Source organism: Coturnix japonica, chromosome 4 (assembly GCF_054131305.1).
Source record: "Coturnix japonica strain WE chromosome 4, WE-NBRP24, whole genome shotgun sequence".
Classification (NCBI taxonomy): Eukaryota; Metazoa; Chordata; class Aves; order Galliformes; family Phasianidae; genus Coturnix; species Coturnix japonica.
The window spans coordinates 64008154-64152332 of NC_140666.1; the positions used below are offsets into that span (position 1 = coordinate 64008154).

The 144179-nt window shown below is 36.6% G+C and overlaps 1 protein-coding gene across 7 annotated transcripts; it reads right to left on the minus strand.

The window, feature by feature from the left end:
- Positions 1-7556: 7556 nt before the first annotated feature.
- Positions 7557-109250, minus strand: FAT1 (FAT atypical cadherin 1). 7 transcript variants are annotated; one of them, XR_014945398.1, is made up of 30 exons: positions 108920-109250; positions 98200-101486; positions 75053-75367; positions 57751-57812; positions 53438-53767; positions 52707-52917; positions 48386-48525; positions 40825-41100; positions 40396-40606; positions 33903-37970; positions 33268-33464; positions 32101-32254; positions 30545-30778; positions 28873-29262; positions 27432-27646; positions 26870-27007; positions 25785-25928; positions 23957-24154; positions 18802-19603; positions 17846-17977; positions 17593-17756; positions 16728-17190; positions 16079-16232; positions 15716-15826; positions 14878-15509; positions 14494-14631; positions 13993-14046; positions 12524-12583; positions 9971-10006; positions 7557-9031 (listed from the first exon to the last, which is right to left on the minus strand). XR_014945398.1 is itself a non-coding variant. In XM_085545293.1 (29 exons), exons 2-29 carry the CDS (start codon positions 101465-101467, stop codon positions 8406-8408), a joined length of 13869 nt encoding a protein of 4622 aa, XP_085401419.1. In that variant the 5' UTR covers positions 101468-101486; positions 108920-109250; the 3' UTR covers positions 7557-8405. The 7 variants fall into 7 exon arrangements, 6 of the variants coding, with proteins under 6 accessions (XP_085401419.1, XP_015717629.2, XP_085401420.1 ...); XM_085545293.1 differs by lacking the exon at positions 13993-14046; XM_015862143.3 differs by lacking the exons at positions 13993-14046; positions 108920-109250 and adding an exon at positions 107469-107717.
- Positions 109251-144179: the final 34929 nt, after the last annotated feature.

Genomic DNA, 144179 nt, shown 5'->3' on the forward strand with positions numbered 1-144179 from the left:
TTTTTTTTTCTTTTAATACATTTAAAAGCAAACTAAGTTTTGACATCTGCAAACTGCTCCTCAAACATTCCTGACTCATCTTACTCTGCACTGAACTTCCCAGGATTTATTCCTTCTTATTTTCCTCACTTTTTACAGCTTCAGTCTCCTGTAGAGATTCCTTTTAGATATTCATAGCCTTTCTTACTCTGCTCTTTTGCAAAGCCAGTTTCCTTTTTGTCTTTCAAATCTTGCTGGGACAAAAGACATAAGTTTGCCAATACAATGTTTCTGTAAAATGTGTGTTGCATTTTAGCTCCTGGTTCTAGCTGACTTTAAAAAGATTCTTCTATTTTGTGATTATGTGGTAGGCAGTTTAGATTGTGATGCTCATACAGATTAATAAATCAAGATTTGTTTCTTTCTATATTTTCAACAGTGCTATTGCATGCTCTGTACTACAACTACTTTATGTTCTTAGGGACCCCTGGAATATTTTATGCATTGAAGGAGTCATTGGTAAGGCCAAGTTTGGAAACTGCATATTCTGAGAGTGTGTGTGAGATACCAACACTAATGGGAATCAGAGAAATGATATGTGTATCTACAGAGCTGATATACAATACAATCAACCCTGTGGTAAAGAATGGTATATTGGAAAGATGATATAGTGAAAATACTAATTGTGAAGTACTCTGAAATGCTCAGTTCACCACCGGATTCCTTCTTTTTTATTATTTATATTATATGTATATCTTTTAATTATATTGTATTTATATTTAGGATCAGATTTTTATCTAGAAGATTTGTTTTTCTTCATGGTTTCCCAGTACTGGAAATTTCTTTGTCACCATGAATCTCATTTTTGCCTTTATGTATAAATGGTCTTGATTTGATTCAGTAAAGCAAAAGGATTTACTGCTCCTAAAACAGTGGAGCAGGTTTATCTTTGTGATCCAGGCTGACAGAAGCAAAGATTGTATTATAGAATCATTTGAGTTGGAAGGGAACATTAAAGGTCATGTAGTCCAACTGCCCTGCAATAAACAAGGGCATCCACAGCTAGATCAGGTTGCTCAGAGCCTGGTCCAGCCTGGCCTTTTGTGTCTCTGGGGCAGAGCATCCACCACATCTCTGGAAAATCTGCTCCAGTGCTTCACTGCCCTACTTTGTTTTTAAAAACAACAACAAAAAACAAATCTTTTTTTTTCTCTCGCATCCTAAATCTCCTCTTTTTCAGTTTGAAACCATTTCCCCTTGTCCTGTCACAACAGATACTGCTCAAGAGTCTGTCCCCTTCTATCTTATAAACCCTCTTTAAATAAGGAAATATTGCTATCAGATCTCATTGGAGCCTTCTCTTCTTGAGGCTAAACAGCCCCGGCTCTCTCAGTCTGTTTTTGTAGGGGAGATCTTCCATTCTTTGGATCATTTCTGTGGCTCTGCAGAAGATCTGTGTCTCTCCAGTTCTGAAGACTCCACATCTGGACACAGTTCTCCAAGTGAGGTCTCACAAGTACAGAGAAGAGGAACAGAATCACCTTATTTGACTTGCTGGCCACACTTCTCTTGATGCTGCACAGGATCAATTAGCTTTCTGTTAGGGCTGTGAGAGCACATTGCTAGTTCATGTCCAGCTGCTATCCACCAGTTACCCCCAAGTAATTTTTAGCAGATCTATGCTTTCAATTCCCAGTTTACACTGACTAGTGGGGGCTGCTGCAACCCCGTTGCAAGACCTTGCACTTGGCTCTGTAGAAGCTAATGATGTTCTCCTGGGCCCGCTGTCCAAGACACTCTGCACGGCATCCCATCCCTCAGGTGTGTTGACCATACAGCTTGGTGTCATCTGCAAACTTGTTGAGGATACACTAGATCCCACTGTCATTGATGAAGACATTAAAGAGTATCATCCCTGAGGGATGCTGCTCATTACCGATCTCCAGCCAAACACTCAGCCATTGACTGCTTCTCTCTGGGTACCATCTTGTAACCAGCTCCTCATCCACTGAATGGTGTGCCCATCAAATCCACATATTTCCATTTTAGAGAGAAGGATATTGTGAAGGTCTGTGTTAAAGATCTTTCTGAAGTCCAGATAGATGACATCAGTGTCTCTTCCCTTATCCATTAATGAAGGCCATCAAACAAGCATACTAGGTTGATCAGGCAGGATTTTCCCTTGGTGGAGTCATGCTGGTTGTCTCACATCACCTCCTTGTCTTCTGTATGCTTTAGCATAGCTTCCAGGAGGACCTTCTCCATCATCTTTTGTGGTGCAGAGGTGAACCTGACAGGTCAGCAGTTCCCTGGGCCACTCTTTCTGTCTTTCTCAAAGGTGGGTGCGACACTGCCTTTCTTTCAGTCACCAGAAACCTCATCTGACTACTGTGACTTATCAAATATTGTCATGAGTGACCTGGTGACTACATCAGCCGATTCTCACAGGACTCTGGGATGCATCTCACTGGGACCCACAGACTTGTGGATGTTCAGTTCTTCAGGTGGTCATGAACCTGATCATCGCTTACAGGGGGAGGGACATTTTTCACCCTGCCTCCACCTTTCCACAGTCTTCTCTTTTTTAATGACAAAGGATTCAATTTATCTAATCTCCGAGGCAATTAAGTGCTTGCCTGTTAATGGTTGTTGATGAATCTAGCTGTACTTCATGGCAAACCCTAATTAAGGTTGTTAGAGAAGTTATTTGACTTCATGTTGTATGGTTGCTTACAGATATGAGCAGAACTGTTCAAAATAGCCTCTTTATATATTGCATCATTTTTCTTCAATTCTGTACAGATAGAACTTACATGTTTCACACTTTCCTTAAGACTCTATTTAAGGTGGTTCTGAGAGATTAGCCAGGTTGGATAGTTGTGTTTTCTGGTACAGCAATTAAAAATGAATATGAGGGAGGATATTTCTGCATTTTTCCCCAAGGAAGTTGACTAGTTTTAGCCAAGGGAAGAAAAACCCTTAAAGCTGCTTAAGATAATGTGCTTTACTACAGAAATAGGGAATTATTCCCAGGCATCCAAGGAGCAGCACAGCTAGTATTTTCCCCTGTTAGAGGAGTGAATTGGTAGTGTCTGAACTGCATGGCAGCCTCTTATGCAAGATCTTTTCTGCACCTGTGTGTGTGAACACTATTGCTTTCTGAGAACAGGAATTCAGTCATTGTTGCTGTGTGCCTGCGCTGTGTGGCATAGGAGGGAGGAACTGGGACTTCTGCTAACCTGCAGTGTGGCTGTAGGCAACTTAGCAGAGTTTCGCGAGAAGGATTTATGAACCTTGGCTAGAATGAAGGTAGTGGAGGAGAATGAATTGCAGTCCTCGTGAGTCTGAGGTGACTTAAACATGAGTCTGCCTCGCTTCTTTATAATATTAAATCCTGGTAGTGGGATTTTTAGGGTGGCCAATAGGAAAATTGTGTCAGTAGTATAAAGGTAAGTGTTTATCCTAATAGCCCTGTTAAAAGGAGATAACTTTACTTACGGGGAAGGATATCACGGGCAGCCCAAAAAGATTAATCACTGTCCGAGTAAGATGGGACTGCAACTTGAGGAGTGCAGCTCTGTAACAAAGCTGTCAGAAAAGCTTGCTTGCTGAGCAAAAATTACCCAACTGATTTAAAGAAAACCTCAGGAATACAGATTTAAATATCAAAATAAAAGCTGAAGGTGAGGCCTACTAAGAGACTTTGAAATTATTGTTCCTTCCTTGGACTTAAAGTTAAAACTCAGTTGCTCTTTACTTTTTGTCTTCCTTTGACTTCCAAAATTTCTCACATTTTCCTTTTGTGCATGACTGGCTATGATGTCTTTGTCTTTTTTTTTGGGGGGGGGGAGGGTTTGCTCCTGCTATTCTTTTATTGCTTCTGTTGTTATCTTGGGATGCAAAATGCATCTTTCTTTCAACTTTCACTTTCCCTGTTGCCCCAGGCTTTCTGGCTTCTTCAGCAGGACCTCCCAGGGTGGGTGACCAATGAAAGATGCGACTTAAACCCTTGAAGAGTCAGGCAAAACAAACATTCCTCCCACCCTTGTGTTTCTGAACAGTTACACTGAGTTTTTGCAGGTGAGAGCTATGAAATTTCCATGGGATAGAGTAAGGTTTGGTTTTAAAACAAAGGAATCTTAATACATAAAGCCAAGCTGCACTCACGAGACTAATTATAAATTTAGCCATTATCTTAAAGATCTGAAGTTTTTTCCCCTAGTGAAACTCAAAAGCAGAAAGTCCTGTTATCTTTATGGCCATCAGATGATATTCATGGTTTGAATTAGACAAATTTGAAGCCTTATGCTGGAAGTGACTCCGTGCTTAAAGTTATCCAGAGAAATATGAAATTAGAAAACCAAAACTTTTTGATGCAATGCGGTCTTTCCTTCTGTCTGTCTTCAAAGTTAAATGCAAACTCTGAGAGGGATTTCAGATTGGTACTCTGGGGATTATGTGTATGAATCATACCATCATTAATTGGGCCTGTCAGTGCTCTTTCTTACTGTGAAAGCTTTTTCTCCAAACATACAGGAAAATATGAAGGAAACAGAGAAGTGATCTGCAGGAAAAAACTAGCTTAAAAAGACCTTTCGTGAAATATAGTTCAGCTTTGGTAACTCATTAAGCAAAGCCTCTTGCTATGATGTTTGTAATCCCATGCTCTGACAGTCTTAACTCCTATATGATGTTTGCTGCAAAGGCCAGATTGTGATTTTATTCTGTGCAGAGGTTTATTAAATTTGTGATGATGATAATGCTTTCATGGATCACATGTAGCAAATGCATACTGGGCACTGGTAGCCACTAAGTTTTCAGTAATCAGTAAGGTCAGACATTTATTTACCTTGTGTGAGAGATGAAAACAGTCTAATAAGCCTTCTTGTAGACTTTTGTCTCTTAAGATCCAGGTGACGAGCTTGCTTTCCTGCTTTGCTGTATAATCCTACATACTATCCTGTATTTCTCTGATTTATTTATGTCCCATCAGTTCGAGGTTGGACTCAATGGCCTCTAAGAGGTCCCTTCCAACCCCTACAATTCCATGAATCTGTGATCCTGGCTGTGGAAGGAGTAATGCTGCCAAAAATGATGGCTATTTCAGTGTGTGTTTTGTTTTTGTTTTTTATCCCACACTGTTAATCGGGTAGAATTTATTCTCATTGTGTGCTCTAAGGCATAATAAGTTATATAAGTTATAATGCTTCCTACAGTCCAAATAAAATACAAATTGGACAGAACAGTACTAATGTTGACCCAAATCTTATCAGTGAAACTTTAAATTCTACAAGCTCATACATATTTTCAGTAAAAATAAATAGGGGAATAAAAAACCACTACCCTATCCTCCTGTACAACAAAGACCTAACTGGACATTTAAATTTAATATTCAAAGCATTAAATTACAGCTATTTAAAGAGATTCGGCTTCCTTCTTTCCTTCTTTGCCCTTCACTTAATGCAGTGACTCTTGTGGGTGTCAATTGAAGGACATTCATTAGTAGGAAATGAGTAACCTTTCCTAGGGTTAGCAGTCTGCTTAATGGTCCTGAACTAGCCACCACAGAAACAGACTAGTGGCAGTAAATGTACACTGGGGGCAGGAAAGTGGAGGAACCAATGAATCCACTATATATGCAGCTGTATTGTCATCCCATTGATGCTAACTGGTGGAGATTGTTTTATCGTAGCTTGTACTCCTATGACTTTGGGTAAAATTTCTTGTGTGGTGTTGTAGTATTACTTAAGAAACCAGGTTTAGTTGTGCTTATTGGACTTGAGTTGGCTGATAATAGCTCCTGGCACTTCTACAAAGGGAGCATTTATATAACATGTTCTTACTTTAACAACAAGCTGTTAAGTTGTGGAGTTGAAACTGCCTGTTGCTTCTGTGACTGCTATGATGCTGTCTTCTTTTTTCTGCTGTGAAGTACAAAATTGTGTGCTGTGTACTGCTTAGCAGCATTGGCCTTGCAGAGACAAAAAGAGTATTATGACACTTTTCTGTGTAAGGTTTTTCTGTTTGGTTTATTTTTGGCCAAGAAAGTTTGGAGCTGTTTGCAGAGTAATGAGACAGTTCCCTCAGTTCTGATAAATTATGGTTAAGTGTTGATTCCTGTCCTTCGTACATCTTAATTTCAAGTATCTCTTTTCCAATATTTCTGCTCTAAACTATGAACTTAAGAAAACTTCTGTAAGGTTTTCACCTGTATTCGAGTCAGAATAAGAATGCAAGCCTGTGTCCTGATTTCATCTTACTGACTTCAGAGGTTCCATTTCTACCAAGGGCCAAATAATAAGAAATCTTGAACAAAACTGCCACAGAGCTTAACATCCATTTCTTGAGCTACAAAGGTTAAGCAGGGATCAAAATCAATATGGAGAGCATTATACCCTTTACTCACTACAGGAGGATTTTTTTAAAGCTACTAGATAAGAAAATGCTTTAACAATGTGTCTGATGTAGAGAAAACTGTACTATTGGGGATGAATGCTGCAGCATAAAGCCAGAACATAGTTTTAAGCCCACTCATTTTAGTTCTGTTAAGAACTAAAGTTAGTTAAGATTCTTACCTGCATCTTAGCAAATTAACACTGAGGACGTGGTGTGTCATGCTGAACTCTTGACTGTCATGAAATCCATCTGTTTCCACAACACACTTTGCCAGGCTGCAACCTGTTTTGTGCAGAAGTAATCAAACATCCAAAGACAAATTCCATATCCTAGTCTCTCAGGTGGTGAAAGGCCTCGGTTAGCTGTTGTGTACATGACAGGATCTGCTGTTGTACCTTTCCCACTTTTCCACAGTAGGAAAAAATGGAGGTGAAACAACTTCTAACTGTGATAAAGAACACATTAATGAGCTAGGGTATCTCACTATGAATTTTAGTGTTCCTCATGCAGGAAGTAAAAGGAAGTTATCTTATTCCTTTCACTCATAGTCAGAGCAAATTTAAGCTGGAGAACTGCATTAGGGGATTTCTTCTTTACTGGTCAGAAAAATAGCTGGGCAATCTACTTGGGCAAACTGCCTTGACTTGCATCCAGTGTAATTTTAACAAGAGACTGCAATTTAAAATATTGCTTAAAAACCCAAAAACTAGGAAATTAGCATAGAATTTTCAGCATGGAACTGCACAGTCAAGGAATAAATAGAAATGAAAATCCCTACCTAAGTAAATTCAGAGAGGAGGAAGCTATTTTAAGAACGTAGGGTTTTTCTCCCTTTATATATCTTGTGTGTGTGTGTATAAGGAACTTCAGAGAAACTACTCGGTAAGCTACATAATAGCTGATGATATATGTTTAAAGAAAAATGCAAACTATGAGAAGGTTACTGAAGTTTGATTCCCATCAAGCTTTATTCATACTGGCCCGATTACTTTTTAAAACACCGTTAAGTAGACACACGCTGCCATCTAGTGAGCATCTCTAACAACTGCGTTTTGATTTCTGAGGAGAGGAAAAATGTGCTGCTTGGAGCAAGGAACTTAATACAGTACAAAACATAGACTTAAAAATGCTGCACTGAATGCTTTGTCAATTGTATGTTATATAACAGAGATACACAGAGCAAAGCTAAAGTATTTTATTAATAATTTATTGTCAGTAAGAAAGACTGGCTAATGGTAATTTTCAGTAAAAACCTTTACAAGACCATTGGATCACAAATATACAGACACTATAAAAACTGTGTCATGGTGGTTTTGGTTTTAAACTGGTATGTAGAGGGTCTTCAACACACTTTCCAAGAAGGGAAAAAATGTTTACAGTTCTAAAATACAGCAACCCATTTAAGACATTTCCATGTAGCTGACCCAGCAAAATATCAGACCTAACCTATGTACAATTGGAATCGTGTGAATATGTTGAAACTCTCATAATGAAATGTCAAACCTTGGTTTTGGGGGGGAATACATACAGTGATGCCCTGATTATAATAACTCAGGGTGCTAATTTAATGGCACACAAACACCACTATTTTCAGTGGAAAACAAATTCACAAAATATCTACAAAATCTAGTTTAAAACTATTAAAATCAAAACTGTACATAAAATTTACAAAAAGTAGGAGGAAATTAATTTTCATTAGAACTATATAAATATATGCATCATGCTAATATGGAGAAGTGGTATGTGATTTTTAACATAGACAATGCAAGTACAAAAAACACGTTCAAAAATGGCACAGTCAGTGGAATTGTTGGAACTGTCCAATTATAGTAGGTCAGGAAATGGAAATAAGCTGGTTTAGTGAAATGAACTGCATGATCCAATGCCACCATGCCAGTTTAGCTCACTGAAACAGAAGCATTTTCTGAGGCTGGGGAAAGAGGGGGAGGGGAAAGAAAAAGAAAAAGCTCTCCAAAATTGTTCTAGAATTAAGTCTGTTAAGAGTCCAGGCACTTTGTTGAGTGTGAGTGTCAGACTTCTGTATGTTGCTGGGAATCAAGTGGAGGAATTTTCACATTTTCAAAATGACTGTCATCTCCACTCTCATAGTCACTCATCATGACTTCAGACTCCATTTCACAGCATGCTGACACATCAGAGCACGAAGCTGTGGAAGCATACACAGACATGGACATGTTGTCTACAGTGGGAGCTTCAAAGTCTCTATTGTACCCTAATGTATAAGGAGCATAAGGTTCTCTGTAATTGCCACTGGCACCACTAGCTGTGGTCTGAGGTTCGGACATGTCTGCAGGGTAGTGATGGGGAAGATACTGATTAAGGTTAAACCTCTGCCTGCTTCTTGTAGAAGAACCCAAGCTACCTACGGCTGGCATGTCTCTGGGAGGCTGTATTGACTCAAACTGGTCGCTGTATTCTGGTGGCAATGGTGGAAGCTCATCAGGTGCAGGGAAGTCATCAGGTGGAGGTGGAAAATCACTTTCTATGTCATAACCGCCAGGGTAATAGTCTGTATCGATGGCATTTGGATCTGTATAGAGGGGAGCTGACTCCTCAACCACTTCATAATTTGGATACTCCTGGATACCTGGCAGTTGAACACTTGGCATCCAGTCTGATGTATCCCAGTGATAACCTACAAAGTGAAAATTAAAAAAAAAAAAAGAAGAAAAAGAAGTATTAACATTTCATCTTAGTCAATGAGTCTTCTGAACTGAGAATTCAACACATGTATTAAGACAATGCAGTCGCTGCGATTAGGACTTGTTAATTGGAGAACAGTGTGCCTGGCTCCACAGAAGACATTCAACACAACTTTGCATTATGCCATGCATTAGATATTGCATCATTCACATTTAAACTTTTAAGTTTTCTCAGACATCTCACCTAAAATGAGAAGAGCTGTACATCACCTATGGAATGTGCTGTTACAATGCATAATGGTAGAGAATTGTTCACTGAATAGCAAATAACCAACTGTTTCCCTGGTGCAGCTATAACCTCTTACTCACTTGTTGTCTGGTTAATGAGTATTGGCTTGCTAACTGATGCCTGGTTTTCTCATGAATATGTTTAGCAAAAATTAACCATGCTTTTCCTAGTAAAAGAAGTAATTTCTAACTGGTAAAGTATCCAAAGTATTTAAAGTGACTTTACCACCTGACTGAATTTTAGTGTTAGCTCTGAATGGCACCTCTCCATGCTTCCACACCTCTAATAAAATTCCTTTCCCTTTGACTACATGTAAAGATGTTCCACACTTGAATAGAAGAACAGCAAAATCAGGCTTAATCATGCATGGCAGCTTTCCCTTGAATAAGGTTTTACTGCTCTGCTGAAAACCAGGTGTAAGCCTAACATCAATAAAAATATGCATCTGTGTGTATGTATTTTTAACCTGAATACCGAGAAGGAAAATTAATACAGAACTGGAATAAGGTGCAAGTCTAGTAAAAAAAAAAGAGTAATCACTGCAGACAAATGCACAGCAAGCAATTGATAGTAAGTCCGTGTTAAAGCCAAGTATTAACAAAAATATTTTGGTGCATATCAATGAACTGCATGCAGAAGTCACCTCTTGAATTGCTGAGGTCAGGAACAGCAAAAGATTCTTTAGTTGGCAGAATGAGAAGAAAAAGGAGAAAATATCTGTTGTTAGGAATCAAATACTAGTACCAATATGAAGACAAACATAATGATTGTTACTGAAATGCTACCTCTATCTGGTTTTAGTGCGCTCTAGGTAAATATGACTATCTATTTAGCAGTAGTAAAGTTGGCCTTTTTCCCCTAAGATCCTCCTTTATTGAACTTGAGCTGTAGAATTGCTGCTGAGTCAACGTAAAGCCCACCTGGGACACTGTCTTTTTATGGCATTAACTGGAGTCCATGGCCTGTTGAAATTCTCATTTCATCATATTTAGAGCTTTCCTTAACAGCTAACAAGACTTGGTCTGATTCTTTTCTTACCCAACACCCCCTTGGCTTTTGATACAGGGATAATCTATCAGGACTTGCACTTTCTAGTGTCTCACACAAAGATAGAACTTTCACTTTAGTATCCAGCTTTTGGGATTGCTTTACAGCAACAACTACGTAGCACAGAACTGTCCTGTGCTGCCTGACAAACTTTAAACATTTCTTTCTCAGGAATTCCTTATAGAGGTCTGAAAGGAGGGGTGCTTACCTGTTCTGATCTCAGAATCATCTCCTAAGAATTGAAACTTGTATCTCAGAAAGGTCTAAGGTCTGAGACCCTTCAAATATCTCTGGTCTCCTCACCAGGAGAATGTTCTGACCACTAGACTTCTTAAAAAGACAGACTTCTTTGGTTTTGTAGGGAAACTGGGTGCAAAAGTGAACTCAATAGGCAGATGACTGTACATGCTTCCAAGCCAAAGACCACTTAACATAAAGTACAGCAGCAAACTAAAACTTGATGTACCTATCTTCCTAGGTGACACTTCACTACACTGAAGTTCCATTTCCTCTTGCACTCAATACTGTTGTTTACACTGAGCTACAGCCTTCTCTGAGGAGCAGTGAAGGGAATACAGGCCTATAGCTGTCCTAGGAGGAGACTGTGCAGTTGATGCTTCCAGGATACTTTTGGAGACTTGAGGAAAAGACCACTTGTCCCAGAGCCTGACCTTTGCTGAAGGGCGGAATAAGGATCTCTGCTGCTAAAACTGACACCATTCTGAGATGCTCCAAAGCAGAACTCTGTACCCCACTATGCTTTTGAAGAATGAATGCTTACTTAGGCTAGAAACTTCCAAGTATTAAGAAGCAGGTGAACAGGACATCTTTAATCTCTATCCTTTCTGGATGGTTTGTAGTGAATAAAATAACTGTATTTTTCTTACAGTGATACTAAAACAATGAATGATATTTCCAACTATCATGAGAACCTAATTCATCAATTTTTATCTATTAAAATCTCAGAAAATCTAAGTTGTTAAATATTTCTGATAGGCTTTGCTTTTGCTGCCTCTAGTCTTGGAATCTTCCTAAGTCTTCCTAAGTTAGCCTCTTAGTTTTCCCTAACTTACATTGCATTACAATTTTCTTTTTAGCACTGGAGACTAAGATTATTTGTAAACATTAATGATATATTCTTCTGTGATTAGAAGTCTTTACATTTGCCTTCTTTTTCATGTCTCTGCATACACTAGAGAACAAGTACTTCAAATAACAAGACAAACAGAATCTTTAGGTACTGTAAATATTTTTATGATCTTAAAATGGCCTTGTTTTCAGCAGGACTTCTAAGGTTTCCTAGTCTATTTTATTTTTGCTAAGAAATAAGAAACATGCGGTGGGTATCACATCAGAAGTAGCCTCTGCCGACTTGCAGTGGAGATCTAAACGAGCGAGCTATTGAAAATTCTGGTGCTATTCAAGTCTATTGAGTGATTATAGTGTTTGTATAGGCTCAGTGGCACTTCTATTACTACTACTATTTCATACAGAGTTTGTTTCTTAAATGTTAGAAAGAAAATGCATTGAAAATAGCTATTTTGACTCCTTCTAAGGTAGACATGAATATGTGCAAACAAATGTGTGTACATACATATACACACACAAACCCAGTAAGAACAAGAGGTAAGCAAATACTTAAGCTGGTAGGGATGTGCATGCCTGTACACCTCAATTGCATATTATAAGTCAGTCAGCATTTTCTGCTATAGAAAAACTCATCTAAAAAGACCAGGGAGGAGTGTATCGGGCTACTCATGTTCCGCTCTGCTAGAGCCAATAAGGTAAATGGGTAAAGAAATGGTGCTATGGGCTGCTGATTTTTCATCTATTTTGGCGTACATGTCTCTGCTGTCTCAGCCTGCCACTAGCTTTATTTTGAATGTTGTCAGACAACAGTAAACACCAATATCTTTTTATGCTACTCCTTTTTTTCCCCCTAAGAAACCACACCGAAACATGCCTGCAGGGTAGACACAGCATACACATGAAAATACAAATACACATACCATATAAACATACTCCTTAATAATGCTTATGAAAAAGTGTAAGTAAATAATAGTTTATAACTCTCATCTGCTACATTACTAGACGAAAAACGTGCATTATTCTGCCAAAGCAGTAAATAAATATGAAAACATGTATATACCTTCTTTTTCCACCGAGTCAACAACAGCATTGACAAGGTGTATTACAGTCACTACGGAAGCTTGTAAAAGGTATAAAAGGAGCAAATTAAAACAAACCTATAGTTAGTATCATTTTAAACAGCATACAGGCAGATAAAAATACTGTAAAATTGTAGTCCATTACTATTTAAAAAATGAAGATTATCAGTGTAAAATATAGATATATACACTCTATCTAGGAAGCAATTGCATGTAACACACAAAACACATCTCTGAACCTGACTTTTGTTCTTTATGAACATAACAAGGTACTTGTTATAAATATTCTTGAAATTCTGCATAAGCACAAAATTGTTTTAATTTAATTTTATTTTTTTTTACTGTTTTAATATTTAATCAATATAGTGTTTGTACCATACTTCATCTAGATTGCAATAAAACTAGGCACCCCACAAATGCTGATGTGGGGTGAATTCAGGAGTAACTAAGGAATAGGCTTCCTACTCCTGTTTTCTTCCCCTCAACAGAGAGGTAAAATCACTGCAATAAAAGGGTAGCAGGAACGACAAAATCAGGTTGATGCTGTTGATGTGGTTTTCAAATAACAATCACAGTGATTAATTATTCTGTTATAACTTCCTCTCTCCAATATACTTTTGGAAGGGAGAAAGATTAATAGGGTTGGATGGGGTAAGCACATGCAATTTGTTCGCAGGGCTCAGGGATAAACTAATAAATTCAAAATCTACCAAAAAAGGAGGAAGGAACAATCTCTATGATGCTACAGTTATTTCTCTTAGAATGATGTATAACCGAATAATCAATACGTGACAAGAAATACCTGTAGGAATGTATGAAATGATGATGAAGGGAGGGGAGAACACGTACTGCACAACACTTAATACCACAGAAAAAAGTTTAAAGTTGACAATAAGTCTACTGATAAATGATGAGTACTAAAGCATACCATTTCACTTTCACCAATCATTAACGATTTCTATTAAAGAACAAACCACTTTAACTTGTTAACCAGTGGAATGGTCTTTACTTCTAAGCTAAAGAAATTTAAATTCTTATTACCATACAGAGACAAAAGCAGGAATTGGAATAGAGTCAGAGCACCTGAACTTAGCGAATTAAATTGTGGGACAAGCTTGTTTCTGTCCAGTCAGTCTGAAATATTTCTGAATATACAGATGCATTCAGATCAAACAGTAAAAGCATCTGTTGTAACAGAAAAATAAGAGTTCCAATCAATAACAGTAATAAAATGCTCAAATAAGTACACTGATTATATTTTGAGCGACTGGAATCATGATTAAAAGATTTATGTTTTTATTTTCATATTGGCTTTTTTCAGTGAATGAAGTTTTTAATTAATTCATTTTAATCATGGTGAAAGCCAAGTATACTGCTCTACTCTAAGAAAATTCCTTTTTTTTTTTTTTTTTTTTTTAGCTTCCTTCATTACTAAAGTAATCAAACTTACAAGCAATCCCTTAAACTCTGCTCTCACTCAGAACTGATCTGATCCATATGGGAGCTGAGGTCGCAGCAAGAAAAAGAGAAGGAAACACATGAAACTGTAACACCAGAAAGCTTTACTAAAAGCTGAATGTCAAAACTGAAATTATAGTTGCAAAGGCTGTTTTTTAAATTCACTGTATTCTTATATAAGATGATAACCAATTATTAAATTTGAATGCGCTTTTAACACAGTGTTAAATAAATACCTTATGCTGCATTTATATGTTCCAATACTGAAATGAATATATAGGTAATTTTAAGGTAAAGTAATTAACATGAAGTATAAGATAGGCAAACAACACTAACAGATTTGAGTATTAAAATAAATACTAATATATATTAAATTGTGTACTTAATATATATTAGATGTATGTAATGCCTATTGATACTAAGAAAGAGATTTAGATGCAGAGACATTATGAATGAATGTAAAAGCAGTATAGCATGATTAGAGTTTACATACCATTGTCATCACATGATTCAGACTGGAAGGAGCTAAGCGACTGGACTTCAGACATGCTTTCTCTAGCACTGTAAGGATGGGAGCTCTTCTCATCCAGAGGCTTTTTTGAAAGGCAGGGGTCAAGATCTACTACTTTAGCTAGAAGAAAAAGTTTCAAGTGAGGCAATTAACAGACTTGATTAAAAGAGTCAATAGAAATTAAAGCTTTCTAAGATTTACACTTCTAAGAAAACTTAGTAGTGTATTAAGCTGGATCAGACTTAAGAACTAGTAAAACCTTTATGCTTTTTCTATCATAGCAAGCACAAACAGACATTGAACTCATAGTAAAACTGCACCACAAACACACACCTAAAAGATAACAAAACTAAGAATGTTTCTTACTGTCATAGTCAAAATCCCAGCTGGGCTTCTGTATCGAATCACTGTCTGAAGGAGAGTTGGAGGGAGGTGGAGGTGGCAGGTTTGGTGCTACACTGCAAACAGCTACAGCTTTCCGGTGGCCATGCACAGAATCTGGGTTAAAAGTACTGAACTCTGGGTGCTCAGGGATCGCAGACCCTTCAAAAGAATTTCTGTCAAGATTGTTCCTGGAGTCGCTTGGAATGCTTGGAGTGTATGAAATGGGACGAACAGGAACCTGAGGTGGGATGTCAGAATAGATGTTCTTATTCAATTTTCCATCAAAATAAGGTCGTTGCAAGAAAGCTGCTGTAGCTCCCAGCTGCTTGTCTTCAGGTTCTGGTTGGTGTTTCTTCTTCCTACTCATCATTTTGCGGCAAACAACAAAAATCCCAACTAAGAAGAATATTCCAGCGATGAAAACAATAATTCCAATTACTTCAGCTAAACTAATGTTCCAAGATGTTGAAACGTATTTGTTAAGAACGATGTCTGTGCAGTGCTTTCCTCCAAATCCATGGCTGCAATTGCAGTGATATGAACCATAAGTATTTTCACAAAGGGCACCATTAAGACATGGGTTTTCTGTGCATTCATCGATATCAGTCAAACACCTACCAGAATCAGAGAAAAGAAACAATGGTTAGCTTACATCAGTAACTAGTGCTGTAGTCTCCTCATTCAACAATTCTAAATACGTTTAATATGTAATACTGTACAGTACCAGGCAAATTGCTATTCTGTCACCATTCCAGATTTCCATCAACTTGAGCTGTTTAGTATTGATAAATTTTCCATTACTGAGGAATGCTGTACTCACCTTTCTCCCCGAAAGCCTGCTTCACACTCACAAACAGGTCCATCCAAACTGTCGATGCACTTGCCACTGTTTTTACAAGGATTATCTTTGCAATATGGACCTAGCTGGCACCTACAAAAGAGGAAAAAAAAAATCAGTAACAGAAAGAGCCACTGTCTTACTGTAAGTTGTGTAAATAGTATTAGATATAGTAGGATTCAAGGCTGCAATATAGGGCTAACATTAACCAACTGCAGTGTATCAGTGGATTTCAAAGTGTGAACTTGAAGTAGAAAAGAGATTTAAAAAAATGTCAGAGAAGGTGTTACATTTTTATTTCGTGCTATAAGGGGTTCGTTTGCACAAAAAACTGCACAAACATACCTTTGGCCTGTGTACTGTCCTCGGCACTGGCAGATGAAATCATCACTGACTGGGATGCAAGTACCTCCATAAAGGCAGGGATTGGAAGCACATGGGTTGACACTTACATCACAGTGAGTTCCCATGAATAAAGGAGTGCACTTGCAGTAGTAACCTGAAATCAAATACATTCTTTTTAAAAGGTGCACTTGGCTTTACTGGATTCAAGACAAAATCTGCCCTGCCCACCTACCTGTTCAAAGAGAGGGAGGCTAGAAATATTCTATTGAAAAATGAAGGGAAGTAGGTCTAATGGAAATGCTTTCAGGCTTGTGGCTGAAGGTTAACTGTCACTTATCTCTCAGAAATTATGAGAGAAATTATGATAATGTTTTCATAAATTTTAAAGCTCTAAAGTAGGCATTCAGAGAACAGACCTCAGTGTTTACTGACACTGAAGATTAAATCCTTGCATTGTTTGATGGCTTTTGCCTACTTCTTATTTGAAGGAACTCAGTGTCTAGAACACAGGCAGACACAGCCTTCCCCCCTAGTTAACAACCAGCCTTCTACAACCCTCTGGAAAAGCAAAAAATACTTACGAAATTGTTTTGGCCTTCCAAGGCAGGTAAGTGGAAAAGTAGTTTTGAGAACTAACAGAACAGCTTACCTCCATTTGACAGGGCATTGCAGATGCCGCCATTCTGACATGGGTTGCTTGAACAACCTTCTGTGGTAGTAAGTAAGCACCCAGGAGTCACATCAACAGATTCTTCCATGTGTGCATAATTTCGTGGCTTGCTGTTCAAGGGGAGCTCTTGTCCATTGAGCACAATAGAATCCATGCAGCCTCTGAAACCACTGCTAACCTGAGGACTCCTGCCATGTCTTGCACCTTGCTGCCGAATATGACCACCAAAAAACACATGATTATCTAGGTTTAGTGTCCTGAGTGTACCAGGAGCAGTACCAGATGCAGTATGCACCCTGTCCAGAACAAGTCGTGCATAATTTCCATCTACTTCAAGAGATACTGAATGCCACTGGCCATCATTAATCTGAATGCTCTGAACGGAGACAATGCCAGGTCCGCTGCCACAATCAAATTTATACTGCAGCCTTCCATGATGAATCTATAGAAGAAAGACACATCATCAACAAATGGAGCACAGGCAGATCATCACCACAAAAAGCAGAAGTTGAAAATATTGGTGCCTCTTACAAGTTTACGTTTGTTATAGAGACAAGATGTTGGTGGTGTTCATAAAGGACAATTTACTATCATAGTATTCTAAACATTCACAGTGATTGTGATTCACTATAGACGACCCTTTTAATTAAAATGCATATAGGACTTTCTTTTTTAAAACTAGATCCTTTTTGTCATTTTTTTAAACATTGAAGAAAATAGATTCTTTCTGCTTATTAAAAGATTCTATAAAGGTTGGATGTATTAAAAAAAAACTATATTGAGTGCAACTCAGTTATAACAATTCTACAGAAATGTCTGTATGAATAAAAGAGGAAATATATACCTCTAAGATACTGTAGTCTGTTCCTCGAGCATACATTACAACTGCATGAGTAGAGTAAGTTCTAAGCCTCATTGTCAACTTCATTTCCTCTTTGTTCTCACTTTCCATGAGGCGATATTTCACATAACTGTTCCCACTGAATGTCACAGCAGAGCCCACTGATGCTGAGGGATACAGAAAAATATGACACATTAACACCAGGCTGGAAAATAGTATGGTTCCATGCAGAAATTTTTTAAAGCAAATTTCTTACCAGGACACTGTCCAGTTTTGCTGTCATGGCAAACACAGGTGTATTTTCCCTCCTTTGGATCTCCTAAACATTCGGTACCTTCAGGGCATGGGTTTCCTTCACACACACTATTCACCACAGGACATTTCCCTTCTGAAAAATGAAATAAATATATTATTTCTCTTCTGTTGGTAGTAATAGTATTTTGTGAAAAAGGACATTTGTGAACAGGAGCTGATAGCAACCCAAATGGTACTCCTCAATATCAACAAGAAAGTGAATAATAGTTATGAGAGATGATTTAAAAATACAGACTACGCAAATAGTGTGTACAATGTCTGATGTTCATAGTTATCTCAATTCAACTGATAAAATTTGGAAAATCACGCTGTGGGTTTACTCCTACAGTCACACATCATAAAAAGACCCACAAGTACATAGATAGATATAAGCAGAGGAGGAGAAGAGTATGCATTTGAGACAGAAAAGGAATGGGCTTAAAGTATTTTCTTCAGATAAAGTTCAGCCAGCAGTGCTAATCAATGATTTTAAAAAGCCATCTCATTTTCCTAAGACCCATAGACAAATTAATCATTTGTTATAAATACATATGCTTTTATCTATTTTAATGCATATTAATTTCCCAGTTCAAGCAGTCATTCACAGCTAAGTTTTGAAGCTGTATGAGATCTCTCTCTTAGCAGAAACCCAGAAATATTCAAGTACTTTGCAGTAACTTATTTCTGTGCATACAAGACTGAATAGCTATTATTCACACAATCTAGAAGAAGCAAGAAAGGGAAGAAATTCCTTTATAAAACAGATAATGAAGTATGAAAAAATACCCTCCCAAAAGCTTATATTGTGTAAAGTCTCATTATCTCATTTTAAGAGAAGAATTACTCATTATTTTAAATAAAATTTGGTGAATGTTGCAGTGTGGGTTACAAGATAGTTTTCCTTTCAGCTTTCCTTACCTTTACAAAGACAAACTGCTGCTCTGTGATGACGGGGAGTGACAAAACTCAGCCTGGCTGTGCTGTGAGTTGACATGATATTCTCATCCAGTGTTACTTTTTCTTCACAAAATTTCAAAGGACAGTCTAGGCCTGCACAAAGCTTATGGAAAACATCAATTATCCGGACACCAAGAATCTCCTCTAGGTCAGGCACAGAAGAGTTTATCTTGTGGAGCAAAATTCTCATTGGATGCTGAGAGCTGACAGACTTTTCAATATTCAAGAGGACATCAAGGTTTGAAGGAGGATCAGAAGGCTGCAAACTAACAATCTGGATGTCGTTTCTCCTCACACCTAAGATATTTCTTAAAGCTCTCTGGAAATTGCGCCAGTAATCGCCAATGAATTCTTCAGGAGCAAGGTTTGCAAAGCGTATTGTAATGCTGTGATTTAGTAAATCTTGTGTGATTTGTTTGATGTGCACAGTAATATCAGCTGCAGTTGTAAATTTTCCATCTGTAACAGTGACATTCAGGAGGTACTGTCCCACATCTAACCTTTTATGTGCTATTAGTTTGCCTCCAGTACTGGAAACAGAGAACATGGATTCCATTTTGGGGTCCAGGCTATAAGTCAAAGTATCATAAACATCTTGGTCAGTTGCATGAATTTTTCCAATGACACCACCTGAATATTCTTCGCCAAAGGCTGTAATAAAGATTTCTAGAGGCAGAATTGCTGGAGGATAAATGCTTTCTTCAATAACTCTAATATCAACATATGTCAGAGATGACAACGGTGGCTTTCCATTATCTGTGACCTAATAGGAGACAAGGGTATAATTAGATTGTTTTGCTTTATCTCATCAGATTCTGTTGGAAATATAGTGTTCCTTAGTGCAGTATTGCTGTATTTTTCTACAAACACACACACAAACATACAAAAGTTCTTATGGGTAAATGATTTTAAAAAAATTGCAAATTTCGGTTCATGAGGAGTTAATTCTGAAAATTTAGAAAACTTATTTTAAATGCACACACAGGCATGCTTTCACATCTTCCAAGATTAAAAGGATATGGTGTTCCTAATACCTCCACATGCAAGAAAGCCTACTAGCACTCAGCAAATGCAGAGGAAATGCACAGTAGCTGATTTCAGACAGCAGATGGTGCCCAAAGATTTTTTAGTACAAGCATGGAAACAAATTAGAAACTCAGAATGACTCATGGACTCTAAATTTCTAACAAGTTTCACCACTTATTAGGAGATTGGTCTTGAAGGCAATCTAAATGCAGTATACCAAATAGTACTGCAAAAGAAAAATAATGCATGTAGAATGTTACAGTTAATTATGTTGTCTTTCATGATTGGTAATCATGGAGAGGAAAAAAACAACCTGTGATGGATGTCTTTTGAACATCATGTCCCCTATCTTCCATCTTTTTTTTAATAACAGCACACACAGGCATTGGATGATGAGAGAACAGAAAAAAAATTATTATAAGAATAATAAAGAGTATTCGTATGGGTTTACTTTTTTCTCTTTACATTTCTCAGTTCTTGTTTCTCCTCTAGCTTTTTCCCAGTGCTCTTTCCCAGTTACTGAAAGTGAGACTGAACAGGCAAAGAAGACATAGATATGATGTGAAGGTACAGAGAGGATAAGCGAGCTCAGAGAATATAAGATATCCTCCACTTTTCAAAACACGTTGCAATAATTATACCATGAATACAGGTTGGTACGCACTGCAGATCCATGCAGAGGAATTGCTTTTGATTTTTCAGACAAATTTAAGCAAAAGAAAATAACTCCAGAACACAAGATTGTTTGAATGTGCATACAAGTAAAAAGGCTAGGTATGTCTCACAGAACTAAATACTGCTAACAGTAAATCCAAAAGGCACAGCCAGAAGCCTGACCTCTAGTTACCCAAGCACAAATAAGGAGAGAGACAGAGAGACGGAGCAAGCTTATGTTGGCAAAGTTTTGTTTTGCCTAGATTTCTGCCTGGAAACAAGACAAGGCAGGCAGTTTATCCACAGCACAAAAGCCCAAGAGAAAACACAAAAACACTTGAAACAAACAAGCAAGCAATATTATAACAAATGGACAGCAAATAGGAAAGAAGACCCCCAGACGAAACTATCTTTCAATAGTACAGATATGTAAAAATCTGCTTTAGTTTTGAACTAAAGACTTAAGGAGCGCACTACAAAAGACTGTATGACTCATAGCTGAAGATTTCACACACTAATGCTATGAGACATTTGTTAATGGATAGTCTATTTCCTTTGGAAAAAAAAAAGAAAGCAGATCTGAGTGGCATGTACATGTTGGGAAAAAAAGGGCTCATGTGAAAGTTTTATTAGTGGTGGTGGTTTCTATGTGTGTATGGCAGGGGGAGGGCTTCCTGACTTCAACTAAACCTGTAACATAGGAACAGCTCTGCCTCAGCAATCCATTCAGAAAGAAATAAAAGCTGTGAGTACAGAAAAGCAGGGCCAGTGAAGATCAGTTAAAAAACAAAACCATGCTACAATGGATCACGAACAGCTATTAACCGAGGAACTGCAAGAAGAAAGTACAGAAATCAGAGACTTGAGAAGATGATTTTTTGTTATTCTAAATTCTTTTACGTGAAAAGGGAAATAATTTTTTTTCCCAGAAAGACATGTATCTATTTTTATGTGTATCATTCAAATTAAAGGCTTGTGATATAGAAACGGTAGTTTTAGTCTTAGATGCCTTCATGCCTGTGTATGGTGACTCACTAAAGAAAAGATAATTGCTAATTATAGCACTATGTCAATTTAAAAAAAATGATCATAACAAGTGATGATAAATGGCAACTGAAAGACAGTGATGTATTTCCAGAATCGATGCAAAAAACTTCTAACTCGAAGTATGACAGGTAGAAAATACTGAGATTGGGCAATACAGAACAACAACAAAAAAAGCATGACGGTAGTGCAGTCTAACACTAATGTATAAACTCTGAAGTGTTTGTTCTAAATGAGTATTTTGCTTTAAGATGCTTGTTTAGCTATTGAGTGTGATTAAAATTCCACTTTTATTCATTCTCTAGAAAAGATGACACTGATCACATGCTGTGCTAAAGATAAGACAGCTGAAGTACTGACAGGCTGCTTAAAGGCATTCTACAGACTAGGTAGCTTGGAAATGAAAAGAACTGCATGAATCCATCAAGAGAAAGGTGTTAGACTGATCTCTTGTATTTAACAATAGGCAGACACATTAGAGAGAGCCAAATGTGCAGCCAAAATCATGAAGTGGGATTAAGACAGTCTAACAATCCACACAGTCAAAATTGAAGCCATGTGCATTAACAGGAATGTGCTTTAGAAGCAAATTACATATAGAATCACCAAAGTTGGAAATGACCTCTAGGATCATCATGTCCAATTGGCCACCTATTGCCAATATTTCCCACTAAACCATGTCCTTCAGTACATCTAAAATGCTTTTTGAACCTCAACCACCTCCCTGGGCAGCCTGTTCCAGCATCTGACTACTCTCGCTTTTGGAGAAATTTTTCTTCATGTCCTAAATCAGTTACTGTTTAGAGAAAAATATAAAGTACAACATAGAAATCTAGTATAATACTATTAGCACACACAGGAAAAATACTACTTGATATTCTCTTCCCTAAACAAAAAACATGACTTTGGGAAAACAGTACAGAATTTGGAAAGCACATTATGTAAGAGTGACAAAGCTCACCTCTACTGCTGCTTTGGAGACATACAACCTAAGAAGGCCAACAGACACTTCACTTGAAGGCTAATCTGTCTCACCAGATCATTAGCAGATCATTACTGAGAAGCAAATAACTGACAGCAGGATGATTTATGTCCCTGACCCCTTTTTAATCTATATTCTTAAATCCTAAGCTAAACTTAAACGAAGCCCTTACCTATGCTGCTTCTTATACTGGTGTCTCCTGATACCATGTTTCAGTGACTCAAGAAACAAATCACAGTACCTGTGGGAGTTTTTTTTTTCCCTTCCCCTAGGAGAAGAGGTCAACTTTGTATAAATACACAAAAAATATTACCCCACTGTGGACAAAATTTACTACACCCTGGAGCAAACAGTACTGCTGTATAATTCTGCACATTTACTCAGAAATTATATGCAATGTTACATATGAGAATAACAGAGATTTAAAGGCCATATAAACTCACATAAAAATAAAGGTGAGAAGTTTTCTTAAAATGGTTTACAAATGAAGGCCAACTATTTTCAGCCTACCAATTTTAAGCCCTGTGGTCACAGTTCCTTAATTTATAACTGAACAAAAAAGGACTGGATGAGATTTAAAAAAATAGTTTGATTGATTTTCTAATGTTAAGGTGCAAAAAGTATTTTAGAGAACTTATCCATACACTCCCTTAATGTAATTCTTATTTTCAGACATAGCCTCGTCCTTCTGCACAACTGTTCAAGAGTACGCAGACATACTACATCCTAGCCTTCCAGGGTTATTTTTGAAGTCTTTGCCACAGCAAAACTCTGCAACCTGCAAGTACAGTACTAAGGCATATGGGAATTGGTCAGTGAGGTTCAGTGCTATGTGAAAGGTCCACTGACTTGGTTTTCCAAACTTAAAAAAATAATAATCACATGCTTTGAATTGCCCTCGAAAAAAGAATGTAGTGCTATAGAAAAATGTCAGTGCTGCTACAACATGAACTTTTTAAAATCCCTGTTGCCATTGTATCAATGTATTCCAGCGCACAGCTTCAAGCATCAAAGAAGTAGCGGTCAGGAGTTTGCAGTGAGCACAAGGTGGTTCAAGAGACCACTCCCTGCTGGCTTTTCCAGATAAATGCCACGGTGAAGCAAAATGTGTAGGCTAAAATATGTGCCTCGTGAAAGGCACAGAAGCACTCACCCTGTCAACATTTCACAGGCACCTTACAGTAACAGTAAGTTCACCTCACTATTACATTTGAAGTACAATTCCACTTAAATCAGCAGACTGAAGATGCCACTGCAAGGGACATGGCTCAAATAACTACTTAGCAGGTCAAGATCTTGTAACAGAGAGGGAAATAATCTTCCAAGTAACAGGAAAAGGTGGTGGATTGTGTACAAATGGAGAAAGTTTAATCCTTAAACTAGAAAGCAGCAAAAAGTTGTGTATCCTACCTTAACATGTAGTAAATAGTGATCCCTCACTTTGCGATTCAGAGCAGCAGTTGTTGTCAGTACGCCTTGATGGTTAACCTGGAAAGTGTTCTCTTCATTTCCACTCAGGATGGTGAAAAGAAAAGGAGGACCATTGTGAGAAGAATCCTTGTCTGTCACCACCAGCTGAAGCACACTAAATCCAATAGGTTTATTTTCCTATAAACGCATAATATGATTACATTAGTTTTGTTGCACTTGGACATATACACTAACATTCATTTTTTGCAAAAAGAAAGAAAACCAAATTACTGCCAAATCAGTTAAAAACTATCAGTGAAATGAAAATTACAAAACTGTTTAAGAACAAATACTACTTTCTGTGAAGAATGATAATAACAGTAAAAAAATTCTTGGGCTTTGACTCTTTTCTAAAGCTTTTTATGAGATTGCTGTAGGTAGCTAAGCCTTGAAACTTTACATTTTCCACTTTCAGACTGAATTAAAATTACAGAAGATTAACTACCTAGTCATCAAAGATTTCAAATTTAGCTAAAACACCCACTAAACATAATTCAGTGCCTTTGTGGGTGGACTAGAAAAACATGTTACTCCATCTCACCCCTTATATCTCAAATTATTGTTATGAATAAAGCCATGGTCTGCTTAAAATACGAAATCCAAGTTAAAAACTCTGTATTATAAAGTTTCAAGTTGGCATAATGTGGATGTCTGATATTTCAGACTTTTTACATACTTTGGTTAAATACGCCTCTGATGTTCACAACCCTATCTCAAGCTCAGAACACCTCTCACGGAACATGTGTTACACTGTATCTACCAGAGTTTATACGTATACAAATTTTAAATGCCAAAAAAGTAGAAGTGTCATTGCAAAGTTCAGTAATAACATATGCAAAACTCTCAGTAACAAGGATACGCTCTTCTTCAGAGAGAGTAAGCAGGCGAAATTCTGTCAAGTTAATTTTATCAGATATGGCAGCCTATTTTTACTTTTTTCTTAAGAAAACCAGACAAGGGCCATGATTTTAAGTGATATTTACACTTCAATATCTAAATCTATTTGGTTTTAATACTAGCTAAGAACATTTCCGGTTGCCTCCTGTCCATTTTTGTCCTTTCCCAGGAGATGCAGACCAACATTCTTGGGCAACTCCTTCAGCTTTTTCTCTGCATCCCTCATAACGGGATCGGTTGATAAGAATGAACAATAAAACAAAGCCTTCCTTTTTAGCTGAGAGAAGGAAACACTGCCAACATTAATTACATTGACTTTAAAAGAGACTGTAACTGGGGATAGCGAAATATCTTTGACAAGATACAAACATACAGATTTTGCTTTAAAAAAACAATTCAAGACATCTTACTTGTATACTCGAAACGTTGGGTAGAAATAAATTACCTTACCCTCTTTTGGAAAGGTGCCTTTTAAAATCATGTACATGGTCCTGAACAAAAGGAGACTGATTTTTTGTTTTGATTTTTTGATATTATTGTCTGATCCTCACCTACCTACCATACAATGCTAGGGACCAGCACTAGCAAAAGGACCCAAAAGAGTGACTTATATTACCGGTACAAAGATCTTAATAATTACTGCTTCTTTCCCTTCTATTCATTATCTGCTGAATTCAGGAAGGCAAGAAGCATGGAAGCTGTCTCTGCTATCTTCAGCATAGTAGAGAGTTCTCTGAATTAGGCAAATATTTGATAGCCATTGAGAATCTGTCCCACTACTACCATACCAAATTTTTTCAAGTCACAAATTAACACTCAAATAATATTATTGATATGATTACTACAGCTTTACCACATGCATCTAGTTTACCTGGATGATAGTGCTATAGTTTCCTTTCGAGAATACCGGAGGATTGTCATTTACATCAGAAACATCAATGTTAACTGTGGTAGTGTTATGTCTAGGTGGATTTCCATTATCTGAAGCTTGAACTGTCAAAGTATATCCTGAAATCTATTTAAAAAATAAAATAAACAAATAAATAAAGAACAAAGAAAGAATAAAAAACTCATCTTTTAAGAAATGTTTTAGTGCAAACCTCCAGTAAAGCTTGCCTTTTCTATATTTAATTATTTTTCTCCCCCCAGGGATGCCCTCCTTACCCTGTCCCAAAATGCACTGACACAAACAAACAAATTCACATTGTCACAGTTGTACAAGGGCTGCTCCAAAAGTAATAACTCCTATTTTATTACCTTGTCCCACAACTTCAGATGTGGATGTTGGTGATGTTGAACTTTCCCAATAATATTGCCTTACATACTGTTGCCTCTCAACAGAAACTTAAGTGTTTATGATGCAAAGAAAGGTGTGTAACTGAATTCCTCCATGAGGAAAAAATGGCACCCACCTACATTCATCAGTGCTTGCTGAACACCGACAGAGATCAAATGGTAGCAATGGTATAAGATATCAAATATACAGATCAAATATACCGTGGTAGAAATGGTAATGGGAGGGCAGTTGGACTAGATGATCTTGCTGGTCCTTTCCAACCTTGTAATTGTATGGTGGATGTAAGCACAGTGAGGCAGCAGGTGGAGAATTTCAGCAGTGGTAACAGGGACAGCGGGTCACCTCTGCTGGCGGAAATTTTTATGAGCACAGCATAGAGGCTTTTGTTCATCACTGACAAACATGCATAGCTAATGGTGATCACGTTGAAAAATACTGTTTTGCAGTTTAGACTTTACTAAACAGCGTTATTGTGCTCTCTGTATCTGTTGTAGTAAAGTAACATGAAAGTAAATAGGAGGCATTACTTGAGGAGTGACATACATATTAATTTTGGAACATTTTAAATCACAGTTTAGAAATATACTCCCAAAACTGTAGTCGTAAAAAGTAAATATCTGTAATAATCCCAACTGTTCAAAAAAGTATTAAAAACTTACCTTTTCTCGGTCCAGAAGTTTAGTCACTTTTATTTCACCCCTTGAAGGGTCAATTGTAAAAGGATTTCCCTGATTGCCATCTGTAATTGTGTAGTGAATGTGGTTGTTCGAAGGTCCATCGGCATCATCTGCCATAACCTAAGGGAAATTAGTCTCATTTAAAACAGATATATTACAGACTCTGTCACCAGTCTCACACTACATCCTGTAAATAAACATGCCTGTTTTTGTCTAATATACTACAGTACTACCCAGTTCTTAGAAGAAGCACCCTAACATTAAAAACATAGCAACATCATTTAATTTTTGGAAAAAAAAAATAAATCAGAAAATTAGTCCTCTTTTCACGAGGAGAACAAAATATATCATAAAACATTATCTACTTTCCCACAGCATTTCAAGTCCTTGGCTCCAAAACATTTTCAAAATTAATTTCATTTCACTCAGTGGCCAAGTTCTTTATTAATTTATGCCCATCTTCCAATCACTAATTATTGCTTTAAAACTGAAAGCATGATTATTATAACAGAGTATTTCAAGGGAAAAAAAAGAAAATACATACTGTAATGACTGATTGTTCAAGCACAGCATCCTCACTGATTACTGCAGTGTACATTTCTTGGCTAAACACTGGAGTGTTGTCATTGATATCTGTTACATTAATATTCACTGTTACGACATCACTTAATGAAGGTGTGCCTCCATCTGTGGCTTCTACCGTCAAGTAATACTCATGAGAACTTTCATAATCCAAGCTGTCAATGATAAAAATGGCTCCTATTGGAGGAAATAAATACACAGAAAGTCACTGTTACTGCAGTACTGTATGTTGCAACTTCTAGTTTTTTCTTCTGATACTCAGCTTCTTCAGGATTTCATTTGTCACTGTAAAGCAGGAGCTACACAGTGAGACAATCAGACTTTACAAAAGAAAGCCTTTAGCCTGACTTTCCTTGCATTAACATTAATTTCAGACATGGAAAGGACAACACAGAGGAAGTAAGAGTAGTGTCTGGCCATGACTTATTAGCAATAGAGATATCTCAAAGTGCAAATTCTTAACTGAATAGTTGAAATAGTTCAGTCACTAATGTACACATTAATTTGCTGCTGTAAGAGTATCTCTCTGGAATTTCCTTACTCATTTCAAATCTGTGAAGAAATTAAACTGGCAAATTACTTCTATAGTACAGTACCAAGTGTGTGCTGGAAAAAAAGCAGTAGAAAGAATTGTAATTTCAGTTACACTGATATAATTAACTATTATTGACTTTCAGGTAGGGATCTTCTTTAAAAACAAAACAAACACAAAAAACTCAACAGAAATGAATTCTAGAAAAACAACTATATAAGAAAACAAAGCTATAATCGAGGCTTGCAAGAATTTTTAACAAATTATTGTCATTAATAGGGTAAATTTTTCCACATAATCTATGTGCTTCCAGAGATTAAATCTGATTATCAAGTGAGCCTAAAATCCCCATCATCATGTTGGATATATACCTGAATAGAATATTCCAGTCTTTCTTTAATGACACATTAAGCTGTCATTAAAGAATGACTGCATTTATGGGCCAGTGACTGTTTCTCCCTGCCAATTTCTGATCCTTCTTTTACCAAGTCAGGATGCTTGTTCTGATTACATGGTTTTTGCAAAATAACTGCTAGGCTTCTGTCATTACAGAACCACGTCTTCACCTCTGGGTGAAAAACATTCCAGCTAGGAGACCTTAACTTTTGCCAGCTATATGAACATAACTGAAATAAATAATAAATAGGAGTGATAAATAAATTCTGTTCTCATTTAGTGAGCACCCTATCAAAACAGGTGAGCAAACAGTAGCACTGCCTTTACAGTGAGGATGATGCACATAGATTATACAATGTATTTGGCTGAATTAGTGCAGAACATAGTACAGCATCACTCTTGTTTAGACTAACATATCATTTCAGGATAAGATAAGTCTGAATAAACACTACTGCTAGACCAGTTACGTTCTTACCTGTTGTTGAATCAATACTGAATTTTCCATGCTCATTCCCACTGACTATTGAGTACGTGATTTCAGCATTGGCTTCAATGTCCCTGCTCGCAGCATGGATCTGGAGAACTTCAGTCCCAACTACTGTGTCTTCTGATACACTTGCACTGTACTCCCTATACTCAAATACAGGTGGATTATCATTTATATCTAAAACAGAAACTATAAGACTACTTGTGGAAGACAGCCTTCGAGGTAAACCTTCATCTGTAGCCCTCAAAGTCAGCGTGTACACAGCTTGCAACTCCCGATCCAAAGGCTTCTCCAACTGGATGATTCCAGAGAATTCATCAATAGAGAACTGTCCCTCTGCAGAGTTCACCAGTGAATAATGAATTTTACGGTTCATCCCTGTGTTTTGAAAACAGTTGCAGAGCATGAAGCAGCAGTCAAAATACACCAACAAAATAACAGATTCGACAGCTATAAGAATAAAATATGCATGTTAAATACTATCATTCATGCTACAGTAAGTTTCAGCAAAAGTTAATGGCTCCTGTCAAGGGCAGAATGATTTCAAAAAATATGTAATTAATTAAAAAAGTTAAGCTAGCCCTTCATTGCACCAATTTTCTGCCAGACAAGAAAACACGAAGCACAGTTCTGCTTCAGTCACAGTACTAGCTAATATGAAACAATTTGTAATACAAATCTAATTATAACCTTAGAACAACAACATCTGCTCAGCAGGCTTATAAAATAACACTGGAGGATATGGAAGAGTTTGGCTGTATCAAATAATTAGATGCAGTTCCAGTAAGTTCATTTAAGAACCATAACCCAAAATTGACAGGAATATAACTTCCAACAACATCTTTTTGAAGGAGAGCAATCAAAAACCTTGGCTTTTGTGCCAAGTATTTTGCTCCTGTGTCCCAAAGACAAGGAAAATGTGAAAACACCTGTCTACTACCTTCCAGTTGAGCAAGCTAACTTTATTGTAGCATGAAGAAAGTTTGTTGTTTGAAAAGAGTAAGGCATCTATTATTTGATTAATAAGCTCCGGATACATAGAAATCATAAACAAATAAAGACATCATGCTGCTTCATTCTCCCTTACAATAACAAAGCCTAAGAATGTACTCTTTCTAATGTCATTTTTAGTTCATGTTCACTTAAATACTTGTAACTAAACAGTAACGACAGAGACAGCAAAACCTTAATAGGGTAACATATGCTTCGGAATCAAATGGAATAGTTCAGTTGGAGGGGGCCTTCTAAGTTCATCTAGTCCATACAAAAAATCTATAATTGTACGATCATTTATGTCTAGCCTGAGGAACGTACATTCAAAATCTTTTGAATAGATATTTACACAAACATACAGGGCTTACACACTTCCACCAGGAATAAAAGAGTATAACCTATCATGACAGCTTATCAAACTACAAACATCTCTTCCCTCTTCTTTCTTTGTGGAGACAAAAGAGATTTTTTCCAAGCTACTCAACATGCAAAAGTCAGGAGGTAAATTATTTATCATACCTAAATATATCTTTCAGGAGACTAATCCTGAAAGGTACTGAACACCTGTCAGTTCCCCTGAAAGATTTAACACCTTTCAGGGTAAGATTAAATAAGCATTACTGTAACTTTGAGACCATGGCACAAGTTCTGATCAGAGAATACATACCCGCATCTGCATCTGTTGCTTGCACTCTTGTCAAAAGTGTTTTAGGCTCTGTGTTTTCAAATACTGTAATGGAGTAAGGATCAAGTGTAAACTCCGGGGCATTATCATTCACATCTTCCAGAGTCAGAATAACATTAGCCTGGCAGAATCTTCCTCCTCCATCTGTGGCTTTCACTAAAAGGTAATAAACAGCTTGCTGCTCACGGTCCAGTGGCATTAACGTTTTCAGTTCACCTATAAACAGAATAACAAATATAAGTTCATGCAAATAGCAAGAATTACATATCCCTAACATGTTCTTTTCTAACACCTCTGTACTCAGCACAACAAAACAACAATTTTCTTTTTGAGGATAACTTCATCAGTGGCCAAGTCAGTGACTTGCCTTTTCAGGTTGGACTGTGACACTTCTCTTTTTTTTTCCCCATTTCCTCTGAAGGAGAAATCAGGTAAAGTAAGAGTACCCAACAGTGTAGGGAAAACGTGCATACATTCAAAAATTAATGTGTTACCATGCAGAGAAAATTAAAATATGGTAAAGTCCGTACACTGTTTTCCTGGCTGTATTCTGTCCACAGCAAAAGACTTGACCCTAATCTTCCAATATTCAGTGAATAAACAGAGCTATTTACACCATCAAGCATAACCAAATTAGGTACTACAGACAAATATCCATAAGTCTAACACAAACTTTCTTTCCAAAGTGACTGCGAACATAACTGGAACAATGCGCAGCCATTGTCTCCTTCTGACTGATAAAAAAAAACATTCAGAAATATTGTTTGCAAGTATGCTAGCCCCAACATACTGAATTTATGCAACAACTTGTAAACACAGCACAAGGGTGGCATTCAAATTCAGTCTCTTTGAAGATGCTTTTCATTTATTTTGCCACTAGAGTGTTCTTACTTCCTTCTATGTATTTCTGCTATAACTTTGTATCTATCTTGTTTTTTTCTATATTGTTAACTACTCCCTTACTACTCATCTACTGCAGCTTGCAGTGCACAGTTTTTGCACTGGTCTACATAGCAAGTCAAAAGAAGTGCATACCATGAAGAACAAATCATGTCACAAAAGTTAAAAGCTCATCTTTATTATATACAATGATTCAAAATTGGAGCCAATTTTGGCATTTACTATGGAAAGAAAACATGTTGCTTATCTTCACCTCAGTCCATTTAACACGCCAAGCCAAATGATGGCAGGGAGAATCCAAATGAAGATTATCTTATTTTTAGTTTATCAACTGCAATTGCTACTAATAAAATATAAATAATCCAAAAATTCATGTCATATTTTTACTCCAGTCACCTCAGAATGAAGCCTTTGGCTTCAGGGCAGTTGTCATATTTACTTTAGTATTTCATGTATTAAATACTTGCCTTTTCCCCAACTTCTAATCAATATATTATTTACATACTACAATGTCACATAATATATTAACTTTTAATGAAAAGCTTCAAAGACTGACATTTATATGTGTCTTAATGTAATCATAAAACACTTTATAAAATGAAGCCATGATTCCACCTTCACTTATAAAGCTTTGTTACCTGTGTCTGGAGTGAGTCTGAACTTCTCTGCTCCAGGGCCATGTAACGTATATGTAATTTCTGCATTGGAACGAATATCTGCATCTGTAGCAGACACCTGCAATATCAGTTTGCCAGGAAGGGCATCCTCAGGAACAGTATCAGTGTATAAAGCCTGAAAAAAAAAAATTAAATTTCATTCAAAGACTTAACAGACAGAGTAAATAGGCTTGGAAAGGGGATGCAAAGAGAGAATGGCAGTTGAGCAAATATTGTTTTAGTATTTGGGAACACGTGAAGTGAATCAGAGGATAAAATACTGAAAATGATAAGAACTTAACGATTTTCCAATTAATTACTTCACATTTATTACATTATTCAAAGGTAATTAAGAAAACCATAGGGACTCTTTGAGTGTTAACACAGCTGAGAACTCTGAACACCTGTAACAGATTAACCCAAGCTAAGAGGTCAGATTTTTTGGCAATTTCCTTTTTTTCTCTTCTGGTAAATCATCTTGTCTAGGTCAGACTCAATCCAGAAGACATCAATGCTCATCTTTTATGTAGCAGTCCATGAAATACAAGCTTCCAGTTTAAAAGGCATTAAGCACTCATACAGCTCATTTACAGCAATACAGCTAACATAGACTGAGCCCATCAATATTATCAAAGGAGTAAAGCTAAAAACACTGACTTACTAGTTTGTAGTTAAATACAATCTTTTGTACGCAGGTGATTAACATAAACATAGACTAACAAAAAGAATCAGTCACTGTGTATTTGATCCTTCCCAAATCAAGAAAACATTTTGCCATTCTGCCCATTACTAAAATAGAAAGAAGCCGGCTATGAAAATCCAGTTTCCTTATAATACCCTTCTGCCTACGCCCTTCCCCCCCCCCTTCTTCTTTTTTTATTTTTTCTTTTTACCATTTGTTACATTTCATATCTGCTTTTGCAGACTATCTTGCGATAAACACCCAGTGTTAAAAGTGTTAAAATTACATTAATGACTTGCCTTTGGATTATTTATTTAAATAAACTTATCCAATTGCTTTGACAAAATTCTTAGTAGTCCAAGGCTTTGTTACCAACATTAAAGGAACACCCATTTGTTTGTTTCCCAAGAAGCGATTCAGAGCAATTTTGCCTATGGAAGCAGCTGGACATTGAAGACTATGCCTACCTTTTCGCATACAGGATCATTGTCATTAGCATCAAGGACTTTAACCTCCACTACAGCTCTAGTAGCAAACGTTCCATCAGTAGCTGTAATATTTAGAAGGTAATGGTCCTTTTCTTCCCTGTCCAAGGGCTTTCTGACGTAAACTTTCCATTCATTCTGTATATTTTCAACAGCAAACTGTCCCAAGGGATCACCTCCTAAAATATAAAGTTTTAGTTATAAATAAGAGGGAGAATGCTACTATGACTCCATCAACACTAAATTACATCTAAAAATAAAACAAAATAAAAATCTAAATGCGAATAAGAAAAAAGTATTTGAAAAAATTTCAATTTTCACATAGGAATAGTAAGTTCTGATACAATATTTAACTGCTGCCAATGGAATCTATAAACATCAATATAGAAATTAATGTAGCAGCACTGCAGATAACATTGTAAGATACTGAGAGGTTTTCCAAACCTCTTTTTCCCCTTAATCATCCCCCTTGATATTTGATTTTAAGACATACACTTTCTTTCTTTGCAACTAAATGGTTTCAAGTATGTTTCAAAAACTTGAAGGATTAACTTATAGTGTGATCATTCCAGGACACCTCAAATGATTTTTTTTTCAGACATTACTCAAAAACTTACCTGTAATGTAATAAGAGACTTGTCTATTGACTTCTTTTGTATCAGCATCAGTTGTACTTAGGATGGCAATTATTCCACCAGGAGGGTCATCTTCACTGACTGTTCCTTTGTATATCTCTGCAGTAAAGCGTGGAGGATTGTCATTCACATCTGTAACAGTAACTTCAACCACAGCCAGAGAAGACAGCTGAATTTTTTCACCTCGATCAGACGCAACCACTGTAATTCTGTATTTGTCTCGCGTCTCATGGTCAAGTTCTTTGAGAGTGGTAATCCAGCCAGTTTCCATGTTTATGGCAAAAGACTCAATAACATCTAGTTCTTGAGAAGGATCTAAGCTGTAAGTGACCTGCCCATTAAGTCCTGAATCTAAGTCGGTTCCTTTTACTTGGATCACTCTTGTTCCAGCTGGCATGTTTTCTACAACGAATGCTTCATATGGATTGGATTCCAAAACTGGTTTGTTATCATTTACATCTTTTACTTGAATGCTTACTTCTACTGAGGAAACAACATCATAATCTTCATTTGTATACTTTGCTAGCACTGAGAACTGGTACCATTTAGTTGTTTCATGATCAAGATTCTTCTCAAGTTTCAACTTTCCAGTCTGTCGATCAATCACAAAAATATTATCTCTATTGCTTTCAGGAGTGTTCCCTTTAATCAGACTATACACCAAAGTCTGATTATGCTCTGCTTTGATAACATCTATCTCAGTTCCAACTGGAATGTCCTCTGAAACCATATAAGAATAAAATGGTTCTGAAAATTTTGGAAGAGACACTTCTGGTGGGAGTATTCTAGTGTAAACAGGAACAACTGACTCTTTCTGGGGGGATCCGCCATCAACCGCTCTAACAAAAAAGGTTAAAAACTCATTTTCTAAACCAATTAAGCTTTCTTTTGTTGTAATTATACCAGACAAAGAATCAATTTCTAAATTCTCTTTAACATTTTCAGACTCTGCTTCAATAGTATATGTGATGTCTGCATTTGTACCCTCATCAGCATCAGACGCCCAGACTTTAATGACAGAAGTTCCCCGTGGAACATCAGATCCAATATTTACTTCATACTCTGTTGCTCGAAACTGTGGAGCATTATCATTGTCATCCGTAAGTATTACATTAACTGTACAGAAAGCAACTTTTCCTCCCGAATCTTTGGCCATTATGCTAATGGCAATTACTTTTTCTGCTTGTGTTTCACGGTCAAGCTTTTCAGAGGTAAAAATCTGCCCTCTCTCACTTATATAAAATCTATCTTTGGCAAAGTCATTTATAATGTGGTAAGTGATATGGCCATAAGTGCCAGAATCTTCATCTCTTGCTCTAACTACGGTCACTAAAGTATGCAATGGAGCATTTTCAGCTAGTTCAACCTCATATTCATTCTGACTAAAAACAGGGCTGTGCATATTGGCACTGGTTACAGTTACATGAACCTGGGCTGAGCTCCTGAAAACTCCATCAGAAACAGACACATTAAGAATATAATGTGACTTCAGTGCCTGCCTGCGTAGGTTTGAGATGGTGATAATGCCTGTTTTACTATTAATCACAAAATTCTTGTGGTCATTGCCTGTCAGAATGGAGTACTCCAGTTTGCCAGCATCTGACCTATCTGCATCTGAGGCTTGCACACATGTCACAAAATGTCCACGAGGAGCCAGTTCACTAATTTTAGCTTCATAAACCATTTGATTAAAAAGAGGAGGGTTGTCATTTAGATCTGTCACATCAATGGTTATAACAGTGTCACTGCTCAAGGGCAGCATGCCACCATCTACGGCCCTTATTAGTAACTTGTGTTGCTGAATTTTTTCATAGTCCAAAGTTCTTGCTGTGAGAATGAGTCCAGTGCTGCTGTCTATGTGGAAGTAGTCATAACTTTCAGTATCATCCTCAACCAAATGATAGGAAATTCCCCTGTTTGTTCCAGAATCAGCATCTGTAGCAGTCACTTGTAAAACAGGTGTTCCAATGACTGATGCCTCAGAAAGAGTCACAGTGTAAGACTGCTCTGTGAAGACGGGAGGATTATCATTGATGTCTTCCACTATTATGTCTACAAACACATCAGCATGCGCTCCAGTTAGGGAGTCTGTTGCTCGGATATTCAGCTTGTAGGCTGGATGAGACTCAAAATCAAGAGGGGCAACAACATTTATTACTCCAGTGTTGAAGTTGATCATGAACTGATCAAAAGGATCTCCATCTGTGATGCTGTAGAACACTTTAAGTCCTTCTGGGCTGTTTGCTTGTACATGTACTACAGGACTATGGAGCTGAATATTTTCTGGTATCTCTGCACTATAGAAAGGCTTTTCAAAAACAGGCATAGCTTTATTCACAACTGTAATGGGGACTACAACTTCAGCAGAAAAAGCAGGTTCTCCTCCATCTTTTGCCACTACTGTGACCAGGTACTCCTTATTTACTGTGTCTGGTTCAAACTTTTTCTTCAGAGAGATTTCACCAGAGGGATCAATTTGGAAATGTTCGTGATGCTCTTTAAGATAGTAATGCACTTCTCCATTTCTGCCTGCATCTTTATCTACAGCAGTGACACGTCGAATAATATAGCCTACTTCAGAGTCTGCTTTAACTGCTGCGTAATATGGAAGATTGACAAAAAATGGAGCGTTATCATTTATATCTTCCACTGTGACTTTAACTACAATGTGTGCAACAACTGACGGTTTATGTTCCTCTGTCACTTCTATGACCACATCAAAAGATTCTTGCTGTTCACGATCAAATGGTATTCCTGTTGTTGAAAGGACTCCTGAAGTTGGGCTTATTTTAAATCTGCTATCTGGGTTTATAATATGATAAAACAAAGGCTCGTTTATTTGATTCTCTACAGCAGTAATCACAGCTATTGTTTTCGCCTCAGTGGAATTCTCCTGCACTACTGCAGAGTAAGAACTCTGTGTGAATTTCAGTTGGCTTACTTTGCTTTCTTTCACATTAATTTTTACAGATGCAGTGCTTGCAAATCTGCCATCAGATGCTCTCACTGTTAATTCATATCTACTTCGTAACTGAGTTGTATTTTGCACTGTTATATCTCCAGTCTTGGGATTTATTGAAAATTTTTCTCCAATGTTGCCTTCGATAATGGAATAAATCAGTTGTGAAAAAATGCCTGAATCAGCATCAGTGGCATTTACGCTGATGACTTTCACGCCTTTATAGGTTGGAACCAAAATGGTTGTCTCATACAGCTCTTTTGAAAACACAGGAGGACAATCATTGATGTCAACTACATAAATAGTAACATTAGCTGCATATTCTGCATACAAACGTGGAATGCCCATATCATGTACTTGTACAGAAAAGTGGAAAATATTTGTCTCTTCATAGTCCAGACTCATTAATGTCCGAATGGCACCGGTGCTAGAATCAATGGCAAAATACTTGCGGACAGATGGTTCAACAATTTGATAAACAAGCAAAGCATTTGATTCTTTATCAGCATCTGTAGCTCGAATTACCAATGGGACATTCTTGTCAGTCAGAACCACGCTGTTAACTGAAGCTGATTCACTGATGAGTCCTGTATATTCAGGCTGCATAAAAATTGGTACGTTGTCATTCTCATCCTGAAGATGCACCAGAACTGTTGTATTAGTGGACAAGCCAGCCATGTTTGTTCCCTGCACAGTTAGTGTGTAAACAGGTAAAGTTTCAAAATCAAGTGCCTTCTGTGAAACAATGACACCCGAGTTTGGGTTGATAGTGAAGACATCTCCTGTATTACCGTCTTTTATTTCATAAACTACAGAAGACAGACTGTATGCTGTAACCATTCCAACAAAACTGCCAATGCTAGCACTTTCGCTGATTTCTGTAGAATATTCTTTGGCTGTAAATTTTGGTGAGGCATTATCAGAAACTGTAACAAATATGTGCACAGAAGTCACTTCATTCATTGGAGGATCTCCTTTGTCTGTAGCTTTTACCATCAAGTTGTACTCTTCCTGGTTACTATGATCTAATTCCTTTGCAATTTTAATCATACCCAAGATGGGATCTATCATGAAGGAATTTCCAATATTCCCTGTAAAGAAAAATAAAGTAATTAAGAAAATTAAAGAATGATTATTTGGTCATGTACAAAAAACAAAAAAGGCAAAGCAGAGAGAAAATAGAGAACGTTAAATTTTCTTAATTTTGTTTAACAAATATCTGTAGCCTCTCTGGGATGTTTTCAGTAATGAAGAGTCTGCAGAAATTATAAATTTAATTGTAGAAACATTGCATAAAACACTAAACTATTCAAGACTTAAAAGTAAAGGCAAAATATTCTATTCCTTTAAAAACAACAACAACAATAACAAATCAGAATAGTAAGTATCCTGCAATCTTCAACATTATAAATTATGTTTTCTTCAAATTATTTTTGTTATTGAAATGTTGTTTCTATGCCTACTCAAGTACGTACTGAAGCTGAAAATACGTTGTATTCAGAAGTTAACATTAGTGGATCTCAAGTTACATTTCAGGATCTAGAATAACTAGATAGTTCTGAAAAAAAAAAAAAAAAAAGAAAAAAAAAAGGTGTTTTAATGACACCGGCGAATCTCATGTAGTTTAAATCACTGCTTCAGAATAAACCTTTCTGAACTGGACCAAAATCTCTGTTTCCTCTAAATTTATGTTAATACATAGGTAAGTTATTCCCTGTAGTCAAGTATTAGGAGACCAATACTATCTTCTGACTATTACAAGCTAACACTCAATAACCATTTGTCTTTATATTTTCAAATACATAGCTGAATTCCACTGCATGAAATATTCAGCTCACGTACTAAACAGAGTAAGATTAACACTGAAGTTCCTTAAAATTTGTATTACTAGAGTCATGATCTCAGCATGGAAACAAAAAATTAAGAACTTCTGAGTTATGCATACAAGTAGGCAAGAGATTGGGTTTTTGTCTGTTTTGTTGTTTTTGTTTTTTAAGTGGAGGCTCTAAACACAGTGGCATTCTTAGAATAACCCATTACAAATCTAGGCAGTCATTGCAAACATTTAAGGAATGTTTTATCCATATGCTTAGAACATCAATTACAGTGCCCTGGCCTCTCAGTTGGTCACTCTTCTATAAAACAAACCTAATAAAGTCTTTACTCCCACAAAAAACTGCAAGAAAGGGAGAACAGCATGTATCTTCATACTAGACAGTATGTATATCAAATCTTTCTCTTGCAGCATTTTGTCATTCCTAAAACATGCACTACTGAACCAGGAAAGGCAGGAGAAAAGTTTCATGTCTTGCCTAGAAAAGTCATATATCTGCAAATTATATTAAAAAATATACATATATTGAGCAATTTATCAAATATATCTCTTCTCCATCCATAATCATAACTTCATTTCTACAGCGCTTTAGTGTGTTTTCATGTCAATGCTTTGGTGAAAGAAATGGAAAATATTACAATGAACAATTCCTGTGTCTTTGCAAAGTAAATGATGTCAAACAAAAATAAAACATTTTTGCACATCACCTTCCAATGCAACCATACCTAAACAAATTTTAGCAACTGTTCTCTTTAAATTGCTTATGCTTGCAGATGAGATTTCTATTCTAAATTACTTTCTAAACTGAAAGTAGTATTGCATCTAGTTAATGAAATTTAAGTAACATTTGTATTTTTCAGGCATGAAGCCTAAATAGCTCAGGACCGGAGCGACTGCAGGCCTGTATCTAGATTTCACAAACTGAACCAGAACTCACTTCCAAATGCTAAGTGAACTCAGTCAGTCCCATCCCATAATCACTCTATTGAAAATCACCATCATTTAAATTTCATTGTTATAGGCAAGTTCAGGAAGATACAATGGAGCATAAAATAAGCATCCCCTTTTCTTCTCTGGCCTGCAATCTCATGTCTCTCAGTGACAAACTGACTGGATACTAAAGAAATTCTTACATGTTTTATTGAACCAGAATAGCAATCGCAATTTAAAATCACCCAAAGAGAACCAGGCAAAGCAAGACCTTCCATGCAACTTGTATCAGAAATTTTAATTTAAACTGCAACAATTTAGTAGTTATTTCTTCAGAAGTATAGAAATATTATTTTTGAGCTCCCTTCTTTCACAATGTACTAAACACCAAGGGTTGTCTCATGATTTTACTCTTTTCATCACATCTTTGCTTCACTTATAAATTCTCAGAAAGAATGCTCTTTCAAATCTGAATTATAGATTTGAATTTCTGTATTTTCAGAAGAACAAATCCTCTTTCAGAGTTTAAAGGTACCTTTCCCTTCAGGAGGGCAACACAAATAATTAAGGGAGGATGGTAAATACTTATCATTATAGTCTTCTTTTTAATGCTCTCAAGCTGTATCTTTAAATACACGACACAAAATAGGATGCATACTCTCACAGCTGTTGTTTACATGTCTACACTTGAAACAAAGCATGACCAAGCATTATCTTAAAAACAAACTGCAGATATAAGAATGTCAACATACCTGATTCAATAGAATACACAATTTCTGCATTTTTTCCTTTGTCCTTATCTAATGCTGAAACCTGGAGGACCACTGATCCAACAGCTGCTGACTCATATACACGGCCTTCATAGGAAGAGCTGGTGAACCACGGTGCATGGTCATTTGTGTCGCTGACGTTAATGATGATCCTAGCGTAGTTGCGCTTTACAGGAACGTCTTGATCTCGAACCTAAAACAATTAGCATAACACTAGTAATTACCACTGATAATTCATAAGTTCATCAAACATTACTAATTAGTCAAGGTTCAGTCTTTACCAGTAAAAGACAAATAAAATGTACAAATAAATGTTTGCATTAGCAGAAAAAATACAAGATTTTATTTATTTATTTATTTATTTAAGAAGTGCTTGTTATAGAATATAGAACAAATATTGTGCTTATTTACCATTACTGTGAGAATATGCTGGTTCATGGTCTCATGATCTAGTTTTTCTGTGGTATAAAGAGATCCAGTTCCAGGGTCCAGACGAAATTTTTTAAGGCTGATGGGATCGGTGCTGCCTTGCATAGTATATATCAGTTTATTCTTCTCATCTCTGTCTGTGGCACTAACTTGCAAAATTTCTGTCTCTGGTACGGTGTCCTCAGGTATAACAACTTCATATTTTGAAGCAGAAAATTGAGGCCTGTGATTATTTGTGTCTATAACTTTGATGTACACCTGAAATTATACATTGGAAGGGGGAAGCTTTAATAATTTCTAGTAAACAGGAATGAAAAAGAATATCATTAAAAATCAGACCATATATGTACATAATTCCAATGTAAGACTTTTTTTTTCCACCAGGGAAGAGGAGAGGAGAGAGGTATAGGTAAGACTTACATAGAAGTTGGAACTCATTGAATCCGAATCTGCCTTATCTTCTTCAAAATCAAAAATAGCTTCCAAGAATTTTATTCTAAGTAACAGCAGAAAGAATGCTACATAGAAGTAATGAAGTGCTGGACCAAACCCTGGAGGCACCACAGTGCAGCCTGATGAACTGAAGTGAGAGTGCGGGAACACAAAGAACGGGGTGCAGAACTTTCCTATTGTAAAATACAAGGATATTCCCCCAATCCGGGACATTACCCACTCTGCTAGCTGAAGTAACCATTACCAGAAAGAGTATTTTTATGGAGAACTTCACTCAAATAAAAGAGAAATCAGACAAGCATATAAAATGTAATATAGGAACAAAGGTGAAGAGGGCAAGAGCGGAATGTTAAGAATTAGAAGCCAGATATGGAATGAAATACTACACAAGGAATAAAGAGTTTTATGTTTATTTGAATCCACAAAACGATCTGTGAGTAAGCCAGATCATCAGAAAATATAAGAAGCAAGTAAGAATCTCATGCTAAAACACAATTTTGCCTCAGTTTCATTCACAGAGGAAAACAGGAAGAGTGACTTGGCACAAAACAAAACTAAAATGAGATACTGGAAAAAATGGAATAAGCTGCTAAATAAAAACTATTCACCAGGACAAGATGGAGTCACTCATGGTGGATTACAAGGAAGATAATAATAAAAAGATGGCAATACTATTTAGCATGCACTATTAATAACACTGAGCTCCACTGTCAGACTGTAGAGAAGTCTGTGTGCACACTAGCATCTGCAGATGTAAGCACAGCCCCATGATTTTTTTTAGTACACATAGTCCTTGGTGTATCAGATCAATGAATCACAATCCATTATACATTTGGGAAAATATTCATATACATAGTTTTTCAATGTTTGAAACAGTCTAATATGACAAATACAAACTATCACTGCTATTAATAAGGAAAATCTACTGGAATTCTCAGGAAACAGAATAAATAAGAAAAAAATGTAATTCTTTAGCACATTGATAAAATCCCTTGCAAGAGGTTGCTATGGAAACTAAGAACTTTGTTGTTGTGGGTTTTTTTTTTTTTTTCTTTGATTAGAAACCACTTCAAGATGAAAAATAAGAAGTTAGAATAAATACTGCTTTTCAATAGTGAAAATATTAATAGTAGGTGACCCAAGGTGTTGTAGGTCTGGGCTTTAAATATATTCAGTAACAAATTCAATTGGAAAACGAACAGCAAGAATGAAAAGCATATTATCTTAAATATGCCTTTTTTAGATTGTCTGACTAGAGATGAATAAATGCAATACATTTTAGTACATCCTGGAAGAAAAGCTGATATAAAATATGGAATGGTCCAACACAGTCACTTACAGAGCAGTTTATGAGCAGTTCATGAGCACTTATATGCTCAGGAAAATTAAAAATCAAACCAAATAAGGATAGCTAAGAAATTAAAAAAGCAGAAAACATTGCTTTTAATATAAAATAAACTACAATGAAAAATGTTGTATAAATGAAAACTTAAAAGACTGTATATGAAACAATTCATCCACGGATGATATGCTCTCAACACAAATATACCTCAACAGTTTTTTTACTCCCTACCTACTCCATAAAAGATTGTTAAGTTCAGACTTGGGAACACACAAGTGAAAAGATAAAGAGCAAAATCTGAATAATTTAAATCACAATCATTATTGAAGTTCATGTGCATTTTCCCTCAAATGAGAAGATACAGAAACTTAGACTGAACTTGGAGGTGAGAGGGAATGCAACCCTAGAGTAACCGTGGTAGGTGAATCTTCCATGTGGACAACATGGCCATCTGTGCTGCTGAAACACACAAAATGAACACAGGAAAGCAGCAATTTGAGAATGCAGCACCACAAAAAAACTGTGTGCAGCACTAAGTTAAGAACCAGGAATGGTGTGACTGTGAAACCAATTATTAACAAACATATTGCTAAGGAATTAACAGAGATTGATTAACTCAGTCATTAAGAGTGGCTTGCCCAGGTATTCCATTACTTGTCAAATCACTTACTCAGGCATGTTCTACATATTGGTAAACACAACTCAAAACACACCATTTGATCAATAAATATAATTGTTGTAAAATTTATCTAAAATCCAAATTCTCTATTTGCCTCAGCTGAAAAAGCCTTTTATCTATCCAGTTCTCAGTCACCAATGTTGCTACTTTATGTCCATTCCTGAATTTTGATGGGCAAGCATAACATGAATCAAAGCACACTCTTGTAGTAATGAAGGCTAACTGCATGCTGGGTTGCTTTACTAAGGTCATCACTCTCCTTCAGTTTGCTTGCGATCTTATAGATCCACTACAGTGTGGAGCTCAGCAGAGCAAGAGAGATCTTGACAGACTAAAATGAAACTAGTGCTCAGTGAAAGAACAACATGAAATGCTCAAAAGCTCCAGCAAGGGAAATAATAATTAGACATAAGAACCCTTCTTTGCATGGAGGGTTGCCAAACACTGCCATAAAAGCACATTCAAAGAAGAGGTGGAAGCCCTGTCAACTTGATGCAGTTTTGCAGTTTGCCCTTCTCTGAGCCACCAGAGTCTGAACTAGGTGAGCTGAAGGATATCTTCCAACCTAAACTATTACACAGACAAGGCAACCTTGCTTTTAAGTTAGAGAATTTTCACTGATGCCAAGGACAGGTGCTTTGCGTGCATTTGCTTTTAAATGTGACAGGGCCAAATAGTCACACAAACTGCTAAGGTCTTCATGTTAAATAAAAGGCAACAGAAGACAGAAGTAAAATTGAACACACAGTTATTAAAGGCTCATACAGCAAGTGATGGGTTTGTGTGCTTGAGAATGAAGAAACTACATGAAGAGCTTGTGCTATTTTAAAGTAAAACGTATAATAAAGGACAGCAACATAAAATTTCATTGAAATTGTAAGATTAAATTAAAATAAATTATATGAATATTATCTCTTAAGAAAGAAGTTTAATATAAAGAGGCACACAATAGAACAATTTGACATTAATAGACCATAATGTGATCACTGAAATGAAACAGTGTGGAACTGAAGAAGCTTGAGTGAAAGTGCAAGCCTATGAGCAGATCACAGAATCACAGAATTATCAAGGTTGGAAAAGACCTAGAAGATCATCTAGTCCAACCATTACCAATACTTCCCAGCTAAATCATATTCATCAACACAATATCCAAATGTTTCTTGAACACTCCCATGGTCGGTGACTCCACCAGCTCCCTGGGCAGTGCATTCCAATACCTGACTACCCTTTCCAAGAAGTAATACTTCCTAATGTTCAGCCTGAATCTCCCCTGGCGCAGCTTAAAACCATTCCCTCTAGTTCTATCACTGATTACACGAGAGAAGAGGCCAACCCCCAGCTCACTACAACCCCCTTCAGGAAGTTATAGAGAGCAATAAGGTCTCCCCCGAGCCTCCTCTTCTCCAGGCTGAACAATCCTAGCTCCATCAGCCTCTCCTCATAAGTCCTGTGCTCCAGACCCCTCACCAGCTTTGTAGCCCTCCTCTGAACACGTTCCAGGACCTCAATGTCTTTCTTGCAGTGAGGGGCCCAAAACTGAACTCAGTACTCGAGGTGCGGACGCACCAATGCCGAGTACAGGGGGACAATTACCTCCCTGTTTCTGCTAGTAACACTGTTTTTGATGCAAGCCGGTATGCCGTTGGCCTTCTTGGCCACCTGGGCACACTGTTGGCTCATGTTCAGCTGAGCATCAATTAGTACCCCCAGGTCCGTTTCTTCCACACAGTCCTCCAGCCATTCCGCCCCAATCTCACAGAGATCTCACAGAGACTGGTCTGGTCATACAAAAACAGAACAAAGTAGACCAGAATTACCTACGGGCAAAACATGAAGTACATTAATTATATGATTGGTGAAATCTAAACTTGCATTGCAATGCACTGACTAATAGTATGTTACAGAAAAGAGATGTGCCGCTGATTAAACATAATCAGTGTGTAATATTTAACAGCGATGTTCCTTTGTTCTAATCTAATTTTTCATTTTTTGATTCCTTGTTGAGTTTTAAATCTTTTCCTCTTTTCATTCATAATAATATTTTAGTTATTTTGGCATGTTTGTATTCAAGTTCAGAAGCAAAAAGTTATGTTATTCAGAGATAATATAAATGCTGTATATATGCTATATAAATAACATAAATTCTGTTTCCAAAATGTCTCTGTGGAACAGTATGGGAACCACATGCCAAAAAGCATGTTTAGTCAATGAAGACTTAGCAACCCCAGAGCATAATATCCACATAAATTTTGGATAAGGCAAGATTAAATACTCTGCAATTGCACAGCAATAGGCAAAATGCTGCAATTAGCTTTACACCATTTTAAATGTTATTTCTAATGAAAAGAGCTGATAGACATAGAAAAGTCTGGAAGCAGCATAGCTCAAAACAAGATTTGTTGTTTATTTTCAGAAAGCAACTCAATAGCTCGTATATTGCTTCTCATATTCAGTGAATAGCCTTTTCTACTTAAGACCAAAACATTATAATCTGAAAACATAAGTACACTGATTTGTTTTTCAAATGATATTCCTTCCCAATCATCCCTAACATCATTTGTCAAACAAATACCACTACTGTAGGCATGGAATTTGCTTGTCCTTGTTTTGCATCATGCCTTTGGCATTTAGATGCATACAAAATTCTAATAGCCTCCACGCCTACTGCTGCTGTATTTTTCAAAAAACCTATTTAACTGAAGCCTTGAAAGGGTCAAATACTCTCCAGATGTTAAGGGCCCAAGGCCAGCAAAAGCCTTTTAGTTTGTAGTCCGTTTTAGTACACAACTTACTCAGAATGAGACTGATGTTTTTTGTTTCTTGTCCCCCTCCCCAGTGTTTTGTAAATGTCATCAGCATTTTCAAGTCAAAAGACAGAATTACTTAATCTGCTGTTAATCAAGGCCTGTTAAATTGTGTACTGTATTTCAAACAGTTTAAAACCACTTTGAAAGCTAAGAGCTGCATACTGCATATTGTTGATACAAAAATGTGTGCTTAGTATTTGGAATTTTTGTGCCCATCATTCCTTATTGTTTATCAGCTCTTAGAAGGATCCTACAGAATGTCAACATACCAACTTTAAGCACAGTTATTTCAGCAGCATGTACAGTGAGTAATGGAACATACATGCTAGTAGCCATAAACAACACCTTCAACTTTGATTTCACACCAACATTTTTAATTCCCCTGAAGGTAAGCCTCATTCCTGAAATTCATCTTTGTAACTCTAGTCCTGAGGGCTATCTTAGCAGATCAATCGATTTGGGTGGGCAAAGAGTTACAAGGGAGATATGAGCAACAGTTAAAATCAGAAGTCTGTACATGCACCAACAGTTTCAGGGTTTGAACTAATCTGCGCTTCCCAATCTGCATACCACAGTAAAATGAGACTCAAAATGCAACAGTTAACTTGTGCTTATCCCACAGGCAGGGGAAAAAAGAGGATAATGAGAAGGAAGTCTCTGTGTTCTTGTAACAGAAACCACAAGCTCTATTCTTGCCAACTCTAGCTGAGAGAGGAAAAGTAAAGACATGAAAGAAAAATCATACAAAAAGCAATCACAGAAATAAAAGACTATAAATTTAAGACCGCCATTCCAATTCTTCTGCAGACGACTGTTGTGGTAAATGTTCATAATGTTCACACAGCTTTACAAAATGCTAAAACAACAAATTCATTTAAAGAATTTGGACAAAAGCTACAGTGTGCACTTCTGAGAAAAACTAAATGGATCACATGACCCAGGGGAAGAGAAGGGGTGAGGGTTAAAGTATTTTCATGACCTTCCAATTCCGAGTTCTTTCAGCATATGAAACAGATCGTGGCTCAAATGTGACAGCTCGGGATGCAAATGTCAGTTCAGCTGTATATAAGCAGCAGCACAGGGTAAAATGCCTGTAGTCACTTGAGACCACAAGTTCATCACTTACTAACCCTCAAGTTACCCTCACTCACTATGCATGGTGGCATTTTGATTGAATTCTTGAAAAAACAAACTAACAGACCCAACAGAACAAAACTGTCCAGTGTCTTCTGACTTGCCTGGCAAATTAAGTTTTTTAGCTGGATTTACAATTCTTCCATTTTTATTTTTTTCATACTAATTCACACCATCCCTTCCAGCATTTTAGATTTGATAAAAATGAATCTGCTCAATATTTTTACTACAACTAGGTAATAAATTTACAGCAGGATTCTCCAAACCTTTTATGGTGGCTATCAGCATCAGCAGCAATGGCACCATGGTTAGGATAGCAGTGAGTTCTGGCTGAGGGAAGAAATTAGATGGGGAAAACGGGATATTCATCACAGTTCACTTTACTATGAGATACTTCAATAAGGTTACAAGAGACTTCTGCTTTACAGAACTTCCTATCAGCCCAACTGCAAATACTTGCCACCGCCACGGGATCTTAGTAGGGAACTGATTTAAAGACATTTTTCTTGTCAGAGATTGCCAAATGCTCTCCAGAAAGCAGCAATCTCTACTTCCACTGAAAGTGTTACTTTGGATGATACACACGGTGCTGTCTTCTAAATCTTATTTCTATAAGCACAGCATGCAGAAGGAACAGTTCTGTTTCATAATACAGCAGTTGGATATTGTACGATTTGTCATCCATAGATCTTAGGAAAAAAAAGATCAGAAAATCTTACAGTGGTCTTTAAAAATCCGAGCTAAGTAATCACATAATATACTGATTAGGAGGGAGTAGGATAAAGAGGGGTAATTCAAATAAGAAATATTAATCCTTTACTTCTGAGAAAATCATGCATAGAAGGGCACTGTTTCTATTTTCATTTATTTAACTAATGTAGGAAAACAATGCAAGTTAAAAGCTGCTGACTCAGACTACAACAAACTAACAGACCTTCCACCTGGACTGTCAAATACCAGAACTCTATGAATATCAGAATCCAGCTCTGTTTTACAAAAACTCCTTAATTTATATAAACCATATTCACTGTTCAGGATGTAAAACATAAGCATGAAGATTAAATGTAACTCCTCCCCTCCACGCAGGCACAAATTCCTCCATTAACAATTCCTCAGAAAGTCCATTACCTGTGTGCTGATAGATCTGGTTCCATCTGTTGCCTCCACTGTCAAGTTGTAATTTGATTTCTGCTCTGCATCAAGAGGTCTAGCAACAATGATAGTTCCAGTACCCTTGTCCACGTCAAATCGACTGTCATAGTTGCCACCTTGTTCAGGAAATTAGGAGAAGGAGATGGTTCACAAAACACAGTATCTTTCTACGGTTTCATACATGATCATGTTCTGTCTTAAGGTGTTTAATGAAGGTGGAATTATATACACACACACAAACACATTTATTTTAACCCTCCCCCCCTTTTTTTTTTCCTGGTAATACAATATACTGCAATTTACAGATACGTAAAACTGATTTGTTTTGACGTGAAGCTGATTTGTCTGGCATATGGACAGTTAGTAGATAGATTCTTAGACAACATTCTGTTTTTTTAATCAGAATTTTAAGATAACAAATTGTGGGAAACTGATAATTAGTAGGTGAAATGTGATTTATTTTATGGGCAGACATTCAGGATAAATAGCGAAAAACATACTCTGTATTAAAATAAACAAAAACTCCAAATCAGAAATGCCATTAAATTTACGTCTCTTGTATCAGAGTACAAATTAGTATATTTGTATATGAATACAGCCAAGGTAAAAAATCTCTATCATCTCCAGAGGATACTCATGTCAAAGCAGAGTATCTGAAGAATTCATTATCTAGCCTCTATTGGGATAAGATCTCAGACAAGTACTAAGCATTTAAATCATCAGTGATTAAATATGCCTATCTCCTTCTGAAACAAGCTGTCTTTCTCTGCAAAACTTTCAAATTACCCTTTGAAATACAGTTAAATAACTGTGTAGATCAATAACTACACTTCACCATTTAAACGTTTAATTGATCAACATGCCACTCTGAGCATACTGTTGGGAGAATACAATGTCCATTAAGATCAAATATTGTTAATAATGACAAATACTGCCATTTAACCAAAATTGCTTTAGACCTCTAAATAAACTGTCTAAAATGGAGGAAATAATTTTTAGTTTGGTCAAACCAATGCTAGATATGGCAAACCAACTCCTCCTGATTGTGTACATGCCTTTTTCTAATTAAAGTGCATAAGGATAGCATTCAGATATAATCTACATCCTCTCTTTGTTTATTATTTGATGAGTTTTTACATGCTGTGTTATTGTAAATCACTGAATGCTTTTTAGGAAAAGTCAAGGCTAGAAGTGAGAGGGTAAAATTCCAAAGGTGGCAATTTATACTTTATCTAAGGAAGAACAGTAAATACTGAAGCGGGCCACCACTCGCTTTCAGAAAGTTCAACTTCATGACAGACATATCAGTTTAGTAAAGACGGGCTGGATTCTGCTTCACTGAATTTAAGGTAGTTGGTAACAAGTAACGACGAAGATAATGACATTTTTCTAGTTTCATCAAATGCCATTTCCTCTTCCTAGCCTAGCAACAGTTTTCAAATCATGTGAATGGATATGAATTGAACAGCATGAAAGACAGCAGCATTGTTTGGAGAAGGTATATGTGAAATTTATTTGGCTTTGTGCAAGACATCAGCTTCAGAAAGCAAGCCTCTAACTTTCATAGCAGGCATGCAATACCATTTTCTCAGATGGCAAGGAGAGGAGAATTCAATGTCTCAATGGAGTCATTGCCATTTTAAGGGAAGAGCAGGGTGAATGAACTTTTTCACCTAATTTCCTTGATGCAATGACAGGCCTCGTAATCCTCTTTTTCTTCTTCCCTTTTCAAGGAAATCATAAAGACCTTCCCTAATATTTTTATAGCAGTGATGGTATCTGTTCATCCAGTGAAGCAGAACTCAACCTGAACTTCTGTGTCTGGTAAACTGAAAGTGTAACAGCAACAGTTTTGGACAAAGCCAAAACTTGAAGTTCTGAATTGATGCCATATAAATGTAATGATGACAAAACAAAACAAAAACGAACCTGTCACAAATGCAACTGTAAGCACTTTGATTTCCGAAGGGTTAATAAAATAAATAGTTTATAAATGTATGCTTTCATTTCAGATCTCATAATCTGGTAATAAATTATGTGATCTCAGCAGATACCTTCTGCTGTACAGTTCAGGTCACAAGCCATCTGAAAGATGTAAAATACTTCACTAGCAAGCTTGTCTCCTGGCTCAGCCAAAAAGAAAGAAAGCATGGAAAGCAAGCACAGAACACAAAGGAAAGCTGTCAATCAAATTAATTCATGCTATTAGAAACAGTAAAAGAGGGCAGTAAAGTGACTACCTATAAGATTAGCTGATACGCTGACAACATGATTACATATCAAACTTTTCAAAACACTTTCATCAAGGAAGCAGTCAAAACAAAATGATTTCTTTTATAGTCAGTGGACAAGTCCTGCTCTTTCCCCTTGGAGTTTTCTGTAGTTTTCTTTTTAAAAATAGCATATCTTTTCTGCATTAAGCATAAAATAAAAGTACTTTACATGTCCAAACTGTGCTGCATGTTTTGCAGCAGCAAATCAAAAGGAAACTATCATCAGAACTCTTTTCAGATGTACACAATACTCACAGTGCACAGCAGTTGAAATGAACTAAAATGAACAATAGAAAAATAAATCCCCAATTGAGTTAACAAGTTCTACTACCAGCATTCCAAACTCTGGACTGAGACCAAAAAGAAAAGACCTCTTCTACTAGTAAACATCCTCCTTCATCTTGGTGAACTGCTCACCTTTTTTTTGACAACATCCCTTCTTAACCTTTCCTTTAATGGTCTCCTTCTGGTCTGCAGATGTTTTTGTTTGTTTACTAGATGACCTTGTTTGAAATGGCACACAAAGAACCTTCTCATACTTCATCTTTACTCACTTAAGCTATTTTTGTATTTTCTCCTTTTCTGCTCCTACATCTATGTGCATGTATATTTGGGAGAACAGTAAAAGTATAGTCTCAGTCCCAAAATATCTCTAATAAAAATAGCTTTGCCTCTATGAGAATGCAAGGAGGCATCTTTAATCCTCTACCCTCTTTATAAAATTTTACAGATCTTTGTCTCCACATTTTGTCTAAATTAAAACTCTTTTTACTAGGCTATGATCAATTTGGACAAAAACTGTTCCCCCCCGCCCCCTCATGAATATATTAAAAAGAACCATATGAAAACTCTATGTGAATATTTATACATTGGCAGTGATATCAATCATGTCACATGCTGTTCATTCATGAAGCATGCATTCAGGGAAGAGTTGTGTCTGTTCTCAGAAGAGCTTGAAAGTTTTCTGAGAACATCCTCAAGTAGTTAGTATTTGCATATTCCCCTTTCATGTATCAGTTTTACAAACTTTGTTTTTAACTGTTGCTGCTCTCAGCAACCCTTATAATATATGTACCAATAATATATTTACCAATAAAGCAGACATTTAAAATTATTTGATTTGTAAGAAATAATTTTTAAACTAAGTTCTCCTCAATATCTCATAACTTCACACCTTAATCAAGGATAAAATTTTCACGATGTGAAAAGGTCCATTATATCTTTTGTGAATGTGGTAGAAAATCTCAGTTGGATATGGCTATCTTAAGAGCAGAAACAGTTTACCACAGCTCTCTCTCTTCATACTAAGCACTGCTGTTTAACTTGGTTTTGAAACATAACGCAGATCAGAACTTGTTTACAGTATCAACTGTACGGTGGATTTCCTGGAGCCCAGTGGTCTAGTGGAAAGGCTAAATTTAAAAAACTACTATTCATTTTGTAATCACAGCACCTATGTATGGTCACATTACTGATCAGAATACAATGGTAGAGGTTAAGGTGTGTTAGAGCTGTAAGAACATGAGAAGGATAAAGTTTGTTGGGGTTAGGAACAGACAAGCTTTCCTTTTAGCACTGAATCAAAGCAAGCAGACTGAAGAGCAGACCGAAAGAAAAGAAATCAGTGTGAACAGTATAATATGTCTTCGGGTGTACTACTGCTATATCCCCACTTGCAGAAAACTGGCATTTTCTTTCCTTCCCTATCCCATAACTTATGAAATTGATTTGATCTGTTTTAATTTCATGGACACAATATTTATAAATCATTTCTGAAGCTGCAACACAGAAATAATTTTGCAGTGCAATTTTACTTTGTGATATATAGTCACGTGCATGTAAATAGTAATTTTGATTTAAACAAAACAAATTCTAAGAGAAAAAAAAACAAAAAAAACCACTACAGGTGAAGAGTGCCCAAATTCTGATTAGAACAGCTTAGAAATCAAGCTGCAATGAACCCTCTGATATCTCAGAATCCATGCATTCGTTTCTAATAATAAAAGCCCTTAAATTATCCTTACCCGTTATGTCAAACCAAAGTGGTATTCCAAGAGGTTCAACAGCTATTACACCAATCATGTGAGCAACTGGGTCACTTTCCATCACCGTAAAAGAAAAAAACTCTTCCTCAAAATAAATGGGCTCCGTGGGTGGGATGGGCTTTGGAATCCATTCTATGTGAAGCCGTGTAGTTGATGATTTTTGTGGTCGACCATTATCTACAGCTTTAATCTGTGAAACAAACACACCTTTTAGGCTACAGGATCACATAAATCATTATGACACATAAATGGAAAAGTAATAATAAGCTCCAGACATGTTTGTTTTTGTGAGATACATCCAAAAAGGCTAAGTGTCTCTCAAAGTGTTACTTGCTCCTCATTATCTGGGGAGCAAAAAGACAAAAGGCATGTAGCACCTGACAGTAGCATAAAACACTACCATTAATTCACTTTTACTTTGCTTTCTTCCTGAAAGAGAGTCAATACGATTGTTTATGCTCCCTCAGTCTATTCATTATCTGTCAAGTTCCAGAAAACAGCAACAGCTTCTTGATTCTCTTTCTTGCTACAAACATCTGAAATCATCCTTTAAAAAAAGAAAACCCATAAAAACAATACTTCTGGATCTGTTGATTCTTTCTTCCTTCAGATATTGCAGTCTCTCATCTGCCAGCTATTGAACAAAAAGAGATGGGAATACAGATAAAAGAACACTTTACATATTCATGATATACAAGATTTTGACTCACTGAAAGAATATCGTATTCCCTCGCTGCAGAAAATTTCTTTGATGAAACCACTCCAGTTTTCGGCTCAATAAAGAACTTGCCATGTTCATCACCATCTTCAATGCTATAAGAGATCTCTGCATTGGGGCCTTCATCCTTATCTGCAGCAATGACTCGGTAGATTGGCTCTCTCCTAGCAGCCCTCTCTCGTTCTGGCTTACCGCGTTCTGGAAGCCTGATTTTGTAGAACTTTTGCAAGAACTGAGGCTTATTGTCATTCTCATCTAAAACCTTCACAATTACTCGTGCAACTGTTGATTTGGCAGGAATACCATTGTCTGTTACTGTTACCTAGTTTTATTTAAAAAAAAAAAAAAAAAAAAAAAAAAAAAAGACAAAATAAATGCAGGGTTAGTGTTCAATTCAACTGCAGTCTTTCTAACAATGCTCTTTTTAAATCATACTTCCCTACAGCTGTAAAGTAATCCTCTAACTTCAGTTACTGAAAGACTATTGAATAAAGATATTTGATAAATAGATAGGAAAGAACTACAAAGGTTTATTCAGCTACTACCTTAACATTACATGACATACAATAAGAATCATAAGAGTTGATTTCATTAGTTTGCAGCATAGGTATATATTAAATCTATTCCATGGTTTTGTAGCGCTGTAACAGAAATACTGATTTTAGAACACAGGTACAACATATATGTATATTATTTCTGATAATAGTTTCACTGTAATATCTTAACATAGTTTCAGCCTAGTGTTTCCTTGTAATTTCTTAATTATTTTACACCTTAAAAAATGCAATTTATAAGGCTATAATTTCCAAATCTCACAGGCATTAAAAACTCTACATTTTTAAGACATAAACGCTAATTTGTTTGAAATAAGTATAAAGAAAAGCCTTTTAAAGGAATACACATAATTTATTTCCACAACCTAAATGAAATAGGAAATGAAACCAAGTCCGCTCTTCCAGCAGTAGTCAAAGTTTCTCCTAAAAAGCTACAAAATGTTAATCTGCAATGTTAATCCTAGCACTGATACAATGACAGTTACAAGGAGAGTGAAGAAAAATTCAATCAAATTAAAATATCTCTTAGTTTGAAGCTAAAAAAGCATAGAAAAGACATTATATAATAGAAACAGACCAAACTGATTCAGAAACTCACTTCAAATGTAGGAATCTTACCTTTTTACTTTACTTCTTACTTACTTAATCCCTCATTGACTAATATATATTTATTTTTAATTATCATTGTTCAATAATATTATAATTGCAAATAATTTATCAATAATTATAAGCTAATAAGGCACCTAGATTATATGTTAATTTCAAACCCATTTAATTTCAAACCCATTTCAAAGAAGAAAAAAGATAGGGGAGTGGTCTTTTGGCTTCCTGCCCTTGCAAGTATGTAGTTGATAAGAATTACAGAAACAGGCACATCATTTTCTGACTGCACTCTGTCTTCAACATAAAAACACAACATGGATACAATATAGGTCTACCTAATTGAAAAATAGAATTGAATCCCTGATGAAACCGCTGACTAGAAAAGGAATTTACTATTGACATGATTGGCAGTAGTTTTACTTTTGCACATAATCTGATATGCTCTTTTTTAGTCCTTTACCGTCCTTTTTAGGAAGAAATACAGAAATAGTAATGAAGTATGGATATTATTCCTAAGCATGTAGGAAATGAAAAATCATAAATGATAACAGTGATTAATCATGACAAAACCCATTAAGTGACATGAACTGGAAATATTCATGCTCGTCTCTAATAGATGGTAGGATTTCAAAATATGATTATCTGTTCTCATTAGTACATAAAGCTGAACACCATCACATGTCCTCCAGTTCACAAAACCCACAAATATCAGAAGAGTACAGAATAACCTGTTAACATAATACTGCCCCAAGCCAAGGAGAAAAAAAAAAAACAAAAAAACAAGAAGGCAAATTGTTGTTTGATTTGATGCAACAGGAGACACTACTGACATAACAAAATAGAACACTAATGCACGTGGGAATGACATGAAGTTAAATCTAAAATAATTGCATTAAAAGTAAGCTATTCAACTGGCATTCAAAAAAAGTGTTACCAGTTGTGAATGAAAAGAATGAGACATACTCATTACTACTATGTAAGCAGGAGTGTAATCAAATATCACTTGTAATAACAAACAAAGAATAAACCCATCAAACCATCTGGTCAGCATTTCAATGCTCCATTAATTAGCCAGATGTACAGCACTTGGCTCAAGTGGCTTATCATGTTGTCCATCATTCTCAGCATTTCTGGGTTTCTTTCCAACCCATTTTCAAAGATGTCAACATAAAATGAGCAAATGGGAAAACTGCTACTTTGGGCCATGCTGTGACTATCACACTGCAGTTAAGGGTTTTGGCACTGGATGCTTTGCAAACTTTCATTTAAAAATTTAATAACTAGTTGGGATTCAAAATGAAGAAAGAATAATGAGTTTTAAAGAATACCACTAGGCAGTAAGCAGTGTTCCAAACTAACTACTATCAGCTTAACCCTTTATGGAGAATGCTGAAGCAACCTAAAAAAAAGCCTGAGTTCTGTTAACATTATCTTGTAATCATAAACAATAAATTTGCTCAGTTAATATTTGTTTGTTTGTTTCTTTTCTTTTGTTTTGTATTGTAATATCAAAAGGCAAGGCTCTGTTCTTACAGATTGTGTTGGCAGTATGAAATCAGACAGGATCTGGAACATAGGCATGAGCATTACTACACAGCTTTACATCGCTAGTATGAACTCTGAGAAGTTATGACCAAAACAAACAGCATTCTCCCAGATACAGTCCAGATACAACTTGAGAATTCACATAATTCAGGTACCACCCTCAAGAGGCAACCTGGACATGGCCAGCCTATTCTGGGGATATGTTATACACATTCAAAGCCATACCATGCCTAATGGTTGCAGAGCCAGAGAATGATCCACAGTTCACTTTATTTAACTCTATAAATCCAATAGAAAAGTCAGTACAATATGCTATGCATAGAAGCAAAAGTCATTAGATACCAATTTTACAAGCTATCCACATAGAAAAGGGTCACAGAAATGAGATACAACTGACATGAAGTGCTTTAGGAAAATGACACAAGCAGATTTCAAGAGGCAATTTAGAAGTGAATAATATAGTGGCTTTCTAATTTACAGGAATAATGTCACTAGTACTAAACCAAATTTGTCAGTTAATTCACTTTACTTCTATTGCTTCTACTCGAAACACACAGTGGAAGAAATTCCACCCTACTGCTACTTAAATACAAAGAATTCTTTCCAAAGCTGCTACCAAAATGAAAATTACAATTAAAATTTGCTCCAATAGCTTTTTAAATTTAGCTTTCAGTACATCGAAGTGACAGAAAAGAGCCATGAAGTCCATACCTACACTGCAGTTTTACAAAATACTGGTTCATGCTGTCAAGGTATTCATTCCCCAAAGTCTGTGCAGACTTTTACTTGAATTTCTATCAGAAAACATTGCTATGGATTTCACAAACATTGAGAAAGTCCAGACTTGCTTAGGTAAGTTAGAAAAAGAGCTAGAGAAGCTTCAAAGTTCGCTTTGATTATTCATCCTAGCAGTCCTCTCTACCTATCAACCCAAATGAAAAGCACAAAAGAGAGGCCAGATCTTAACTATAGTATTTATGGTGATGGTTACATCTTATGTCCTCACTGCAAGTGAAGGACAATACCTTCACAATACATGTCAGAGAAGAAGAACACCTATTACATAAATTACAGATATCAATTAAATGAGCTAAATAAAATGATTTAGGAGCAAATTTCATGTTCTTGGAGTCAATCATGCAGATTTTGACAATGATCTACTTTCATTATTGATAAACATGTTAAGTAGAAATAAATGTCTATTGTTTGCATTCTCAATGTTTATAAAAAAGCTTCTGCATTGCTTGTTAACAGGTTTACATTCAAAATGGTGGTACTGACTATTCTAATAATTAAAGAAGAAAAAAAGAATCATACTTGTAACAAACATGTCTTTGTACTGTTTGAAAGAAAATCTTGGCTTGCAGAAATAGAAACAAAAAATTGCTTTCATCTGTATCTTAATTCCTAATAAAAAGTCTCAACACACTGTTTTAACAGATAGTACTGTGCACTGAAATATAATTAACGAACACAAAAGCAAATTACTTCCAAAATCCAGATCACTAAACTCTTCATATGGTAATCAAGTATGGAAAACTTTCTGAAAAAGAACAATGAACTTACAGTCACTGTTAATGAGAGAAGAAAATAAATTATTTACCTCCAATATGTGTTCTGCCTGCTGCTCCCGATCTAGTTTTCTAGATGTAGTTGTAATTAGACCTGTAAGATGGAAGAATAATTATTTAGATCCTTCCACAAAATAACCTGGATGGGGGTTAGGCTAAGCTTGTAGTCACTGGCATATGTGATCTTGATTTCTTCTTAGGTGGACTCCTTCATTTTTGCTGTGCTTAAACTTTCATGAAAGGAATGGTTGAGGGGTTTCCAATCCTTAAGAGCCACAAAAATATTATTTGTTACCTGAAAGTTGTGCTATCGTAACCCTTAGACAACATATGCAGTTTTGTTTTCCAACACATCTTGGCTCATCATGTTTCTGACAGCAGTAATGGATATACTTCTTTCACTAGAAGTCTAACTTTCAAAAAGGTGCAGCTTATTAAAAGAGGGATTCCACACTTTATGTAAATAATTTGAATAATCACTTCGAGAGAAACATCCACTTGTGTTTTTATCAATACCGATGACCTGAAGAGATGCACTTATTCTGGGGAACAGTAATCTGTGCATGTATGCACATGTCCAGCCTTGATTTGGCAAAACTGAGGACTCAGACAGTATTGCTCATAGCAATAACAGAGTAAGAAAAGGACTTTTTGATGCAAGATTTTACACTTGCTGCATGAATATGATACAAGTTTGACAAAATATTAGGAAAATGTCACATGTTTTTCTGTAAAATGAAGAAAATGAAACAGAAAAGGTGGGAAAAAAAAATCAAAATTTCAGCTACTGAGTTTCATAGGAAGTTAACTCAGTCAACTTTCAATTACAGCTGAATGGCTTGCCCATGATGGGGGTTAACTGGGCCAGGCATGCAAGGATACAAGGGGAGAATTCTGTGAAAAGCCGGGTTGGATCTAAAAATATTTGCTAGTTCAGGCTCAGTGCCAAGTGAACACACTGACGCCATTTGTAGGGCCAACTTGTACCTGCAAACAGTTTAATGGCTTTTGTTTAGCAAAGACACAGAACTAACAGCACCAATCGTATTCAGTTCCCAGAACCAATCATTTGCTTAGATACAGCACTACTTCTGCCTGTCTCAAGCCACGACTGTCCAAACCATCCCATCTTCACCGTGCTAGACATCTAGCACATGCTATTACAACACAGCTATTAGTCTGCTATAACAAAAAATGTTTCATTTTGGCCTCTCAATTGATAAAAACAGAGTATCTAAGTACGTAAAGCACCATGAATAAATATTACAATTTTGCTTGACAGAGAAAGGCTGACAGAAACAGAATTGTACACTATCTGCTTATAGCTACCCAAAGCTCCTGACAAAAGAGAATTGTAGTCTACATATTCCAACAAAATAGATAGCACATACTAAATAATGTGAACAAAACATATATAAAACAATACTACAGCTGTCAAATGTTCAAACTATTATTATTTATAAAAAAAAAAATAATAGTACAAACAATGGCCATTTCAATTATGGCCAAATCGGACCTTGTTTTTCAAGGAATTTGGTTTGTCATTTTACCAAATCCATCGTACACTTACTATTCCAAACAAACTTTTCTACTTCATGTTTTTACACTTTTAAAACATGCAGAAGACTTGTATGTTATCATTAGGGTATCTATTTTTAGTACTATGAAGTAATCATCCTTAAGTCCAAAGAATGTGGGAAAGAAAGAAAAAGAAAACAAAGAAACAAAAAAGGAAGAACTTTTGTGCTGGCACTGAGAATTTAGGAGAGGGAGGAAAGTACATGATGCAGTTTTAACTTTGATGGGCTAACAGAGATCAGAGAGCTTTGAACAATAACAACTGGAAATATCTGCTGTCACATATTCTAAATAACGTTTTCTCCTTACTTCCTGGTTGAGGCTGTATGAGCCTCCTTTTTTCTTTTTCACAGGCTCTATGGGGAAGTCCACAAGACTGTTAATTGGAAACTAACAAATGGTAGAGCAGATGCCTCAACTGATTTCACAGAGCAAAGGGACTTGTAGGTGACTTCAAGAAACACAAGCAATTCCAACCACTCCTTTTGAGTGAGTACCTCCAGAGAGATTCAGCCTGAGCCATCCCATGAAGCATTAATCCCCTAAAGCTCACTAGAGTTGCAAGGTAAATTTCAGCACAGCCACTCAGGGAGTTAGCTGTTGAAATCTCAGTTGAGGATGGAGAGGATCTATAAAAGCAGAAGAATAAAGTAATTCTAGCAGAGATATCTCAGTATGTTTGCATTTTAATGAATATACTTCCAGTACTCAGTGCACATCCACTACATTATATTAAATTCCATCTCTCGTGGCAGCAACAAGTAGGAAACTGCTAATACAGGCAAGCAGAAAGACAGCATCTTTCAGCAGTTTCCTATCCACTTTTTTCCCCAGGAGTATCATAAAGACTGGAACCACTGTTTATATAAATGCCATTGTGCCCCAAACAGAATCACATCCATAGTGCCACTACTCTAAGTACTGTATTCTGTTAAAGAAAATCTAATTCCATATATAATTTCTGTTAATGGAGGTGGTCAAGACAACTCAAAAAGCTAAGCAGACAAACATCCAGTATGAATAAAACATACAATGCTTTCATCAGTTAAATCTTCCAACCTTTTCAACTAAGCATACCACACACTGCTGTTAAAACACTTCAGACCATTAACAGAAGGGCTTAGTCTTCACCATATATATCCTGTAAATTCAGCAGAAACTAGTGCCAACAAAGGAAATGTAACACTTCTGGATTTAGAATCACATACACATGCATGACATTCTTTTTATTTAACCCTTTACTGCTAGCCACTTTCCTAAGTCAAACTTCAGCTGGAGTGAAATTCACCTCTATACAGCCTAATGCTGTATAAAGCGTGATTACAGCAATCACTAAGATTTTCAATTTTTTCCAAATGTCTGCATGTCCTAAATGCTCAGTGTCACACTGACAGGTTTAGTTAGTTGTTAGAGCTGTTTAGAATTACAGTCAGTCATGACAATGAAGTCCAGCATTCCTATGGACTCTAGCAGTGTGGCTTCTGTGACTGCCCATTAAGGCAGCTGGGGAAAATTCTTGAACTTCATGTAAGTCAGCTCCCCACTACAGAAGCCAAAATTCTGCTCCTTCAACTGCGAATTAAAGTTCTAAAACTTTTAGGTGGAGATCCTTCCCTCTCCTGTAACAGCTCAGTTATCTTTTTGCCCTGCCCCTTGCTCTATACAAACAAGTGAAAATCCACACCTTTTCAAACACCAAATTCTCATCTGATCAATAAATGGCCCGTCCCCAAGCTAGCTGTTCCTATTCAGTCCAAGAAACATCTGACAAAGTCTTCCATACTAACATTATGAAATGTTCACCACAATTTGACTAAAGACTTCCTGTATTCTTCGTTGCCTAATGCTATGTGCACCACCCAAACCACCACGAACCTCCTGCTAACCCAACTCCTACATCTTTTATCTACAGTGAAGCTTCTCAATTCTAATCAAATATTTAAAAACGTTTGTCTTAAATACATGAAAAAAGGCAACATAACAGGAAAGCCAAACTTCTGTCTTTAAATGCACAACAGTATATTGTGTTAAAGCATCTGACACATTCTGCTGATGTTTGTCTGGAATTGTGATGAACCCTGGCTACCTAGATACCATTGTTGCCAAGCACAGAAGTGACAAAGAAAGATGATTTTTAATTAATCTCTGAAGAAGTGTGTAACAGAATCAGTTTTGAAATCCTTATTACATGGTGTAGAGAATCTCTTCGCTATTGAAATCCTTATTACATGGTGTAGAGAATCTCTTCGCTATTGAATGTAAGAAATGACAGCGGGTGTCTGAAAGATCACTGTGACAAAGCATTCATTTATAAGCAGAACTGACTCACAGAGCCTTGTTTTGCAGTCATACTTTCTCATTTTCCTTCTGCCTCCCCTTATCATACAACACTTCTTCTCTGCTCCCAAAACACAGTAGGAACATTGAGCTCCAGTAATTTACATCTCTATTATTCCACCTGGGAATCAGTCCACACTGTGTCAAGATGGGTCAGGCAGCCTGGGGAAAACACGAGTTTACAACAAACATTTCTAAGCTAATGATGAGTAAATGGTATCTCTAGTAAATTGGTGCAATCTTTTCATTCAGTAATACTTCAAAACTCACCACAACAGTAACATTTTTATAGCAGCAGCTGAATAATTTAGTCTCTGAATAAAAACACAGCTGTTCTGCCTCACTGGCTGGAGAGGTGCTGTAATGAACTGAAACTAACTGTAAACATCCATTAAAAAAATGCAAAAAACAACACCAACATGCTGGGTAACACAACTGCACTGATCGCCCTCCTTACTCATTAGTGATTACACTCTGAGGATACCTACAGTCTGCTTCAGGTTTACTGCAAAATCAAAATAGCTAGAACTCTATCCAAATACAGTTTATTTCAGATTTCCATTTTTAATGGCATTAAAATACACAAAATGCAATTAAATTATACAAATGTAAGTAAAACTGCGACATTTGGAACAACAACAAGAAAAAGAGCACAAGGGAGCGGATATTAGCAGAGATGTATTCTATCCCACATAAGCTTTCATCTCACTGCCTAGTTACATCCCATTACCTCTGCATCTCACTCCCATAAGCGAAAAATAACACTTCAACAACAACCTCAAATCAATACTGAAATGGCAAACTCTTTTAAAAACTGTAAAACAGCAGATAGGCACCACACTAAGAATATTAACACCACAATATTACACACCTTCATAGAAAGGATTGTCCCAGAAGTAAAAAAATAAATAAGTAAATATCTCTGCAGGAAGAGGTGGAAAGCTCAAAATTTAGCCCCACTTAACACCTATCAAATGTTCTCTGCTACATGCATGCATTTATAGGCATGAAAATACACACAGATTTTCCAACTGCACATTCATCTTTAGACAGTGTTGGCTATGAATATCTTCTAACAACAACAACAAAAAACACCCTGCAGTTGGTAAACACGCACATATTGGGTGGTTTTGCTTGGGGGGGAGCTGCAGGAGGAACAGAAGATGAGCTCTAGGAAGGAGGGAAGCAAGGGTGCTGTTTTAATGTTTGTGTTTCTAACTCCCCACATCTATTTTAATTGAGAAAGAATGAAGTTAATTTCCCTCAAGTTGAAATTACTGCTTGACAGTGATGGTGGCTGGTAAGCAATCCCCCTGCCTTGATCAAGATCAAGGAGCTTTCTCTTCTGGTTTTCCCAGTTTCTCCCCCTTCATACTGAAGTGAGCAGCTGAGTGGCTACCCTTCCACAACCCCGAAGACTGAAGCAGATGCCAGGTCAGTAGACTTGGCAACTGCTTCCAATGAGTTTGAACTGATAGGCTTAGTTTCAGTGGATTATAACAGTGTTTGAATTGTACTGCTTGAAATTAAATACAGCTTCTCTGGTGTCTGAATGCATTGGCACCGAAGGCTTAAGGAAATGGAAAGCAGATATAACATTTTTATCAACAACTTCAACAGATACACTGGAATTAGATCTGATAAGGAAGGTCATGGTTCTATAGAGCCATTTTCTTGATGAGTTTTTTTTGTCTTCCCTACTGAAAGGAAACCATAACCAGTCAGCAGAAATTATTTTCCTAGACTGCATGATTGTAACTCAATTTAAAGCCCTCTATCAGTTTACTTTAATTATTTACACTTCCATCCTCCAGCTTGAGCTTCAAATGGCTAATTACCAATGAATGTTTAAGCAATTATCTTGGGATTTTCTTTATGGTATCTTAATATATGCATCAGTGTGAGAGTTTAAGTATGGATTTAAAATTACATGTGGCTATAATGATAATCTAGTTTTGACTACTGCATAACAGAATCCTAACATATTGGGTAAACTACAGCAAACATTCTGTATGTTGCTGGTCAATTATGTCTCTTACAGAGATAAAGATGCTGTTATGCCCCTAAATTGGATTTCCTACTGATCATTTAAGAAATAGTGCATTATATAAAATTCAAGCTTGCAATTCCTTCCAAACAGAGGAAATGTATCTTTCTTTTGTCTGAAAGACTAAGTCCACTAGAATCAGCAGTTTCCTTCTCAGGGAAGTATTAATCTCATAAAGTCATGTCTTCTGTGATAATTTACTGTGAACTTCTCAGGAAGATCTCTTAAGACATTGTTTGGAACTGCTTTCAGTATTTGAGCACTTTCTGAAAGGATGGATGAAATGATTAATAAACACAATGACTGTCTTATCATTGCCATGGAAAGACTTATTTTCAGTCTTCTTTCTTCCAACTGATTTCTAGTTTACAATCAACTTCACAGTGACCTTATGTTTTATTTCTAATGAAATTCTTCATTGTTACTGTGTTCAAATATGTGCACTTTTGGCAAGACTACAGTCAAACCTTGTCTCTATGTAAGCCAAGACATGGCTTCACAACCAAAGTAAACAAACAAGTTAATAACAATAGGTCAATGGAAAGCATTAGCAGCGGGATTTTATTTTTTGCTTGAAAACTAAATTTCAGCTTTACAGCTGATAAAATATAAATTCTACATCCCAGCAGTCATATACAGATGATTTCAAGCTAGATAGTAAAATGTTATAATTTATCACCATTGTAAATGCAGGCTGGTGAATTCAAAAAATAAAAATCCTAACCATCATACTAGAGAGTACACCATAAAGAAATGTCTGCATGGTCCTAAAGATTGCTCCTTAGCAATTTGACTTCCTTTTCAAACTCACCCTTGCCTTGAGTGACTTACTAGCTCTTAGTAAAACCAGCAACAGAATTGTCACCATGATTTATAATCAAGATTACCAAAATGAACTATACATATCATTTAAATGTGGTTTGAAATGTCTCTTCTGCCAAAGTAAAGCACTTAAAAGCGATCACTTTTATTCTTTTAACAAAAGACTGACAAGTGCACAAATAATGAAGCCACTATGAGGCCTTCTCTTTCCAGCCCCTAGTATCTGGAGGTAGCTAAAATCCACTTTTGTGGTTTAAGGAATGCAACTTTATGCATGACCAGGTTATTTTACAAAAATGAGTTGTACCACCCTATAGCTAGCTTTAGAAAAATCAAAACTAAGACCCTTGTATTTTGTACTGAAATCAGTTTTCCCTTCCTGTTAAGTACAGGATGATTGCATTTAACCAGCACCATCGTTTAGAGCTTTCTCCCTTCACTTCCCACCTGCAGCTGTTGAGGCAGAAGCCAGAAGGATATTCCCACAGTGTAAATGCTGCTAGGTAAGCCAGAGCCTGAAAGGTCTAAAAGGTCTCTGTTGATTTTTCAGATTGTCTTATTTAGGCACTTCCTTATTCCTGTTTCAGATGTTGATAAATATTCTCTGGCTTTCATCCACAAAAAAAAAAAATCATTTTTGACACACCTGATGAATAAATAGCTTGCTTTTTGCATAGTACTCCATGAAAAGAAACAAATAATTGAGATCTTGATCTCAATCCGTGAATCCGTGTCAGGAAAACGAGCATAGTCCATAAGGGTTAGCTTGTGTCAGCACATTAGGCATTTATTGAAGTACAATAATATCAGTGATTACGAGTTTGTTACAAGTGACTAGGACAGACTGCAACCTTCGTATTTAGGGGCAAGAAGTAAACTACTTCATCTTATGGGTGACATTTCATACCACCAGTCACAAAGTTAATCAGAAGCTGGGCAGTTTAATTACTCAGTCCAATGACTAGAAAATGTAACTTCCTGGAAGCAGTGTGTGCACACTGTGCTTATTAAGAATCACCACCCTGAACTATTTTAACAGCAGCTAGATACAAAGATCTGGAATTCGCTGATCAGAGTGCTCATTAATCATTTTGGTGAATGCAAGCACAGAGCAAAAGCGAGCAAGGCAACAAAGATTATTAACTTATGGCATAAGGAGGAAAAAACCAATTTCCATAAATGAGTCAATAAACATTGTGGAACTTCAACTAGACTTTGGATAAAGTATAAAATTTGTTTTTAGTGATTATGTAATTATAAAAACTACTCAAATGTACAGAATTGACGACATAGCGTTGTGCGCTCTAATAAGGCATGGAGTATTTCACGTTCAGTCTGTATTTATTAAGACAATGGTATAACTATTTCTGCAGTAATTCTTTTACTATCAAAACTGCTTGGGAAATTATGAAAATATTTGAACAAATAATTACTTCACAGCCCACAAAAACACCTGCATAACAAACCTAATCCTAAGATTTGACATCCTGAGTAATTGAGAACACTTAGTAAATACCCAGTTTCACTGTCAATCACATTTGTTTGGTAGTTTTTTTCTCTTGTACCTGGGAAAATTAAAAAAATAAATGAACAGAACTGGGAGTCATGAGCAGTGTAAGATAAAAGCACAGAAAAAAAGCAGTACTTCAAGATGTTTAAAATAATTTTGAGTGAAAAAAAAAACAAAATACAAACCCTAAATCCAAATACAATTATTCAAAGGATGCTAGTAGCAATGACAATAAGTTTCCTGTTGAATCAGCTTTACTCTTATTATTAACAGAAAACTATAAATTTTTGTTACGTCCTTTCTGACCTTGCAAAAAATACCCTTGCTTTCAGCATGATTTGGTATGCTAAAGCCACACCCATTTAAAACCCGAATTCTATCAGAAGTTAATATTTATTTTATCATTATTGCTCTTCTTTATTGTCTCATTTTGAGACATGTATCTTCAATAAGTATGTGTAGAATTATTTCCACAAAATCACCCAACAACACCTTCAGTGATTTGCAAACCTAACATAATGCTGCTGTCTTTACAGCAACCGAACAAAGAAGCCCCATGTTCCTTTTCCAAACTTTTTCCTGAGCAATGAAATACTGTTTTTAGCTGACTGCGGCTAGAACTAACTTTTTTTTTAAAAAAAGCACAGTTAATTGAGAGAAATATTTAAAATCAATTAGAGGATTTAGGTTAGTCCTGAGGCCACTTCCTCTGTCACTGTTTAAAATTCCATGATTAATCTCCCATAAAACTGCTGAAACACACATGTGGATTAATGGAGACGGGCAAATTGTCAAAGAAAAAAAAAAGAACTTTCTGGACTTTGCTCTGCTGGTAAAGCTACTAACAGTTGGTAAATGTCTGAAATGCAAGGTAGCTGAACAAAGTCTAATTTTCATCTTTCTGCATTGAGTTAACTGAAAGCATTCATCAAGACTTGTAGTTAGCAGGCACAATCATAAAAACCCAAGCCTTCATGCATGGCAATGAACCTTGCTATATAAACAACCTAAAATTTAATGGGAGATTTAAAAAGTTATTATTGATAATTAAGAATATATGATTTCGAAGAAAATATTACAGCGGGCTTCCATGTTGTCTACTGATTTGATGTCAAAACTGCTTTTGCGCAATTCAACTGTTTTTATTAAGATAGGTAAAATGCACCACACAGTCTCTGTTTTGGTGCTGTCACAGCAAATAATAAATAAAGACAGCATTAGTTGAGAACAACTTAGTAATATGACAAGCTATTGAGCTCTTGTTGGCATTTAATAAAAGTCTACAAACAATGAAGCACATCATTGGAAGGAATAGTAGAAAGTACACTGTACTATGAGGTTCTATTTTTTTCAAACCATGAGAACTGTTTGACATTTCCTGAAAAATTCTATCTGGGTGTTCAAAATTAAGTAGGAAGTAAGAATGTCTAATTAAAGTTTTAGCATATATCAGTTCATAATGAGGAAGTTCCTCTTGGTAAAAAGTTTTGAAATAACCCTACAGGATGCCAGAAAACTGATTAAAAGTACTAGTTTTATACGTCGTCTCGCTTACTACAGCAACTAAGGAAACAAAGCATTAAAGGTTGGGTTTTGATCCCCGTTATCCTGGTACATCTAAGACTATATTTACACAAATGAGACCACCCACTGGACTGGAATGTGTAAAGACCATAAAACGCTGTAAGCATAAAACAGAACATCTCAATACTTAGATGTAGCTCATATTACTTCAATATTGATCTTCACCACTCAAAAATCAAGCCAATATAGCTGTTGACATGGGCACTATTTCTGACTGAATAAACTTCTCTTAATAGGAAATCAATCAATACTAATATCATAGCATTAGTACATATACAAACTCCACTACAGTCATGCTACTCAGAGAACCTATCATGGAAAGCCTGATACCTCCAAAAGACTGCGTGAAGCTGGTACTTGGCAAGTGGCTCATAACAATTCCTCATCAACAGACAAACTCTAATTTCACACATTATGCATTCCAGCTCAAAAGGCGTAAGTGATATATAGGAATATGCCTTCAATATCTTCCTGCATCAGGACATGAGAAAGTTAAATAATTATTTTGCAGAGAAAGATTCAATCTCATTTAAATTTTCACTTCATTACACAGTATGTGTAACAAAGAATATGACCTGAAGACTGTGACGTTCCAGGACAGAAAGAGGAGAGGGGAAGGGTCACTGCACTGGAACCTTGTTTCTCCTTTGTTTTTCCCAGCTCCTTTATCTAATGAGGTGTAAGTCAATAACAGCAACATTCACAAATTAAAAGAAATAATCTCTACATAAGTGCTTCCAAAGTTGTTGTTGTTATTGTTGAAGAAAGCTACCTATAACAGCAAACTGTCTATCTTCTCCAGTGTCAAATCCCAGGATATTGCAGAAAGAAGGATGTTATTAAAAATTTCACAGATATAAGCTTATCCTCCCAGCTTCAAAATAAAACAACTAGTTCAACCACAGATCTTCAAATGCTTTAAGCAATATTCCAAAAGCAGCTAAAATTAGGTTTTTGCAGAATTAACTCCTCCAAATGTGTGCCTATACATTATTTTGTCTACTCCTCCAACCTTCTCTGGTTGCAGAGTTTTAACAAGCATTTGGGTAAAATCCATTCACATATTCAATAAAGGTAAAGGAAAAAAATCTCTTCTAGAGATGGTGTACTGAAACGATTTATTTTCTCTGCACGTGACAAGCAAACAGTTGGACACATATGGGTTGCTACACACTCTCTGAGCACTGGGACACAAGTGAACAGTAATTGAAGTTTGGCACTGTTTGGCAACTGAAGTAGTAAGAAAAACAATTGCAGTTTTTGGGGTTTTTATTTAACTTTGAATCAGAATTGTGTGTAATGAAGTAGTCCTTCTTTCATTCAAGTTCTAAAATATTAGCTCAATTGGGATTAAAAAGCGCACGTAGTTAAACAAAGATTTCCTTTGTTAAAATCAAGCCCATGCTATTGTACACTCACTGACCCTTCACTTCCTCACTAAGTCATTCTCCAGTGCCATCGGAAACCCATGGAAGTTGTATGCAGCTGTAACCATTTCCTATTTCACTTCAATCACCAAATCAGCCACATACACAAGAAAGGATACTGCTCTGAAGGCAACAAACAGTGCAAAATTGATATAATTGAGTGAGGCAGATGATTTCTCCAAGTGCTACTAACATTTTATAAAATCACAAAGCTCTAGTGATTGCAAGACACTGAGAAACTGAGAACAAGGTCCATAGACTCAATGTTACACAATTTTTAATCCTTGTGCTTGACAAAACAAAACTTCTATATTAAAATAGCACTTTACAGTAGGACTGTGCTTAAAAAAAGGGTTTTTAATTCAGCACAGCTTAAATGTTGATATTAACTCTGTAATGCATTTTTTTGAGGTATGGTATAATTTCAGGAATCAGACTGCCACAGTCCTAAGTCGCCACAGGATCACTGTAGTATAAGTATGTTCAGAAATATCAGATGTTAAAAAAGAACACAGAATAAAAAAGAGCAAAAGTAGGATCAAGTAACATTAAATCCTGTACAACATACTTCTATTTTCAGATTTAGTCACTCAAACTTTCCAGACTCAAGATGACCAAGTCATATTAATTTCACTATCTTGTACGTATGTATTAAGGGTCAGAGAACAGGATACAGTAGATTCCAAAATGGGTAATTACTCAGTGATTGTGTTGGAATCCCCCACGTAAGAAAGCCTTATCTAAGTGGCCTAACTACTGGATTACTAATTAGAGGAATGACTGTGGAATTCTTGAGATAATACAGCAAGTGCTTCATAAATATGAACTGGGATATATCACAATGCTCCTGTGCAATTAGGTAGTGCAATTATTCCTGTTTTATACCTGCAAAATTGAAGTACTGTGAATTAATTTGGTTAATTTCCTGTTCAGGTTATGAATTCAAGTCTGATTTTTGAAGCTATGTACCAATTCTCATATCAAGGCATAGGAAGTTACACTTTTGCTCTCAGCATTTCTGCAAATCTGATCCCAAATCCTTACATGACACAACATTCAATAGCTCCCTGACTCATTTGCCATTATTGTTTTCAATTTCTGAAGTGAGGGATGGTTACTAAAGAAAATGTTATTTACTGTTCTTTCTCCAAGTCAAATCTACTTAGTACAATAAATGTAGCATAAGTCATAGGGAAGTAGAAGGAAGCTTATCAATTTGGCAAAAGAAAATTTATTTCGCAAGATCAGAAATTATTTCTGGGCTGAATAATGGACAAGGTAATAAAAAAATGTGCAAAGGTCTTTCCTCCTATCCCTATGTTTACCTGATTAGCTCTTGCTCAGTGACACTGAGGAGAATTTGGAACTACTTTTGCTTTGCCATTCCAGTGCATATATTACCACTTGCAAGAAAGCAATACAGGCTTCTTTTAGACTGCCTTTCTCAGCAAACTTTGATGCATTAATATGACAAAGCCTGTATCACTGAGGAGCAGCCATCTTTCAAATAATGACATGGCAAAACAGTACAATCTGAACGAAAACAGATGCAATGGTAGGCCAGTGGAATTCCACTGACTCAAGTACTTGTGACCTTGCTAGAATTCAATTACAAAATGCAAAAGTGAAAACATTCAAACAAACAAACAAAAAAAACCCAGCAACCTCACATATCATAAAAAGAAGTATACACCGAGTACTGAAGAACAAACAGAAATTATTTACTGTTACATCTTTTGCTTTAAATCACTTCATGAGGGTTCTAAAAGAGCAAATATTTCCTGATACTCTGAGCTCTTTAAACTCCAGTTAAAAGAGGTAAGACTAAGCATTTTAATCCTAGAACATGTGTTCTGAATTGATATCAGTTTGTACCAATTCCAACTATTTATATCCAAACACATTAAAATGACTTGGATCTCTATAATTTTTGTCAATTCACTCTGTGTTTAATTATAAGCACAAGACGTTAAATAAAGTTCTACTATGGCTTACATAGCATCACTGAATACTTTGGGTTGGGATTAACTCTTAGATCTCACCCAATCCTACTACCACGGGCAGGGACAAGCTGCTCAAAGTTCCATTCAACCCAACTTTGAACACTTCCAATGATGAGAAATCCAAAGACTCATCCACAGTTGCGTTCAAGCTGATGATGCAAGTTGTGAAATTCATTTATACTCTAGTTCCTTCTTAGAAACAATATTATAGTGACTGTTATTATTACATTTGGCCAGCTTACATGGTGCAGCAGCTTTTTTTTTTTTTCTTTCCATTACATGGGAACTCCCAAGTTAAAGAAAATATTTCACTTATCGAAGGCCAAGAACACCTGAAAATATTAGAAAATGTCATGCAATGTCCTGTCATATATTCTGCTTCAAAAAGTGAAATAACACTTCTTCATGCAAAGAAAAATGTTGCAATGTTTATTTTCAATGAAGTTATTTATAAATACTTAAAATAATAAAGATATTTTCAAGTGCCAATGAAGATTTACTGAAGACTCTGAAACAGATCACTCTAAGAAGTATGCAGATAGATAACACTTAAGCAAGGATCCTTTTTTTCTTTAAATAGTTCAGTTAATCAATAGTTCTTTTCATGAGAACTTCTTCCTGTGAAAGACGAACTTATTCGCTACACAGATCCATGTCAATTTCTCCATCTAAAACTTAGGCATATTGCACAACACATCTTAAGTTAGGTGCTAAAAATGCTAGAAATGAATTAGCTACATGCAGAAAACATATTTTACCTCATGTAAGTTATATGCTATTTATAATCTCTATTACTCTAATGGGTAAGAGCTCTAGCCATGCACCATAGTGTTAAATTCTATAAAAGACAGAAGAAGATGGATCCTTGACACAGAGAAGAGACAACAACACAGTATCAGCTGAAATGTATTTTTAGTCACTGACAGCGTATTTTAAGAATCCAAACACTTATCTTTCCTATACTTGGACCAAATGCCATTGCAGTCCTCAATCTGCCTTTGGGACTGCACAGGCAACCAAAGCAATAAACGTAACACATGTTTAACTCTTTTATTCTGCCGCTTTCAATGTTATAATGATACACAGTTAACAACTTGATCCATATTCCAGCTCTACCTCCCTTTTAACTGGAAGCAAAACCTGGGACCCTGTGAAAGTTTCTTATCTTCTGAAAATACTTTACAGCATGATAGCTTCCAACATCCAAAAGGGTGATGTATTTGCAAAAGCAAATGAGACCAGATCTGATCTCACTAATTCTAGTCAGGCATATTCTATTCTAGTTAATTGAAGGAGATAAAATACATTGCATTATAACTACAACAATAACAGATGTCTTTTTAAGTGATTTTTAACAGTCCTGGTTAAAGAGCTTTTATCACTAATAAGATCTATTTGGCTGAAATGCATCTGATTTGCAGGAGATGGATGAGAGACTTGGGATGTAACAAACCTGATAAACCCCAGTGATCAATAAGAACTTTGACTAGGTCAGTATCTACTGCAGATTCATAGTTTCAAACCAAACACGCACAAGGAAAAAAATACTGACCATTCAATGACATGAAACCCAGTGTCCTATATATCACGAAGACAATTTACTTTGGCTACCTACTTAGTTTTCACTGAATTTACTTCAGTGTATTTTGGGAATACAACAGAAAACACTAAGAGGATTCTCTTCTGTCCATCCACCTGTTCTCCTTCCCTCCTTTGTATGTTTATTATCTTTGTATGTCAAGCACTGTTATGTTAACAATAGCAGATAATGAAGAATCTACCTATCACTGTAATTTTAATTGTCTTTAAAGACAACATTTTCCCCTCTGCTGAATGTAAATTAGAGAAATTTCTTCTTCAGTACTTGTATCCTGGCTTAATTAATTAATGGCTGATTTATTTTCATTTATTTTTCCCCTTTGACATGGGTCTGAGACAAGTCCTCTGGACCACTTTGCCTAATTCTGCAGTATGGTGCCATAATAAAGGCAGGTAAGAAACTCTCTTGACAGAAAATCTTTATTAGCACTCTATTAAGTATTCCTCATCACTTCAGCATGTAGTGTGCAGGCTCCCTTAAGCTCGCTTTTTAGCATAAGTGATATCACCAGTATCATTCTGATGAGAAAAACTATGGGATCAATTTGAAGATAAGTCACAATGTCCTCCTGAACTGTTTTTTTTTTTTTTTTTTTTTTCCCTTATACAATAAATAAAGATACTTTTTCACCTCAAAACTAGAGTGTGGAAAATCATAAATGAGATGGAAAGGATCAAGGAATACAAAAAAATACGGTATAGAAAAAGTAAGCACATGATACCCCACAACAGTTGGCCAATTATATAATGAAGTGTAAATGTAGGCAGAGCTTATGTTCACTTCAGTTTGAGCAACAAAGCCAGTCAGTTTTTTCCAGGTAACTCTCAGGCTACTTCTGCTATTTTTAAATCAATATCATTCTTTGAGACAAGGATTATCAAAGCAGCAGGCAATAGTACTTTGCTAAAACAGAAAGAAAGGAAGGCAAGTACACAGAATGATCAGAAAAATATTCATTTCAGGTCATGTGAGAACACAGAAGGAAAGAGAAATAAAAATAAGTTGGTAGTTACTGCACTCTCTTTAGGACACTCTGATTTTAATTTTTTCTTGTTTTACACCTCCAGGCTGACTTTGTAGTAGAACAAATCTTTCTGTAAATATAGCAGCTATAGGCCTTACCTGTGCTCACACCTTTTGTTGCTTATGTTATTTCCTGCATGCCTACTAGCAATGTCTCACAAGCAGATACAGAACACACTGACCAAGAAATTATTGTAAAATATATATATATATCCAAATAATATACCTGTGTTTGCATTCAGAGCTTTGCTGACGCAGCAACTGCAGCTTATATAGCATGCAATTCTTTTACACTGAGCTAAAACCATGAAACATAATGAAGACTAGTGTAAATCCTATCTTCAAAACATACTTCTCACTCATAGGGTTTTGCTGCTCATTTAAATCTCCTTAAGTTCCAACCATGAATGAGCAGCAGTTCACAGAATGTGGAATTCTGGCTTTCTACATAATCCCTTTAGTCTAAAAATCTCTGGATTCTGAGAAGTTTCCGACTGAGTGAATCAGAAGTCTCCTGTAATTTGTACTCAGCACAGGGACTTAAGTGCAACATATGAAAAGATAAGCTGTGCCCTACCTACCCAGGTGCCTCTTTTTTAATATTAGAAAAGATGTATGAAAATAACATCCAGTACAGCTACTACTTTTTCTGCATTCACTCATAAGCAAAGGATGGTGGGCAGCTTTTATGTCATTTTTAAACTTGTTCTTCAGCTTCAGTTAAAATGGATTATTTCATTCATTTCCTCTCTGGTAATAGGTCAGTTGTCTTCATATTGTACTTTCCTGTTAAACTCTCAGTGTGTTTCTCCAAAGTCTTCCAATCAACTCTAAACTCCCCCACTGAAGTCACACCTTCTTTCCCCTACACATCAGCCATGACTGCAAATTAACTTCCAGATTTTGTCTCTTACAATGGCAACAGCTAGTAACACAGAGAGTCCCTCATGACTGGGACAAGTGAATTTGTAGTTAATAAATGGCTTGCACTGTCTTGTCTAACATTACCTGGAGGGGACAGGGGCAGTAACTGACTTAAAAATTGTGCATGAAAACTGGAAGACAGAGATTGCTAAAAACAATTTGGATAAAGCTAATCTAAGATTCCAAGAGCACATTTACTGCAGTACAAATCAAAATGGACACTGAGCCGACTAAAGCTGAGCTACTCTGAGGTAAACAACCTCAAAAAGGGTGCAGAAGTCAAATACCCTAAACAAACTGTTTCACTCTCAGATACTCTTAATGTTTTGTATCATTTACTGATACAAATTTAGCAGCTTATCTCCGCAACTACCTGAGGCCTGCTAACAATGTTAAACCAGAGACATAATTTTGCCCATTTATTGTATTTATGCAAAAGCATCAATTCACTCATATTTAAAATACTGTATTGTACTTACCAGTTTTGGGGTTTATTGAAAAAAATCCCTGTGGATTTCCACTTGTAATCTTGTATGTTAATTTTTCACTTGAGCTAGAATCTGGATCAAATGCTTCAATTTGAATGACGGACACATCCTTAGGTGAGTTTTCCATGACCTCTGGGTAATAAACTGGTTCTGTTGTCTGAGGAGCATTATCGTTAACATCTCCAACTTCTATGTAGATTTCAATGAAAGACGATAAAGGCACAACACCTTGGTCTGTTGCATAAACAGTCAACCAGTAATGTGAAGTAGTCTCACGATCCAGGTGATCCGCAGTCTCAATAATGCCTGTTTACCCGGAGCAGAAAGAAAGAGAAAATGATCAATATACAGAAATGTGTAGAAATAGAGAAAACAATGAGCTTAAAAAACACCAGAAGAAAATCAGGAAGTTCAAAAGAACTGACATTGATTCTACAAACTGGGTTAATATACAGGCACAAATATGAAAAGTAATCTGAAATCACAAAAAATAAAATTACTATAGCAGTTTTCAGCAATTATGTATTATGGAAATTAAACAGTATACTACCATCCTTTGAGATTCATCAGATCAATTAACACTATTCAAAAAAGCTGTTTTGCCTAAAAGATAAAATATAATGAATAATTTGCAGTCTTTTGGGACTTGAATGACCCTCTTTATTCTTCACTGATTATAGTGAATTTTGCACTGTATTAAACTATCTGATTTGGATGCCAAACTCTTGAACTGTTTACCATTATCCATATTAATGAGCAGTTACTTAAATGCAAACCATTCTTATCTACATGCCTGAATGAACTACTTAACAGAATTTTCATAATTTGTGTAACTATTCAGGTCCACACAGAAAACTCACAGAAAAGTTAAACCTGAAACTAACTTTCATATTATTAAGACCAACCACTGTCTGCCATTACTTCGGCAATAAAAAGCAATACTTTGCTCAATTTTACACCCATAAAATGAATTACCATTTAAGGAGTAGCTAGAGAATTCACAAATGTCACAATGGAATTAGTCTGAACCAAAGCTAAATAAATCAGGAGGGACTTGAGTTTTTATCCACTAAGGAGACTCAGATCTATTTTTACAAACATCCTTCTCAACAGAGTATGCTCATAGCATGTGTTATATATAAAAAAAAGTCATGAATTTGACAGGGGGTTAATATCTATTCATAGAGCCATGACACCATAGAAGCTCGCATTTTCCTTTTCTTGATCCAGTTGTTCTTGCATGTCATCCTATCTGAGGTATTTTCTGAATGGAAGTGAATAAACCTGATACATACAGGATATGGGCAGAGTAATACCTTGCAACCATTCACTGCGTTCATCTTGAAAAGAGCTGTCATGGCTCTTTTTTATTTATTCTATCGATACACAGAAAGCCTAATTAGTAGAGGAGCCCAGATGAGTCAAATATCACCATGGCTCCAGGACTCTAGATATATTCATATGATGTGACTACGTGTGATGTGGCCCTTGCCCTGAGCTACTCTACTCTCCACAATGTACATATAATCAGTAAAACTGGACCTCCATAAACTACGCCACTTCACTTTTAAAACAGTTCCTCAGGAAAGAAACTAACTGTAATTTCCCTCATGCACTGCAGACACATTAATTATGCAATATTTAAGCTCAGAAAAATGAGATTAATACTGAGGAATCACTCCTTTGCTCATTACTCTCCTTGCTCTGTGGAAAGCTGCATAAAGGTTTGATGGCAATCATCCTACATTTTAAGCTGTCAGCAAGACTTCAGGAGGGCTGCAGGGCATAGCACCTAATACCTAAACCTGCAGTATAGCCATGTGTAGCATTCACAGCAACACAGCATTACAGAACTACCACCAGGTGTCAGTGTGGAAACTGATTTCGCATAGTCTCAAAACGGAACTGGGATAAAAAGGAGGGGCAGGTAATACTGCAATTTGAAAATATACAGACATTACACACAGTCTATAACAGCTTTCTTGAAAGCAAACCGATGGTTTTGTAACTTCCTTCTTTGCAGATGAACGCCATTGGAAAACAAATCAAGTTGTTCATTTTAAGAACACCTACATTTTACAGTTCTAATCTCTTTCCCTCAGAATTTGTAATTTTTGATGGCAGTCTTGTTATAAAAAAATAAAACCCCTAAAGCCACTAGGTTTGTGCTGTGGCTACTTGCACAGTTTCTCATGTTAATGTAAAGAATAATTTAAATAGGACACTATAAATCTGTTCTCTCAAAAAAAGCAGATGCAATCTTGAGCACCCTGTTACCTGGATTCTTTTTTTGTAACTTGACACTGCACCTTTTGCATGTCTTTGTTTCAGCCAAAAGACTTGGCTGGGAGTAAAAGAATGTGTGAATTATTCTGGCCTCACCTGTAAACCTAGCGCTGGATATGGCAAAGAAGCATTTTAGCTTCAATCTGGGTAGATTCCCTGCATGCCCCAGAACATTTTGTAAAACCTTCATGTCCTAGCAAACACCAGACTGACTGTTGTAATTCCCTCTTAGCAGGGCTCCTATTAATGCTGCTCTGTTGCTTGTGATCTGTGCAGAACACAGTGGGCATGATTATGTGCTGCACTGAGCAACCATTATCATTTTACACCTGTCCTGCATTCCTAACACTATCTACATCAGAAGTAGCAGATTCATTTTAAGATATCTTTGTCTGATTTTAAAGAAACAGAAAGGGAAACTTGTGGCAATGGAGCTCTCCTGCAATCTTCCCAACTGGCATCTGCAGTTTCTACTACCTTACTTACCTAGGCCTTCCTCAAGTCAAATTAATTAATTAATTAATATCAAACCAATTTTACCTTTGTGAATTGTCACATCTCAAGTGTCCATACCCAAAAAGGGTAAAGGGGAAGAAAAATAAAGAGTACCATGCCAAAACAAGTATTTCAAGAAGAAATACATAAAAACATTATGGGGATGTAAAGGCAGTGCTGTGCAACAGAGTAAACATGGCCATCCTGATTTGTCACTTAATTTCTCATTTCAAATTAGACTTGCTTGTCTGGGTTACTGCTGGATAGTTTATACTGACTTTTGCTGAAATCTGCAATGAAAGGCCTTTTATCTGTCTGATCGCCATACCACTGAATAAATCATATAACAGATGTTTACCCAACAGGGGAGCTCTAATTCTCAAAAATTTCACATTTTCTACAGGGCCACCCATATTCTCTCCATGAATAGAAACAACGTGAAATTGTTTTTATCATGTTTCTCACTCAACAGATACAACTATCAGATGAACAATTTTTTTCTGTATACTATGCTCATTATAATCCCAAACTACAAGGTAAGAACAGCTGGACCAAACATTTTATGAGCATTCAGATATGCAAAAGATGTCTATGTAACTGTTTACAATTAATGCTTATTAATAGATTAATTCCTGAACAAACTTTTCTCAGAGATGAAGTCTACTTAAAAAAAAGTAATAATAATAACCACCATTCATCCCACTTACAGTTTGAAACAGATGTAATGGACAGCTGTGTATGCAAGTTGGAAAATTTATTTGATATTATGCATAGTTAAGAGGATTATTATGACAATATTACAAATGAAGACTCAAGATAACATTTCTCCCTCCAATACCAATCCTTGTCAAAGAGGACAAACCGGAGAGCAGAAGTTTCTCCTACGCACTCACCTACGAGGACTGGTGGAGCTCCCCACATCTATTTCTCTCACATTACTCATAGCTCCCAGTGCAGGCAGGGATGGGATGAGTGCACTATCAGTGACTCAGCTCCCATTCCATGCTGCTACCGCCCAGCAACAAAATGGAGCAGGGTACTGAGCAAGTGCACAAACCTGGGCAGTGGTTGTACGGGGTGGGGGCAGTCACTGAGGACTAAAACCTGAATTTCTTTAGGTCTAGCATCAGCACTTTTGCCAGAAAGCACAAACTTGGATTTTTATTTTTTTTTTTCCTCTCTCACTAACATACAAGCTGACCTTACATCAGCCATTACAAAACACCATCCTTTTCTCATTACTTTGATTGAAGTCATTCCTGCTTCAGCAAGTTTAACACTAAATCATTCCTGATTTTGCCTATGGGAACACTTGCAGCTTCATCTTTGACTTCTATGCAACAACAATGAATACAAATGTATGTAAAATCAGTAGTGTACCTTTAAAAAAAAAATGTAAGAACAAGGAAGACTATTTTATTCTTTCCACTATGACAATGATGCTTCTGCCCAGTACAGGTCGAGAACTAGTTCTTAAAGTATCACTGGTCTACCAACTTAGTCCTTTTCCAAGCTTTGACTTACAGCAGCCTATATTTTTTTATATTTTTTGCATGGTTATACAGCATGAAGCTATGAAGGCCAATACTTATGGATTTCACAAAGTCACTGGCTTCTAGCACTAGTGGTTCTCAAGACAGGAAATAGGAAACTGATGGGAACTCAAACATCCAAACAGTAATAAATCAATCTAAGAAAGAGTTCATTTGTTTTAATCTTACACTCAGCTCAAGCCTTTAGGTATCAGCAAGATGCTAATCAGTATCATCAATTTCAGCAGCATGATTTGGTTTCTAAGAAGTACTTTCACTTTTTTCTTCCTGTGGTGCAAAGTACACCTAGGGATTACAACTTAAGTATTTCTATTATCTATTTGGTATGTTGAAGGCTCTTTCTCTAACTCTTCTCCCATTCAAAGAAAAATCTTTAGTCAGCAAATCTCCCATTCTTTATGCTGAGGCAAATTGGTAATTTTAACTTTTACAAACCATTTGCTTTTTATGTAGCAAGACGAGCAGATAAATTTCCCGCAGAGCACCACTAGAGAACTTTCAACATATACGGCAATCCCAAAGACATGTAAATATTATTGGTCATAAAATAAAATGAAACGAGTATTTTAAAAACATTTTCACTTGGCTAGATATGCAATCTTCAAGCTTTTCAGGTGCTTAGATAAAAATCTTTTTATTCATCAGTCATTAACCACTAGCAGGGAGAAGAAAAGAGCTCTGATAAAATGTTTGTCAGTCATCTGCAAGGGGGCATCAGAGCTGACTTCACAATCTTCATATACCTAAAACTTTAGACTAGATATTGTTACTATTTTATGCAATATTTGATGCAATTTCTATTGATTTCATTAAAAGAAGGTGAAAGTCCTGAACAAATACAATACAATACAAGTAAATCAGAAGTCAGTAAGCAGTAACAGGCTGGTTTAAGAACATGGCAACTGGGCTAACACTGGAACATTAAACCTAACCTTTCCAGAAAGCAACATTACTTCCAATTTTAATCCCATAGCCCAAATCATTACAACCAAAGTCACTCTTAAAACAAAAATAAACATATAAATCCATCTCAAATCTAATAGTCCTGCATAAGCCAATTCTATCTAATTAACAAACGCTCAAACTGTAATACCCCCCAATTCCAAGGGATGATCCTCCTTAAGTGTGCTTATCCAGGAGAACTCTCATTAACAATATTAATGATTCTGTAATGCAAATCAAAACCTGCAATCACTTCTCAGCAAAGCATGAAAATGCAGTTTAGTTGAATTTTCCTTGGGAATGACAGCTAAAACAAACTAAGAGAAATCCCTGGCCTGGAACACTGTTCTTGAAATCTGATTACAACTTAATTAATCTGAATTCTAATCATCTGGGCAAATCGAAAGGCTTCTTCAGCTGCTTTAAAAGCCAGCTCTGTGGTAAAAAAGAAAATATTTTAACAACTGCATGAACACGGGTTTTGATCAAATATGGTCATCAATGAACAACCAATCCAGGCTAAATTTGTACAAGTGAGCAGATGCAGCTTGCTCCAACCAGAGGCGTACTGTCCCTCAGTGGCAGTAGCCTGTACACACATCAGCACAGCCTTTAACTTTGTCTTGAGATCTGACCAGACTATAAACCAATGGAACAGAAGCTAGCACCAAGGTTTATACAATCTTTTCAATTACAAACAGAATGAGGAGTGATAAACAGCTTAGCACATACTGCTGCTTACCACATGAATCTATCCTGCATCTGTACAGGCTGCATATCTTTTCCAGAACGTTATTGGTATTTATGAAATCAATTTTTATACACACAAGGGTCTAAAGAATCCCATCTTCCAGAAGTCTGCAGGCTTTCTGATCAAACTTCTGCTTTAACTTCTGTGAAACTCTGTTGAGTTGCTTTAAAATAATGAAGCAGATCACATCAGACTGTACAAATTCAGACAGAAATTAAAAAAAAAAAAAAAAAAAAAAAAGAGGAACAGCATCTGGTATAGATGACACAGAACTTATCTGCTTCCCAGCAGTCCCTGGAGGACTCAAAGAGAAACATCTACACTCTTTTGACCTCCATTTCCCCTCGAGTAATTTCTAGAGGCATAGTCAAACCAGGAAAACTGGCAAGTGTAACATTGTATACTACCTATGTTTCCACCCTCCCATACCCCCCCTTCATGCAAAGTTGCCTGGAAGGTACGAAAAGAAGAAAAGAGAGAAGAGGTTAATAGCTACAGCATATGCTCACAGAAGACTGGAGCATACTAATTATACCAGTCTGTAATACCTAGTATACATTGTGATTCTAGTACTAATTATGACCAGTGACATACCTCAGATTCTTTCCACTTTTAAAACAATTTTTAAAACATCCTCCAGTCAGTTTATCTATATTTCTGATGGACCAGATAACCTCTGCCCATCACTATAGTAAGACACTGGGAAACACCATGAAGAAGTAGCCAAGTACAACCATACGTACTGACAAGAAGTGTTATGCACCATAGGGCATTCTGCCATGCTGCAAAGAAAAAAGTTTTGAAAAATGGAACATATTGAATTCCCAAGTAAAAAAAAAATAAAAATACTTTCCCCGTGGCTGCTGTAACTTAGGCCTCTTCTAAGCACCAGTTTGTGAGGAAAAACTGAGTCCCAAGACTGCATTTCTTCTAAAACACCATCCAATGCCAATAAAATTTAATATTATTTGATCAGACAAATAATAATGACTTAACAAAGCCAAAACAAACAAAGGTATCACAATAAAACACTGGTCTTTATACCACATAAATCAATGCCCTGAAGTACTGAAGATTTCACGTATGCCCTGTCACAGAGACAAGGAACTAGTCAGCACTTAAAATGTCAGTTGAAAAGACCAAAATCTCCATCCTGTGAACTTGAAACAATCTCCTTCTTTAGAAGGAATGGAATGAGATTCCTTTTGCAGAAGTGAAATGTCAGCTCATCTACTGTATAAACACGGCAACATGCCAGGAGAGGCTCTGCACTCTGAGTTGTGAAATACTAAAGACCTGTGGCTGGCAGTGTGAACTTTAAAAAATGATACACAACCTCTGTCTTTTTTATCAAAAAGAACTATTTTGATAAATAAACAGAGCTGGAAAACTGCTAGCTCTTCTTACCTGCTTCACACAACACTTACAACAGGAAGCATTACTTCATTATGCTTCTGCAGAAGTACAACAGCCACTGAGAGAAAAATGATTTACTCTTGAACTTCAGAGCAATTTAAAACTTACTACTGACAATGCAAACGCCTCACATACAAGACTTATTGAATCTGAATCACACAACAAGCTACACTGCATTGTTTCAGAATACAAGTAATCCTCGGCTGCAGCTCTAAGAAAGAGAAGAAAGGGTGAGCAGCTACTACTTGGCTTTGACTCACATGAACGAGAAGCGTTCACTGCTCTTCTCTCTTCTCCAAGAGCATCTAATTAAGCACACAGCAAGACTGTAACCTAGCAACAAGCCTTCAATATTGCATTTTGCATAACTCATGTAGAATTAAAATTACTTGTTTGCAAATATACCTGAGGAAAATGAATATGCGTTGTTAAGAACTCTGTTTAGTTTGAAATAGCTTCATCATTTCTTTTCAACAATTCAGAGATTCTTCTATTTTGCCTGAGTAAAGCTGAACTTCAAGTTACATTCTGATTTCTCTTTTAAGTAACATTATGATGTTACCTTTCATAAGTGCCTTGGTGACCTGTACTTCAGTGATCTCTGAATAACAACAATAACAGTATTTAAAAAAAAAAAAAAAAGAAAAATAAACAAAAATAAAAGCAAAACAAAAAAATAACAACAAAAAGCCAACCTCCCCAACCAATAAACCGTGAAACCAATAAACTATCATCACTATAATTACTTTTTTTTTAGTATTTACAGCTTGTTACATCTCCATATTTCATATGTTTATTTCTGGTAAGTTTCCATACACTGGTTTTACCCCATTTTCTAAAAACATGTCTGTTTTTTTCCTTTATAACTACTAGTTCTTTATAGCTACTGAAGACAAATAATGACAAAATAAGGCTTACAATTTTTGCTTCAGAGAACTGTCCAAAAAAAATCTCTCCAAGGAATTGCTAGGGAATAAAACCACTGAAAATAAGCTAAAATTAATATACTGGAATCACAAGTCTTTTGTCACTTTTTATAAAGGCAGACCCAGAAAACTCAATGAAATGTCTGTATTTATAGTCCTTTGAAATAGAAAGCTCTTTTCATTTCATGTTGTGTCTTGAGTACTAGCAGCTGAAAAAATCATGCTTAGACAGCATTGTTAAATGGAAAGCAACTCTGTTACTGTTTCAAGGACAAATGGCTCATTTTCTAACATAAATCACTGCTTAGAAAGTTTCAAGTAACTTCTCACGAGCAGTATTAGCAAGCTGATGCAACTGCAATGAATGTGCCCATGTTCTTTAACTAGTAGATTACATTTCCCTGTGGAGCTGCAAGAATGTCAAACAAGTCATGTCCACCAACGCTTGCTCTCTTCCCAGGGACCAGTTACTGCAAGTTCAGAGAGGTTAAAGGGAAAGAACATCCCAGTAGATCATACATGGTCTTCAAAGCATGCAGAACTTATGCTACAGAAAGCATTATAATCAGCACTAGAACGGATCTGAGATTTTATCAGAACGAAGCCAAACTGAATGTAAGCCTGATTCACAGTAAACGGTACAATTTTTATCACAAAAGTATGAAAGTTATTACAGAATTCTGAACTAGTTTGCATCTCAAATTTAAGTCCACCAAACTGGTTACATGTGACAAAAGGGGTAAATTAATCCAATAACTTATATAAATCAAACATAAGTTTCCAAAACTCCCAAATTCCATGACACAACCTACTGTATTATAATAAAACCATTTCTGCATATGGCGTTAATGCAACAGCAGAGACTACCTGTTGGGATAGTCAAACATTATCAGTGTCATGTCAAAGTTGGCAGACTCACCCTTGCAAATGCACAAAAATTACCAATGGATTCATAGTTAAAAACTATTCTGGGACAAAAACTTGGCATCCAGACAACCCCAGCATATGGTCAAACCCAGGCCTTGACATAAAACTTAAAGGACAGAACAGTTTATGCATCACTTCTGCACTCTGAACAGATGGCAATAATTTGAATTGTGTTAAGGGGAGAAAAAGGGTCACAACTGATTTCCACCACATGCAGCTTACAAACAAGATAGATACATATATTTGAAAATAGAAATACAGAATGACCAATAGCTAAGAGCAGATATCAGTTATCCAAGCACCTAAAGATAGTACAAAGAGCTAGGAGAAAAGATATGCACAGTTGAAGCTCTGCAGCAAACACATACTGTATTTTATACCACTAAGAAAGCAGGTTTTGCACATCCCAGAGAAGCAGGCAAACAAGATCAAATTAGGGACCAAAAGATAGAGTTATAAATTATTAGACCTTGCAACATTTTCGCTTGCAGTTCCTGCCACGTAGCTCTCAGTACATTTGCGGAAAAACAAGTCAAGTGAACTGAAAACAGTACTTAGTCTGGTTATAAATGGGAGAAAAGGCTCTAAAACATGTTCTTAAAATTGTCTGTTTAAAAGATTATGAACAGAAATTATGATTTGGTACTACATACTCTGGGCTAAGAGTAGTAATACATTAAGGTGCACAAACAATGAACTTTCAGGAAGTCACGGGGTGGTGCGGGGGAATTTCTGCAATTAGAAGATCCCTGATGGGGTTGCCTTAGAACTCAACTGATTACTTCCAGTTCAGAAACTCTTTTGGGACAATGGCAGACAGCGCCTATTGTCAGCCTCATTTACGGTTATTTTAATAGCTCCAGCTTATTTCTTTCAGCTAGGCCGTCTGTATGTTTCAGACAAGCACTGTAATTGTAATAGAGGAAAGTTCCATATTCTGAGACTCAGTGTAGAGGAACATACCACCCCCTGCCACAGTATTAGGGGATTAAATGTTAACTTCTCTGACAACTGGAAAAATTACTGTAATACAACCACATAAAAACTACAGTTCTTTGAAGAGAAAGGAAGCTTGAAAACAAGCTTTGTTATTAACATTTGAAATGTTGAAAAACATGACTCCACTATGGAAGCTACATCAGTGTTACAACAGGTTTATGGAGCATTAGTGAAAACAGAACAAACTGCCAGCAGATTCTGTGCCAAACACTGCTTTCACTACCCACAAAAGCACCATCTCACTCTGCTGGATGAGCAAAGTTTGCAGAAATCTGATGTAAAACAGCTCAAATTATCTCTTATTCAGGGATCTTGCCTCCATCTAGACAACTGACTTCTGTGTCCCAAGAAATACAACTACTTTAATTTTATCTTGACTGTGTAACTACGTTTAAGCAAAAATTTTCTGGAATAATAGTAGCAACCTTAAATCCTACTCTTTTTATTCTAGTTCATGCAATTGTATAACTATGATGGAAGCTTGCTGAACTTAAATAACAGGAGGGTTGTACAACGGGCCTGATATTTGTTTAGTCAGAGTAGTAAAGAATTTTTTTTGAGTGCGTGTGTGTGCACTTGCAAGCATACAAGAAATGCAAAAGATATATTTATGCTGGTATGGTTATATAAATTTGTACATATACTCACACAGAAATGAATGAGCAGGTACTTAAGAACTGCAGCTTCACTCAGTAAATTCTTAACAGTCAGCTTTCTAGTTCTAAGGAATTGCTGACAATGTGAGTAGTTATATTACCACTCCAATAAATTTAACCGGAAAACGGGGAGCCTCTGAAGGGGAAATTCCTCTGCAAATGGCCTCGGGAATTTCAAGACTAACTGGAGTTGACAGATTAACCTGGGTCCCCCTTAGGCAGAAGAAGAGGCTACAAGGAAAATAATGAGACGCACAGGGAAGGCAATTACACACCAGAGCAACGTGTTTAATTGTATAGAAACTAATTTGTTGATCCAAAAGGACGAAGCTGTTTAGACCTCTGCGAACTATTAAAATACCTGAACAGTTTAAGTATATTCACTTTCTGTTTGTAAATCTCAAATTTTAATGACTGCCCTAAATAAGGAAGATTGTTCCATGTATTTCAGGAATCTTCTTCCTACATACTGAGCATTTTTCTCAGTTTCCGTTCTTGGTTGCAGCTTGAACGATTGCAGCCTACCTCATATTACTTCCATAAAAGTCTTTTTGAAAGCCCAACAAGTTTGACAGAGAAGTCCCATTGTGTAGCAAGAAGCAATTACAGCTGTGCTTCATAGCCACACCAGTCACTTTGCTTCACAGCAAAACCAGTAGTTTAGCAAATGAATGTGCTATATATATGTGTGTGTGTGTATATATATATATATATATATATATATATATATATATATAGTTAATGTGCTAGCACTATATTAAATTATGCTGGTTTACTGCAATTTTGCTTCAAATTTTTAGTCTCCAGCCTATTTCCAGGTACAGAAACTGTTGGTGAACACTGACGGTTCTCCAAGCACATCTGAGCAAGAAAGGTCACAGATATTGATGAAAAGGCAAGTAGCATGCTGTGAAAAACTGCAAGCAAGGTTGCTACAGCTGTTTATGTTATTGCACCAGGTTGCTATATACACAACAGCACTTAATAACTGCCCACAGAAACACTGTTCCCAAGCAGATTTGTGTGTACAGTGAGGAGCTGGTGGGTATGAAAGTCAGAAGTATGGAAGAGCACAGAAATCAATGAAGTCATGAGATTAAAGTAGCCAGGATTCAGGGACATCAAAAGACATTTGACCTTGTTCTGAGACACTCCATTTCATTAACCTTTAAATTGTCCACTTCTTTATTCACCTTATTTCTACTCATGTATCCAGAGGAGACACCACACCTATCGGTACTTGTTGTAAAAACAAGTTACTTTATTTGCCTTAGAACATGAATTAAATAAGCAAGAAGCTATTCTTTGTTTATGCACAGGACAGGCGAATCATGAAGATAAAGAAATTAGAAGAGATTTAAAAGAAAAATTCATTTTCTTTGGTTATGAGTATTATAACAAGTAGACAAGAAATCCTCCACATTTAAGTTAATTATTACAAGTACACTGAACAATCAATATTTAACATCTAAAAAGGAAAGATCCACCTAGAAAATTAGAAATGACTTCTCAGATGTCAAGCTTACTTATTTGCAAGTTCTCTGGTGGTTGTTTTTTGTTGTTTTTTTCCCTTCACATAAATAATGGATAACCGCCAGCACAGTTATATTTGAAATTGTATTGGAAAGTATTAGAAGGGAAGAAAAATTACAGAAGACACCAGAAGGCAAGGCAAGTTAACTATTAGAAAAATAATAATCGGTAGGTTTCATTTGTTCCATATTTATTGCTTAATAATAAAACCTACAAGTATTTAGATGAACAGACCAGAAAGCATCTCTGTTAGAATTTCTGCTGGAAACCTCCATTAGTTACTCCCCATGAAAATACTTTTCACTGAAGATAACTCTTGACCTTTAGTAAAAACATCAAAGAGAATGAACAATGTGAATGTGTAATTCTTGGCCGAACAACAAGTTTAACTGCCACAGAGTAGTAACAGTAAAAACTAGATCAACTTTTTCTATGCTTACATGCAGTGTAAAGGAAAGAATATCAATACTGTATTTATCTGGTACACTATGTCGACACAGAATACATTATGTTCCTGTTCAAAGAAATTCACAGAATTTGCAGAAAGTAGAAGTAGAGTTTTATCACGTGACCTTCCCAAACATTCATTTTCGTGAAAGCCAGTTCTCAAAAATGCTAGCAATTCTTGTGCTTAATTAGAGCAAGCAACAAAATTACAAAGGTATTTATAATCATCCTTGGAATTACAGACATTCATTGCTAACTCCATTTGTTTCTATCATCACATGCTAGGTCGATATTTACTGCAGATTATGTGGATTAAATTTGGAGTGATCTTGTTCTCACTGTAATCATCATTCGCTTATTATTATTAAACTCTGCACATCAAAACTGACATGTTACTTGAGTCGATGACAACCTCACAACTCATCTTTCACTAACAAAGTAGTGTCTGTATTTTTCTTTGTTTTTACATTGTTTTAAAGTTCTTCCATGCCAACTAACTAGATCCTTTTCTGTTAGCATCCTTGGGACATATAAGGATAAGTCCAAAATGTCACAATTCATTGTAAACATTTTTTAAGCAAGCAAGAAGGACAATTGAGAAATGCTCATTCCAATATATTTTTTAATATTAATTAGTATTATTATATTTTTAATATTATTAGTAATCTCTGGACTTCCATTCTCACAAGCTTCCCTTTGGAAAGCTAACTGAAAGTGGTATGACCTAGGGAGAACTATCAACTGCTTCAATTCTAATTATTTTTTTCCCCTCAGAACCACGTTTTCCCCACATGTAAAAGTGATCCCTTTTTAATACACTTTTTACTTTAACATGATCTCTACAAACCCAAGCAACCAAACATATTACCTGTACTAGCTAATAGCATGGCTGTGGAAGTATATATGGAAGAGAGACATTGATTATTTTTCCATTTTTGACTACTAAGCTGAAAGCGGTACTGTAAATACTCCCTTAAACTACCTCTAAAGTGAACTATGATATCAGACTTCCTTATGCAAAGGCAGTCACCTCTTCTCCCCACCCAAAGTAATTAACATTCCTTGCACAGGCAGCTGGACATTTGTTAATCATTAACTGTTTGAGTAAAAGGACTGGGGGAGAAACTGTTAGCCGTTCATCACAATGCTGCACACATGCAAAAAAATATCTTCAAGACAGAGGATTTAGTGAACAGGGTGACATTATTCACTGTAACAATATACCTGCTGTATTATTATAGGATGTTCAATATTTTGCTAACATTATTTCTCTTTGTGACACTTTCCAGGTTCAAAGCTGAGTAATTAGCTCAGGAATTGAATCAATTTTAAAAAAACAACAACAAAAAACAAACAGTTCTTTAACTAAAACAGAACAAGAAAAGGTATATTTAAAAGTAAGAATTATGCTGTTAATCTCAGAAACAGTAGAATACATACAGCCAGAACTGTAACACCAAATATAATAGATGCATAACCAATGAACACATTCCAATCTTTTCTAGAATCACTTTGATTCACTCTACCTTGCTTTCATTACAGGAAGGGCACAGCAAGGGCATTCCTCTCAGATCAAACAGAAAATTCCATAGACAGAAGTTTCCACATGTCTGATTCGTTGCAGATTAAGCCCTTATCATTAGACAGCAATCTCTAATTTTCATAGAGGCAGGATATACCCTGTCATGGCAAATCTACACGCAAAGAATCTAGGTGAAAAACAAAATCTATAGAATGGAGATGTATCCCCACTGTGAAAGCTACTGACATCACCACCATAGCCTTGGAGAAATTGAAGAGATGATTATTAACGTGAAAGAATTAAGTGTAAAAAATTCACATGCATAACTCCACTCATACATTCCATCATAAGCTTCTTTATACCACAAGTCTTTCAAGCTGAGCTACCAAGAAACCCCTCTGTGCATAAACACCACTAGGACTACAAGCAACACATGAAGTCTGCATTCATTTTTAGTACTTAAGTGACAAATTCTTCAAGTGAAAAATACAACCGCAGCAATTCTGTAACACTCAGGCACATTTACCAGTACACTAAAATCAGAAGGTTCTGATACTTAAATTTCATCATATAAAAATTCTCAAAACGTAAAATTCTCTAATCTTTAAATTCTGAAAGAATTTCTACACAAATATGTACAAATAAATAATACCAGGACATTTTAACTTCCTCTGTGTGTAGAGGTGGTTTCAGTCTTTTAACGTTAGCAAAATAAAAAGAGCCTATTGTGTAAGTATCCAAAAGCTTGGTTTACTGTACCTGCAGATTTTGGAACCATTCCTTGTCAGTGCAGATTATTCTAAAAAGTATACACATTTCTGGTATCAGTGATAACAACTCTGCACAGATATCCAACGCTAAGCACAAAGAGCTCAAGTGGTGTCACTACTGGTAGGCAGGTCAAGACAACTTGCACCCACCAGCTTGGCAATCTGCTCTTTACAAAAAGTGTGAATACATCAATTTATCCTCACAAATAATTTGCAATTAAATAGAAGCAGCTATTAGAAGTATGAACTCTTGTTTTACAGAGTTTGGAGAAGCCTGCTTTCTGAATAGGAAAATTACCAGTTACAGTCTCTTCCTAGATTCTTTTTCCAGAGTTTCCTGTTTGATGACACTAGAAGGCTCGAGACTTTTATTTTTATTTTTATTGAGCCCCATAGAGACTGCTGAGTTAAATTCCTTCTTGGTCACATTGAGATGACTAATGCAATCAAGTCACAGATGTAACAAGAATTATACATAGATTGTTAAAATGGACCCACAAACTATAGCTGCAGCAAGGCCAAAAGTATTTTTAGACCCAAGATCTAAAGCTGTAACTACCGCATATAAGTTGTGGAAGTTTGCCAATTGCTCATGTAGGTTTGTCCTTTGTTAAATATGTCCAAATGTTGTATGATGAAAGTTTAAAATCTTCAAAGAAAAGAATAAACATTATGTAATCATTTTCAAGCTCCTCACTTTTGACCTTAATATGTACTTCAAAAGCTAAGCAGATGCTTAGTAGGAAATAAATCCCCAACTCAACAGATGTACCAACAGTGATATGGCAAGATGCACCTTCCATAGCTTTTGGCAACCCTACACTTTTATTATTCCTCTCTCACAAGTGCTTTTCAAGTCAAAGAGAAGCCTAAACAAGTTAATAGGCCCTTAATATGTACTCTCCTGCCTGAACTGATTGCTGCTTATAAGGTAATCTCTAAGACCACATGTGTCTCAGCCTGGGCTCATCTCCTACAGAGAGGCAGCCCCTAGGCAGCTCTGCTTTCATCAAACGGAATTGTAGCCCACTCAACACCTTTCACAGCAAAACAATCCCTCACTTTCAGCAGGAGAAGAAGAGGATAGAATTGTATGGAATCTCTGTTTGGTCACTCTGAGGTAATGTTTTGCTCAGCAGGATACCTAAGAAAACTTCCAAACTGCTTTGGGAGATCCCCTAGCCACAGCAAAACACACCATGAATATGTTTGTCTAAAACTATTCAGACTCTTCCCAAGACACATTCTAAAAGCAACATTAACAACCAAATAGCACTGATTTACCACTGTTACAAATGCAAATCATAATTTCCTTCAAAGCCTAAAAAAAGAGAGGTTATCAGATAGCTCCAGGACAGATAGGACCTTTGTGACACTGCTTCAGACCAATGCTTCCTTAATCTCTGCTGAACTGAAACTCAACATTAGCTTCAAATGCCCTGCTTAGCTCTAGCACATTTGACTTATTTGACCAGAAGCCTAAACGTATGAGAATCATCCCAGAAATTAACCCAGTGCCACCTTCACTGCCAGACCTCAGCCTGAATGAACACAATTAGACCTTAAGTACAGTGGTGCAAAGCTGCAAAATGTAGCCCTGATTACAGGTTAACCAGGCAATCCCTTCAGAACGTGGACATGACTAAACACAGGCGCCAGGCAGCCAGGCTGCTGGTTCCAGCAATAAAGCAATACAACACACACCCATAGTTATCTCTTAAGGAAAAGCTTTCTGGATTGTTTTTTGGATAGCAGAGAACTTAGGATTGATCCACATTCTAGTTGACAGCAGGTCTCCAGATCTAAACTTCAGTTATTTGAACAGACACAAATTGTATTTAGCTGGTTCTACACTCCTTAAAAAGAAAAAAATAATAATTAAGTTTTCATTAATACTAAGAGGGATTTAAAGACAACAGTTATTCTTAGTAAGCTGCTGTTACAGCTATTTGTGCTGTCTAGCAAAAGGAAATCTATGTGCCAAATGCCTCATTTTTAAAACCGAAACAAATGGGTGGAAAATATATTTTAGTTGCATGAAATTTTAAACAAATGTTTTCGGACTCAAATTATTACTCAATCTAGGCACAGCTGAAGTATACAAATTTGGGGGCGTTTTTCTGCCTTTTTTTTTTTTTTTTTTTTAACATAATGATTTGTTTCTTGCAGAATGGCCCCAGTTTGGCTCAAGGCCACTGAATTGAAGTGCCATAATAACAGAGTGAAGTCACACAGATCTTCCACTGTGTAATCTTCACTGTTATTTTCAAGATGATACTGAGCACATTCAAACCATTAGGTATCATTACCTAGAAAGAAGAAAATAATATCCCTTTCTAAAACTGTAGGTTATTTTTAAGATATCTATAATCAGCCACCAGAAATATGCTTCCTCGATTTAAATGTCCCACACAAAACAGATGCAATTGTCTCTTTCACTGTGCAGACCTAGCTAGGGTTTCAGATCTGTTCCATTTATTGCATGCCTGACTATAAAAGATATGGTGGACATGGTAATATAACTGGCTTCATTATTTACCACCACAACAAAATGTTTCTTCTGAAGGAGTTCATAGGGCTCTCCTGCAAAAGACAAGACTGCCAGAGGAAGAGTTGAAATGAAGATACCTTATTTCAGTCATATGAATTCACCTTGTTCTTATGCTGCTATTCTTTTCCAATATCATAGGGAGAAAAGGCCCAGTTACAGTTTAGAATAAACATAACGCTAGAAAAAACACTGAACAGATAACAGTGCAGAAATATCTTTCTAGATGAAGCATCTATCAAATTAATCTTTGCTTTTCCCTCCCACCTCTTTTTGAAATACTCTTTAAAATTATTTAGTAAACTCCTCTTGCATGGAAAGTCAAGAGAATGTCTTTCTGCATCTCTGGCCTAAGCTGCTTCCTGTTTCCAGAACAAAGACAGTTCTGTGTGCTTGTTTTTAATAACAATGACAACATTTTTCAAGGAAAAAAAATAATAACCCATACTCTTTAATCCCATCAATACATAAAAGACATCATTGCAGAAAAGCTAATTTGAGACTAGGGAAATTAGCCTCACTAACATCAGCATTTCAACAAGAGCAAGAATTTCTTGTGCAAAAAACCTGCAACGATTTAGTATTTAGAAATAGCTGGATTACAAGGTGCTCTGTCTCTTCAGAGTGGAAGGAACCACCAAACTTTGCTAATAGAAAACACTACGCGAAACCCCTCTTAGGACAAAGCCTTTTCCCATTTACTTCTTATTCTGATCTAGTCAAAATATTCTCATAAGGACCTGTAATGTCAAAAGCTTTCTGCTGATGAGACTTTATCTGTGGGCAGAAGCTAAGCAGGAAATGTCATTGCCAAATATAAGCAGACTAAATTTTAAAGCACCTTCTCACAGTCCACCAAATCAAATGCATGCAGAATATTCTCTCCTGACTATGAACATCATCTCATCAATCAGTTTTTAATCTCCTGCTTCACAGTTCTGTTAGAAAAAGATCTGCTCAATACTTCTGCTGTTAAGTGTTCATGGACCTACAAGCTACCTAATAGATCTGCAACAATTCAGAACAGAGAAGTCACCATATGGCCCTGACAGCATCACAGTTGGAATAAATACAGTAGAAAATGGAAATTAAGGAATATTTAGGCTTTTGTTTGTTTGCTTCAAATTAACCTGAGTGAAATTAAACTATTGTGCATTCTGATATTTATGATGTACACAAATAAAGTAACAAACTGGAGTGTATGTTTGGTGAAACTTCAACTTGAAGTATTCACTTAAAGAACATGAAAAATGTCCCATATTTGTAAGGGTGCTCAACTACAACTGACATGAAACCAAAATCATATTGATCTCAGTTTTTATTTAAAAATGCCCTTTTCACATTCAAAAGGCTTACAGCTGTATCAGTATGAAAAAAAAAAACAAACCAGACAGAAAACATTCCCAGACATTGGAATCTTGGTGGACTGAGTTTGGCCTGTGCCAACTGCCACCCTCCATAAAAGCACCAGAGTAGACCATTACCAACAGATGAGCTGGGTGCAGGCACCATGGTTTAAAGGTACAACAGTTGTTAGGCCAGATGCAAGCCATCTGGCTTCTGTTCCAGATGACGCTGCTGATTTATTATGTACCTAACAGGTGCCTAAGTTTTCAGCCCCACTGATGATCACAGTACTCAGTATTTGGTTAATGCCTGCCTTTATAATTAAAACTCAAGACCAGTAAGTGGTGGGATGATTAAAAACGCTCAAAAGCCAATGAGCACTAAAGACACAGAATATGAAACTGCCCCTTATGTACAAATGTAAATCATACCCTGCACTCTCATTAATGCAATTTTGAGAACACTACAAAAAAAAACATTAACAAGCTTATTATTAGCAATGCTCTCAACCTTTTAAGAGTGTAATTGAGTACTTTGTTCTACGTAGTTAAAATCCAATTCATTCTCTGTAACAAATTACTGTCTTTCCTGCAGGAAATGGTTTTGGTAATATTAAAAATGGTGTCTCCCAGTCATTAAGCTTTACTGATGGTATTTCATGCAAATGGAGATAGTGCAATAAAATGAATTTTCCTCTGTATGTCCCTCTTCATATTTTCCACTTGTTCCTTTAACAATCTTTATCAAAACGATACTTTCTCATTATGGTAGTAAAGCTATACTTGAAATTACATGGTTCCAAGCAAAGACTACATAAGAAAGAAAACACAAAAGACTACTGAATACATAAAAACTCTATCTAAATCAAGTATTCCACAAAAAGAAAACGATCTGTTTAGGAAACTATTAGAGGTATTATTTGTTTATTGTGCTTTTGTCCTCAGACCTTTGGAGATGGTATACCAGGTTGGACAGATCCTTGCTCTAATCAAGCATGATGCTGTGTCTTTTCAGACTGCAAATCACTTTCATCACTTGAAACTTTGTTATTGTTAGAATTGTTGTTATTCTGTAACACATATAGTACCCCAAACACTCTTTACTGAAAGAACATTAAGAATTCTGATTACAAATAACTTAATTACTTGATTAAAAACCAGTAATAAGTTTATCATGCACCAACTTCAGACTGCCATACACCATTCCAGATCTAGCTATGCTCTGAGAAACATACACATCTGCAGAAGTCCAGAAGACACTTGCCGATAGGTAGCCTTGCCAGTTGACCTAGTGGGAAATTTCTGATAAAAACATTTGTAAAACTAGCCATTGTTTATTAACTCAGTTTAAACATCTTCAGGAAAATCTGAATAGAATCTATGTGTAACACCTCACACATGGGAGCACAAGAGTTCCAATCTGACTGCTCCAGCATACAGCTGGTTATACACAATGGGATACAGGGGAATTCAGTTTGAAACATCCTTTGTTTCTCAGCAACAGGTTTCAGGATGCACTCCTATTGCCTACAAACATTGTGCTGTCCTAGCGCACCTATACTCCCAGTATCCTGGATCCCTCAGCTGTATAAATTATGTAGGTTCTCCTCCAGCAGTTGCTTCTATTATTCCTTAGATTCACTCATTTGTTGTGAAACTGAATTGTCTGATTTAATCTATCAGCTGTTACACCTTACTTTCAGTTCTAGCATCAAGACTGAAAGGCAGCAACACTCCTCAACACACTCTCCCTGTATGATCTCCCACTTTGTTTCTGGATACAGCATTTTTTAACCCTCCACTAACTACAGTGGTAACCAGTAGTTTCCTTTTCATCATCTCAGCAGGAATTTGATACAGGTGACTCATCAACCCATCTAAAATGATGTATACAGAAAAAAAGAAAGGACTGTCCACCCTTCTCAGCTCTAATGTGACAGTGAAAGCAAGTAACATTCTACAATTTAGAATCCTAATCACAGATGGTCTGATGCTTATGTCCAGCTGAGAACGTCATAAGGTTACCTTTGACTCTCCAGAAGTAACAATCTGCTGATACTTAGAAGAGGGCTAAAAGAAAAGGCCAAGTAATGAGTTACAATCTCCCTGTTTACTCACTTGGCTCCCAGTTAACAATTTATAAGCTAGAGATAGCATAAGGCTGAACCTCAAATTAAACTCATTAAAACAATGTTTACTTTAGTCATAGTTTCAGTAGTTATAACTTCCGGGGGAAACAGGGTTTGTGACTTTATTACACTGTGTATGAAAAATGCTTCCTTTTTGGTGGCCTACATGGGTGCACCCTATTTCTTACATTGTAACAAAGTTAGATAGGGAAGGTGCTACAGAAACTGTTGCTATCACCTTGACATCTGCTTTCCCCTATAATGAACCAAAAAATATTATAATTAAAATGAACATTTCATTATAAAAGATAAAATATCAAACACTATTACAATTTTGGACCTTCTGAAATGTAGAATAGTTTAAATAATAATTTAAAAAAAAAACAAACACCACATAATAACATGGAAATAATAACCTGAAAGTCAGTTACAATTCTATGCCTAGAACTAATTGATATTTATAACACCAATCATTTTAGCTTTTTCTGCAAATGTGACTGTTGTCCTTGATTTCTAAGAAGCAAGAGACAGAAGAATGCTTAGCCAACAGTTAACACTGAACAGCTTCCAAAATCCAGTTTATCAAACTTTGAAAGGAAGCATAGTGTGATGCTCTCAAAGACAGAAGTAAACTCAAGGGTGAAGTCAGAAATCCCCTTTAGCAAGCTGAAAAAGTCACCAAGTCACTTGCAGATTTCCTTTTTTCACACATTCCTTAATGTGCTTTCTTGGCTAATTATCTACATACTCCCTGTACCAAGGCCAGACCATTCTGAAGAACATGACAAAAATTCTGTTAAGTATAAATACAGCCTTCTGCAACAATGCTGATGATTACTTAGAGGGAAAATAAAATAAAATAAAAATTAAAAAAGCCCACCAACTTGAGACAGATTTTAAGCTATGTCGTAAAGTTTTGAGATGTTACATGCCTTCATCCATTCCTTGACTCTGTAAAATATGAAGACAAACATGCCTAGCAAACAGAAACACATTCTTTCCCACTCAAGCATCTTGGGAAGAATTTGTTCCCTAAGATTAAAAAATAAAAAATGATAAAAATAAAATAAAATAAAGCAACTCCTCTTCACACGCATACCCCACCAGATAGTAGCACAATAGCAGTGCTTTATCAGAAATATAAAAGAAGGAGCAGATACAGAGATGTGCAAGCAAAACATTAAAAGTCAGCATTACACTTCTATTACAGCCATAATTATATTTTTCTCTGCACATACGACAATGGAGTAATTCTGACAGTTGCTTCTCAATTTATCCATCATTAACGAGATAAGTCAACAGTTCAATCTGCTTGACTTATACAAGCTTTTTAAAAGCAGCTTTCTTTGACAGGAGTCTTTCCGTGAGTACTGATTGCTAATACAAACAGGCACTCATAAAAACTATAAAATATAATTACAAAAACCTGCAGGCATGGAAGTATCGCACACATATACCACCACTGAATGAACTGACAGTGTCGTAGTTTAGGATTGCAAAGCATGAAAATATCAGAATTAATTATTTAGGTAGAGAGCACTTCACTCCCTCAACTTCGTATGTCCCTTACTGTCCAAAAGACAACTCTAATCGCATGAACAAGACCTCAGTTCTATATCAACAGTATTCTCCTTCTCAGGTGGTAGAGATTTTAAGACCTAAGAATAGCCATAAGCAAGATGGATCAAAAAAATGATACCAAAGTACTTATCAAATACATACAACTTCACCACAGCAACAGATAGAACAGTATGTGTTATTAATGTCTTTTTCTTTATTCTCCCAGCAACATCTCAACAGCAACAATGCAGCTTGTCTCCTTTGTCAGCTTGTCTTATCTCTTTGCTGGCATACTTTTTTACTTAGAATATAAAAACAGGAAGCCACCTTACCTTTTTCTTCATCTATTCGAAAGACTCCCATACCAGACCCATCTCTGATGGAATATCTTATCTCTCCATCTCGTCCTTCATCTTCATCATAAGCAGATACAGTCATTACTGAGGAGCCAATAGGAGCATCTTCTTTTACAAAGCCTTTATCTGCAAACACAGAGAACCGTGGAGGGTGCAAGTTCTCATTCACATCAACTACCTCAACTTCCACATAACATGTAGAAGATAATGAAATGGGTTTTCCTTTGTCCTTGGCCCGCACAGTCAAATTATAAAGTTGTCTCTTTTCATAATCCAGTCTTTGTACAATACGCATTGCTCCACTTACTTTATCAACATCAAAAGTGCCATCCCCACTGTCCAAAAGACTGTATCGTACTTGACTTGACTGGCCCAAATCAGGATCATAGGCTTCTAACCACGTAATAATTGTTCCTTCAGGAAGATCTTCTCGAATTTTCACATGATAATTAGAAGGAATAAACTTAGGAGGATTATCATTAACATCTTCTATGGAGACTTTCAAAATAACTGTTGAAAATAACTGAGGTTCTTCAGTAGGTTGGTCCCTAGCCTCTATTTTCAAGAAATAGACATGTTGTTCTTCATGATCCAGAAGACCCACAACTTTCACAACTCCTGTCACAGCATTAATAGCAAACTTGTCAGTATCTGTAAGAAGAGAATACTTCACTTCTCCATTAGCCCCTAAATCTTTATCAGTAGCTTCAATTTGAATAATTTCACTGTTTAGCTCCTTGTTTTCACTCACTTCCACAAAATAGCTGTCTTGTAAAAACACTGGTGGGTTATCATTAGCATCCAAAATTCTTATATCTAGAAGGCGCCAGGCAGACTTCTGTGGTATTCCAAGATCATAGACAGTAACATTCAGATTATATTTATCTTTCATTTCACGATCAAGTGGAGACAAAATTTTCAGCATTCCACTTTCCATATCAACAATAAAACTGCTGTCTTCGTTACCTCCAGAGATAACATATACTAACTTCCCATTGAAGCCAGTATCAAGGTCAGTAGCATTCATAAGTAATATGCTGGAGCCCACAGGCTGATCCTCTCTTACCTCAATGCTACTGGGGAGAGTACTTCTAAACTGAGGTGCATGCATATTCAAGGAGTGAGTGTCAAAGAAAACATCCTCAACTTCTCCACGACTGTGCAATTTATTTGCTTGTAAGAGCTTCTCTGCAAGCATTTTGGCAACACCAGTTTCTTCACACTGCAAGTTGACCAGTTTGCGACTAGTAGCTACAGTGATGTTGATATACAACGGTTTTGCAAAGTTTTCTCCATCTGTAGCTGTAATTTTCAAACTGTGAAAAGACGTTTTAGCACCTGGGCCATCTGTTAGTGACTGCTTGAGTGAAAGTACACCAGAACTTGGATTCAGGCTAAATAAATCCAGTTCATTTCCAGATTCAATCTGGTATCTTACCAACTGGAGCTCATCAGCGTCAATGGCAGATACAGTTGTTATTTGCTCTCCAACACCAAGATCCCTGGGAATTGTTCCCTCACAATTAATTTTCTCAAACAGAGGTATATTGTCATTCAGGTTATTTAAAATAATAGTCACAGGAACTTCAACTTCTCGACGATATGGTATACCCCAATCAGAAGCTCGAATCCTTAAATTGTAAACCCTTGGCATCAGTTCATAATCCAAGTCTTCTGAGGTACTAATAATCCCACTGAAATGGTTAATCACAAACGGCAAAGGATTTAGGTTTGCAATACTGTAGGTCACATAACCATTCTCCCCTTCATCAGGATCTTTTGCACTCACTCTCATGACACTCGTACCTACTGGCACATTCTCATCAAAGGATGCTTTATAGGCTGTCTGAGTAAATTCAGGAGGATTACTGTTCATGCCCAGTACCTTAATTAATACTTTCGCAGAAGCTCTTCTGTCACTTGTCATAACCTCAAGTTCAAAATGGGATGAGTATTGTGCTTTTATGGGTTCTGAAGTAGTAATAAGACCAGTATGAGTGTTTAAATTGAATTTTACTTTGCTAGGTGTATTTTTAAATACATACTTTAAATGTGGGTAACTAGGCAGAGCTTTCACCATTATCACAGGTGTGTTTGGAGGGGCAAATTCACTTATTTCAGCTCTATATATCTCTTTTTCAAATCTGGCAGGACCAGACTTAAATTGCGGCGATGTCACATGAACAACTTTTACAGATGAAAACTGTGGAGGATTTCCTTTATCTTTAGCTTGAAGGGTAAGGTTGTATCCAAAAGGGTGGCTCTCCCAGTCAACGTGACCAACGGCTTTGATTCTATATTCTTTACCTCCTGGCACAGATCTCACTGTTCTGAACTGTTGAAGTGGATCACCTGCAACAATATTCAATGATGCTATTTCTCCATTTGAACCTTGATCATTGTCCTCTACAGTTACAATTGCATAAGTCGGATCTTTGTCTGATTCTGTCGGAGTCAGTGTAACAGCTGTAATAACAGGGGCATATTCATTTGCTTGCTCTACATAAACAGTTAGTTTTGCCATACTGCTGATGCCGCTGCTACCATACAGCTTCAGTCCACGGTCCACAGCAAGAATTTCCATCTCATAAAGCTTAGTGTCCAAGTAGTCAAGCCTACCAGTTAGAACTACCACACCACTAGTAGGATGTATAGCAAACACATCTGTTCTTTCTTTAAAGCTATAGTAGAACTCCCCATTTGTTCCTATATCTGCATCTGTCGCACTGACTCTTGCAATGCTGGTCCTTATTGCTGTGTTTTCAGGCAAAGAAACACTGTAAGATGTTGGAGAAAACAAAGGCCGCAAGTCATTTGTATCCAGTACCTGTACCCTGACCTTCGTGCGCGTTTCAGCATTTGTATTTTTTTCAACTGCTTTAACAGTCAGCATATAATGGTCTTTTACCTCTCTGTTAAGGATAGCTGTGTTTCCTCCCTTGGTCCGTATTCTCAAAAAACAAAAGTTTCCAAGAACATATTCTTCAGCTTTGAACAAGTTCTCATTGTCACCAGAAATAATTTTGTACCTTAGGTCCCATAATGGATTTACAATATAAATGCCCATTTTCACTGGATGCCCAACATAAGTTTTGGCTGCAGAATTCTCATACACAGTTGCATTATACTGTGCTTGTGTAAACTGCATTGCTGAAACATGATGTGGTATTTCATTTCCTTCACAGTTTCCAATATGCTGCACCAGCAGCATCAGCAGCAAGAGCATAGTCAAGTATCTTCCCATGGCAGCAATTACATAAAACCTGAAACAAGAGAAAGAAGCATTAAGAATTATGGATGCTCAAATATTATTCAGATAACTTTTATACTTATTTTCAAACCCACACTTCCAAGAAAACTATTACATACATATCTAGGCTATAGCCTTTTTTTTTTTTTTTCCAGAATGTTTCAATATAACTTACTTATACAGAAGTAGGTAAATTAAAATCCCCCCAATATCTCTAGGATCCCCAAGAACAAATTTAATCATGGTACAAGTAGAACACACGGTTAACTCCATCTGAAACACTTCATGAAGCAAGACTGTTAGAAGAAATATGTCAGTGCTGTCTATATAAGTCACCAAACTTGATCTGAATGAATCTGGAATACTGAACTTTCACTCCAGTCCTCTAGTTGATATGAAACCTTGTCTTCTGATAGAAAATTTTTCTCCCTCATTTCACTCAGACTGTAAAACGAATTATGACCAATGATGCAGAAGTAAACTGCAATATGTGGCTTGAAATTATGATGGATTTTCTCTTGATTCTTCAGTATATACTATAAGTACTTGTTATAATAAGTACAGACAGAAGTTATAAGTAGAGAATTATTCCATACATGTTTCATTCTTGCCAGCTGTCTCCTTTTGAGAGTAGTGGATAGCACTACATACAACTTAAAAAAAAGTCAGGCACCACTAAGCTGTAAAACCATCAGTAAGGTATAAAGTGTAATTCTTTATTCCTCTCCCTGAATAGATTTGAGAATTTATTATCAAGAGCTATTGGAATATGAATCTAATAAAATAACTGAGAGAACTATTAAGACGTGCTTCTTTTGAACACACTCCAAAAATGACACAGTCCAGAACAGCAAGACAGACATGGAGACGTGCCCTCATCAGCACTATCTTATGAAGGTAAAGCCATAATTTTCACTGTCTATATGCAGGCAAGATTATGCATAAAGAAAGGTCTAAAGGTCAGAAACTAGATCTTTCAGGACTATACTCTTTATCAGCATCTATAATATTAGTTGCTACTTCTGAAAATCAGTCAGGATAATAAGTTAAAGCTTCAGAATGCTTCCTCAACAAGACCAAACTTTCAAAATAAAAATAAAAATAAAAAAAAAGTCTTGGGAGAAAGTTATTTTCAGTAAGTAAAAAGCAATTTAGCTTTAACCTGATTGATTTAAGTAGCCCACGTTCTTTCATCTTTTTCCAAATCCTCAACATTTTTCCTTTACTTCTTTTTTAGCATCTTCCTCCCTTGCTGACCTCTGTCATACAACTATCAATGCTAACTCCTAACTGCGCTCCCCTCTCATTCTTCCTGAGATTTTCTCCCACACTTTATCCCTAGTTTTTCCCCTCCCTCCCTTTGACTGCCATTCTCCTCAGTGCCCATCCTTGCTGCTTCTGCTCATCTCCGCTCAAAATGTACCCCATTATGCTGCCTTCTTCACCCACTGACATTTTCTGTTATTTTTTTCTTCTCTCATTCCTATCTGCTCAATACCTGAAAGATCACATTGGTTGAAATTCCATGGACCGTTTCTACCCACTACAAAGAATTACAGCAAATTAACCTGCTTGTGTCAACAGTTCACTCTAAAACCTCAGAAGCAGCTAATTTGGTCACAGCAACTACTAAATCAGCGAGTTTGAGAATGACTTAAAACTCACAGAGCTACAGGAAATTTGAGAGAAGAAATAAAAACCAGTCAGTTTCCTTTAGGAAGAAAAAAGAAGTGTAGTCTGCCTTCCAAATACAGCAGTTTAATTACTTGATTAAAGCTATGGTTATAGCAAAGAACAAAATTTAAGTTACTAGCTGGAACCCCTACTGAAAAGATCTGGAAGAATGAAAAGTTAGTAGGGCAAATGAGTGTAATATTGAAATGACTACCATGTCAGTGGATTAACAGTATTATTCCTCCCCTCACTACCATTTTTCCTAGACTATGGTTGTCCTTAAACAGACACTTGTGACTCCAGGACTTCACTCTCTTAACATGCTGCTAAATAAACATTTACTGCAGTGATCATTTCTCATGAAAATAACTGATACCAATACCTTTTAAACTCCAAGCAATTTAAGAAGTCACTAGACTTAATTTCTGACACATCTTTTAGCTATTGTATCACTTTAAGTAATCAAGAGAAACAACTCTCACTGTGGAAGTTTTGGGACCTGCAACCATGGCAGGCAAAAGAAGCTCCACTCTATCCAAATAAAACCACCCAGCTTCCTTGGTGAAAGCCTTCCAAAAGTTGTGGGAAGCAGCCATTCAGGGGAGGAGTACAGTTAGACAAACAGAAGTTGTTCTCCTGTCTTTCTCACCTATCACAGCACTTCTCCGTGAACCTCGCACATTCTCAGAGCCACAGCAGCTCTTCACAAATTACTTCCATGCAATCCCTTAAACTCTCACCACTCATTTCGCACTCTTGTCCAAACTGGATGTATTTTGGGCCTACTGTCGATTAAAATTCAGTAGCAGAGAGTATGTGCACCTCTGGTGCTACATCATTCTGTAACTCACAGCCCATACTTACTAGCAGCTGGCAATAAGCTGTCGGGATCGATGTATTTATTAAGTAAAACACTATCCATCTGTTTTTTTTTTTATCTTTTGCTCCTCTTATCTCAGGCACATTTGACTATGATGCATTGGACTGCACGAAGATTACCAAGCTCTTCATTAAAATTCTAAGCTGAACACACGCGTAGGTTTTACTATTACATAAATATTTTCCTGTTCTGTAATACCTTAAGTACTCTTTGCTTATTTTCTGTAATAAATGCAAGTAGAGCCTGCTCAGAGCTGGCAACAAGGCACGCTATTAATGCAACCACCAGTAAGGGTCCATTTTGTAGCAGCAAATTCCAAGGTCTGCTGAGTCACAACCTACAGCTTAATAGCAGCCCTCAACTCAGTTGCTCAGCAGAGTACATAACACTGAAATAAGTTGGATATTTGCTACATTTCACCTCTCCCATCTTGTGTCATAATTTGCAGTTACCAGAAACCAAAAACTTTCAAACCAGGATTAACAACATATAATATAATCTTGATAAATATCCAAAGTATTAAAAAATGCAAAGACAGTTAATTACTAAAGGACAGTATGAGGACATTCAGATAAAATGATTTTCTGTTAGATAAAAGTTTAGATGGCTTGTAACAGTAAGTAAGCATAACTGAATTTCACAAGCATTTTACTACACTTCGAACTCCTCAATTTGCTTTTTTCATCTTTGGAGTATCACCACTTCAAGATTTTCTGCGCCCATTTTCAAGTCATAATGGAACTGTTTGCTTAACAAACACCACAGCCCTAAGTTTATAAGAAGCACATCATATTTATTCTGGAATGCTACATTCCAGAGAACTTTGATACCTTACTTTGAAGGACCATTACTTGTATGTATAATCATTGTAGGGAAGCCTCTGATAGTTTTATTAACTACTACATTAACAATGTGATTTAACTCATTAACAATTTGAAATGGGAAAAAATACTCACAGCTAAGCAATATGTACCATCTTCATGATAAAGACAACAGAAAAAGAGAAACTGGCAGGGCTGGCAGACCTCAGACTGAAAACTTACAAATACAGAAAATTTGGATGAGATCCCAGTCTTATACACGCATGTTTCTCTTAGCAGAATGCTTGTAGTATGTAGACTTGTAACGTTAAGCAGCTAACAGAGTAAAACAGAAACATGCCGAACAGGCAAAACAAGCTCTAACTTCTACATATGGTACCAACAGGATACATTACAGGAGTTATCCTCACCAATCACATAAAAATCATAGGTAGAAAAAGAGCCTGAACTGGACCAAATAAGCTGTCAGGATAAGCCTTGGTGCCACTGCTCTCCTACTCCCAAGGCCAACCAGTTCAGCCCACAATGCAGAATGACATCGCCTACACTGGCAGATGACAACTGTACATGGCCTTAACACTGAGCTTGGGAAACACCAGAGAGCATTTGAAGAGGTGCTGCTGTTACAGTGATCGCCTTCCAAAAGACATCACTAACTTTTAACAAATGCAGCAGCACTTTGGTGTTGTTTTCTATGTTATTTTTGACACATGTGCATCGGCTTTTCTAATTAGCAATGTTTCTAACACTAAGATGTGTCTACAAATCAAAACATCACCAATTTACTTTAAAGTCGGTTTTGATCAGCATGTGTGAGTAATGTCATCTGATACAAATACAGTGTGAAAAGTTATTGCTGCTGTAATTAAACCATTATGACAGGACGCCTATTGCAGCAGTGGAGGGAAGATCATGAGACTTTGCGAGCTGTACAACTCTGCAGTTAAACCTTCTCTTTCTGTTGTTTAAAAGCAATTATTCACGTAGCCCCATCAGAAAAACAAAACAAAACAAAACAGCCAGGTTTAACCACTTCAACATCTTTAAGCTTCCAATTAAAACTTCTCTTTTTAAACCAACACTGAAAAAGTTTCTTAGGGCTTTTTATTTTGGGGGAGGAAGGAGACACCAGTGAGGGGTTTCTGTGTGTTGGCAGACAGAAAAGCTACACATGATGAAAGCATATAGGAGTGCTGTATTTGTAAAGCTGGTAAGTTATTCAAAAAATGTACACTGCCATAGAGATTAATGTAATAGTTTCAACTTGTGACTCAACTCCAGAGTTTCATGCTTACATTCACCACCTTAGGAGTTAATCTCATGAGGTGCTTTGATTTACGCAGTTGAGATCTGCTGTTAAAAGGAAAACAGAGCAGCTGTATTCAGGCAGCACGCAAAGACACTGACTAAGATGGTTCCATACTGAGAAACGCGGCTATTTGCACACGACAGCAAGCAGTGTATCTTGAACTGAGCTCTCCCACTGTACAAGGAAAAGCAGATCTTTGGGAACTAAGAAGTGTGGTCCAACTTTAACATGACACTAAAATTCAAGAGGACAAAAACAGTTTTACTGAGCCATCGCTCAGCTTTATCTAAACCAACCAAACAAACAACAAAAGACACAAATATGTGCGGTTTTACAGACTTTTTTTCTTGCTTGCTTTTACTGAAACCGGTGATAACTTGGCCATATAAGTTCTCACGCTAAGTTATCAACCCAGGAGCCTCCTGTAACTACTGGAGCTCACCTTCCACTGCCCTAAGTGTGAGATCTGAGGATTTCAGAAAACAAACAAAACCCCCTGAAATAAAATCGTTTCAGCATTGAAATAAGGTATTTCAGTGACTAAAGAGCTGAGTATTTCCACGTGTTTCAACAGGCACATAGGAAACACACAGCAGACAGACAGGGCAATAGATGCGAGTGTCCTGTTTCCCATGCAACACCCAGGAGCAATTCACATCTAAGTTTTTAAACTTAGTGCGGCGAAACCACTTGGTGGAAGCCTGGATGACTTCGGAATGTCTTCACGCATTTTCCTCCCGCCAAGAAAATAAAGCTTACAGCCAGGAGGTGCTGCCAATGGGCGATTCACCGTCTCTGACTGCCACGCTCAAACAGCGTTCAGTTCCCTGTGAGTAGCACAGAGCCAAGTAAGAGCGCCGCGTCCTTGCTCCTTATCGCTCAGGGGAATGCGGGAGGAAAGCAACGAGGGACGCCGGGCGAAGTGCAAACAAAGGGCCAGCACCACCCCAGGACATTTCTCCGCCGCGAACAGCTCCCGTTGCTTCACGGGGGAATTAAGTTCACAATGGCCCATTGAAGGCAGACGAAGACAGACACCTTGCCTTGGGGGGGAAATACTATCACCACGCTTTTCTTTTTTTTTTTCCTCGACAGAACTTCCGAGCAACCTGCCGCCCGTGTCTCGGCCGCGCCTCTCGCTCCAGCCCCGCCGGCTTCCACTCCACGAGCACTCGGCGGGGCTCCGGGGACGCGCCCGTCCGGCTCCCCCCGCCCCAGCGCCGAGTCCCCTCCCGGCTTCGCTCAGCACCACCGCTCTCGTCCCAGCCGCCCCGCATCAAACTTCTCACAACTTCCCAGCCCCCACCTCACCGCGCTCAGTGCCTCCGGGCCGGGCCCAGCCCCGCATGCTGCCTTCGCCGCACAGATTTCCTTTCTTCACCGCCCGCGCTCCTCGCCGCTGCCCTCCGCCCCCTCCACGCCGCGGGGCCCCCCGGAGCCGTATTCCTCCGCCGCACCGGACCGCGGCCGCTCCGGAACTCGTTTCTGCGGCGCTCCGCGGCCGCGCCGGCAGCCCCGCACCCCGAGTCCGCCCCGCTCGGGGCTGGGCTGAGCGCTGACGGGCGGGAGCGGCACTTCTGACCGTAGCGCCGCCGGGAGGGGCGACGGAGACAACGGCGCTTTCAAGTATAGGAAAGTGCTGAGGAAGGCGACTGAGAAACTTTGGCAAGCCGGAGCTCGGCCGTGGGGACTGAAAGGGACCTCGAGGGACACCACAAAAACACACCGAAAACGGGAGGCATCCCTACGCGGCTGAGCCCTTGGCCGAGCCCACGGTCCTACCCCCTCACCGCCAGCAGCCGCCTGACGACCGCAGCCCCAGCAGACGGCCGCCTACGGGGCAGGAGCGGCGCCGGGGGCAGCGAGTGCGGCGCCGCCCGCTTCACCTCCCCCCTCCCCGGCGGCGGCGGTTCCGTCCCAACCCCCGGTACGGAGCGTGGGTGCCCCGCTCGGCTGAGGGGAGCGCTGCCAGCCGGCACAACGTTAAACACTGCCAAACGTTCCTCAGAGAGTTCTCCGCTCATTAATAAGTGATGGCACTTCACAACCAGCAAACGTTTGCCCGGGGAATCCCGGCTCAGCGGGGCTCGCGGCTGCGGGCAAGGGAAGCCGGCGGGGGCACATTAGCCCCGACACGGCTTTTATGAGCCGCATAAATAAATAAAACCAGCTGCCCGGGGGTGGTGAGGGGGGGGGGGAGGGCGCTGTTAGCAGAGCCCGGCGCGCCCCGCAGCGGGAGATCAGAAAGAAGCGGCCCCTCAGAACACGCCGGCCGCGGCCAGGAGGCTCCGCACCCCGCAGCCCCCGCACACACTCCTCGGGCCGCCCCGGCAGCCCCCGGCCCCAGACGCAGCTCGGCGGCGGCCGGCAGGGGGCGGCACGGCACAGCGCAGCGAGCGGAGCCGGCACAGCGCCGGCGGGCAGCCCGCTACGGAGCGGCCGAGCCCGGCCCCGCCGCGTTACTGTGCGCTCGGTCGGCGGCGGTGCGCGCACACCTGCGGGTCGGGGCTGCGCTGCCTCTGGCTCCAGGTGCGAACAGCTCGGGTCAGTCCTGTATGTAGAGATACAGACACGCACGTGTGTGTGTACGCATATACGCAGGAACATACGTGTGCTACAATTTCAAACTGCAATATCTACGGGCTGAAGCGCAAACAGCTTCAGCCTTTTCATTAAAATCCCCTCACTGTAGTACCGCGACTCACGAAAACCACCTTCCCGAGCATCCTGCTGCTGACAAACTCATTAAACAAAGAACTCACCAGACCAGCTGGACTCGGCGCTCTCCTCTCAAAGTCCGCTCCAGCTCAGTTCATCTCCACGGACACTTCCCTCTCCCTATCCTCCTTTTTTTTTTTGCCGTCCTTCGGAGAAGCAGCGATCACAGTCCCGCTGCCCGTGCAGTTCTAGCGCCTGCCCGCGGCTCCGGAGTTCAGCGCGGCCCCAGCGCGCAGCGAGAGCGGCGCCCGGCCCTGCCGGCACAGCGCGGTGCTCCGGTTGCCGGCCATCCGCGGCTCCAGCTCCAGCGGGAGGAAAAAGAGATGAGCAGGGAAGAGAGGGGAGGACGGGAAAAAAAAAAAAAAAAAAAAAAAAGGAAAAAAAAAAAAGAAGAAAAGGAAAAAATGAAGGCGAAATGAGAGATCCAACTTTCTCAAGACATGTCCAGGCAAAGAACGGAAGAGTTGAGGAGTTGAGCAGCGGAGAGAGTGAGTGGGAAAGCTGCGATGGTTCGTTGCTCCCTCCCTCCTCGCTTCCTCCGCCTCCTTCTCTCCCCCACTCTCCCCCTTCTCTAGCGCTCCGGCCGGCCCTCCCGGACCCCAATCCCGGAGCACCTCCCCTCCTTCCCTCCTCGCCTCCCCTCGCCGCGTCGCCACGGCTCCGCGCGGGGCCGCTGCCGCGCACCTGGGCCCGGCTGCCTGCAGGTGGGGCTCGGCGAGGGGAGGCGGCCCCTCCGCTACCGACCTCTTTCCCGGGGTCCTTTTTTACCCGCAGTTCGGGGCCCGCTGGCTCCGTTGTCACAGCGCCCGGCCGCTGGAGCCCGAGCTCAGCTACTGGAATGAACGGGCAAGTCCGAGACGGCTGAGTAAGAGAACAGCCCGCTTTCGCCCAGCCGCGCTATAACTGGAGTAGCTCTCTACCCCTCCTCCTCCCCCCCTCGTTTTCCACTTTTTCCCTTTTCTTCTCCTGAGGGGAACTGCATATTTCTTAAGACACAGCATATGATTTCCTGCATACCTCTACCCGCCCCAAAAAAGGCAGAATGGCAGCAGCTTCTCAAAAATAATAAAGCACTGTCGAGTAAGGCATATTTCTACAGTGGTGCTCCCTCATTCAGAGTAATCCCCAGCCCATCACATATAGCCCAGGAGAGGTGGCAGGTAGGGTCAAATGAAAGCAGGGCTTTGCCAGTCCTAACAGCAGGGTTTATCAGATGTTGGGAGAACTACAGAAATAGCTTTAGAAGTTGCTTATCTGAGAGACACTAAGTCTGCAAAGACACTGTGATTCTCAGAAGGTAAAATCTTTTTATATGACGCTATTTATCAATAAGGGCCTTAAAGTCATGGCCTTCTTCTGAAAGTCAGACTGAGTTCTGAAGATATTGGATCATTGTTTCCTACAGTACACACCACTGAGACCTACCAGCCAAATGAGCACACAGTACACTGTGTTTAGAAGAGCAGATACACACTAGAGTATGAAAGTACTAAGTACATTTCCAAATAATACACTCAAGACGTTTCACCCTGGGAATGATCTCTTTGAGTGAACCTGTCTGGAAAGTTTAATGTCAAAATTCTCTGGCGTTGTAGGTTTCCACAACAGACACAGTTGATTGATGTACTGAGTATCTCCGAGGTACTTTTTGAAGACCCTAAATGGAATTATACTAAGTCCTTATCCAAGTGCTACTGGGCCAAATGATCTTTCCTTCTGTGAAGGCTGCTACAAAGTGATTTTTATAAAGTGAACTGCACTGAAAGTCGCTTTACTGAAAAGAACTAGAAAAGGGAATGTTTTAAAGGTTTTATAGGTAAGGAACAGAAACAACTGTAAAGCACACTTCTAATAGTACAGAGTATAGCATTAGCTATCATTCAGATTCATGGTCATATTGCAGCTGATTTGTGAGGTAAGCAATGAAAGGCCAGAGCAGCATGTTATTTACTGTTGGCTAAAATTCAGCTCTCAGTGCCTGAAGAGGAGCAGCAGTAGTGTATCACACTCACCTCCCACATGTGGGACAGGAACAACTCTGAAAAGTGGCTGGTAAAGATAAAGAGAGAGGCTTTTGATTTAGATTTTCTACTGTATTCATGCTATGCTGATAATAAGTAATTTTCACAAAGAATAAAGGGATGTGCTATCACTCTTTATCAAATGTGCAGTCAGCACTTCAGATAAGGCATTGGAGCCAAGATGTCCAAGCAGGTGTGTTCATAAGTCTTCTTGAGAGATATAATTCTACTTTCTGAAATGACTCTAATATTGACAAAGTCACTCTGATGACAGTTTCCTGATATTCCATTTTCTTATTTTCTCTGCTTTTTTTTTTTCTTCTCTCCTTTAAAATATGTCAATGAAGCTATTATGATCATTGTTACAAATGTAAGGATAAATCTTCTCAGAGTAGTTTTTCATAGGTTGTACTAAAGAAAATTACTATATTTTGTACATAGTTATGCATTGTGTTAACCTAGGGGACAGTCATGAAAGAGAATACTTGAAATCATACTTCAGTGCCTGGGTCACTTTGTGCTCCTGTGGTAAACTTCCAGTCTCACAATCATTGTGGAAGAATATGTTCTAGACTTTGTGCTCCCTAGAATCTATGATACCACCTACACTGAAACAAGTTTTAGCTTAACTGTAAATAATAATAATAAGAATTCTTTGGGTTGTATAGTTTTCTTTGAAGAGAAACAGATCCTTCAAGTTTGGATTTAGTTCTAAAAACTGGAATAGAAAACAGGTATGAAACTGCCACTGAACAGTTGCATTTGAGAACCTTTGCAGTAACAAAATAAGACAATCAGAAGTTACACTCCCTCTCAGTCATCATTATCACCTACCTGTAAGGCATTTTGGCACTAACACTCTTCTCACTAATCTACCTCAAAGCTTAGCATCGTAGATCTCAACCTGTTTGCCATACATTTAACAAACAGGAACTGATATATGAACTGGGTCAGTCAATAATTAGGAAGTAAATACTGAACACAAGTGTCCTCCAGCCCCATATACACACACAGGGAATGCTATCTCAAGTACTTTGGACTGATCTCTCAGCTCCTGTTTTGAAAAAGAGAAGTTAATCAATCTCAACTTGTAGGGACTTCAGCTATATAAAGCTTTAAAAACTGAAATCATTACTTTGAATTGCTCCTTCTCAGAGGATAGCAATGGCAAGGATTAATATGGCTTGGTCTCTATGAGAAAGAGACAGTTACAATTGCTACACCAAGTGCAGCTTTAAAAAAAAAAAAGAAGAAGAAGAAAAGAAAAACAACCAGCAAACCAAACCACTTCTGAACACAATTGCAGTCTGTGACTCAGGGGCAATCAAGGGCCCATAAACATTGAGCCTCAGTGGCAGAGGGCAAACACATCTTCTCAGTAATGGGGTCAGGAGCAGTTTCAAGCAAGTTCTCATTCAGTTAAATATGAACTGATCTGGCATTTGTTTTACAGTAAGAATAGAATTCTTTTCAATACAAAAAGCGCAGAGCCTATGCCCTATATAAATCTCATTTACAAAGAGAGACGGAGGCTAATAAGTAGAAACTCTGCTCCAGTCATCCTTCTTTTCCTTATCTAGCTTCAGTTTCTTAAAACAGCACTTTGGAAAGACCTCCCAGGCATCTCAATTGGTTGCCGCAGAAAAAAAGAAAAAAAAAAAAAAAAAAAAAGCAACCTATAGTTGTCCTCTCCCTATCCTACAGTAAAGGTTGTACACGCTACCATTCTAGATTTTTTTTTCCTGTAAATGCAGACCTGACAAATAAAAACCAATTCAAGCTGTTCATTTTGGCTGTTCTTACTTCTGTTCTCTGCAACTTTGAGTTGAACCAGACCTGTCCACTTCCTCTCCCCTCTGCCCACTTGTATTATAGGGGAAAAAATGAGTAGTTTGTATAAGGTGCATATTTGAGAAAGTGCTGGACTTTTTCTTCCTAAACCAAATTTTTTCAAACCTTCTGAAATTCTTTAGAATTGCTTTGAATGCATGTCTTTATCTGGTAAAATATGAGCAAGAATATTCATCTTTTCATAGTTTATTTCTTTTATTAACTTCTTTTCTTACCCTAGAGAGTTTTTACACTGTAAAATAACACTAACTATTTGATTAGGTACTCTTTCATAGTACTTTTCAAGTCTTTCAAAGCTGCAATGTCAAAATAATAATCATATATCAGCATTGGTATAATCAACTGCTAGATAATCCTGGCTCCCTGACAATCACTTGTGTGCCCTGTGAACCTAAAGAGTTTACTGAGGTGATTCAATTCTTTGACATACAAGCTACAGCTGTATGTGGACATCCATTAAATGCACACATAATGCAGTAGTAGAGAAAGCCTGGGGCAGTTCTAGAAAGGAAAAACAAATGAAAGAATACTTAAAATATTATCAAATGCTTCAATGTACAGCGTATTTTTCAGTGAAGGCTGCAGGCAGGACAACAAAATATTTGGATGGCTATTTTTTGAGCTTTAAAGCAGTCAGGGACAGCTGATCTGGAAAAGAATCATATTGTTATCATTATTATTAAGGCAGCAAGAATGATAAGTATATTCTCTAAATAACAGTGAGCAAAGCACCCTCATATTTACAGCATTTTGATCCTGCAGTTTGCCTCTGTGTATGTCAAGTTTTGAGAAGCATTTTTGCATCCCTTCAGAAACGAGACCCATTTCCACATGACACCTTTTTTCACCAACCTGTCTCAGGCTAAGAGCTAGTCAAACAGGCTCTGTTTTAAATCCACATAATAAATTATCAAAAACACACCTTAAGTGAAGTTTGCTTTTATGGTGTTATTTACCTTCCTTTGTGCTTAATTGGTGAACTGGAATGAAACCAGCTACAAGGTATTTTGTTTTGAGATTTGGAGAGAAATTAGGGGAATGGTTTGTGCTGGTGTGTGGAAAATCAAACTGAAGCATCCCACTTCAGCGTTCCCAAAGATGGAATGTATTTGAGTGTCCTCGTATACATTTTCTATATTTAGGCACTGATAATTCAAATCTATTCAAGACTGTGTATTCAAGCCTTGAATAAAAAAAGGGTCAAGTGTCTATGGGAATGCAATATTTTATAGGAGGCAAAAGCATGGGAAGAAGGCAGGTCTAGGAAAAAATGAAAAATAAAGAGATTAGGACCCAGTTGATTTAAATGTTCATAGTGCTGAAAGAAGAAGGATGCCGGGAAGTCCCTCTGTGCTGAATATAAAGAGTTGAATGAAATCTACTCTCTTTTGAGTATAAAACACCCTGTTTTTCTGAGCTTTATCTTTAGCTGTAAATTAAAAAAATAAAAAAATAAAATTTGAAACTTAAGGATTTCAGAACAAAATATTGGAGTCCGGAAGATGTTAATATATCATTGTGCTGAAAGATTGTTATAAGTAGGCAACAAAATTTCCTTGGTTTTGCGTAGTTTGCAATTAGTCCTTCAGGTAACATTTTTCCCAAAGCTGGGTGAAATACACTGAATTAAAGTTTTAAGAGATGTGGTGTTGTTAGTATTGCATAGGTCTGAATGAAGTGAAAGAAGAGCTGATGTTTGTTGTGGTTTAACTCAGCAGGCGGCTAAGCATCACACAGATGTTTACTCACTCCCCACCCATAGCAGTGGGGTGGGGGAGAAATCTGAATAGTGAAAGAACTCGAGGGCTGAAAAAAGGATGGTTTAATATGAATAAAGGAGAACTAAAAATAAACAAATGGGAAAACAGTAACAACAAAAAGAATAAACAGAGCAAGTGATGCACAACACAACTGCTCACCACCTTCTGACAAATACTCAACCACTCCCCAAGCAGAGGCTGCTCTCCAGGGCCAGATCCCCCAGTTTATAGTTTAGCATGACATCGTATAGAATGGGCTATCCCTTTGCTAGTCTGGATCAACTATCATGGTTCTGTCACCTCCCAGCTCCTTGAGTACTCCCAGATCTTCACTGGCAGGCAGCATGAGAAGCTGAAAAGTCCTTGGCTCTGTGCAAACACTGCTTTGAGGCAACTATAATATCGGTGTGTTATTATTCTCATCCTAAATCCAAAACACAACACCATACCACCTACTAGGAAGAAAGTTAACTCTGTTCTGGCTGAAGCCAAGATCTGAAGAAACGTAGGGAAAAATAGCCTCAGCTACTAATACACATCAAGAATAAGGTTGATCATTGCATAAGCCGTGGATTTCCTTAGTGTTCACAGAACACAACATAGAATGGTAGCCCAGTTTAATTTAGTCTAGAATTATTAATGCTGGACTATAAAACTCTGAATTTGTTTAAAATTCTTTGGATCATAAAGAAGGAGAACCATAGGACCCTACAGGCACCAAATCATTCTGTTCCTTTTATTGTTGGTCACTTGTCCTTTCATAAACACTAGTTTTAAAGTCACAACTTAAAATCTACAGCACTAATATGTGTGTAGCACACAAATCTAAAACCTAATTGAATTCGATGTGCTATAGAGCTGAAAGAGATTTTGATTGAGCTGATGTCTACAGTGTAGTAAGCCTCATGTGTGACTTACTTCTCCATCTTTAATTAATCTCTGTTCATGTCTTGGTTCAGGAATTTGCAAATCCAAGTAGTTAAAAGCCTACATGATTTCAGGATTTTGTAAAGCTGACAGTTTGCTGTTTTCCAGGAAGTTGTTTACCACTATCACTAAGGCCTGTTGTTTTATTCAGTAGTATGAAATACTATATCCAGTCTTTCTGCTACTATTAATCTAGACTAATAATTAAGCTTAGGACTTTCAAAAGTATTGAATTGAGAACCTGGTGCTCACCTGTAGAACTTATCAAGGTTTAGTCCTCTGTGTGTATAGGTATGTATATCCCTCTTACTCTGGGCTCTGAGTCCTTGGATTTCATCACTGTGAAGATTCCTGTTTTTTTACTGATGATTTGATCTCATTTTACTAATATTAGGATTTATTTCCAAACAGATGTTGTACACTTGAAAGAAATTTACTGTCCTATTTGGAAGCTCATTGTTCCATATCGTTCTACTTGGAACTCTACCTGAACTGGGTTTCCATCACCATCCTCCTTACAGAACTTTGACATTTCTTTCCTGGAATATGAAAGAAGTTGTGTTACTAAATTGAAACCTGAAATTAAAAAAGGTTAATATATATGTTCAACATAAAACTTACCTATTTGTTCTCTTGTTTTGTATTAGTAAATAGGATTTGATGACCTGTTTCTTCTCTTAATTTTTCAGCACTTGCAAAACGTCTGCTTCTCTTTCATCAGAAACACAGGTAATGTGGTTTGATGCCTTCTTTAGTCCCATTTTATTTTTGCAAAGCTGCATTTTCCAGCATAATTTTACATTTTTTGAATTAAATCATTAAAAACCTTACGAACATCTAAGATGAATCTAACACGTCATATTCCATAACAGTTGTGTCTTATATTTAGGTTTCAGTCCTTACATTATTTTTAACATTCAATACCATCTTTAGTAGAGTTATGGCACACCAGATAGGGTCATTACTATGTAAATTACCCAGATAATGAACACTGTGGAAGTGTTCATTCAGACCAGTATTGTAACACTCTGAATATACTGAAGAATTCAGCATATTCATGTAACTGGGATCACATCAAGGTCAATGCCTGTAAAATAAAACACCAAAATAGTACCTAAGTAAGAATCAATATCAATATATCCGATTTTCACAACATAAGCATGTATAAAAGTGTCAGTCACAAGACATATATTAAGTCCTTTTCTGTTTGTAATTGCAGTATCATCTTATGTTCACCTACAGTAAATTGCAAAGCATGCCTTCAGGCATGAATTGCCCTTAAAATAAAACTCTTCTATTATTTTTATATTGACTTTTTTTTTTTTTTTTTTTAAATTATTATTATAAAGCTAGTGTCTCAAAAACAAGCTATGCAATAGAACTTCCTATGATCAACTACAAACAAGTTTCTTTAACTTCAGAAAAATTTACGCTAGTTCAAACTGAATGGAACGACACATTTGTCAAGCTCTTACACAGAGAGAGAATGAGGAAAGAAAAGCAGATTGGGGAGTTGGATAGGGTTGAGTTCAACAGATGGTGAATAAAAAAGAAAGAAGGAAATGTGTTTACTTTCAGAAATGTACCATAGTACATTTACAGTAGTTACAAGGATAACATTCAGTTAAGATGTTCAAACTTACTGTTGTACCAGGTAATTTTTGCAGACTTCTTTTATTGGCCAGTGTATCTAGATATACCTATGAGTAAAACTACAGATACATTGTTCAATGTATCTGTATCTACAGTGCTGTAGAGTCAAAAACTCTACCAAGCCATTTCCAATATTCTGAATAAATTCATTCTCTGACTGTAGACTGAAATAAAAAAAATATCAGCATGTATTTTATCCAACACAAACTGATTAATTAATATCCATGGGAAAATGTATTTCCGTTAATTTGAAAGCGGTCTAGCAAGAGAGAAGAGTTGAGGGAATATGTTGACTTAAATTTTATGTTTCGTGTTTCCAAGGTAATGTATCACATGAAATAACTTTAAAGATAAAAGACATATGTAATCCTGCTTTCTCTTGGCAGACATTTTATTTGTATTGTCTGTCTCCTTCTCCCTTCTTAGCAGGTTTTAAGAATATATCTGTTAATGCTGTCTTTCTCATCACTTTTTTGTGTATTTACCATCTCATGACAGTAATAGAAATCATAGCTGGCTTTGATGATAACTTCTTTGCTCTCAAATTACTGACTTTTCTCTCAAATTACTGACTTTTCTCTCTGTTCAGTTTTCTTTCCTATTACAGCCACTATCTTATGTGCCTGGGAATGGGGCAATTCACTGAACCTTCATTTGAACTTTTACTGAAAATCTACAAAACATCAGCAGAATATCTTAGCTAATGTTTCCTCAATATAAATAGGAGGTCTTTCTTTTTCAAGAGGCTTTGGTTTTGAAACTTCCTTCCTATAAATCCAGCACACACAGGTTTTTTAACCATTTCTCTACTGTAGAGCCCATCACTACCTATTTATATTTGATATCATTAAGACACTATTCAAATGAAGCAACATTAAGGAAAGGATGTCTTCAGATAGAAACATTTTTAGACTAGCATTTTAAATTTACAACACAAAGAAAATCAGATAAAATAAATGCAAGAATTTATCATTCCTGTCAGAACTGAAATATGTCCGGGAATTAAAATCAACTGTTTGTAGTGACTGCTATATCTCTCACATAATCATTTACAAAATGAAAGGAAAACACATGCTGGAAAAGACTCATTGCTTTCACAGGAATGGGCTCACTTTGTATATTCAATAAGTAACTATGTTTGAGCTGGCAGGAGCTAAATTTTTAACTCAAGTATTTGAAATATTCCTGTTATCTCTTTACTGGCCACAGAGGTGACAGAGGTGGGGGAGACATAAACTAGATTATATAAACTTTATGTATTACTGCATATAAGCCTTCTCATTTCATTTCATTTAGACAGTCAAAGATACTGTTAAACTAAGTGCTTAGGCTGCATGATGACAAGGACTGTGAAATTATGTTACCATATAAATGACAGTACTTACAAAAATGATTTTGATGTAGTTCACCTGGACTTTCTGATGAAAATGGATGTTTTCAGTCATGTGGGGTTACTGAAAAATGATCCTCCATAAATAAGTTACAGTGGCTATAAGAGCACTGCTTGATTGTGTTATGGTAACTGCAAAGTATTTTTAAATTGTGCTGTGAAGATCTTGTCCTTATTTAAATATGTGTCAATATTGACTGCTATCTTCAGTTCAGACTAAAGTTTTTTTCTTGCATATCTTCACACAAAATGGACTGCATTTCCTCTCTCATGTTTTATACAATTGTGTTCTAATTGCAAAGTTCACTGCACAGAAGAATAAAAGCTCTGATCATGAAAGAGTTTTCTGTATTTTGATGAAATATCAAATATAAAAGTTAAATTGCCTGTATCTTACCAAGCGTCACTGGGGATATTTGAGTTTAGTGGAAATAAATAATTGCAGAGTAAAAAGGCTATCTGAGATGATGGATGCTCAAGGGAGTGAGAATGGATTTTTCACTGCCAGGTCACTGGCTTGAAGTTGACCCATTTCAGTGGAGGCTAAATGAGGTTACCTTCTACTCCTCACTGGCTGTGTGAAATTTGTTTGTGGATTAATCTAGTTCTGCATAGATTTGCATTTAGGATGCAGAAACAACACGATACCCCTTCAAAATTTTAGAAGAGAAAAATAGGTACTTCTAGAGACTTTGCCATTAGACTAACATTTTAGCTGAAAATGTAGATAGTGAGTAAGAGCAATAGAGTGAAGGCTGTACTTCTTTGCCTCCATGTGTGTCAGTCTATTCACAGATTACAAGTTATGTTTGTTTATTTATTTTAAAATATACCTATTTAAATCTAAGGAAAAATTTTGTAACTACGACTGAAGACAACCGCTTCCATAAGCAACAGTTGCAGAATTGGATCCCTAGCAAAATTTATGCTGAAAAAAAACGTTTACAATTCTGCAGAAAAGTATAGATGCCTTTTTAAATTTAAGCATATTTGGGAAAAAAATACAGTACTTGCAATCCCACGGAAAACTTTCTCATTATTTATTCATTAGAAGACACCTTTCAGATTTTCAGTTGTGAAGTAGGCAGTTATTAAAACAGAACATAGCCAATGACTGATCTTTTTTTAACTGCTTTTTTTTTTTTTTTTTCTTTTCTTTTTTTTTCCTTTGGATAAATTCCTGAAATATTACACAGACTAGCTCGAAGGAATATGGTCTATTCTAATCACGACACCCATGGCTTATTTGTGCATGCACTTTATTCTGGTATTAAGTAAACATTTTGTTTGGCTTCTTAATACCATGGTGACCCTTTCACTAGTTAGTACATATACTCAAATTGGAGCAATACTAGAAAGACACATACAGGTATACTTCCCCACACACCTCATGCTACTATGATAGATGTGTCACGAATCTGATGTAAAACCAAGCAACAGAGTTAGAAACTTTTGGCAGGAAATACTCAGCAGTGAGACGGTGCTGTTCAGCTAGAGGGGACTAAGACTGAAGACTAAGGACTGGCAATAGCCTAACTACTGTAACAACACTGACATCAGAAACTTTTGATATTGGTTCAGAAGGATTGTAACCGGTTACTTTTAAAACATTTAAGGGAGAGGCTGACATTATGGGCCAGAGATTCTGAGATGAATCAAAATGCTTACAGCATATTTTAAAAATTGAACTGTTTATATCCTAAAACTGCTCACGTGAAGAGCTCCAAGGTTGGCTGCTCCTTGGAAAATAACTTTCTGTGAGTTATTATTTCTTTCAAAATAACTTTCTGTGAGTTCTGCTATGATATCTGTTTCCAGATAATAATATGAGAATAACTGGGAAAGTAATGTTAAATAGAACTTGAAAATGATCTATATCCAGAAGTGCTAGAAATGGTCTCCCTGTGATTTCAATGGTCTCTGCCACCAAGGTACAGAGAAGACAACAGATGAATTAAGAGGTAGGAAACACTGAAGTGCTGAGGAGGGATGTTTTAAAACCATGTTCAAAACAAAAATGTTGTTGTTACATTACCATAACTGCGACAGACAGTGGTCCCAAAAGGAGTCATTGTTGTGTATTAACTAGCTAGCCTCGTTAGAACTGATATTTTCCTCTGTGTAAGTAGATTTTATTTTGTCTTTTTAAACACATCTGTGTTGATATATTCTATCCATTTCATCAAAACAAGTTTTTTTGGCTATGACAAGTAGGAACAAGAAGATCTTTAAAGTAAATGATATGCCCAGTTCCAGTTGGATTACTTCATTCTCTCTCATGGTGTTGTTCTTTCTACATCCACAGCTATGAAATTCACTTTTTCATTGCTGTCATTAGAATCTACATGAATGTATTCTAAGCACAACGTAAGACTCCTGAATACCTCTAGGGATCATGTAGAATAAAAGACAGTTAACTGTGTAAGCAAAGCTCACATTTGAAGCATTTTCTTTATTTGAATGAACAAAATTTTAAAAATGAACTTCTAAATTTGTTGGCTAATTAGATAAAGTAAGTACATTTCAGTGGCATGCCATTTACACTATTGACTATTTGAGCTTTATTTATTTTAAAAGAGAAAAGTAAAAGATGTAGCAAAATTATACCTCTAATTAAGTCATTTTAGTGTAGAAGAGTCATACAAATTTTATCATTGATCTTTCTCAAAATACAGTGCTAGGAGTCTATGGAATTTTGCTTTACTATATAAACACTGCTTACTTCAGAACTTCATTGTGTTTCTGTGGTTAGAAGGTTTAAGTATGTTCATTTCATACCTTAGGAGGAGCTACACAAAGGAGAGACCTTTTATTAGCATTCTCAAGTCCCATTTTTAAATTACTTTGATTTCTAGATGCCAAGATCACAGAGTACCTGAGAGCCATATTTTAAATTATTAGTTGTAAAATACTGACGTATAAAAAGTAGGTTAACGAAGTCAGAAAAAAAATAATTAAAATTTTATGTGAGACAGCATCAGAATCAACTGCATATTGCTATACTCTCTTTAATTCTTACAGCTGGTGTTCTACCTTAACGTACACAGTGGAAACTGGTGACTCTAGGTACTATTATTGCTACTCTGCAAGAGTGGAACTGATATGTGACTTCCAATCAAGTTCTTTGTTGTTGTTGTTGTTGTTTTGTTTTATTTTTAATCTCAAATATCATTTGGTGATGTGCTGTTGCACTGTAATAATAGCCTGAGAGAATTTATTGTGTTTCACTGTGTGCTCATTGTCTCTTGTTCTGTGTCTGGTCACCACTGAGAAGCGTCTGGGTGATGCACCTTCATTTCCTTCTGTGTAATAGTAATACACAGTGGTAAAATCCCCACTGAGCCTTCCCTTTTCTAGGCTGAAGAGTCCCAGCTCTCTCAGCCTTTTCTCCCATGAGGAGCACCCAGATTATTAGTGAATACTTTAAACAACAGTGGCCTTAGTATCACCTCTTGATGTACAAAATGACTTGCCTCCAGCTGGACTTTGTGCAGCTGATCACAACCTAGCTGTTTGGCTGTTACCTTATATTAATATTTTTCCTAAGCACCTCTGTTGTCTGCTATTAGAACACAGGGTACTGTGTACTAGGCTAGATAGATCCCTTATTACCATTCCTGCACTCTTGTTTCAATAACATTGGTAGAAGATATATTTTTAAAAGGCATATTTCCAGGATCATCTCCCCCCTGCACCCTCCCTGACCCTCCCACCCCGTCACCCCCACCCCCCAGCTCCAGCACAGCCCCAGACCCAGAAAGCAAGAATGTAATGAAGGGACTTTCTATAATCATATTCCAAGCACATAATGAGAACCATTTGGATAAAAATGCCCTTTTCTTGATATTACAAAGATAGGACAGCAATAATTCTGTGATGTCAAAAGTCCCCTGGCAAAAAAAAACCAAACCAAAACAACAACAAAAACAACAACAAAAAAGAAAACAAAAAAAAACAAAAAACCCAACCCCAGAGATTACTTGAATATCCAATCATAATTTATTTAATGTTCATTCAGAGCACCCCTATTTTTCACATGGCTTTGACAGTCCTAACCCATGAAAGAAGTTCAAAGAAAGAAATACATGTTCTTCTGAGTTGCCTTCTGTAGCATATTTTTCTCTAGGATTCATACGGAATAAATCAGTGTAAATTTTCTTATTTAGCTTCAACATTTGCATGTGTTGCATTAACTCATCATGAACATTTATGGTCACACGTCACATGGCATTCTATTATTCTTTGTTGGCATAAAAAGACAGAATATTTAAAAAATATATTATTAAAAAAAATCATCAAAAGGAACAAGTAGCTTTGATCCTCACGTCTAATTAATTGCACATTGAATAGATTTAGCTCATACAAATGTGGTATAGTTACTGTACTGAAAATAATTAATAACAATGTATGAACAGTTGTTTGTTTTCTTCATCTTGCCTTACAAGTGGAAAAACTCCAACACCTACTTTTCAAGCATCAGGAGAGAGGCTAAAGCATGCTGTGTCTGACCTCTTAGTTATTTACACTACCTAGGGTTTGAGAAGCATTGCTCTTCCAAGGGCTTTTCAGTAATTTGGATCATAAGCAGGAAGCACATCTATGTGCTTCCCCGAGAATCATTTGTAAGTCAATCTAGACACTCTCACAAATCAGTAAAACAGGAGCAGTTGTAATTTATAAAGCCTAATATACCAAGAACCATTTATTATATGATACATCTATACAGCAATTGATGTATATTGATGCAATTCCTTTGCAATATGTGAAAACCTTGGGGACAGACAATATTCTTTAGAATCATAAGGCACATCACAAGTTTCTTTGATCTAGGTATAAAGTGAAGCATAACATAAACCTCGTTCTTTTTAATGAAAATGTTAATGGAACTACCAAATGCATTTCATATCTTTCATTGTACATAAAGTGCCATGATTTATGCAGTGTTATTCACGCATAATGTACATTCACTTTTTTCAATTACTCTTTGACAAAATCCCACTGAACACAATAGAAATGAATTGTCCATGATGAGTGAAATTTTACCTTTGGTTACACAGCAGTAACCCATTGATTTTGCAGAGTATGATTTCACAGTGAATGAATCACTGTAAACGTCTGCTGATCTATGCTCTCAACACGTTTGAGTGTTCGTGCATATGTATGTACACCTCACACAACTCTTCTGGAGCTCTCCCTACTCTGCAATTTCTCTGAGATGGCAGACATTAACAGAGTGAAAGGTGCACATTTTCCCAGCAGGGATCAAAGCAGAAAAATAGCACTACTTAGATAACCTTTCTGCCAGGCTCCCTCTACAGTGGAATTCCCATTTGAACATATTTCCCAGAGCTGCATCTCCTCCCTCTCCCTGCTTAACTGTTTCTATACCAATGGTGGTAAGTAGGAGGGGCAGTGAAAGGTGAAACCAAAATGTTTTGATGCTGGGGGCTTTGATCCTTCCTGCTCTTTCAGAATCTCTTGTATCTGAAGCCCTCAATTGAGTTCTGAGAAACTTCTGGGAGGAAGGACAGTCTTATAGAGTTTTCATTCCTTTTTTGTTTCTGCAGATTTTTTTTTTTTTTTTTTTTTTTTTTCCCACAGAAGGGCGTATTCAGATTCCTAAAGAAGGCTTTGAAAGGGATCCAGAGAGTCAATCACATGCATGTGCAGCTATTTTTTTTTCAGAGACAAGAATATATGGAATGTGAATGGAGTTTCAGCATAGCTCTGTGAGCATAAGTATGAACTGAAACTCTATGGGCAAATTCCATTAACTTCTAGGTAAATTAATGTGCATATAGCCATTGAATTGCTAAATTTGTATGATTGAAAGCAAGAAAACCTGTCTGCATTTGGTTGTTAATACAATGTTTAATTAGAATGAAGATCTTTAAAAGTGAAAAGTGGAACTGAATAGCACAAGGCTTTATGGTTAGTTCCAGAACATGATTCTGCCAAATATATGATTTCTGAAGAGAAAAATGAATATTATTTATGCTTTTCATGTACAAATAGTAATATCTGAAGTATTTCTAACCATAGATTAATTCTAAGTAAGAATAAATATTTCCCAAAGACTAGGCAATATGTTCTTCCTCCTCAGGGGAAAAAGATGTAATTGAAATCTGTGCAACTTATTAAGACTTCAACATGTAAATTGGTTCAAACATATCTGATTTTCACATTCAAAATAGCTTGTAGAAATTAAGAGATTTTGCTCTACATTTTTGCTTATCCTTTTTTATTCATTATCCTCCCTTCTAAAAAATTTAATCCAGTAAGACAAAAAAACCACATGAATTTAGCTATTACTGGCTGGGCTGCTTACCCAGCAGCCTTGCAAAAGATATGCTGCTTATGCCAAAAGATCTCAGACTGCAGACCGATACACTGTACCTGCAAATAAGGGATACAATTGCAGCTTTGACTGATTATTGGGTAAGAGAGGCAAATGCACTGTATGTCTTCTGGATACACTGTTTGCTGTATGAAAAACACAACTGTTTGTAATGTCTTGCTTACACAGTTGTTTTAAGATAAAACATTCACCTTCTGTTATTTTTGCTTCTGTAACTGTATTTCCAGCTTTACTTTCTAGGGTTGCCCGCATGCCTATGTATTCAAGGACCTAAATAGAGTATGATAATTCTTATAGAATTTTTACTGGTTACTTCTCCTTAATTAAATTTTAGTTTTCAATCTGAGGCTTCAAACTGTAAAGAATATATATGGATAGGGAAAAAAAATAAAGCTACTGGGAGCAAAAATATGCCATTTATTTTTATGCCTACTGGATACATCCTATACTACTGGATATAGTTCATAGGGCTGCAAGGTAAAGCAAGACACATTTATATTTGCTTGACTTTTTCAGTTTGGCATGATACAGAATGCCTGGGTTTGTGGTATCTTTATTTAAACATTGTTCCTCTATGAGGAGCTGTGGCTTCTGTATTTCTCAGCATCACTGTACCCCAAGCTTGACATATCTCTCTAATTCTTAAAATGTTGTATTTCAGATGTTATATCCCACCTTTGAATACCAGCTTGCTAAGGAAAATATCGTTGTATTTTCCAGAAGGAACTGAAGTTGCATCAGGTTGATTTTCATCCTGTAAGTTACTTAAGCACAGTATGACATTATACAAACTGAAAACAAAGGGCAAAATCCTGCCTGCTACTAAAGAGATGTCATTGAAGAGGAAGAAAAAAAAAGACAACAACCCACAAGAAAACCAAATAAGTCCCATCCCTCTCAAATTGCTTTCATAGATATCTTAAAGGCAGGGTTTTCATTTTACTGCCACTGGAAATAAAATGTTTCCAAGAAGCGTGACATACAGAGAATTTGCCCTTTGCTTTGCAGCTCAAGTATATAAAATGAGCAGTTCACAATTTCTTGGTCTCATCTGGTTTACAGAATGTTGGCTAAATATTTTTAACGTTTGCTTTTATTTATATAACTTTTTATTCTTCTACTTTTAGCCTTTTTAGTGTTCATTCTAGGCTCAGATTTCTAAACAGTATGGGACAATCTGTCTTCACATTGGGGATTTTTTATTTTTTTAAGTGGATTTTTTTTACCCTGTTGTTTCCTTTGGGTCTGCTCTTTTGATTTGTTTTTAAACACCTACACTTTTCCAAGTGCTCCAGGTCACCTGCATTTGCCATGGCGAAGATGTAGGTTGAGCTTTAGAGAGTAAGCAAGGGATCAATACTGGCAGCAGCACTTCAGAGACACTGTATGTCTCTACAAAACATTGCAAAGTTCTGGATGGGATTCTACTGCCTGTATGCACAAATGGCTGGGGAGATCTGAAGAGAGAAAACACAGACCTGTAAGAAAACTGGAGGACTGTAAGAAGACTGGAGACAGTCTTTAACTTACTTAAGAAAATCTGTAGAGATCCTAATGGGTCTCATTTTCCAAAGCTGAGGGCTCAGAAAGCTGCATGGGTCAGGTTCTTCCATGCTTGGTTGAATGCTCATTCACTTGCCCAAGAGATGTTTGTCCCTCTTCAAACTAGCTAGCTCAGTCTTTAGCTTTTATTTTCAGCCATAATTTTACAATTCCTCTGCTGTAATCAATTGATGCTACTTCTCACCATGAACAGTACAATGGATGATCTGATCTGTCACATTTAATATCTTTTAGCAGATATGACTGTGAGAAACACCTTATGCATATCTTATATTGTATATGTCTGTACATATATCTCCATATTTATATATTAAAATGTAGAGATAGAGATAAACAAATTGTATATTTCTTTGCATTCAGACAATGAATACTGGTGAAATTCTTTACAGTATTTATAAAGTGTATAATGATGTAAATATATGAGCTTTTATTTCAAAACCTTTCATTTCTAGAAAAAAAAAAAAGAGAGTTCTCTAATAATTGGATAAAAGTGTAGTTAAATAAGAAAACCAATCCTAGAATCAAAGCCTTTACTTTGTAGAAATATTGACTACACAAGAAGTTATCAAAAACAAGAAGTCCAGGACTTCTTGTAAGGTGTACAGTGTAAGTAAAAGTGCGGGGAGTAACACCTGGTTAATTGCTAGTCAGGGTAAAATGACAGGTGTCATCTTTTTCATCTGCTTCTTTCTCTAGGGCACTCCATAAATAAGGAAAGGATGAATAAAAACATTTATTTATTTATTTTTACATTTTCAAATTCACTGCTGCAGCTCTGCTCTCCTTCTTTAAAGGTTATATTGCATGAATACTCACTCTCTTCTGTATCTCTTTTAAAAGCTGATCTTTTCCACTACAAAGCACTGTGAGATCTTGAAGAAAAAGGCTTTGAAAATTTTATCTGTTGCTTTTGTATCTATCTTCAGCCATCAAAATGCAATCTTCTATTTGTCCCTGTGAAGAACTGTGCCCTGAACACATAATACTATGGAATGAAAATATGTCCCAACAAATGCTTTGAGACAATATTCTCGATTATTGTTTCACACATCAGGAATTTAATACAGTTATAATGATGTACCTCTCAGTTAGCAGGAAAAGGCAGTTTCAGGGTGATAATACTATTACAAACTTATTAGAAACTGCAGAAATTACTTGACAATTTTCTTTTGAGCAGCAATACAACATTAAGTAGTGTTGAGTTTGTAACTGATGAATGTTTTGTGCTAAGCTTGCCTTTCCCATGTCCCAACATTTCCCTGTTTAATGCAAGGATGAATTGACACTGTAGTTTTACATTTTTAGAACACAGATAGTAAGTGCCACATGCAAAATTTTCAAACAGCTCTTTCTGTATCAAGAAAATTAAATCCCTTTCCTTTTCCTTGTCTTTTCATGTTTGTGTTCATTTTAGCTTAAGCATACATTTTAATATTTGAATGGAGCAATGAGTTTGTTCTTGGTGCACAGCTTCACTTCCCCCACCAGCATTTCATATAGCTGTATATCATTAACCATCTCTTCATTAAGTTTTTTTCCAATCTAATACATTCTGCTTCTGATGATCTTAGATGAGACCTAAACAAAGTTTTGCATAATGAGATCATTATCTTTCAAGATTTAAATTTTTAGTTAATTCACAACCTGCAACAGCATATAATGCCTTAACATGGGAGGAAAGCTTAAGAGAGGGTTGGGCAGACAGACTGAAGATGTTAAAAACAAAGATAACAGGAGAAAGAATAATAAGGGCTGAAAAAATAGAAAAAAAAAGGAGAAAAAAAATCATTGCAAATATAAATCAAAGCAACTCCAAGTTACAGCTACACATGGCTTTCCACTTGTAAGAATTGAAGATTCAGACCTGTGATTATCAACCCCATATAAACAGATCTCATACCACTGCCTGTGTTGAAATGCACTGAATGTTTAATTTTGCTTACTATGATCCTTGACACTGAAAAGCTCTACTGTGCATCACAATCCCAAACAACAGAAGTGATATTCCTAGCAGTTCCTGTTCCCCTCTCTGCTGTTTTGCAGTAGAATGTTTCAACACCACACCATGCAATGCTAGATTCTAAACATCTCACTTAACATGGTCACGCAAACAATGCTGCACAGAATGAGGTTAAGAGATTATCCAGCAGGTAGGAAGATGTGCAACTTTGCTCCAAGTTGTCACAGAAAGAATTTGACCAACATAAGTGTTACGCTATAACATGATGGAAATTATATCAATATTAGTGGAGTGGCACAATCCTAGGCTGCAGTAGAGGAGAACGAGCCCAAATACAGCAGCCATAGACGCAGAAACAAAGGGGAAAAAAACTGTTTACCTTCAGAATGCCTCCAGAAGGCAGATATCTCCATCAAAATACCCTCTCCTACACTGCCAACCCTTTAATGAGGTCTGGGAAGGAGTGGATTCCTAACCTTACCCCTTCTGGTCACTCAGGTGTATTGCATGAATCTGAGTTCCGCTGGGTTGACCCTGCCTTTCAGCCAGGTGCTCAGTCACTGTTTCAGGCCTTGACTTAGCATTTCTGCTGAGGGGAATTTTTTTTTGCCCCTTTCTTGTTAAATAGCTTGTCATTTGAACACTCTTCAGGGTTTCATCTTGTGGAAAACAATCTTTGACTGAGAAACTCCAAGCTGTTAAATACACGCTTTTCCTCATGTATTAGCAAAAACAGTATGATTTTTGAAATAAATAAATAAATAAATAAAAGAGGTTTTCTATGAATCCTAATTTCATACACATTTGATAAGTGTAATTGGAGCACACCATGTGGACTAAGCATCTGAATAAATAAATTTTGCCTAGATTATGGTCCTGGTCTGAGTGAGGTGTTGTGAAGTGTCAGTAATGGAACCCTTTGTTATGCTGATAAGCAGAAATTCAGTTGTTTGGCAAATATAAATACCAAACTTTTGTGACTATGGAAGTTAAGTGATTTTAACATAAGAAGACCTGAGATGAAGCTTTCCAGTACCTGAATGGGGCCTATAGGAAAGCTGGAGAGGGCATGTAGTGACAGAATGAGAGGAAATGGTTTTAAATGAGAAGAGAATAGGTTTAGACTAGATACTAGAAAGAAACTGCTGTGAGGGTGGTGAGGCACTGGAACAGGTTGTGGATGCCCTCTCCCTGGAAGCATTCAAGGCCAGCTATATTTCTGGAAATGTGTAGTCTTCTTGGGCAAATTGTCATGGATTTCATGTGTAAATTATCCACTTAGCTCAAACTCTGGATTCCAATACATAAACAAGGAAGCATCTACAAATGAAAAATGACCATGAAAAATGGCCTAAATAAGACTGAGTCTTTTGTGAGGAGCCAAAACTGATTGCTATTGATTTCACTGAAAATGGGACAATTGACTCAGAAACTTTTTGAAATGTGACCTACGCTGTGAAAATCCTAAAACTTTAGATGATTTTTAGAGAGTTTCTAGTAATTGCAAGGAAGATAATTACCCATTTTTCCTTCATATGTGCTTTCCAGAAATTGTGTACATGTAGGATATCTACTTTTCTGCAGTATCAAAAGTGTTTAAAAGTAGACAGCTCCTTTATTTCTACAAAATATTTGGATTTATGTATACACCACTTATAGATGAACATTACTCCAAATTTGTACACACGCTTTTTTGTATATACCTATTGATTTTCTTTGCAAAATTATCTGGTTTTGATGCATCACACTTTATGGCACACACATGGCTCCTTATCTTGTCTTTGGGAAATTTAGCCCTGCTAGTCCTTCTTAAGACATAAGAAGAGATTAAACTTTACATATCAGCTTCTATCTCTTTAAATCTTTTTAGCATCTAATCAAGATCAGAAATGTGGTCAGACTTCTGGTGGAGGTCTGTCAGCAGGAAACAACATGTGGAATACAGTGCAAATTGTCTCATATCTGTTCATCATAATTAAAGCAGCAGAAAGGCTTCTGAAAAGTAGTCTGAATGAAAACCCTAGAGGGGGTTCTTCTCATGACTCTTTCATTCCATCTATTTCTTTCTTCTTTTTTTTTTTTTTTCTTTCCCCCCCCCCCCTTCAAGAACTTAATCTGTCAAATAAAGAATAACTGTTTTCTCTAAAATATTACTGTTATACAATAAACAAACAAACAAACAAAAACTGTATATTGATGATTTGGTTTCTATCATAAAATAACTTATTAAGCTGCTGCTAAAAGTAAGTCCTGGAAGAATTCTTACAGATGATATTTGCCAAGATATCTTTCTTACCTGGAGAAATTTCAGTACAATATTCAAAATGAGTGGAATTTCATTTTATTTTATTTTTTTAAGATTATTCTCATTTTCTTAAGGACATAGAAATGTGCAGTAAGTTGTACAGACTAAAATATGACTGATACATTTAAAATGAAATTTCCAGAACTAGATTATTCTCCATTAGATTAGAGGGGATTATTTTATCTACTGATTTTAGCAGGAGTAAGAAGAAAACCTCACTTCACTATTACTCTCCCCAAACATCTTTTTTTCATAACCATGTAGTCCATACTTTAGAAATAAAACTTTCCTACAAACTGTGATAATATATAATTCTCTTTTCTACTAGAACCTATATGACTCATTCATCAAGGGTTTACCACGAAGCCTCTCTTAAATGACTATCATCTGTAAAGAATGCACAAATAAACACTGCATTCTGCTCCGAGGGCTTTCTTTACAATATTCTTAAATAAAAAATATCACCACTACCACCACCAAAAAACAGCCCGTGTAGCCTTCCTTTCTGTTACAGTTGTATTGTTTGTTTTTTATGCTTCATTGCTTTAGGCATTATATGTATTGACAGATGCAAAATGTTGACTTTAAAAGGAATGTGTCAGGTCCTATAAGTGTACAATTCTATGTAGGAGGGAGGAAAAGAAAGAATGTGTGCTCTTTATCTCCTAACACACTGTGTATGTATTTAAAATATATAAAATACATTTTCAAGTCAACTACTTGTGTCATAAAGAGACATTCTAAATTCACTCAATCCTCCTCTGTGTAATATAATGCCTTTAGCAAAGATAGGTAAAATTATTTCTATACACACTTTATCACCTATAAATAATAGGAAGTAAAAATATTTAGCAAAGGATCAAAATCTGTAAAATGTTTTTTTTTTTTTTTTTTTTTTTTTTTTGCCAAACCCAAACTATGTTAGCTCCTTGGAGTGTTACCATTTTTAGATGCTCTTACATCGTTACAGAAGGTGAATCATGTAATTTATTTGAAAGATAGGATATGGTTGTTTACATCCAATCTATATTTAATCAGATTCCTATCTCGAATGAATAGATCATCTGGACAGATGAATGAATCACATGGAGAGTAACTACAAATCACTTGTTGAGTAAATGCTCCTACAACTTGGTATTATATACAATTATAACATAGAATAAATTGCAATTAATTATGCAAAAATAAGTAAAAACCAGACTAATACCAGCAATTATTTTATGTAAGCCCTATACATTTTCCTAACTGCCCATTAAAAACCATTTCATGAACTGAGTTTAGTAAGAATATTTATTCCAATTTGGTTTCTTTAATCTGTATTAAAAATTTAGTAATACAACTCTCCTATCCACATAAACATACACATCACCTGATATTTCTTGAAACAGCAGTGTGGTATTGGTGTAAGTCAGGAAGTTAAGTTTTAAGGTATGAATTATACTTAAGTCTTTGAGTCTCATTAATTTCTTTCGCATTAGCAAAAAATAAGATTTCTTCAGGTAAAAACATTTCAAAATAGGAAATGCAGACATAAATTTGTTTGAACTGTATCAGAATTTAGAAAGTCTATGCATTTGCTACATTTTATTTTTTCCTCACTTTGGGATCTTCTAGATGAATGCTCTGGTGCCAAGGTAGAACTGATTTGAAAGTTATTCCAATAAAACTTTAAAAAGCTGTGATAGAAGGGTGGAATAAAGTGCTTGTTTTAAGTCATAGAATAATCTCATAGAATCACACAGTGTTTTGGGTTGGAAGGGACATTTTAGATCATCTATTTCTAACCCCCCATTACAGCCAGGCACATCTAGGCCAGGTTGGTCAAAGTTCCATCCAGCTTGGTTTTGCATGTTTGCAGGGTGGGGGCATCCACAGTCTCACTGGGCAACCTGTTCCAGTGTCACACCACCTGCACAGTGAAGAAGCATTTCTCTGGAATACCAGGGATATGTTAAATAAAATCAGATCTGTTGCTGTAATCTTCTAAGTGCTTTATTTGAAAATAATGAACAGTATGATTACAACAAGTTGGATTGTATCTATTAAGGGTTTGTTTTCCACTAGAATCACCAAATGAAAATGGTGGAGTAACAGCAAAACCAAGCCCAATAGTATTATCTATACTCTGTATTTTAGTCAGGGCAGTTATTAGTCCAGGACTACTAATAAACAGCGGAGTTAGACTTATAATAAAAAAGTTTTTATTTTCAGCATCTTTTTGCATATGTTCATCTTAATGTAGCTTCATATTTACATTTGCCAGTAAATGCGATTTAGACTTAGCCTTAGAGCTGTATAATTAATCATCAGTTCCTTTTAATTATTTCTCCAGATTATGGGAGGAAATATACCCAGAATATGGGTATAATATAGTGCCTCTCTGTCTATTCTTCAACTGTCATACCTAAGAAATCTCACATGATCATTTTGCATAATCTTCCAAGCAAGGAAAGCTAAGTTACTCAGAGTCCCATTTCCCATGTAGGGAAAACAAACTGGACTGACTAAAAGGGGAACTGAACAGCAAATAAACTTGCTTTGGATTGAATGTTTTTGATATTTTGTATTCTTTTATTCCAGTGGTTCCAACTTTTTTTCAAACTGAATAATACTCATGGAATTTATTTAATGAACCTGAAAATAATAATTTCATAATAACTTCATCAATAATAGAAAGAATATTGTGAAAAAAATCCCTAACAAAATATAACAGAGAAGAATTTAATACTGTTTCACTATGAAGATCCAGTATCAGAATACTAATTAAATTATTCTAATTCACAATTAAAGAATCACAACACATTGTATGAGGGAAATGAGAATTTGATAAAAAAAAAAAATTATGGACAACGGAAGTAACAACTGATAGCAACCATGTACTACAATGCCAATTGAATTGTTTAGAGCTAATAATCCTCAAAACATTTGATTCTTTTCACATGCACCTTTTGTCAATGAAAATACATAGGTCACTCCAAAAGAAATGCCTCCCATTTATTTCCAAGGAAAATACAATGGATACAAAGAACACAATAACATTGCTTGGTAGAGCAAATTTTCAGCTAAAGAACACTACTTTAAAATACAGACACCACCATTAACTATGCATTTCACCATTGATGAGCAAGAGACCAAATGCTGCATGCATAAAAATTTGCTGTTGCTGTTGCCATTGCTGAAACACACTCCCTCACTGTGCTCACATCCACTTGGTTTCCATAAAAGTTCAGGAAGAGTTGATGAATGTCAGTGGGTGCCATTTTTTCCACATAAAGGAATTCAGTGATACACCTTTGCTTCATACCTGCTTCCATGTCAGATGTCAATCTGTCAGACTACCTCTCTGCTGCCATCTGTCACATGGCAACAAAATGTAATGTTATATTGGCTGGAAGGTTCATCTTCTACTGCCATACCACCATCATCCAACACTGATATAAAGAGCCAATACAAGAACATAGGAGGCATTACTTTCGGAGCAGCCATGGTATTTCAGCCATTCTAAGAAATTAATTTGAGTCTATTTTATATGACATTTAATACTATATGGTCGTGTTATTTAGAACAAAAGCAGTAAGCCTGAAATTAAAGGTTTGCAAATGCAGTATCAAAATCACATGCTGTGCTGCTCCATTTTCTTTTATTTAAGCAGAAGTGTACATGCATTTAGTGAGCTCTTTGTTTTTCTAGGAGACATTTATTTATGATTTAGGTATATCTTGGCATTGGTGTGCTATAATTTATAAAATTGACCGGCTAAGTGTATACCAAAATATCACAGTATGAAATGTTTCCTATACTGTCATTTGTCATGGTTTATCATCGTTGCAAATCTGTGTTTTCTCTGTAATTTTCCCAATGAAACAGAGAAATACAGTAATGATTTTAAAATCATCTTTCCTAATCAATAATAGCTTGCAGAAATGAGAAACTAGTTTAATAAAACTGAGGAACAGGAATAGCTAGGGAATCATTTCACTTTCAGGAATCTTGATTAAAGAAACACACGTGGAAGGCAAACAACTCAATTGCATGATTACTTTTTTTTTGAGGAGGGATTATAATTATTGGATCAGACTATGCTGCCTTTTCTTTCCTGAGCTATATATTACTTTGAAAATAGGTTTAGGCATATTTACCTCTCAAGCTATTCTTCATGAATATGAGGATCCTGGCAAATACAAAATACAAGCAAGAATGCACAAATACACAGAAAATGTGATTCTGCAAGCTTTCTTCGTGGGAACAAATAGAGCACACGAGGCTTCTGCAGTCTGCAGGATGAAAAGGTGAAAATGAATTACCCACACACAGCAGCAACTTTCACACACTTGCTTAACTTATTGGCTGGGCATTTGTTCACTAATTTTAGAATAAGTAAGTCACTAGTTATTACTAGCTAGTAAATTGAATGGTTTTTAGCTACCAAAGTAGTTTCTATCTTGAAGTCCTGTGATATCTAGTGGTATTAGATATGATCGCATCCCTTTATCATAGATATAATTTTAACTTTTAGAAATACTGTATTTACATTTTATCTTCAGACTCTACAAAATGAAAAACTGATCAGATTTGTTGAATGTTTATGCTTTCATGTTTTGTAGCAGCTAATAGTAGATAAAGAGACTGTCACTTGGAAGATTTTAACAGTAAAAATGAATATATATATATTTACATGCACGCAAATAAGTCTTAATGACCCTATTTCATACTCCTCTACTTCCTCAGAATTATACCCTATGTATCAGTAAGCAATGTGACAAGGGAACTTCTTCATTCCTGATACAAATCAATGATTGCTGCCTTAATTTAAAAGTTGAGTGATGATAAGATGCTGTGATTCAATAAATTTCAGCTTCTAATATTACGCAGAAGAACATAAAACCTGTTTGTGCATTATAATGAAGCAATAATGTATCTATTCCTAATCACTGTCATACCAATCTTTTCTAGCTTGCCCATAGCATGCATAGTGAAAAGTTTGCAAAATATGGAGAAATTCTAATTTTTCATATGTTTGCTTTATGAATCCCTACAGCTATTGAACACACACACACAAAAGAAAAAGAAGTTAAAATCTTTATACTATGAGGATAAAATACAATTTACGGAGTATATTTTCTTATTACTGCCTTTGAAGATAACATCAGTTGTCTACACAGACCTATAAAATGTTTTAGGGGTTGAAAGATACACCGATGCACTTATCTTTCCTTTCTTAATAAAAGATAAAACAACAACACTCTGAACGATAAACAAACAAAAGCAAGCAATAACTTACTGCTAGCCTAAGTTGACCTTGGTTTTAAGAATTCAAGGATTACTTTTTGTTGGCTTTGACATCAGCTAAACTAAATCCTAAAGTGTATTCTTAGATGGTGTGAGTTGGTCTAATTGTATTCAAGTAAAGCAATGCTGACCTGTACTTGCTGCAGATCAGGGCCATTACGAGACCAACCACCTGCCTGTGTTTCAGAATTAACAGGGGATAAGACCGTTTTTTTTTTTGTAGCTGTTCACAGAGGCCTGGCTACTGATTAGTTCTTTCGACCTTGTCTCTTAGCACAGATAGCAGGAGGAGATGGGGAAGGTGGGCCAGGGTGATAGGGAAGCTTTGATGTTTTCTAGTGTAAGAAATTAATTATTTAATATAGCTTAAATGTGAACTTTGTGATTTATGTGCAACGTACATGTTTCTTTTAGCTTTCCAGAAATACAGCCCCCTCAACCTATAGATCAGCTGGAAAAAAGAAGATTAACAGTGAGGGAGAGAAGCATTTTACTCTAAACTGGATTCACTTCAGAGGGAATATTTTTTAGAGGTTTCTTCATTATATATCATGCCTTTCTAGTTCAAAGCAACAAATCCAAACAAACTTACAGAATATACAAACTAGGAAGTTCAGGATGCTAATTTAGATATGATTGTTTACATTCTCACCCCATTTTGCAAAGTGTGAAATGTTAAAAGAAACTGTAGATACCACAAGCATTTTAGTCCTGGCTTTAAGTAAAGAAACACTGTAAAAAAAAAAAAAAAAAAAAAGTGTTTTCCTATCTTAAGGAAAGCTTCCGCAATACCGACATTTTCCTTTGAACAGAAGTGTCACACACTTAAAAAATTGTTCACTAGTGTTGCAATATATTTTTATTTTTCAGTGGAAGGGAATAAGAGACCTTATAAATATTCCTACAACAAGCCTTTGTAAAATCTTCTAATGATCTCACTAATAGAAGTTAGATTGTGGAATATATTTTGCTTTAGGTTTAAAAGAAGCCTTTGTCAGATGTAAATTTTCAGTTTTGGATTTGCACTTCTATCAGAAGAGCACATATTTTGTCAGTGGCTGCATTTACATGTGCTGTTTCTTAAAAAATTCTGTGAGTCCTCTTTACAAATAATCATTTTAATTAAGAAAAAAATTTCATGTTTTCATCCTTAAGCATGCAAAATCCTTATTAGAAATCATGATATTGGTTTTCCTTGATGTGTGATCCTAATCACCTCTTGTGTGTTTATATGATGAGGTTCTCTTCCATCTTGAAATACTCTTTGACCTACAGCAATTCCATTTTCAGATTGATGGTGTAGATAAATTATACCTTTATTTCTAGCATAGTATCTGTGCTGAACAAAATGATTGGAGAAATGCTCAGATATGATATTTGCATGACCCCTATAACATAAGATAGATTACAGAAAATATTTTACTACAGATTTACTTAGAGTCTTCAAGGCCCAATGCTGGCACTGTTCAAGACAATAAAAGGTTTCCAATTAATTACGGTAAAGAAAAGACTAGGTACTAAATGTGTAACTTCTATTAGTTTTTACTACTCACCTATTGGGCATTTTGAGATACGCACTCTCTATTTTCCCCTGCCCTCAGGGTAAGTGTTTGCAATTTTCACTCTTGATGAATAGTACAGGCAATCAAAGACTGTGACCTGTGAACTTTCTCCACTGTGGTTCTTCTGTGAAAGAACTGCACCTTTGCATGTGGGTTAGAAGGCCACCATTTAGAGGACATCAGCAGTGCCAAAGAAAGAGTCTGTTTTGAAGCAAAAAGAAAGATGCCTTGTATTCTGATTCTGCTCCTGTCTCAATGCTATCCTTCTGTTTAAGGAGGACACCAACAAATTTTGATGCCCTTATTCTGATTTCATGTAATTTAAAACTAATTTCTGGAGTCTTTAAGAAAATACTTAGATGAGATTTAATGCTGCAGGGAATTACCATCATTAGAAAGAACTGAGATGACTAGATACTGATTTCTAGTGTTAATTATATTAATTACAAAAACAAATGTAAAAAATTAAAAAAAAAAAAAGTTATAACATTAAAGATAAGCACTTGGTTAGGAAAGGACAGGCATCCTGAAAACTAATGTAAAGGGAGAATTAGCAGATTTTCAAACTTCCCTTCATCATCTCAAAAATTCGAATCATTTGAATTTTGACACTTTCTATCTTACTACCAGAAAAACGCTGACTCTGATATATGTAAATCCATGAGGCAGGTAGAGCCCTGGATTTACTTTGCACCTGTGACTAGCTAGTCATCACTTTGAAGAGTTTTGTTTTGTTTTGTTTTTTGAAAATTAGACAAAATTAAAGAAGTACTCTAGAGATTTCTTATTCATTTGTTTGTTTATTTATTTATTTTAATCTATTTTAAATCTGACATCTGAAATCACTTCTTTTGCCTATCCATTCATTTTCATTCATGACAGTAAATAGACAATAACCATGAGATTTCTGGTCAGGTATATATTCCTCGTGTCTTTTTTACAAATTATCAAGTAAATATACCCTTTTAGAAGTAGAATTTTAGAATAAGAATAATTCAGAAACAGATATTTACTCTAGTTCTCTGTTTTTTATTACTCAAAATATTGTGACAAACCTCAGATAATGAGATCTTTTTGAAGAAGAAGTATAAATGTAAAAGCTACAAATATAGAATGTGGTAAACCCACAGAAGACAAATGTAATGGAATTAGAAAAGAATTGGCTGGGATGCAAAAAACCACTTACGCTTGTAAGAGCAAAGAAAAAGAAAGAAAATCTCATAGCGGTAGATTTTTTAGACATTTTCTATTCATAATAAATTGTTAACTTTCTGATAAAATTAGTAGGTACAGTGTTGCATATAAATAGCAGAGCCTAGGGAAGGAAAATATAAATATATTTATTTGTATCAGTCCTCCCCTATTGTCTTCAGTTTTCTGTCTTCCAACAGAAGACAACATTCTGCCAACAAGGCTGCACTTGTCCTATGTTTATCTAAAATTTGAGCCAGCCTTGGATATAGTCTGCTTCTGCCCATCGCTTGTTTTAAGCTCATCATATAATTGTATTTTTTTTTGTTTGTTGGTTTTGTTTTTCTTTTCTTTTTTTTTCTTTCTTTTTTTTTTTTTTTTGGTTAGCGTTTAACTGAAAATTTAAGAGCATGCATACTGAGTAATAAGTATTTCAGAAGACATATAGCTTAATAAAAGACCATTTCTTTTGCTTGTGGACAGGAGGAATCAGTTTAAACCATCTACATGCTCTTAAGAGCTTCCTGCAGGTCCATGCTCAACATATGCCTTTATTATTTCTGATAAATCCCAGTGGTCAAACAATAGTAGAGAGAGAAAATATTTACCAATACAGGAGCTGATGATGTTTCAGAGGATGTAATCAGATGGAATTATGCATTTCCTATCTAATTAGGGACTATACAGTTAGAGTACATGCTTTGTTGACATCTTTGAAAAAACAGAGGACATCATTATGATATATTAAGGGTCACAACTCCTATGGATCACTGGATATATCTGTAGGTCTGAGCAAAGGAATATACATACTAAAAGTTCAAAGCCACTTTCCAGTGTCATGAAATGTCACGAAAATGCTTCTGTTGTGTTAATACAAAATTTTCAAGAGAAAGAAAACAGAAAGAGATTGGATAATAATAAAATTATAACTACTCTTTACATGATCATGATTTAGTTGTAAGAGCTTGGCAAGGCAAAATATTTTGCATTTACTGTGATCGATGTCCTGATGCTTGTAGTTTCACATGCCTGATGTGATTCATTAGTGTCAGCTTGTACCTCTACCTAACAATTAAGGAAGTGTGACAGAAAAGTAGGCATTTGGGTCTGATATTGCCAGGGAAGGAAGCCAGTCTGCTTAGCTGTCTTAAAGTTGCAAGACAAAGTTGTTCACGATCTTGCAGACTGGAGGCCACCTGGAAAAGACTGGGAGTGAACAGATAATTAATCAAGTTGAGAAATATTTCCACTTTATAGAAGCCATTGCCCTTCATAATGAAATCTAGTTCCCTCATAAGTGGGTTCAAATATAAGTGTACACTAAAAAGGTGGATATATGGCACCAAGCACATTTGCTGGAGAATGGAGAGGTGAAATCCTGGCAAATGAGCCATCAGTTTCAGCAGACATGGTCCACACAGGCAGGCATAATTTGTCATGAAATTATAAACAGTGTTGAGTTTATAGGGCCACCAAGCCTGGTGCTTGGAAGTAAACAGATGCATTATTTTAAGGAATTATTGTTTTCTATCTGTATACCTGCCCCCTGCCCCCAGTGACATATATTCATTTCCTAAGCAGAGGGAGTAGAAACAAACACAGAGCCAGCTCTACAAACAAGGCATGTAGTTTTCTGCAAAGGGAGAGGGCTGGCAGCAAGAGAATGATGGTGGTTTATGGCAGTGTCCTGGAAATCCAGCCTAGATGGATGCTGAAATAGGCAATGTCATGGCATGGCACCCTGTTTTGCATAGCTAGAAGGTGATGGCAGAAAAGATTTATCTTCTACTACTTATCATCACTCTTCTGTTTCGGCTGCTGCTTCTACCTTTTCATCTTCCCAGATAGAACTGACTCAGTGGTAGCCAAGACTTTGATAGTGGGGCATTAAAATTCATTGATGTCCTTCCTGCTCAGAAATCCTTGCACCATTTCTGAGTTATTTTAGTGACTAATATCTATGTGCTTTAGTGCACTACTTCCTCCAGTCACACATTTAACTAAAATTTTGTTTTGCAGCCCATGGTGTGGGGGTTAATAACCACCGGAGGGGCCATGAGGAGACAGCTGGGAAATCAATATGCCTTAATAGGCCACATAACTTTTGCTGCCTGTGTTAAATGCACAACGCTAGCAGGGCAAAATAAATAAATAAATAAATAAATAAATAAATAAATAAATAAATAAATAAATAAATAAATAAATAACCTCACAGTGATTTACATGTTTGGAAAAATTAATGTGCTTAATATAAAGCATCACTTTTTTATATAATAAAATAATTGCAAAACAAATTTTGGCTTTTTAAAATGTATATATGTGTTTTTCTTTGACATGTACTTCTGGTAATTAAATTGTGAACCTAAAAGCATACATAAATATGGAAATCTAAAAGCAATTCTTTTCCTGTACTTCTTCCCACAGCAATTATTTTGAACTTTCAATTCAGAATATTGGCATTCCACAATTCGTTTTGGACCAGTGAGATTTCTCTAATTTTGAAACAGCTTGTAAACAGAAAATAATTTTTCTTTCATAGTATGGGGTACTGTTGGGAACACTGAAGAAACAGAGGGAACAGACTAGTTAGAGTTAAAATGCTCTTGGATAAAAAAAAAAAAAGAAAGCTTGGATGGCACTGGCTTTCATACTTCTTTCAGCTTCTAATGTGATTGAACTGAAGCAAATAAAATGGACAAACCAAAATGGAGAGCAATAAAGTGGACAAACTTCATCAGAAGTTTGGTATTTAAATCTGCTGTTTCAAGAGAAGTTTGAGAAGGTCGTCTGTAATTGAGAATAATGTGAAGAACTCATATCTAGGGCATCAAACTTTTAAGGAATCATCTATTTTTTAAAATGGGAACTTTTGGTTAAATCTAAGGAAAATGTGCCCTGGGATCTGCCCTATTTCACATGGAGTGCTGTAATGGAACATGAGCTCTTCTTTTGTTTTATAAGCAGGAAACCCAACAGATAGTTTCAGATATAGAGGAATGCCTGAAACTTCTGGCATTTTCTGTACTAGGCTTCAATGTTTATGATTTCTTTTCCTCAGGGAATATTTATCTTAGAAACCACCAAAGAAAATCATAGGCCTCAAAAATCATAGGAAAGGACATAGCTATGAAAAACTGAAGGCACAGTGGTGTATTTAAAAAAAAAAAAAAAAAAAAAAAAAAGATTAAATGAAATAAGTTTCACATTTAAGGGCCAAGAAGTAGAATATCTACTGGTGAAGCACATATATATGAACAGATGTAAAGAAAGAAATAATGTCTTCTTATGTTTACTATAATTTGGAATTATTTATGAGTTTAAGGTATGCATTTTGAAAGAAATACAGCTAAAATAAGCCCTGAAGTATGCACTCTGACCAATGCATTAAATTTAGGATGAATGGAAGGTTTTCTGAAGCTGCTGTGTAAATTAGCTCTCAAATGTAGAACAGATCTGAACACTGTCTTTCCTTTATATAAAAACAATTTACAAAAATAAAGTTGCTGAAATGAATGTTAGCACAGAACAAACAATGCACAGCATAATGTTTTAATGAATGAGGAACTGTATAGTAAAATAGATTGTTTCCTGCTTACTTGCAAAAAAATTGGGATGTTACTTGTTGAGTTATGCAGAAAGATACTTGACTAAATGGGAGTACATGCATCTTTATTCACTTTATATTATAATGACAGTATTTTTTTACTCCATTAATCAAATCAATACTTGTGGTATAGCAGTAACAGAGAAAGGAGGAGGAAAAGTGAAAAGTTTGGGTGGTCAATGTCCATTTTACACTCACTGGACATTATCTGCAAGTAGGGAACAACCTGGCCATCTGAATTTAGATATGCCACTAGAACCACAAAAAAAAAAGTGCATGCAGCTTAGCAAATAATCAAGATTAATGACTACCAAGTGTATAGGTGTAGTTTTTTTTTCATGTGTGTGCATTTCTTGTTTTCTTTGTTTGCTTGGTGCATTTTCTCCTTCTTTCTCTTTTTATTATTATTTTTTTTAATTAATCTGCAATAGTCAAACATTTTCATAGGAAAAAACATAAAATTCAGTTTGCTTAGAAAATCTTCCATCTTCCATCATCTTGATTTAGGGAGAAAGATGACCCCTAAGAAAGCATTTCTATTCCTCATTTATTCTTTCATAATCTTTCTTATAATGTTATTTTATCAGTGATAACAATGCCTCTGTGTTCTACAACATAAATACATAACGTTCTTTCTGAAGAAAGTAGCTAGCTAATTTTGAAGTGCAGTCCAGAAATGTCATAGCACAATTAATAGTCTGATATTTTGCCATTACCTCTGTACAAAAGCAAAGTGCTTTGGAAAACTGGTTCTTCCTATTAAAACTGGGTGTTTTCCCTATAGGACAGCTGTGAGAGACCCATCCTTTTCATAACCTCTTCAGAGGGTAGTGACCATGATGATAAAAAATAGATGCATTAGTATTGGTGGCTTTGAGGATTCGGGAACCTGATTTAGTTCCTGGTTTCCAGGGCTGAAGCAAGTGGCAAGTCCCATAGCACACAATTCCTTCATGCTTAACTATCCCTTTCTGGAATGAGCACACTTTGCTTCAAACCAATTTTTAGAATTTAACTTTAGTATCAATAAGAATAATGAGGTGACCCAGAAATGCTGCCAGAGGAGATGTGTACGTGTTCCTGTATGTGTGCGTGTGTGTATCTGGTTGCGCACATACACATATTATGAGGAATATTCACCACCTTAACAACAAGACTGAGAAAGGCATCAAATTGCTTCTTCATTTGTAAGCCACTTTTGCATTTGCTTTGTGTGTTGTATACTGTATACTCCATGCAACATGGAGTGCATAGTCCTTGTTCTCCTGAATGATTCAAATGTGTTTTTCTTTTATTATGAAAAGTAATTTTTAAAAAGGGGTTTATATATAAGCAGGGAAGATTGTACTTGTGCAACCAATAACAAACTAATTCATGTTGCTAAGGAATATAATATCTTGAGAGAAAAAAAAAAAAAGAATATTTAAGGCCGTGTAGTTGCTGGGAAAGAGTAAAAAGTGCACAATTTCTGTATTTTTCAAATTTATTTCTCACCCACTTATAATAAAAGTTGATCACAGTGACGAATATGAAAATAAGTAAAAAAATATGTGAGCTCTTTTAAAAGTAAAAAAACCAAACAATAGGTTTCTGGTAAATTTTATTTACATCCAAAATCCTTTCCTCTAAATACAGGCTTTTAATTAATAGTCATGTCATATGAGAAAATAGGTATATATTTGTCAACTATGAGCTTCACTCTGTGATGTGTCTATGGCGTGCCATGAAGAAAAAGCATTCATTCTAATAATTAAAGACAAAAATATTATTTGTTATACTGGATGGATAGAATAGCTATACTGCATACATTAATAAGGAAAAATAAAACTCCTGCTATAAACAGCCCTTGCTGAGTTCTAGTGTCCAGTGT

Bases quoted from the DNA above. Each gene is read 5' to 3' on its own strand.
- FAT1 (XM_085545293.1), bottom strand. From the start codon at position 101,467: ATGGGAAGATACTTGACTATGCTCTTGCTGCTGATGCTGCTGGTGCAG. The intron at 19,604-23,956 runs GTAGGATACACA...GTCTCCTATTAG, and splicing joins ACTATTTACTACATGTTAAG to GTCACAGATAATGGAAAGCC. The intron at 17,191-17,592 runs GTATATATTTCC...TTTCTTCTATAG, and splicing joins CAGACTACAGTATCTTAGAG to ATTCATCATGGAAGGCTGCA.